The 144179-nt window shown below is 35.4% G+C and overlaps 8 protein-coding genes, 2 long non-coding RNA genes and 2 pseudogenes across 18 annotated transcripts in view; 6 read left to right on the top strand and 6 right to left on the bottom strand.

Annotated features, from left to right (window-relative positions):
- Window positions 1–10290, top strand: part of LOC148206219 (uncharacterized) — an 11240-nt gene extending 950 nt beyond the window's left edge. Inside the window, exon 2 of the long non-coding RNA XR_015785935.1 lies at window positions 9731–10290. This is a non-coding gene — a long non-coding RNA (uncharacterized LOC148206219). The remainder of the gene's footprint in view (window positions 1–9730) is intronic.
- Window positions 2348–4984, top strand: LOC148206220 (uncharacterized). The gene is made up of 3 exons (XR_015783531.1): window positions 2348–2491; window positions 2950–3048; window positions 4696–4984. It is a non-coding gene; the product is annotated as an uncharacterized LOC148206220 (long non-coding RNA).
- Window positions 10291–16854: 6564 nt separating the features above from the next.
- On the bottom strand, window positions 16855–17357 carry LOC148206218 (transcription factor PAR2-like). Its single transcript, XM_088113059.1, has one exon. It carries the CDS (start codon window positions 17201–17203, stop codon window positions 16991–16993), a length of 213 nt encoding a protein of 70 aa, XP_087969185.1. The 5' UTR covers window positions 17204–17357; the 3' UTR covers window positions 16855–16990.
- A 19775-nt stretch (window positions 17358–37132) lies between these two features.
- LOC148206217 (uncharacterized) lies at window positions 37133–41146 on the top strand. 2 transcript variants are annotated; one of them, XM_088104159.1, is made up of 7 exons: window positions 37133–37519; window positions 37615–37695; window positions 37805–37981; window positions 38459–38629; window positions 38813–39025; window positions 39109–39197; window positions 40069–41146. In XM_088104159.1, exons 1-7 carry the CDS (start codon window positions 37420–37422, stop codon window positions 40762–40764), a joined length of 1527 nt encoding a protein of 508 aa, XP_087960285.1. In that variant the 5' UTR covers window positions 37133–37419; the 3' UTR covers window positions 40765–41146. The 2 variants fall into 2 exon arrangements, with proteins under 2 accessions (XP_087960285.1, XP_087960284.1); XM_088104158.1 differs by having other exon boundaries at window positions 37134–37519; window positions 40063–41146.
- A 1427-nt stretch (window positions 41147–42573) lies between these two features.
- Window positions 42574–45468, bottom strand: LOC124832382 (uncharacterized). Its single transcript, XM_047306577.2, has 5 exons — window positions 45092–45468; window positions 44837–45001; window positions 43922–44122; window positions 43263–43360; window positions 42574–43178 (listed from the first exon to the last, which is right to left on the bottom strand). The coding sequence occupies exons 1-5, from the start codon at window positions 45363–45365 to the stop codon at window positions 42678–42680; spliced, it is 1239 nt and encodes a 412-aa protein (XP_047162533.2). The 5' UTR covers window positions 45366–45468; the 3' UTR covers window positions 42574–42677.
- A 19812-nt stretch (window positions 45469–65280) lies between these two features.
- On the top strand, window positions 65281–65859 carry LOC124845084 (uncharacterized; annotated as a pseudogene).
- Window positions 65860–71377: 5518 nt separating this feature from the next.
- On the bottom strand, window positions 71378–72355 carry LOC148206216 (uncharacterized). Its single transcript, XM_088107257.1, has 2 exons — window positions 72210–72355; window positions 71378–72110 (listed from the first exon to the last, which is right to left on the bottom strand). Exons 1-2 carry the CDS (start codon window positions 72353–72355, stop codon window positions 71378–71380), a joined length of 879 nt encoding a protein of 292 aa, XP_087963383.1.
- A 2897-nt stretch (window positions 72356–75252) lies between these two features.
- Window positions 75253–127947, top strand: LOC124845083 (AP-1 complex subunit gamma-2-like). 7 transcript variants are annotated; one of them, XR_015783529.1, is made up of 19 exons: window positions 75253–75601; window positions 76588–76890; window positions 77013–77154; window positions 92070–92243; window positions 93133–93312; window positions 95692–95846; window positions 99108–99198; window positions 99303–99466; window positions 99953–100007; window positions 100394–100516; window positions 100609–100704; window positions 111057–111184; window positions 112360–112464; window positions 112571–112806; window positions 118700–118963; window positions 119041–119216; window positions 120235–120283; window positions 127096–127200; window positions 127296–127947. XR_015783529.1 is itself a non-coding variant. In XM_088104154.1 (18 exons), exons 1-18 carry the CDS (start codon window positions 75570–75572, stop codon window positions 127386–127388), a joined length of 2622 nt encoding a protein of 873 aa, XP_087960280.1. In that variant the 5' UTR covers window positions 75253–75569; the 3' UTR covers window positions 127389–127947. The 7 variants fall into 7 exon arrangements, 4 of the variants coding, with proteins under 4 accessions (XP_087960280.1, XP_087960282.1, XP_087960281.1 ...); XR_015783528.1 differs by having other exon boundaries at window positions 127293–127947; XR_015783530.1 differs by lacking the exon at window positions 127296–127947 and adding an exon at window positions 119407–119998 and having other exon boundaries at window positions 127096–127185.
- LOC148206215 (uncharacterized) lies at window positions 85152–86238 on the bottom strand. Its single transcript, XM_088113055.1, has 2 exons — window positions 85744–86238; window positions 85152–85432 (listed from the first exon to the last, which is right to left on the bottom strand). The coding sequence occupies exons 1-2, from the start codon at window positions 86201–86203 to the stop codon at window positions 85395–85397; spliced, it is 498 nt and encodes a 165-aa protein (XP_087969181.1). The 5' UTR covers window positions 86204–86238; the 3' UTR covers window positions 85152–85394.
- LOC148206214 (uncharacterized) lies at window positions 87786–89080 on the top strand (annotated as a pseudogene).
- Window positions 123028–125889, bottom strand: LOC148206213 (uncharacterized). Its single transcript, XM_088104157.1, has one exon. It carries the CDS (start codon window positions 123895–123897, stop codon window positions 123028–123030), a length of 870 nt encoding a protein of 289 aa, XP_087960283.1. The 5' UTR covers window positions 123898–125889.
- Window positions 127948–133596: 5649 nt separating the features above from the next.
- On the bottom strand, window positions 133597–135994 carry LOC148206212 (RING-H2 finger protein ATL46-like). Of its 2 annotated transcripts, XM_088104151.1 has the most exons (2): window positions 134490–135994; window positions 133597–133856 (listed from the first exon to the last, which is right to left on the bottom strand). In XM_088104151.1, the coding sequence occupies exons 1-2, from the start codon at window positions 135625–135627 to the stop codon at window positions 133825–133827; spliced, it is 1170 nt and encodes a 389-aa protein (XP_087960277.1). In that variant the 5' UTR covers window positions 135628–135994; the 3' UTR covers window positions 133597–133824. The 2 variants fall into 2 exon arrangements, with proteins under 2 accessions (XP_087960277.1, XP_087960278.1); XM_088104152.1 differs by lacking the exon at window positions 133597–133856 and having other exon boundaries at window positions 134193–135991.
- Window positions 135995–144179: the final 8185 nt, after the last annotated feature.

Here is a 144179-nt window from a genome sequence, read left to right as displayed (position 1 = left end):
TAAATGTTATATAAAGATACAGTATTAGGGGTCATTTATATTGTAGTTGGATGATTGAAATTTATAATAATTCATGCGGTTTTGAAGGGAAACAAAACATGATTGAATTAGGAAATGTTGTCGGTTGAGTGATATCAAGTGCATGGTTTCTACAAAATATTGAGTTGCTTTGTTATGGTTCTTAACTTAATTTGAGACGTGTGTAACTCTTGTTTTGAGTGTAACACGGGTAGTTAAATAGTATTTTATGGTTTGGTTGACTTGTCATCATTTTGATGATTTCTTTATTATTGTTTCGAGAATGCCTATCATATATGGGTTTGTCGCTTGGTTGTGTGAGCATAATATGGTTTATTTCTTATGGAATTGAGTTTATGTTTGTGATACCTAGTGAAGCTATTAGAAGAGTGGTGGAAGTAGCACTGATACTTGTTAACACTCCGCAAGTGTACCGAATCGTATCAAGTAATAATAAAATGGTAAGACCAAGTATCGTTTTCCAAAGGACTCACGGCCTAGACAGTTATGTGATTTGTTGATAAAATTAGACTTGTAAACGAAATCATTGGTTTGAATTGAGGAAAATAAACATGAATGCAAGTGTTTGATCAATTATATTGAAAGAAGCAAAAGAGATTGATGTAAAATATGGAATGATGATGTTGTTGGGGTTTCCGATTTATCCTATCCACTCTCATGTATTCAAGAATTCATCTTTCTTCATTAATGTTAATGTCACTTTCTAATTTACCTTAAACTCGAGGTCTCGGTGAAGAAAGCCTACTCCTAATCACTAATTTACAATGTCTTGTCTCCCTAAAAATTATTCATGCATTACATTCGCATAGAAGCTTAAAGGCAACCAATCCTCCTATCCCTATGTCTAGGTAATATTGCTCTTGGGAGAATTTCCTCAGTTCTAGATTTATCTATATGTGTCCATATAGATAACATCAATGATCATGCAATTGAATGAGTTAAACAAAGCATGAATAGAGTATAGAAGAAAATTCCTAACAATTAATGAAGCAAAGCATATAAAATATAGAACAAATTCAATACATGAGAGTTTCAAAGGATTACATCGGTTCCCCAACAACAATGGAGGTTTAGTTCACCATAGACATGGTGAAACTAAATGAAATACAATGAAAGAATGAAAGATAGAACCCTAAAATTTGAAGAAAGGAGCTTCCGCATCCAAAATTTGCCTCAAAAGGATGAAGAAAGTGTGATTGCGCCTCTTTCTGTCCAAAGATACAAACCTTAGGTCGACTAAACCCTTATATAGTTTATTAAGAATTACAGAAAGTAGGCTTAAGCCCAATTAAATGGCGCTCAACGACACTTTTGGCGCTCAGCGGTAAATGCGGTTCTTCTAAATGGCGCTCAGCTACAGTTTTAGCCCTCAGCGGTGACTACGGTGCTTCAGAACGCCGCTCAGCGGTAAAAGTTGCGTTGAGGGGTGAATGGGACTCTTCTTTTGTGCACTTTTACTTCCTTTCCTGAGTCCAGCTCCTTACTACTTCAACTTCTTTCATCTAATTCATCTTAATTCCTGCCAAAACAAGGAAAACCAAGCATAAAACCAGTCCAACTCTCTTATTTTCAAAACTTAAGCAAAAGCATTATTTCAAGCTAGTTTCTAAGTCATAAAGGTTGTTTTTAATATCAAAATTAAGTATAAAAATAACGATTTTTCAACCGTTATCACAACCCCAAACTTAGAACTTTGTTTGTCCTCAAGCAAACAAAATGTAACTCAGTCTTCCACCAATCCATACAATGGTTCACCACATTCAAAAACTCTTTCTTTCAAGACATGTAATTACTCAAATCAGCTCATAAAAAATAATTCAGTCAAGATGCACACATGCTTTAATTCAATCAAACTCATTGTGGTGTTCACATAATCACAAAGTATCCAACAAATGCTATTCTCATGAATGATCAATTAACTAAGCATAGATGTAATCATGTGCTCATGGAATTATTCCTCACTAGATAAAGTGTCTCACTCAATCCCACAAGTGTATAGAGGTCACTCATTCACTCTACTATCACAATATCACATGAATCAACTTTGCCTTTCATTTAACCACAATTAAACACCCTCACAAGCAAGCATCATCACAAGGACTTTTCTATGGCTTACAATGTGGCTGGGTTAAGAAGAAAATTGGTTTTTCTAGATCACAAAATCCTTGAGTTAAGAGAATCACTACAAGAAAAATGTCATTTACATACGGATTATTATATACGGATCTAATTCGTAGATAAAAATTTTATTATATACAGATATTATATACGGATTATAAAATAATAATAAAAAATTAAAAAATTAATTAACCTAACACAAGAGGCAGCTACTTTCATTCGTGCATCTTCAACCATGCGTATTTTCACCTCTCTGTTCAACCACATTTCATTTTCATTCACTGCCTCGCGTCTTCTTTGTTTTCTCTCGAGAGCGCCTCTCAACCATCCACAGGTTTGTTCATCACAGAATCACTTCATCCTCATAATCTTCATTTCTTCCTTTTACTTTCACTTTCATATGCATAACCACCTCTGAATCCTAGGGTTTTGTCCTCCTCTTTACTTTTCCTTCATTTTTAACCGATTAAAAGCACTTTTCTACTGATTAAAACCCTTTCTACCGTTTGCTCTTCGATTTCCATCGATTAAACCTGCATTTGCGCCGTTTAAACACTTTTGTACCGATCAATCTTGCGTTTGAACTGATTAATCGGTTCATATTGAGTTTCTCCCCATTTTTAGGGTTCTTTCGGTCTAGATTAGGGTTCGTTCTCCCTTTTAGAGTTTTTCCCCAATTGTTCCAGCTTCTATTCGTTTGTTTAGGGTTTTTTAATATTTTCTTCTGTTCATTCTCCGTTTCGCTCTCGATCTCGAGTTCGTCTCATTATTTTGCTGCGTTTGCTCAACAAGGAAGCTTCGAAGGAGTTCAAGTCGAGCCCGCGTCGCTCTTTTGGTCATCTCCTTGGAGGCTCTTCCATGAAGCACGATGGAGCATGCTACCAGAGATAAGTATTGCTTTCCTTGTTTCTATTTGTTTGTCTTCAATTGATTCAAGTTGATTGTTCTCTGTTTTGATTTTTGTGCATCTGCTTGTTGAGTTTTCTTCAATTTTTCCGCGTTGTTAATGTTACTTTTCCTTTTATGTTTTGATCTGTTGTAACCTGCATTTTGTTTTCGTTCATTACTGTCTTGAGTTCTATTTTGTGATTTTGTTCATAAACTGTTTGTTTAAATGTCTAAGAGAGCTAATATGAGATTGTTCATTCTTGAATCTCAAGTTCTGTGTTTAGGTTTCAAAGTTGAATGTTCCTCTTTTCCTTTTTCTTATTCTCTCTTCTCATTTTTTCTTCCTCCCTAGAAGCCATCAAATCCTGGAATCCATTGTGCAATGGGACGTGAGAGGAAGCAATTATGTTCGAATGAAAACAGGGGAATAAGTTTGATGCAGTTGGAATTTGGGGTAGTAATGAATAATTGAGTTGGAAAGAGTAATATAGGGATAATATAGGTGTAGTGTAAATGGGAACTGTTTGAACTACGTGGAATCAAGACCTAAAAACAAAATTCAGAAAATGGGTTAAGGTAAAGAATTGTTGATATTTGAGTGGTGATGTGTGGTTTATTTTAATCTATTAAAATCATGAGAAAAGAAAACAAGTAATATTGGGACGCGAATTTAAAAGTGGTGAATGAATTGTCTTTATTCCTTGAATTGAGTTTGTATAAGTTAGGGAATGGAGATGCTATGCTTTCACGTACTGTTCGGTTAAAATTACAAAAACTCAATATATGGGTTTTTAGAATGATTAGTGAAGAGCCAAGTATGACTTGATTATAAATTAGTTTTGGAAGAAAAGAACTTGGAATTGCTAGAATATTATATTAGTCAATGTATGCTTTGATTAAATGAGAACAGTGAAATGAACTCTTGATATGTTAGACAATTGATGAACCATAATTTTTTTAGTGATTAAATAATTGGATATAGTATGAACTGGTAGGGCAGGGGGTAAGATCATCACTAATGAGTAAAGACACTAATATGATATGTTGGGAAGCTTCTTTAGAAAGAAAATTCTGTATAAAAAAAAACCTTATTGTTTGCTGTCACGAAGACTTCCTGTTAGCTGCTATAAATTTTGTTTATATATTGTTGTCTTTGCTGTATAGACTACATAAATGCTACACTAAAAAAAAATTGCTGTCTTTGCTGTAAAATCTGCATAAAACCTTTGTTGTCTTTGCTGTAAAATCTGCATAAAATCTTTACTGTCTTTGCTGTAAAATCTGCATAAAACCTTTGCTGTCTTTGCTGTAAAATCTGCATAAAACCTTTGCTGTCTTTGCTGTAAAATCTGCATAAAACTTTTGCTGTCTTTGCTGTAAAATCTACATAAAACCTTTGCTGTCTTTGCTGTAAAATCTGCATAAAACCTTTGCTGTCTTTGCTGTAAAATCTGCATAAAACTTTTGCTGTCTTTGCTGTAAAATCTACATAAAACCTTTGCTGTTATTGCACCTAATACCTTGCTGTTTGGGCTGTTCTGGATGCTATTATTGCAATTAAAACTTTGCTGTTTGCTGCCCAAAAAGTCTTGCTGTTTTGGTTAAAATGGTGCAGAATATCTTTGTTTTAAAGCTTTCTGTTTTTTACAGATGCAATGTGGTTATTGGCCAATAACCTTAAAGGGAAAATGCAATGTGGTGAAGTTGTTATCACGGTGATGGAGTGCAACGACAATATCAATCCAAGATGAACAAAATCCTTAGTGATTATTAGGAAATTATAGACTTGTCATTCTATGTTGTTTGACATGTTATTAATTGTAGAATTTATATTGTTTAACATCTTAGGAACAGTACAATCTATTTATGAATATTAGACATTTTGTAAACTTATTTGATAATGATTTTTAAGTAATATATATCTATTCTTAATGTGAAATGTTTGATATGGTGTTAAATAAAAGTTATTGTGATGGTTGGTTGTTATTACAAGTTTAATTGTAATCAATGTATGTGCAGGTGTTGAATAAAATAATTTTTTCTATAAACAATGTTACATACGGATTTTTCCGTATATAATTATATACGGATTTTTCTGTATGTAATTATATACGGATTTTATATACGGATTTTTTCGTATATAATTACATACGGATTTTTCCGTATGTAATTATATACGGAAAAATCCGTATATAATATTAGCTACGATCATTTTATATACGGATTTCTGTCCGTATATAATCCGTATGTAATACTATTTTATATACGGATTTTTGAAGTTTTATACGGATTTTGACGGTAGATAATAACGATTTTTCTTGTAGTGAATCAACAATTGAACACAACCATTCTTACTTCTTCTCAACTTTCCTTTGCATTGAGCTTTTCTTTTTCTTTCTTTTCTTTCCTTTTTATTTTGCTTTTCACGTGCTTAGCTCAATGCTTTTCATATTCCCTTTTTAGACCTCCCAACAACCCTAAAATTGAACATTTATCAATACCACAATATATTTTTCAGCTCAACTCAAGGTAAAGATTTTCAAAAAGGGTTTTCTATCATGTTCAAGGCTAAAGGTTCAAAGGATAGAACACATTGTGCTCTCTTTTATTGGGCTAAAATCATGCATTTGGCTAATAAAGGGTTACCAACAAATGGCCGTGATCATATGACACATACAAGCAAGTGATTCAATCATAGAAACCTGGACAAAGTCATTCATGCTTTCAATGTAATAGCATTCAATCACAAAAACTCTGGAGTTCAAAACCTCACACATAAGTTCATTCAACATTCCACATACACATTCTGCATAGCATCGTAATCACAATCACAACATCAAGCATTTGTTCACATAGCTTGTGAACAACCACCTGTATATCAACATATAGTGCATAATCTCAACATCAATCAATATCCAAGCATCATCAAGCAATACTCATCATGCATAAATAACAAGCAAACCATCATAGCAGATAAAGTTTTACACTGAGTACATCACAACCTATTCTAATAACATAAGCAAATAAGTTCAACAGTACAAAACAAAAGATAGAAAAAATCCTACTCTAGAGGTAATAGCATCCATCAGTAGATACTATCTCAGCTCCTCATAACCCATGTTGTCATCCGAATCTTCCTCTTCTCCTTCATCTTCTGCATCTTCAAATTCATCATCATCCTCTTCATCATCCATAGCTGGAGCTTCAGCTGTTCCAGCTCCACTAGCCTGAGCTTGCTCCTCTGGCCATGCCACCACATTGTTGAACTCATCCGTGGTCCACCGATGTCCTGGGGGTGTATCCTACATCCCAATGATCATTTCTGCTGTGGTCACCTGCCCTTTGTGGATGGACTACATCCTAGCATCTATAAGAGACATATACATATCTCTCATCTGAAACGCCTCTACATCATGAGGCTGTGCAGGTGCCTGTGGTGGTCCTCTTCCTCTGCGAGGATGACGTGGTGGTATTGGCTGAGCTGCCTCATCTCTGCCACAATACTGCCTATAGTAGGCCTCATCAATCGCCTTTTTAGGCCTTTCAAACGGCGGTGTAGAAATATTCACTCCAGCTAGCTCACAGAGGTATGTGATCAGAGAAGGATGCCCCAAAGGTGCCTTATTGTTCATAGTATTTGCACACACCTATATGTCATTGGCTATGACCTGGCCAATGTTAATTGATGGAATCCTACTTGACTTAGTCTTCCTTTTGAATTTTTATTTTTTAGCTCTTAAGGAGCATGGGTTACTATAAATACCCAGCTCCTCTATTGTATATGATGGAATCCTACTTGACTTAGTCTTCCTTTTGAATTTTTATTTTTTAGCTCTTAAGGAGCATGGGTTACTATAAATACCCAGCTCCTCTATTGTATTGGGACTTTTGAGCTGAATGAGAATTATATTTCTGAAATCAGAATAATTCTCTCTTGAAAGTCATAGGCTAGAGAGTCCAAAGACTCCCTCTAGCCACCTTCCAAGCACACTCTCATTCTTCCATTTCTTCAAACTTCACGGTGCTTCTCTTTCATTTCCACGCTGAGCCTCCACTGCCACATCTGGCACGCGTCAGCTGCCAGTACGTCTCCATTCTCTCCTTCGCATTTCATTCTCGCGTCTTATTCCACCACAAAACAGATCTTCATTTCTTCACATCTCAGAATCCACATCTTTCCCTCTCACGTTGCACATCACAGAGCATCTCACTATCTCTCGAGAGTTCTCATCATCGAGAACCATTGCTTCCATCACAGTAAGCCTCTATTCCATTTCTCTCTTCACAGATTCCACATCCTTTTCACCATTTCTTCATTTTCTTTGAGTTTTGACCGATTAAACACCTCTCCAACCTTCGTTCTTTCCTTTTTCACCGTTTCAAACACCATTTCCACCGATTAATCGGTCAGTTTAGTGATTCCTCACCGTTCTAGGGTTTCCTTCGTGTTTATAAGGATTTCCACCGATTAAACTTTAGATCTTAGGGTTTTCTTGAGTCTGTTATTAGTTTAACAGTTTTCCTTCGAGTCAGCTCTCGATTTAGAGCTTCGTTTCCATTCCGCTGCGTCTTCACTCGTCGGAGAGAGCTTCGAGGAGGTTCAGTTTGTGTTCGCGCATCTTCAATCAATCTCTCCTCGACGTTCGTCCATCATTAATGCTCATCCCTCTCAGCATACAGTACAGAAGAAGAGCCCTATTGACAATAATATCAGAGACATGCGAATAAGGCTGGATGTTGGCATGAGAGAACGTCATCCAGTACTTTGCTAAAGGAGTCAGATCAGCTCTCCCGATATTCACAACAGCACCATTCCTATTTCTTTGAAAGTGCCCTCTAAGCACGTAAAGCACGCTCTCCACATCAACAAAATATGCTCCTTCTTCCATACTCAAAGCAAACTGACACTGCTCACCAACCCATTCTGTATTTAAGAACCTGTTAATGGCATCAGGATCATACCGAATGGTGTGTCCTCTAACATAGCTCATATATAGTCCTCATTGGGATGATCACCCAACTGCCTTGCATTGGTTTAAAATTCTTTCACTACTGCTATGTTAGCTGGTGCAGGATAAGTGGCTAGTCTCCCCTAATTCCTGTTCTCCAATTACTCTCCAAATTTTCCAGCCTTCCTTTCCATCAATAACCTTCTATCTTGGACAATATTGAAATGACGCTCATGCTTGCGGGAAAGGAACTTGCTGGAATAGGAGCGTTCTGGTTCGTTATCCTTCCTCTGGGATCCTATAGTCTTGATTCTCTTACCCAATGAGGAGGTCATCCCCGCATCAAACACAATTCACAAAACCACAAGACATATTGTTAAGCATTAGTAGACCACAAACAACTCCTTAAAACCATTCCTATCAAATAGTTAAACCACGAGACTCCGGCAACGACGCCAAAAACTTGTTATCAAGTAATAATAAAATCGTAAGTCCAAGTAGCGTTTCCCAAAGGACTCACGCCCTAGACAGTTATGTGATTTGTTGATTAAATTATACTTGTAAACCAAATCATTGTGTTTGAATTGCGGAAAATAAACATGAATGCAAGTGTTTAATCAATTGGATTGAAAGAAGCAAAAGAGATTGATGTAAAATATGGAATGATGATGTTGTTGTGGTTTCCGATTTATCCTATCCACTCTCATGTACTCAAGAATTCATCTTTCTTCATTAATGTTAATGTCACTTTCTAATTTACCTTAAACCCGATGTCTTGGTGAAGAAAGCCTACTCCTAATCACTAGTTTACAATGTCTTGTCTCCCTAGCAATTATTCATGCATTACATTCGCACAGAAGCTTAAAGACAACCAATCCTCCTATCCCTGTGTCTAGGTAATATTGCTCTTGGGAGAATTTCCTCAGTTCTAGATTTATCTATATGTGTTCATATAGATAACATCAATCATCATGCAATTGAATGAGTTAAACAAAGCATGCATAGAATATAGAAGAAAAACCCTAACAATTAATGAAGCAAAGCATATAAAATATAGAACCAATTCAATACATGAGAGTTTCAAAGGATTACATCGGTTCCCCAACAACAATGGAGGTTTAGTTCACCATAGACATAGTGAAACTAAATGAAAAACAATGAAAGAAACATTGTAATAGCAGAGTGAAAGAAACACCAACACCTCACTATACACCTGTGAGTTGAGTGGTACACTTTTGAGTGCTTGAGTGATACACTTTTGAGTGCTTGAGTGAAACACTTTCTTTGGTGAGGAATAGTTCTTTGATTTTCTGATTGCATCTCTGCTTGGTTGATTGATCATTCTTAAGGATAGCATCTGTTGAAGTACATGAGCATCACACTGATTTTTAATTAATTAAGGCATCTGTACACTTTTTGACTGATATCTATATGATGAGTTGATAAAAGTGATTGCTTATTTGAAAGAAAAAGTTTTGAAAAAGGTTGAGTCATTATAGTGATTATTCTGAAAAGCTGAGTTACAATCTGTTTTGCTTGAGGACAAGCAAAGTTCTAAGTTTGGGGTTGTGTTAACGGTTAAAAATACCGTTATTTGTGATGTAATTTTGATACTAAATACACCCTTTTTTCACTTAGAAACTTGCTTGGACTCATGCTTTTTCATTAAGTTGTGTGAATAAGAGAGTTGAGGTTGAATTTGATGATTTTATGACTAATTTCCCTTGTTTTGATAGGTAATGAGAGAATGCGGAAAGCAGATATGAAGTGCTAAGGAGTTAGAGCTCATAAAGGCCTGGAAAAGCACCAAAAGGAGGAACCGCATGAAGCTTGGGCGCCCTATCTGGAGGCTTGAGCCTCGGAAGAACGACGTCCACTGCCCGGGCGTCCAATTGAAGGCTTCAGCTCTATATGAGCATCGTCGACCACCCAGGCGCCCTAAATGGGGCGCCCGAGCGTCGCAGATCCGGCCCAAGTTTTGCTCTATTTCGACTCTTTTGGACCGGACCCTATTTCTACTCTTTTCTGACTTTATTTAAAGGACCCAGGCGCTCTAGGTTTTGTATCTCTGGCTAGAGCAACACAACAACACAGTATTTTACTCTCTGAAGGCGGATCTGGAGGCGGGAGCTTCCTCTTCTACTTTTAGGGTTTCACTGTCTCATGCTTTTCCATTATTCATCTAGTTTCTCCATGTCTATGGGGAACTAAACTTTATTTGTTGTTGGAGGATGATGTAACCTTGTGAACTCTCATGTATTTGAATTGATTCTTAATTTATATGTTTTTTCATTAATTGTTAGGGAATTCATCTGTTTCAATGCTTGCTTTATTTAACTCATTTAGTAGCATGATTTATGAATTGCATGAGTGTCGAGAGGTTCCTTACAATTCAGGTTCTTGTTGAATTCTCCCAAGGGTAATATTTCTCAGGGATGAGGGTATGAGTACTTGGTCGTCTTAAGCTCTTGATCTTCAGACTTAATTTTCTAGGAACGCTAGGAATTGTACGAACTAGGAATTAAGGTAGGCTTATATCGCCGAGGGATCGGGTTCTAAGTAATTTAGTGAGTGACGTTAACATTAATGTAAAAAGAAGAATTCTTATATACATGAGAGTAAATTGGTGAAATCAAACCCTAACAACATAATCATCTCATTTTATAAACAACCTCCGGTCATCATTGTGTTCTTTGCTATTGATCAATTGCATTCATATTTAATTTTCTATCTTTACATTTTAAACCAATGATCTCTTTTGATTTAAGTCTTAATTAATCGAGTTATCACACAACTGTCTAGTGCCGAGAGTCTTCAGGGATACGATACTTGGTCTTACCATTTTATATTACTTGTGTGATTTGGTACACTTGTCAATCCATCAACACACATTCGATATTTCGTCCCATTAACATAAATCCCTACCCCAACGAAAGTGAGTTATGTATTTGCGAACTTCATAAGACGTCTAGTCACAACCTAGAATGATAGGGAGATTCATCTCATTCTCTTCATTTGAAATATCCACTTTAATCTCAATGATTGAATCCTCCTCAAAAAATTCAGGAGAGTCATTCTTATTTTCCTTAATATTTACACCAATTGTCGCACTCCTAGACAAGTCCAAACTTTGCTCGATTGATCCCTAGCTACCCTACGAGAAGACTCCTCAAACGAAGAAAGAGAAATGACAGACATTATTACCTTAAGCAAGAAAATGGTCAGTTTGGCAAGAAGCAGAAAAAGAAAAAGGTAAAATTGATAGGTCAAGCCCACCCCTATTTATAAAAGTGGGCATCTCAACCGTCTTCAAGCCCCAAGCGTTATACTTTTTCGCATCTAATGGTCCAGAAAAATCCAACGCTTCAAATTCTGACAAGCACCAAGTTTAAGGCATCATAATTGTTTTTCTAAATGGTCATAATTCAAAACGAATGACCAACAAGAAGAGTAACAAAACCTAGCGGCCAAAGAACAAACCACTTCATAACTTAGACAATGCTCGGGCTTGGAAGGCATGTGCACATCTCGTTCGATCAATATTATCCAAACGGTCAACCATTTTAGATGAAATCAGACCAGGAAGTTGAAGTATTATAGAGATGAAACGATCAAATCATGATTAATCTTGTTTGGGTCGTAATTAGGTTTATCCTAATCAAAAACCCATTACAAAGTCTATAAATAGATATTCAAGATTAGGAGCTAGGTTACACATTAATTACCCATTTATTGTCCTTACAATCTAAATCGAACTGACTTTGATATCGGAGAATCTTTGAGAGATGCCCCTCAATCGAAATTGACGAACGAGACTTGAACTTAAAGGCGATGAGTTGAAGACCATCCCGTTGAAAAGAAGACTCGACCTCACACACCTGAAACAATATCATTTAATTTTTTTTTTGTTTTATAGAATGTTATCATTATATTAAAATTCAAATTTTACAATACACAATATTTTCTTATAATAATTTACTAATAGAAATTTTCATATTTCATGAAAATTTTCTTACAAATTTATTATAAAATTTTGCAAAACATAAACTTTTTCTTTTTATTTTTCTTAAGAGTTTTAATTGGCCAATAATGTCTTCATGAATAATTATTTCTTGCAAAATTATAAAATTTACAACGATTTTCTACAAAATTTTATGTCAAAAATGTGTTTTACAAAATATTTTGCAGCAATTTCTTACAAATTATTATTTATAGCAAAATTTATATGCATTTTCTAAGAAAAAGTTTTCAAAAGAAAACTAGCGGTGTTTTTTTTTGAGTGAATGTAAAACTAATTCTAATTCACATTCACTTAAAATTAATATTTTTATTAAATAATTTTGAAATGTATTTATTTAGTATTTTATTGATAGCAAACTAATTAAATGAATTTTTAAAAATAGAAATGTAATTACGCAAAAGTTGAAAATAGTTTTAAATGGATATGCTTAAAAGTAAAATTTTCTTCATGTTAAAACTTGAAATTAAAATTATTATAAAATAAATAGTTCAATACTATTTATCTATCAAATCTAAAAGTATTTATTAAAATTAATTAAAATATATCTTTCATAAATTAGTTATTCCAAAAAATATTAAAATTAATATTTTAGTTTTAAACTATGAATTTTTATATTAATTAATTTTATTTTTTTCCTTTTTATATAAGACCGAAAAAAGAGGTAAAAATATGGAAAACTCATCTTGGAATTCAGTTTCAAAATAACGAAGTGTAACTGATTTTTCGATGTCATACTTTAAGATAGGCTTAGAGTTTAAGTTTTTGGCGACCAAATTTTGGTCTTAAGAAAAATCATTGTAAATGTATAAAGATGGACTAATTGTGTTATTTGGGAATTTTATTTTTCATATATTATTGGGGTACAAAAATCAGAGAATTTGAGACAACATTTATAATGTTTTTTTTTACAGAGTCACTATCTGGAGATTGTTAAATGGAAGTTTCAAGTATGAAAAGATAACTTTTATTTTGGTTTTTTTATAATAAGAAAAGTTAGAATATCATTATGAAAAAATATTATAGACAATTTTTTTATTAATAAAATAATATATTTCTATCACATTCAATAATTTTATATTATTTAATAACTGAGATCTAAAATAATTTAAATATTTTTTCTTTTCTTTAAAATCAAAATCGTGAAAAATTAAAAAACTGACAGTAACTTGTATGGTGATTTCTTTCTTTTACACATACAATATTCAACGAGAAATTGTTTTGTCTTGAATTATTTCGCCTAATGCAATGAACTTTATCATTTCAACCATCCTATGATTTGCAATCCTTCCTTAATTTATAGCGGTTTAGGTGAACGTTTCCTCATAAGTTGGAAACCAACCAGCGAGGGCAGAACTCCATTAACATGATATTACGACATATGAATGATATTAGGAAATTTTGTGGCTTTATTTTTTTTTTTCATTTTTCAATGTTTTTATCAATGTGCTTGTTACTATGCACTTGCACGCAACCCATCGGTATTGGTCTATCAGCTTCTCAGCCGGTCGGTCTCGGCAAACCTCTTGTCGTTCGGTCTTGACAACTGTTGAACAGATTTAATGCACAAATAAATGTGATAACGGTTACCGTTAAGGTTTGCATTAATGACCATTAAGAGGTAAATTAATTTAGATTCCTTTAAACTCTATAAATAAGGGTTAGGTTTGAGGTAAAGTCAGATTCAACTCATACTACAATACGTCCTATTAGGACTTCAATATCTAACTGTAACAAACAGTTTATAAAATCACTCCTAACTTGAGCGTCAGAGTGTCTTTTGCAGGTACCTTCCCTCTTTTACAACCGAGCGGCCAATATTGAAGGTGACCGATCAGTTTAAACTGGAAGAAGACAAGCGAAGCACACCAGTCGAAGGTTAGTGTCTCGGTCTCACAATTCACACCGAAACCATGCTAATTGTCCCATAGGTTAGCAAATTATGTGCAACAAACTCAATAAAATAATATGCAACTTTTATGCACATCAGTCCACATGACTATTTTTTGGCAGGTCAACTTAGAAACAATCGAACATTGTGACTATCCAGTTTTTCCATCACTTTGAATCTTAGATTTGGCCACGATAACTTTGTTGTTTCAAGTTACCAAATTCAATCTATAATTATTCAAATTTTATATTACTTTAAATCTATTTAGATAGATCTATTTTAAATTTAAATTTATAATTTTAAATTTTAAGTTCAATTCATTTAATTGAATTTGAATGGAAACAAATTGAATAATTTAAAAAAAAAACTCAATCAAAGTGTATTTAGCTCATTTTTTAAGTTATGAAATAATAGGTCAGACTAGTATTAAGGTAGCATCGAATCATACTCATCTAAGATTAACCTGGTTTAGTCCAAGTTCATGTTTAGTGAGTCAGACTTAATATGAATTGAGTTAATCTAAGTATAAGTTAAGCCAAATCAATATAAGCTTAAGTTGAATCGAATCGAAAAAAGCCCACATTCAATTAAGTCACATTCATTTTATTCATAACTAATTTATGTTCAATTGAGTTAGCTCTGATCAAGACTAAGTCGAATATATCTCCATCAAGACCAAGTCAGGCCTAACTCAATCAAGACCTAGACCTATCAAGATCAGCTCAAGCCTAACTGATCAAGACCAAGTTAAGCTAGCTCCATCAAGACCTAACCCCATCAAAACCAAGTCAAACTTAGTCCAATCAAGACCAAGTTAAGTCAGGACCAAGTCAAGCCTAGTCCAATCAAGACCAAGTTAGGCTAGCTCCATCAAGGCTTAACCCCATCAAGACCAAGTCAAGCCTAGTTCAATCAAGATCAAGTTGAGTTGAGACCAAGTCAAGTCTAGTCCAATCAAGACTAAGTTGAGTTGGAACCAAGTCAAGTTGAATTAGCTTAAGTATAGGTCGAGTCAATCCAATGTAGACCTAAATTAACTCAAGTTGTCCTAGTTAAGCAGAGTTAGTTTGGCCTCAGGATGAGCTAAGTTGTATTAAACCAAAGGTCGAGCAAAGTCGATTCGAGCACAAATTGAGCTAATTCAATCTAAGTTGAAGTTAAGTTGAGACAACACAAACCCAAGTTAAATTTTTCTGGATATATGTCATGCCAATTGAAGAGAATAAGGTTGGATGGTTAGATCGAGTTGAGTCTAATCGAATCCAAATTTACTAAAAGTATTGTGGAATTAAGATATCTTAATCAAGCTAGACCAAGTAAGTTGGATCTATGTTTGAATACATTGAATTAAGACATTATCTAACTAAAGTAGATTTAATCTTAGGTCAAATTTATTAAATTGATCATAGATTTAATCTAACTGAGAAAATGAATTTAGTCTATATTTAATATAATTTAAATTTGCCTAAAAAGAAATCTAAACCAAATTGATTTGATTAGGATGGATATGAATTATCCAGTATATTTTATTAAATCTCCTTTACATCTAAACTAAAAAAGTTCAATTCGTAATTAGCTCTAGTTAAAATATTTTCCCTTACAAGACAATAAAAGTACCACCAACATGGTTTTTATTGTTGTCAACTACTGAAACTTCTATTTTTAAGTCGACCCTAGTGATTCAATTTAACTACTAATCCGATCTCAAAATTACTATATTGAACTTTGTTTGCCATATAAATACTACGGAAAAGTATAAAAGTGATGGTTTGTCCGGTCACCTTAGGTTTGCTATTTTATTTAGTTTTGAGATTATATAACAATTGTAGGTCGCCCCAGCGTGGTTACGAATATTTAGTATCACAGTTGCATATAAGGCGCATTTACATTGATCTATGTTCTTATACATCAATTATCTTTGTACTACGTCCTACAACATAAAACCAGAGCGATGAATTGGTGTATCCGAAAGAGAGAGTATAAGAAGTAAAATTAGGGTTCGGTTAGCCACAAGTACATTGCTTTTAGACTAATGTACTTTAAAAGTTTCCTGTTGGGTAACATGAAAATGTAAGTGCGCAACTACCTCCTCAAAGAACGTAAAGTGGTAGGAAAAGGGGTACACAAACCCTATTATCAGGATTTTTTTTTTCAGAGGTTTGGTGGGGTAACCACTATCTTTAGACTCTAACCAACAATTCGGATAATATTGTTTAGATTGCTCACTGGTAATTAACCAAATTAAGACCAATCAATGATTGGTTGGCTACATTACTGTATACATGAATACTCGTTTGTGATTCGTATATGAAAACTGAAAGAGAAAAAAAAAAATTACAAACCTAAGTAATTTTTTAGGGCTGTTAGTATGAAGTTTTACCACTAATTAATAGTTTAAAAACGAAGTTAAGAAATAGCAAAGTACTACAGTAAACCGTGGTTATGGGTATGTCAAAACGCAAAAGAAAATGCAGCATTACATATATGCATGACAAAATCAGATCCTATATTAAGTTAAATTCAGTACGCAACAATGTATCTTCATTTATATTGCTTTCTAATGCATCAACATTGAATGACATGAAAAATTAAGAAGGTCAAAGATAGGATTTAAGGAAGACAACTAAGAGGTGTGGTGTCTGTCTGACTAATCAATTAAACTGAATAGTCAAGTTAACAAAGAGTGGGAAACTCTATTCAAACATCATTCTAGTAATTTTTTTTTTCATTCATGCTTCGGATTTTATCAAAATTTCCTTTCTTTTTCAGTATTTCTAAACACCAATTAGTAAAAGACTAAGTGACTACTAATCTAAATAATAAGAACGAATACAAAAACAAACACAAAATTTTGTTAAGCCCCAGATTTAATTAAATAAATGTGTGATAATCTGAACGCTGTTGTAGAAAAAAATGTGGAAGTGAAGAGAAAGGAAAGTAAGCGAGCCCAATTGACCTCAGAAAGGAATTAGCATAGGCATTAATTGATAAAAATAAATATAATAGATGAATACATATAAGAACAATGATGGTACAACTTGATATAGCAATGCTTCACTAGCTACTAAATAATAATGAATATCATCATCAAGCATTGAAAACCTTGGAAAGAGCTTGCAGCACATTGAGTTGGATCCTCAATTTTAAGATGTGTTCCGCCGTCTTAAGGAAGAGCCGGTCGGGGTTCATTCCGGCGCCACCGGGAACCAGGCGCTGCAGCTTCTTCATCCTCCTCTCCACACCCTCTTGCCTCCTCCTCCTCTTCCCCCACTTCACCTTTCTCATGTCCCTGCAACCCATTAATTTTTAGCACGATTTTGTGTCCCAAAGGAAGAAAATACTAATAAATATGATAGATTTTTTCAAATGAAAGAAGAGAAAGAAAGGAAAGAAGAAAACAATGATGGGAGTGGAAGAGAATGGCATGGAATGAGAAAAGGGGGAGGGCTATAAATGAATGGAGAAAAAGGCAAAGTTCAAGAAACGGGCCATGAGAGCCGAGCCCAGCCGATCCCATTTTCAAGTGGCTAGCGCGCCGAACAAAACATAAATAATAATAATATTTTTTTTTATTCACATGCACTGCTTATATATAATATGAAATAATTTCCGCTATTTATTGGTTGTAGGTTATTATGTGTATTTTGCGTGTGGATTTTGGAGGGAGACTCGGTTTTAGTTTGGCGTGTACGGGCCGGTGGGCCAGGCCCTTGTTTGTCGTGGAGCGGCCCACGCACGTGTCTGTCAGTGGCTGGCACCAGCCAGATTTATGAACGGCTTGCGTTGCATACACGTGTCCTAGTAATCCTCGAATCCCGACAGTTGTTCGCTCCTGTCACGGGATCGGATCGGTTGCGTCATGCCCCATCGTAAATCCGAGTGTGAGTCAGCAAATCGTGCGGCTAACGATGGTCCTGCGATGGACCCCACGCGCGAAATTCGGTTTCCCGTGCGGCCTCACATGGCCTTGTTCTTTCTCGTGTGGTGGTGAGGTCCAACCAAATTCCAGAACACTTCTCTTCACCAGAGACTCACTCACCCTTGCCTTGCCTGCACCCACCATCATTCATCTTCCCATTTCTTTTTTTTTCTACTTTCTTTTTTTTTCTTTTAAAGGTAATAAAACATTATTAATTGAGATAAATAGCTAAAGTACGTTAGTCTAAGTGATTGAAAATTTAGTCTTCTCGGGACAAATTTACTCTTTTAAATAAAGTTTTATGTTGAAGGAAAAATTAAAAGAAAAAGTTTTTATTTATATGTTTCTTGTAATAAATTAGTCTTAAAAGTTGAAAATAAATGTTTTTTTTTTCTTAACTAGTAACATTTTGTTACTTCGAAACATTTAGAACGACAGAAGAAGAATCAAATTTGAAAATCCATGGATGATGTAATCAAAATCTTGAGGTCATGGTCCACTCAAACTAGTTGGTAAAGGCTTTGATCTATGATATTTGGTTGCGTAATATTTATGCTCTCAAACTATAAATAGTTATATATATTTTCATTATTTAATTAAATGAGTCATATACCTTTTTAATACATTTTCTGTTTGGTTCTTTAATTAATTAAGTTGTGGTGTAGAGATGCCTTTTATATTAAATGTCTAACAATTGCTACATTCATTTAGTTTGCGTTATCAGAGAACATATGCTGGTTAAACTTAAAAAAAACATAATTAATTTTTAAATAACATCATGTGTTGGCTGGCTAAGTTTAAGAAAAATTTATAACGTTAGTGGTTAAAATATGTAGCAAATTATGAATACTATAGTATAGAGAGAGAGATTATGATTGAGTCTCTCTCTCCTCATCCTGATATTTATCATTGCTAGTGGGATACACGAGACCATGTGTGATGCAACTTAGATAGAATATTAGGAAATGAAATGGTTGTATATTAAAGTATGAAAGAAAAATATATATCGCTATATGTCTTGGTTTATAATATACAGATACATTTCTTTAATGTTATGGCACTCCGTTATTATTTTAACTTTTTTCTAATTCCAGAAAGACCACATTAGATTTAGTTGCCTCTACTTTACGTCTCTCGAATTGATTAATTACATGGGACCAAACTAGCCTGGCTTCATAATTATGAACGATTTTTGGCTACATTTTTTGTGAAAATCTAATTAATATTTAATACAATTAATTAGGCCTTGCAGAATCCATTTATTAGTCCCTTTTCCTTTTCGGATAACCAACAATTAGGTATACAAAAACTCTAGCACAACATGTTATTAGGACAGAATTCCGAAGACAATTTTAAAACCTCCGTTTGTTGAAAACAGTTAGGTAGAAAATGTCTTTTTTTAAAAAAAAAAAACTAAGCAGTTAAATATACATGAAGAAAACTCAAAGCATTTAGGATACCTACGAGAGACATGTAACAATAAAATCACCATGTTTAGGTTGTTGAGACCTTTACGGTAATTATTATATCAATTATAGCCTTCAAGAATGTTTTCAAATATATTGACTTTTTGAATGCTATAAAATTAACTTGTTTTAAGTAATTTACTCCTCCATAAGTACATCAAATCCCAATTGCCTTACTTTTTGTTGGATCAGTTTACGATATCTGAGCATCGAAATTTATGTTAGACATGTCTATGATTGTGTTAGAAATATGTGTCTAAGCTCGAGTGAATGAGTTAGTAACTTTTCATTAACCTGTTTAATTAGTTATCTCTTTTATTTACTTATCATTTTTATTTATTTAGTCTTCTTTTTACTTCATTCTTTTCCACATTTAATCTAACTTTTATCCTTCAATATACTATTTTTTATGAGATTCTTAATAAAAACTTTTAAATATATATATATATATATATATATATATATATATATATACACACACACACACACACAACAAAACATTACAGAAAGTATGTGAAATAAATTGTATAAACTAGTCTACTATATATTATGAACATCTTTAGATTGATAAATTAGTTGTTTCTTTTATTCGTAATAAATTGTAATACCTTGGTCAATTTTATATTATTTAGGGCCTATTGAAACTTAACATTCCACTAAAAAGTTCCTAAATTTGAATAAACAAAAAAAGTGACCACTTCGTTCGTTTCTTTTTTTGGTCAGCTACGAATTCGTTCGTATACGTTAATCAATAAAATTTTACACGAATTATTCGCACTGATGATGTATATCAAAAGTAAACACTCTTAACTTTGAAGTTTTGCATTCATATATTGTCCACAAAACGCACATAATATCTAAAAGGAAGTATATGTACTCTACACTTGTTGCATGTGCGTATAGGAGTCATGCCCTAGCTATATATGAACTACATTAAAGATTATATATGTCGATACATATACGAGGATAGGAGCTGTCTAATCTTATAAAATAATTTAAATTTATTTTATAAAAATAGATATTAATATATGTGAGTGTTGGAGCTGTAGAATAGGTTGCTAGCGCGAGCTGGGTAGCGAAAAAGCGGTCCCCTTATTAGAAGACTAAGAAAGTTTCCAGGGTCATTGAAACCCATGCCATGTGACGGTTGACGATGACATTTGTCGAGAGATGAAGTGAAAAATTTATTACACAGAAGACATCTAAAATCGAACACCTACATGCTTCTTCGTACGTACCCTAGTACACACAAACACGACAATACCATAAGATATAAAAATGGTTATTTGACTTGGTGAAATCACAGTGTGGTTGAGTTAATGCAGAATGCTGAGCCACTGGGGTAAGCACAGTAATAGTAACAGTATAACAGTAACAGTTTTTAGGTTACCAAGAAGTTGGAGAATTCACATGGGTTGTCGTAAGAAGTAGTAAATTGAGATGGAAGATGGTAGAGTGAGTGAGACCCATCTACTTACACAACCCTAGGATGTGCAAATCATTAATAACGTCACAGGCCTTTGCTTTTGTCTCTCTGTAATTACCCTACTTACACATAAATTATCTGCACCCGCATAAATGGTGCTGTTCGAACTTCGTGTAACTCACAATTAATTCACCAATTAATTCTTACCCTTTCTTCCAATTCTCTCCCACCTTATCACCTCATTTCACCCAGTTTCACAATATCCTGCCCAACAGATTAATTAATATCTAAACTTATTATTATTAATTCATTGCCCCCCACCCACTTTCAGTTTTAATGCTCTTAGTTCCCTTCACTTTTTTTATAAAATCCTATTTTTAATTATTCAATTCTTTATCACCAATTCCTTATACCCATTCATGGAACAACATTTTTTTTAATCTTTAAGCACCGATAAATCAGTTTTTTCTCATTGTTCTTGTAATGAGTTATGGTCTTACAATATGTGTGTGTTTTTAGAAGGGGAAATCTTCATTACAAGTTCATTCTCATTATTAAGATGTGATTATAAAGACTTCTACAGGGGAATTGATCTAGACTAATGTTGACAGAGGGAATTGTGTAATCAATTATTGACCTTGTGTATTTAATATTTGATTATACAAGATATTTTGTATGATACTGAGTGGGATTGTGAAGTCTTATGGCATAATGGGAGTTTGACCTTATGATATGGAAGGTTTACAAGATTACAACAAAAAGAAAAGCTCGATGTCGTATCCATGGCCGTTTCTCAGAATTCCAATTCCATCGTTGAAATTCATGTTTAAGTGTATGTTAACATATATAGTTAGAGACAAAACAGGCCTTTTGTGGTAATATTTGGGTTGTCTCGATACCATCTTAGTTTTTACAAACTTAAGTGATGCATGTTGGGTATTAGATATCAATCATCACAATTTTTTGGGCATATGGAGAACAGTGTGGTCAGTCCGTACACATTGAACAATAGTGTATATTATCTTAATGTTATAATCTCTTAGGCTTTTAGCCAATTTTTTCAGGGTTGTTTTGTGAGTGGATGAGGACCTAATTAAGGCTTGTACTCAAAGAGAAGTCAATTGATTTAATCTTTATATATCTTACATATTTGATTTTTTGGAATTTGATGTGTATGAATGACTTAAAGGTATGAACTTGATCTTTTGGAGCCTATGATTTGACGATTAATTAATATAGTTAAATGACACTAGGCTTGTGTTTGATAAAATTTTACCCTTGTTTTGAGGCTTGGGGCAGTTGAACAAGCCGAGGCTCATGCTTAATGCCCTAGGTTTTATGACATGTTAGACAACGTGAGAACTTAGAGAGTTTGTCTTGTGAATGCTTTTAGGAGTTTTGTCACTTAGTGTAAATAAATTGAATATCTTAGTCAATTGACTTTTTCTCACATTGATTGAAGGCTTGGTGTGGTTGAATGACTTATTTGTAGTGTCCCACTGTTTTTTTCTTCGGTTGATTAGGAGCTTTGCATTTAACCTTCTTGTGTGTGGGTCGAGTAACTTCTTAGAGTACACTTTCATACTTTGCAGTCCGTTTTTAAGTTACTCCATTGTCTTTGGCACCGACAGTTTTCTGATATCGATCCATGAAAGTCGTCAACACATGTTGGAGGGAAAACTCAGGATTGAAGCTCTTCACTCGCCGCACGATTTTTTGACCATGAAGGTCTTCAATGAGTCTTCCTTTCCTTGCTCGAGACTCATAAGGGAGAAAGCATTTAGATCTTGGGCCCAACTTCCTGCAAACTTAAGCCCGAACATGCACTTGATGCTCGCAAAATGCTCGATCGAATTTGGTGGCAAAGAATTGAACCACTCCAACGCTTCTCCTTCCAAAGACAAGGAGAAAGCACGACACTGGATGTCATCGTTCTCAGTGTAGAACGTCATTTGTTTAATGAACATCTTTAGGTGGTCCTCAAGGTATGTCGAACCATCATACATCTTGAAGTTAGGGGGAGCGAAGTGCTTCGAAATGTGGACCTCCTTTATAGCTGGGACGAATGGCAATATACTAGTTGTATACTCCGTCTTCACCATATGGTGCTCCCTACTAATAACAGTACTTTCCTCTAGGACAATATTTGTCCCACTTTCCCTACCCTTCGTGCTAGTAGCTTGACTGGTGCTGACCGACACAAAATTCTGCTTTGTTCATTCCGCATGAACAATCTTGTCCCCTTCTTCGACAATCTTCTCCTTGGCGGCCCTTGCCGCATTCTCAGCTCTAAGGGCGGCCAACTCCCCCTCATAACATTGTTGCTTCTTTGTCATATGTTTTTGAAGCATTATAATAATCTTCGTCGGGTCCTCTGAGCTCATGTTTCTCGTGGTCATCATTGGGTCTTCTGAATCACTCGGGTCCCACGGTGGGCGCTAAAATGTTTCGGGTGTGGAGTCAAGTAACTCCACAAATCACCCCTTCACACTTTTACTCCTTAGTCGCACGAGTAACTACATTCGTCTTTAGTCCAAGTCCTCCTTCGTTAATGCTCAAACTGGTCTGGGGGTCAGAGCAAAGTCTTAAATTCACAATAAATTGGATTACCTACCTCTTACATTTGACCTCTGTTTATAGTTTTTGAGATGAACCTAAGATTAGTTAAGTCCTAATTGTTGATAGGGGGACCAATATGAGTGCTAAACCCATTCCTTGACGTGTTTGGTTTTTTATGAGGATGACACATTGATTGTAACAACACATATATGTTTTCATGATACAACAAAAATGTGTATTTGTGATTGATACAAATGTTGATATGTAAATGTTTCGTTATAATTGATACATATGATGACATATTGATTGGTCTGCATACTACTATGATCTTAATTATGTTTTGATAACAGTTGAAAAACTGCTATTTTTATACTTAATGTTGACATAAAAAACAACCTTTATGACTTAGAAACTAGCTTGGAATAATGCTTTTGCTTATGTTTTGGAAATAAGAGAGTTGGATGGGTTTTATGCTTGGTTTTCTTTGTTTTTGCAGGAATTGAGATGAATTAGATGAAAGAAGTTGAAGTAGTAAGGAGCTGGACTCAAGAAACGAAGTGAAAGTGCTTAAAAGAAAAGTCGCAGTCACCACTGAGCGCAATTCTACTGCTGAGCGGCATTCTGAAGTCCCGCAACCACCCTTGAAGGGCAAAACTACAGCTGAGCATCAATTCTGACGACCCGCACTTACCGTTGAGCGGCAAAAATGCCGCTGTGCGCCATTTAGTTGGGCTTGGGCCTATTTTCTGTAATCTTTAGGAAACTATATAAGGTTTTAGCTGAATTAGGGTTAGTATCTTTGGACAGAAAGAGGCGAATCACACTTTCTTCACCCCTTGGAGGAGGATTTTGGATGCTCAAGCTTTATTCTTCAACTTCTAGGGTTCTATTTTTCATTCTTTCATTATTTTTCATCTAGTTTGGATATACTGGTAATGTTGTGTATTAAAGTGAACTAACTCAACTCATACGAATCTTGATTGAGTTAAAAATAAGTCAATTTAATTATATTTTCTTTCTTCATAAAAATTTTGCAATCTTATTTGAACCATCATATATTTGTAAGTTAAGTAGATTGTCTCATTTAAATATATTTTATTCTATTAAATTGTTTTATATATTCTTTTGTCATAAAATCAAAGTGGATTCACTCAATCATATGTTTATATCACCTATCTCACTATCCACAGTTAATAATGAATATAGTAAGTAAATATAAAAATATTAATTTATATAAGTTAAACCACTTCTCAGTCCCTATTTACATTGATTTTTCCCACGTAGGTCCCCGTATTATCAGTTTCTCGACTTTAGTCCNTCTTTTGAGATAAGAGTTTTATATACTCTATCTATATGAATTAGTTGAATAACAAAAACTTACTTCAAGCGTCATAATTGGTTTGAAATAATATATATATATATATATATAATATATATATATATATATAATATATATATATATGCAAGTTGGAGTGTAAAACAAGTTTATAGTAATGTTCAAAATTTAATACATATCACTTAGTGTTGAATGATGTTTGAGTGATGACAGTCTTAGTCTTGACCTAGATAGCACATGATAGAGAGTTGGGTATGCTTAGACACTTCAGTTAAGAATATACAAAATTAATTTCCTCTCCTCCCAAAAGATACATTACTTTGACATTGAGATAATGTTTAAATAACATGTCTTATGACTCAAGTGTCAATCTACAACTTAAGCAAAAGAAAGTAAATATTGATTATTTTTCTTGTGCAATTTTTATCACTCAAATAATGTGGGTTCCTTAAGTGAAAAGATGTATTATTTAAGTTGTGTTCACACCTTTAGTAATAGAAGGTCATTAAAAATCTTGTCATATTTTTATCATTAAACTTTTGTATTTTTTTTTAATTTTACTTTAAATTTTTAAAATAATTTAATTATAAGTTTTCAAAACATTGTTTACTCTAAAATGGTTTATTTAATTTATTTGCAGCCACTTATCATGCGTTTTTTTATGTCAAATTTTTGTTGGAGAAATCTCAATATTTTAATTATTTAAAATTATGTTTTATTTTTCTATATATTTTTCTTATTTTACCCTATTATACAGTTTTTAATATATTATTTATTTTACCCTCATTCAGACTTCAAACCAAATAAATATTAAAATTAAAAGAATTCTGAAAAGAATGTAACTAAGAAAAAAATCTAAGATCTTAAAGTTTTTGAACCAGTTTCCTAGAATAAAATATAAATAATTTAATATTTAAGATTATGAATGTTATATCATCATTTTCATTTAATAAATATGAAATACTTTTACTTAATTTATTTTTCATATTATCACACTTTCATTTGTCACCTCATTGATTGGTCATAATTGACATTTATTTGAGGAAAAAGCAAAAATGTATATAGCTTTGAAATTTATATATGAAAAATTCACAAATTTAAAAGTTTAATAATAAAATTGACGAATATCAAAAGTTTACTGGTAAAATTCACCAAATGAAAGTTTTATAGTAAAATTTACAAACATGTAAAAGTGAATATATTGTCTATTTCGTTCTAAATTCACGTTATCATATTATTGAAAGTTTAATATTCAATTAATAAAAAAATATTTATAGTCATAAATTTCCTGGCATTTTATATGGGTCACAAGATCATATAGTTAGAAGTTTGATAATCGATTTTAATAAAATATAAATTGTGCATAATTCTAAATTGTATGTCATTTTTATATGGGTCAGAGTATCATAAAAACTTCGACATTCAATTTGTGAAAATGTAAAATGTATATAATTTTTTAAGTTAGAAGATAAAATTCAATAATAAATTTTGCAAAGTATAAAAAAGTACTTGAAAAAAAAATGTTACTTTTCCATATAAAAAGAAAAAGGAACTCTTGTACCGACAAAGGTCAACAATTTGTTTTAACAAACACAATCTGTCATGTTACATATATCCGTGTATAGTTGTGCATTTCAGTTCCCAATGATGTTGGTTTGTTTTATTAAGATTCATCACGTTATTTTACAGTTTCATTATTATAGTAACTTAGTGTTTTTTTAACCACATGAAAGTTCGGTAACCATTTCCGATAGTTTCGGTTTTTGGCAGGCTTGAGTCCGGCCAGACACTAAACCTGAGACAGTTTGAAAGAGAATTAATTAAACCATTACAAAAGGTTTAGAGGTTGAAATAAGTTTATAATTATTAACAACTTCACCGACAAACCTTATAAATACAATTTACTAAGACAAAATATACTATTTCTAAATATCCAATAACATATTTGTTTGAGACTGGTAAAACGGAATACTAACTTAAATATTAAAATGTATTTTTGTTGGTTTTTTTTCATTTTTTATGCTCGAATTTACTAGAAGAGAAGAAAGAGGAAGATTAATTGTTATCAATGGTTTTATAAGACTATTCTGTATTGTAAGAACACTATAAACTAGTATTAATAAGTGAGTTGTAAATAAAAATGACAAAAACATTCTTATTCAAGTAAAATTTGTGTAGTAGTTATCATGCAACGGATTGCAACCAATATGCATGCTGGTATTGAAAGAGGTTGAAATCAAGTAATATGTGTTGGGAATCCAAGTATGAGTCCAAGTCTCACATTGGATAAAAATGAGAAAGTAAAGCACTATATAAAGGTAAAAGGTCCATTAACTCATTGCCTTAAGGTTTTAGGTAGAGAGTAGTGTCAATCCCTTATATGGTTGGACTCAAATCTCATTGGTCTTATGTCTCCCCGGTGAACCTTCTTCTCAATAGACTCAACAGTGGTATCAAAGCCGATGATTTGCCTTGGTGACCGGCTCAGAAGGGTATAATGGTCCTTATATCGAAAGTCTTCCTGGAAAAAGCTTACGGGTAAGCGAGTCCCGTTAAGATGAACGACGGTACAAAAGGCTACTTTTGGTTGGGGTTGGTTGGGAATGCTTCCACTGGAGAGGGAGTGTATCAATATGGAAGAGACTCACCCTTGAGGGGGAGATTGTTGGGAATCCAAGTGTGAGTCCAAGTCTCACATTGGATAGAAATGAGAAAGTAGAACACTATATAATTGGGTAGAGAGTGGTGTCAATCCCTTATATGGTTGGACTCAGATCTCATTGGTGTTTGTCTTCCTAGTGAACCTCCCATTCGATAGACCCAATAGTATGCTATAACCCACTATTACATGTATAAAATAATTTATTATTTACATATGGGCTCATCTTACCTTCAATTCACTTGTTGCATATTTTTAGTGACATGAAGTCCTTGGCATCAAATGCATTATCTTATGTTCAAACAATGTTGGCGAAACATTTTGTTGATATATATAACAATTTAGAGTAGTTGACATGTTACAATATATTAGTTTATAGAACCTTTATATCTTTATAAAAAAAATTAGAATATTAGTGAGTTAGAGTTATTTTATATTTTTATATCAATTGAATTGTTTGAAGTTGAAAAATGAATATATTTTTGAAATTATTTTTTGGGATTGTGGAATATGCATATTTAAGATATAATTTTTAAAAATAAAACTTTTAACAACGACTCGTACCTAAATCGTCTTTGCTTATCTAGCCCAATTTTTTCTCTTTGGTTTTGACATTTTTTTACGGTTATCCTGAGTTAACGTTGTAAAAAATCCTTTCCATACTAGTGAAAATTCCAACAATATAAATCTACATTAACAAACAAAATTAACAAGTTTTCTTACAAACAAAAATGTTAATTTGATTCATAATTCATGAGTAAGTTCCAATTCACTCTTAAGTAAGTTCTCATTTTATTGCCCACTAAATGACTTTAAAGCTAACTCAACTTTACATAATTTAATCCTAACGTAACCTTATAAAATCAGTTTTTAAGATGAAGTTTGCAATCACTTATATATATTATAATTATTCTTATCTCTAGTTGATATAGGACTTCCAACATACATTCCTCACGCCAAAACATATATAATTTGAGCATGAGACTAGATAATTAATGGGTGGTTGATAACAGTTGATTTCACTGTTATTTGTGATTTAATTTTGATACTAAATGAACCCTTTTTGACTTAGAAACTTGCTTAATCTCTTGTTTTTAGTTTACTTTTGTGAATAAGAGAGTTGAGGTTATACTTGATGATTTTATCACTAAATTCCCTTGATTTTGTAGGAAATTGGAATGATTTGGAAGGGGAGTTAAAGTACCAAGGAGTTGGAGTCCAGAAAGGACAGAAAAAGCACCAGAAAAGAAGGCTACAGAAGGTCGCAGAACGCTTGTTTGTCCTTTTCTGGGGCCCTCAGCGTAGGATCTCTCGCATAGGCACCTGACTGCCGTTTTCTGGGGCCCTCAGCGCAGGAAGTCTCGCATCAACGCTTGGGTGCCTTTCCTGGGGCGTTGAGCGCTAGCCTCCTTGTGTCGCACACCGCCTGGGCGCCCTCTGAGGGGCCCTGAGCGCCACTCCTCTCACAAGCTCGCCCGGTTACCCTAAGTATGGGCGTTGAGCGCTAGTGTGTTGGGCTTGGACTCTGTTTTATGATCTATTTAAGGACCTGAACACGTTAAAGACACAGAAACACACTTTTCCACTCTTTGGAGGCAGAATTGGATGCGGGAGCTCTCCTCTTCAGTTTCTAGGGTTTTTCTGTCACTTTCATTCCATTGTACACCTAGTTTCTCCATGATTATGGAGAACTGAATTCATTTGTTGTTGGGGAATATGTAACCTCTAAACTCTCATGTATTTGAATTTGTTCTGAATTATTATATGTTTCTTTCTTTAATTGTTAGGGATTTTCTCCTTTGCTCTATGCTTATTATGTTTTGATCATTCATGACATGATTTTATGGTCTTCTTTGTTATTGGGAAATACCTAGAAACCACGATCTGGAGAATTTCTCCCAAAAGCAATATTGCCCAAGGATGGGGATAGGAGGTTTGGTTGTCTTAAGCTTTTGTTCATAATGCAAAATTAATTATTAGGGATGCAAGGGATTGTGGTCTAATAATTAAGGATAGACTTTCTTCGCCGAGGGATCAGGTTTTAAGTAATTTAGATAGTGACGTTAACAATTGAATGAAGAAGATGAATTCTTATATGCATGAGAGTAAGGATGGTGAAATCTAAACCCCAACAACATATTCATCTCATATTATCAAAATCATCCATTCAAACCAATGAAATTTTTCTTAAGTCTTAATTGGTTAAGGTATTACATGACTGTCTAATGTCATGAGTCTTCTAGGATACGATACTTGGTCTTACCATTTTATATTACTTGATACGGTTTGGTACACTTGTCAATGTGTTAACAATAGTCTAATAGTATATGAAACAATAAACCCAACAATTAATAAAACTTCACTAACATAGACTTTGTATCATGTTAAGAAGTAGATTTCAAGCCTAAGTCAACCTTACAAATATGACTTGTAAGGTGAGGTTTGCACCCACTTATATATTATTATTTACCTTATTTCTAATGAATATGAGACTTTAGAGACGTCCCTCACATCGAGACATGTGCATATCGTGTGTGGAACTATACATTAATAGGTGGTCTGATAACGATATGATAATAGGTACAACAATAAATCCAACAAACAACAAACTTCATTATGATAAACTTTAATTCATGACTATAATATCATATTAAGAAGTAAACTTTAAACTTAATTTAACTCCACAAAGTATCCTCTTAAAGTTAAAGTCAGGGTCAGAGGAAGTTTAATCCCATTACAAGACTTCAACTAATTTCTAAATACAAGACTTTTAGTTGAGATCAAAGGTTGCGTCGAGTCTACTTATATCGAAATTCAAATCAAATTAATTTAGCTCAAAATTTGAGATGACTTAATTCAAATTAAAATTTAAGACAAAAGAATTATGATGGAAAGTTAACCATATAAGCATGTATAAAGTATAATTAGAAAATTACACATGCTTTAATTTGATTTAAGCTCAATGAAACCATAACACTGAAAATTAGGAGGAGTAGAAAAGTTTGTTATAAAAAATTTAATAACAATAGTGTTTTTTATTAGTTATTATGTTAAGTATATGTTTATTGGTTATTTTAAACTGTTATATAGGACAGACTTTTGAATTTAATAAAAAATTGAACATAACATTTTACGATCTTAAAAATAATTAAACAATAATTGTTTATAAAACAGATTCTTTTACAAACAATTCTATGTCACCTATAATTGGTCAAGTAATGCAGCTTCAAGCAACTTTAATAAGTATTCACGTAATGGAGTTTTCCTAACAAGTTGATTTCAAACGTAATTAATCAGAAGTCGTGGTTTCTAATTATTTGTAGCTTGAGTAGTTCTTCCTACATCTCCCATATCTCGTCCTACATCTCCCAACATAATACCCCTTATTTAATGAACTACAACGAATTCTGCACTGGTGATGATTGATTAATGATGTTAACTTAATTCCAACAACCAATAATAACTAGATGCTTCTATATACGTTGCAGCCTCTTCATTGACTCTCACTTCTTCTTCTTCCTTCTTGTTTGAGTTACTAAGCTCCTTCTGCTTGTGGTTCTTGCATTGTTTGAGTTGTGGTCATGTGGTGGTCCTAGTGTTTTCGTAGTGATCTCGGTGTGTTGGTGGTAATCGTTGTCTTGTTCTGGTTCGTCAGAGGAGAAGGTTTAAGCCGACATTCGAAGCAAGTAAAAAGTGTGTTGTGGAACACCCTTAATCGACATTCGATTGATGGTTAAGGGTTCGTCGACATTCGAACTACAGTGAGCCCTCAATTGGCGTTCGAACACCAACAAAGCCTTAACCGTACTTCGAAGTACAATTAAGGCTTTTGGGCCTCGTCCCTACAAATCCAATTGCATTCATCATAGATAATCCAGCCCAATCCATCATAGATACAAATTGGGTGTTGCTCCCTCCACCACCACACTTTTCTCCCTCCACCTCTCCTTTACTATTTTGCCCTTCAGTAAAATGTTATTTTTAGGGTTATTATTTTTTAGTTTTACCCCTTCATAACCTATTTCACTAATAATCTATTGTAGTACCGTCTATGAGTAAAATACTTTTCTTTTATTTTAACATTATACTTATTCCTCTCTTTCTTTGGTCTGATGTGAGATACTACAAGTTGCAAAGGTTGATGGTAGTGCAAAGAATTATCAAGCAGTCTCCCTCTCGTAATGGTGTAGTGTCGCTCTCGTGGTGTAGTGCGTGGAGTGGTGCAGTGCGTGTGTGGTGCTTCCTCCAGGTGCGCGTACTCGAATAAACCATGACATAAAACCCTAAAATAAAAAACGAAACCTTTAAACGGAGGTGACATCCTTCAACGGATGTCAACATCCGTTTAAGGTAAAACGAATGTCGACATCCGTTTTACCTTAAACAGAAGTCGATATCCGTTTTACCTTAAATGAACGTCGATATCAGTTTTACCTTAAACGGATGTTGACATCCGTTGAAGGATGTCACCTCCATTTAAAGGTTTCGTTTTTTTAGGATTTGTTTTATTAGTTTATTAGATATTTTAATAATTTAATTTAAATGTTTTGATTTATTATTTTTGAATATATTTTTAATGTATTTTAATAATGTATATTTACATTAGTTTATATTTAAATTTTTAATTTTGGATGTGATATATAATTAATTTTTAAACGTAATAATTTTGTAAAACTGAAGAAAAAGGAATGGAAGCGCGGAAGGTGGTGGAGGGAGCAACACCCATACAAATTTATCATACAATACATGATCTACTACAACAATGAGTTTCATACAAATTGATTTTATCATCCATGCATCACAGAATCAACCATGGAGCAACGACAAGAATGAACTAACCTGGAGCAGCGAGAGAAGACAAAACCGAGAGGAGGAAGAAGCAATAACACCATGCACAGCAAGGAAGGCTGAAGAGGCTTAACACCACTGGATCCAAGGACGAGAATTTAGAGATGGAGGCGCCACGGAGAATGAGGATGAGGGTGTAGGGAGAAGGCGCGAATGAAATAGCAAAGAGAGGGAGAACGAAAATGAAATACGCGGAGGGAGAATGAACTTCAAAGAAGCAAAGAGAGAGGAGAGGTGTAGATGAGAGAACAAAATCTTATGCAGTCAAAGACTAGAAGGGGAGAAAATGGTAAAAATTGGAGGTGTAGGGAGAACAACTCTTGTAGCTTTTGTTGTTCAAGTGTATTCTTCTTTTAAACTTCGTAAGTAACTTTTTCTTGTGTGCACAAGCTATTTTCTCATCAAACTAGGATTAATTTTATTAAATAATTTTCAAAAATAAAAACTAATGTTAATTATAATCCACTGCAATAATAATAATAAATTATAATATACTTAATTTGCTCTTTGAGGTTTTTCTTAAATATATGAGGTTGTATAAAAGATAAAAACCTCATTTATTTTTATTATGTCCTTTTAGATATTAGTTATTGATTTCTCCTCATCTTCTTTTTAGGCTTTTCCATTTATAAGAACTCAAAATTTCACATTGTATTCTAATGAAAACTCTTTTTGTATTCTAAAATGACTTTCATTACTCAATAATGACTTTTGCATTTCGGAAAGCAACTTTTGGATTCCACAACTAGAAAAAAAATTATGAAGGTTTTAAATTGTGTAATCTAGAAATCACTCTTAGATTACACACGTGACTAATAAAGTAGAAAGAGAAAATGATAATAAAAGAATAAAATAATAATTTAGTAAAATAAATTTATAACTTTTAAAGAGGGAGATAAGGATAGAAAAGTGAAAAGTGTTAAAAATCATTCTGCACCAATTTGATTTCGAAATAGAGTAAATTTAATTTCTATCATTTTCTTTGAAGCAATCTATTTTCCTTTTTTTATGTAACTTTTTTCGGTTGCACATGGCTTTTCTGCAGTCTAGGTAGATCTTTATCTATTAGTGATCATAAAATCTTACAATCTATTGGTGATCATTGATGAGACTCTTCTTTGTATAAATAGAACTATTTTATGTTTTGAAGTTGTATACGTAAAGAAAAATATTAGGAATCTATCTTAAAGTAAGGGAAGCTAATTATATATTTAATTTGATTCAAAATATAAATGTTTGAGAGGAAAATTAATCTGACTAATATGAAAGAATTTTTATGAGTATCTGTCAAAATTGAGATTCATAAGAAGGTGTGTTAATGTGATCACATTGTTGTGAATATTGTACATGTAATTGAATGTTTGTGAAATTGGTAGAAAATGTTTGATTATGTTGATATAAATTGAATTGATATATTGGCCTGAAATATGAAATGATAATCTGTGATTGAAAATGTTGGAATGGAAAAGATGTTTTGTAGAGTTAATATTGGTGAACTTATGAAGTTTGTAAGTAAATGGTTAGGTGAATTGGTTTATACAATTGAACAATGAGAGTGATTTTGAATATTATAGGATATAATTGTTACTTTGTATTTGACTAATTGAATGTTGCTAATATAGTATTGTGATGGTACTTATAACCATCTTTTTACTTGAATGTTAGCTCAAAAAGATTAGAGACAAAAAATTTGAAGTTGAACTTGGATAATATTTTAAAAATATTAAATTGGTGAAAGTTGTTGATTTATAGCTTGTGTAAAAATGTTAGCATGAGATTAGAGGACATCCAAAGTTAGAAGAAATATTTTAAAATGCACATTTTGATTTTCTACTACAATTACCACCAAGTGTAGGACAAGCATCCCTGGTCGTTACTACTAAAAATGTTAACAGATATTTCCAAGAATTCTTCCGTCAAGCGATACTTAAATATTGTTGGGCTCTAATGGCCTTTGTGTGTTTTCCACTGAGTGGTAATTAGGTATCGTTTGGCACAAATATTACAATAAGTCATTGACTTAGTGGCTTTGAACGATGGCTACATTTCGTCTAGCGATAGTTCTGTACAAAGTTTTTCGTGATTGATTTGATTTAAATTAACCATATAGGTCTTTTGTAACATTTCACTTTTTGTATTGATGGTTTGATTGTAATATGCTTATTAATGTATAAATGTATGTGAAACATTAATGATATTAGTAGTCAATATAGTTATTTCTAAAAGAAAATGCTAATCTAGGGTGTGCCAAGGTGTATTGAAGGGGATTTTTTATGTAAGATTATCTTAACTTTACTAGTATGCAACTCACATAAAAAAGATAACTAGGTGGTGAAAGTTGAAGGAAGTTTCACAAGACAAACATTATGATGTGAAAGAAGATCATACCGAGGGAGCTAGTGAATTTAACTCTATCATGAATTAAGAAAGAACACTAGTTTTCGATATAGTTTTAACAAGATGAAATTGGTAATAAGTATAACAAGTGTAGAGTCTCACGAATCTATTCAACATATTAGTCTATATATGTATGTTATAGTTTGAGCTATTTGGGTTGAGATTTGAATGAGATGTTTGGATATAGTCATGTGGATTGATGTTGGATAATTGATTTTAATGAATGGGAAATATGTGAGTTTTTATGTTGGTCTTTTACAAAATGTTCTCTAAGTGAGTAATTTAGTGAAATATGGAGAAATGAGACATGTTAATCTAAGAACAAATGAGACATGTTAATCTAAGAACATATTTTTTTCATGTTACCATATCTTATATATTAGTTTTCTTCGTGTAAAATGCATTAGTTTACCATTGTTTTCATTTCTTTGTGTTTGTTTGGTTTTATCTATAATTGTATATTAATACATTAACAACAATGGAAACAAATGATGGTAGTATCACATGAGTTGGAGAAGGTCACTAAAGGCCTAGAATAGTATTGAACCTTAAGTGGTTATGTATCATAGTTTTTGGATAAATGTATCCATTATGTTTGAATGGACCGCAATGATACTTAAATCTTGTTATAAATAATTTATGAATTTTGTTTACCATTAAGTAATGCTTTAAGAGTTTAATATTTTCATATATTTTGAAATATTACAACACAATTCAAAATAATTTTTGGTGATACAATTCAAAATAAAAAAAAATGACATATATTGTAAAATTCAAAATAAAAAGTGACTTTTTAAATTGTACACCCGGTTTATTTATGTAAAGAATGACTTCTAATTCAAAAGTTTACTTTTTAGACTGTACAAATTGAAAATTTTTTAAGACAAAATTAACTTCAAATTGTATAATCAAAAGTTAAAAGCATTTTCCAAATTACACAATCTAAAATTTTTAAATTTTTAAGTAAAAAATGACTTCTGGATTGCATAATCCAAAAGACACTTAATTTTCAAATCCCACAATCTAGGAAATTTCCAAATTTTAAAAAAAAAACTAAGAACAAAGTAATACTTTTTTATATTCATGGGCATGAAAAGAAAAGTATAAAGTAAAAAAATAAATTCCCAAATTTGGCTTATCTCTTAGTGGGTAAAAATACCCTATGAGGGTTGAGTTAAAGCCTAAAAGTCAAGTTCTAATCTCTAAAATTTTGTATAGTATATTTCTTTTTTCTTACTAGACGAAGTTGGAAAACAATAGAAGCTGATAATTGACATGAATGTTCTCTACTCTTTTATCACCCAACTCTTTTACTACTATTGTCATTGTCTTCTTTTTTTATTCTTATTACTTTTATTGATAGTGATTTTTTCTTAACCATCTTATGTGCATGTCTTCTATCATTATGGTCATTATTACTCTTAGTAATATTATATTTTTTTTCTCATCATCTTATGTACATTATTTTATTATTGTCGCCATCATTATTATAACAACTATAGCATCTTAATGTCATAGTAATTATTATGTCAATTATAATTAGTTTTGATAATATTATTAACATTTTTTCCATTGCTATAATTTTTTTAGAATTTTTTACTATTGACTTTTTTAAAGAAAGATTACAGAGGAAATCACATTCAATCCAAAACATTAACATAAGGAGTTTATAAATCTATGTTCAACTTAATTATTTTTAATTAACTTAAATTTATAATCAAACTTAAATTTTTAATAATTATTAATGTTACAACAACAGTGTAATAATATCACTTTTTATTATTAATTTATTTTTATTATTATTGTCATTATAATCATAATTTCCTTAATGTTGTTGTTGTCATTGATAATTGTACTATTGCAATAATTTTCACCACTCTCTAATACTATCACTATCATTATTAGTAATGGGCCACCAGCATTCAAATTTATTAATGTTTACTATATGTATAAAACACCAATGATTTATGTTTTTTTTACTATATTACAGTGTTATTCTAGTTTTCATTTTATTATATCATAATAATCAAATAATCTTTGAAGGATAATAAAAAAAATGTTCATAATTGTACACACTTGTTCCTTTTAATTGCTTACTTAAAAATCGTTGCTTTCATCTTTATACATACCATTTTATTCTTTCTAAGTCTCTACAAATAATTTTTTAATTTTGTTCATTTCTAGCATCCTTTTATGTATTAATAGGACCATTGTTAAAAATAGACTAAAAACGTAAAGTTTGCTCTGTAAATATTAAATGACTAATTTAACCATACAAAGAATTAGAGATACTAGATAATAAATAACTCAAATCAATTTGAATCTAAATCAAAATCCAAAACTAAAAATAATAAGACGAAAGGTTGTCCAATCCAAAATAATTTAAAATTTTCTGTTAAATGGGTAGAGATTGATATATAAAAATGTATCCAATCTGTACTACCTATATCAAAATATTTGTTTTTAATGAAGTTAAATAGACACATTGTCTGTCATAAAAATATAAAGTAGTAAGCTTTTCAACAAACAGTTTAAATTTAAGACATGCTTTAAAAAAACCTGTTGGGAAGAAACAGTGCATTTTTAACACATCAAAATCAATGATCCTCTCTCTCCAACAGTGTCCCACTAATGCCTCCCCTTTGCTCTTATTTTATGCTCTGTACCTTTCATCTTCTCTCTCTTCTACCTTTTCTCCTTCACTCTTTTCCCTCACTCAAAAACACACTCCCTTTCCTTTCCTCTCCTTTCTGCTAACACCAACATTACCCTCAAAACAAAAATAACATTACCATTTGCATTTCTCTCTTCCCACCTCTCAATTAGGGTTCTTCCTCCCACTTTCTTCACCACCATTGTCCGAACCTCTTGCATTCTCCGAACCCCTCAGCTTCGGATCAACTCAAATGGGTAAGTACCTTCTGTTACTGGCTCTCACTTTCCTCAACCTCGTACTATTCTCCACCCTTCATGTCTCGGCTGCACCCTCAACTACTTCTCCTGCAAGTAAGTATCATTCACCTGTGCTCATTCTTTTGCTTCCATTTCATCCAAGTTTTCTTATTTAGCTCATCATTAACTTTGTGTTTTCTTGGTTTCAGAAATTGTTAGTGGGTTTCTCTCCAATGCCGTGCCTGCCGTCACTAAATGGGCGTGGTCTCTCAAGGCCACCACCAAAACGGGTATGGATCTGGCTCTGGTTTGGTTTTTAGTTCTGGGTTTGTGTTTTCTGCAGGTTTGGTCTTCTGGGTTGTGGTGGGTTGTGAGGTATGAATGTGGGTTTTTCTGCAGCGGTTTCGAGCAGGTCGATGATGAAGTTCGAGGGTGGATTCAGTGTGGAGACTGTGTTCGATGGGAGCAAGCTTGGGATCGAGCCTTATGCTGTGGAGGTGTTGCCCAATGGGGAGCTTCTGATTCTTGATTCGGCTAATAGTAACATTTATAGGATTTCCTCCTCACTTTCTTTGTGTAAGTGTCACAAAGTGGGTTTAATGATGGTCTCTTTTTCTAAGTGATTTCTGAAATTCACTTTATTATTCATTTGTGATATGATGGGAAATGAAAAGTGATAGGTCTGTTTCTGTTATGGAGGAGGGGAATTTTTACTTTAAACTGTCTTTTGCTGGATTTGGAATGATTAGCTAGTTTAGGCATATCTAGCTTCTTTTCATTTTGAATTCAATACCTTCTTTGTTTTACTTAATGTGATTCTTACTGTCTAATGGTTAGATTATATTATAAGACGTGTTCTCATGTCACTTCAGTTTATGATTATGAGCTGAATGAAGATGTATTACATGATTGTAATGCATTTTCAACACTGTTTATATGGGGCTTGTTTTTTTAATGTAGTCGCACTGTTGTAATTGAAGACTTTTCATGTATGTATAAGTATAATTGTATTTTTGTTCACTTGATGGAGTTGATGTCCATTGCTATATGCAGACAGCAGACCCAAGCTGGTGGCAGGGTCGGCTGAAGGGTATTCTGGACATGTTGATGGGAAGCTCAGGGAGGCTAGGATGAACCATCCTAAGGGGATAACTGTTGACGACCGAGGAAATATCTATGTTGCAGATACTACAAATATGGCAATTAGGAAAATTAGTGATTCAGGTAAAGTAATTGTAGGTGATCATTTTTGTTTGTTTGTCAGTGTATGCTTGTGCATAGATAGTATTTAGAGAACTTAGAAGTCCTGTGTGAGGACTGTTATCGTTGGTCCAGAATCTTTGGATTTAAAAATGTGCAACATTAGAGTCAAACAAGGGAACCTCTCAGTGAATATTTCTGTTTCAGGGGTCACGACAATTGCAGGAGGAAAATGGAGCCGAGGAGGGGGCCATGTTGATGGACCAAGTGAAGAAGCTAAATTTTCGGATGACTTTGATGTGGTTTATGTTGGAAGTAGTTGTTCACTACTCGTCATAGACAGAGGAAACCGAGCCATCAGGGAGATCCAACTCCACTTTGATGATTGTGCTTATCAATATGGCAGTGGATTCCCACTTGGTAAGCTAACCCATACATGATTTCTGTTGAAATTCTGTCAAGTGCTATTCAAATTTAGACTGATTGTCTTCAATGTTCTTCAGGGATTGCAATGCTTGTTGGGGCTGGCTTCTTTGGTTACATGCTGGCATTACTGCAGCGAAGGCTTGGTACAATTGTAGCATCCCAGGACGTTAGTGCTTAGTCTTGTCTTATTCCTTCTCATGCTTTATCCTGAATGATACTGATGTAGACTTGTTAGTCATAACTAAAATGATCAGTCACTTATGTCATATTTGGTAAAGAGAAAAAAAAATGAGAGGAAGTGGAAGAGAAAATAAAGGAAAATAAATCGGTCAGAAATAGAGTTATAGTAGAGATTGTTTGGTTAAAGAGAAATGAAAAGGAAATAGAGCGGAAAATAATATTTTTAGGCTATTTGGTTTAAAATAAAAATAAATAAATGCATATTATTTTATTATTCTTAATTAATATTAGCATTATTTATTTCATTAATAATATTTTTTATTTTTATGACTGATTTTTTTATTTTTTTATCATCATTAATATACTTGATTTATTTATTATAACAAGAGTAAAGGTTTGGAAAAAAGAAAAGTAAAACTCAAGCCTCCATTAATTCATTATGGGAGTATTTTGTAGACTTGGTTACACTCACAACATAATTTATTGTTTTATATTTTAAAATGTCATTTTTGTGCTTTTCTTCAATATTTTTCAGGGAATAAATTTGTGGGTCTCAAACTATTTTTTTTTTAATTCTTCAAATGTCTTTCGTATTAAAATATCCATTTTCCCTCTCTTCTTTCCTCTTCCACATCATTCTCTCTTACCAAACTCGAAGTTATAGAACTTCATGAATGAATCTTAAACTTTGCAGTAAAAAGCATCATGTTGCTTCTACGGAGTTGCATAGTAGAAGACCTATCTATAGTTTGAAGTTATTAATTTTCATTTCAACCTTGCATTAATTGCATAATGATATAGCATCATGATACTACAGATGCATGCTCTGATCCATCTCATGTTTCTTGTAGGCTCAGGTTCCGGTAATGGTAACATCTTCAGTTCCTTCAAATCCATATGAAAAGCCATTGAAATCTGTCAGGCCTCCTTTGATTCCATCATCAGAATATGAACCTGACAAGCAGGAAGAGGGCTTCTTTGGATCCCTAGGGAAGCTTCTTGCGAATGCTGGTGCATCAATGGTGGAGATAATGGGAGGATTATTTCCTTCTTTCAGAAGAAAATCGCTAAGCCACCAATTCCAAAGACAACCACTTCTCCCGCAACCTCAGAAGCAAGCAAATGCTTGGCCTGTGCAGGAAAGTTTCGTGATCCCTGATGAAGATGAACCTCCTTCCATCGACACAAGAGCTCCTACCCCTAGAAAAACCTATCCTTTCATGTCCAAGGATGCAGAGAAAATGCAACAACTTAGGCAAAGTCGTGCATTCTATAGTGGATGGGATGGAGATATCAATCAGCAGCAACAACAGTCACAACAGCAGCAACAGAAACACCATCATCGCCATCAGTACCGATCGGCAACCCCTCACACTTACTACGAACAGAGCCATGAGACAACCAATGAGATAGTGTTTGGGGCAGTGCAGGAACAGGATAGGAGGCAGGAGTCCGTGGTTATCAAGCCTGTGAATTATGGGGAGCCACTGTATGACACTCACAATGTTAGGTCCAGAATGAGTTTCCTGGGCTATGGCGGCCACAGGTATTGAGTACATACAATCATTAGGAAGTTTAGATTTTAGACGTGAGCTAAATGGAGAGGGAAGAATTTAATCAGGTATAGGTAGTCTTATAATGATTTTTCTTTCTGTGGGGTCTTAGTAAGAAGTTGGTGATCATAATGTGAATTGTTTATTCAGTTTTGCCAAATGTTGGTTGCTATGGTGTTCTAGTGTAACCAGCAACTCTGGCAATCATGAGGAGGGGATGGGATCAAGAAATTTTGCATGCTATTTCTTCTAATGATCCTCCTCATGTTTAAATGTGCAATAGTTCTCTGAAATTGTTTTCCATTGAACATGTGCTTAACATTTCCTATCACGACGAGTTGACAATATTAACCAGAAAAATGTAATTTGTATTTATTTGAAATTCAGTGAGACAAGATCATAATATTCCTTGAATAGAGTTACTAAATTGCTTTTAAGGAAAGCTTTCGGAAGTATTATTAACCTATTTTAGCAAGTTAAAACTTATTATTAACCTATTTTAATAATATATTTTATGGTATTTCAACCCTGTTTTTTAGTTAAGTTTTTCATATTTTTGTTTTTGGGCTTGAGGTTTGTAGTTATTTATAGTCTATGCGATTATAGTCTAGTTAAAATATAAATATAATTAATTTAAATTTAATATAATTTTACAAAATCAGTTGTAAAATAAGATTTACATTATTTATATATTTTAAATTGGTTTTATTTTTAATAGGACTATCAACAAATCAAACATAATTAATTAATTTATTTCTACACTTTCACTCATTCATTTTTGGGAAATTTATTTAAGTAAAATTATAATATTATTTTATATTAGCAGTGAATTCGTTTTGTGGAACTTATATTTGAATGCGAAGTCTGAAAGCGTTGACCCGAATTTTCAAAATCATTCCACGGACTACTATATGTCTATGTGACACACGTATAGAATAGTGAAAACGAAATCGTCACAAGTCATTCAATTTTTAAAAAAGAGTTAAATAGAGATATTTTGGCGGAGATAAAAGGCGTCTGATATTTATTTCAATTATAGCTTTTTCTAAGACCATTTTGATATTTATTTCAAAAGTTACATCTACAATATTTTTATTAACTAATAATAAAGTTCATGGTTATAATTTATAAAAAATAAATGAAAAAAAGTATTTAGTTCCTATTTAGAGTTGTTATTAAACTTTCACAAAAAACAATTTTCTCTAGTCCTGTGTAAACAAACATCCATGACACAAATACATGTAATTGCAAATATTTAAACAAAATTTATGACAAAAATTATATTTACATGCATTTATTATTTATAAATAATAAATATTTTAATATCCATTTATAAACAAATTATATTATCTTTACTTACAAATATTCACTTTCAACAAAAAATAAATAATTTAATTTATATTTAATTAAATTAAATTAAATTAAAATTAAAATTAATTTATATTATATTTTATATGCTATTTTGTAATTTTATTCAAATTTTATTTATAAAATATATGTTTTTTATTCACAAATATTCTCGAATATCCACACATTTTAAAATATCTATAAATATATTTTAAACAGATATATGCATAGATAACATCCGGATAGCCATATTCAACTTGAGTGGTTGCCATCCATAATACTGAGAATAATTTCAGCTTTATATAATTTATTTGCTTAATTCTTGAACACAGCTTATCATCCTATAATTGACAAACTCAATAACTAATTGTTTTAACTCTGCATTTGAGATATTATTCCAAAGTTCAATGATATTTGAAGGGTAAAGAAATCCATAGTTTTCATGGTTACTACTTGCCATCATCACAAAGCACAAAAGTTAAAAAAAGATGGGTGCTGCCATGTTGGTGAGAATGTATATATATACATGCTAGTTTCAAGACAGAGAGCTGTCATACAAAATAACTTCATCTACGCTTCACAATACCCGTATTACAAACAGATGAGTCTGGATGGAGAATGTTATCTTTAAGTGGCTCTAAAATGCCCATGTTAGCCTTCACCAACAGATCACCTTCATGGCACATATTCCTCCTTCCTATGCTATCATTTCCTTTGATGGAGGATGCCTTGGTTGAATCTTCATCAAAACATATCAAATCCTTCAATTGGTCATCATAGTACTTACCTGGTTTTGTTACCTCACCACTATTGCAGGCATCTAAATCTAACAAAGACACGGACTCCAGATGTGGCCTTGGAGCTACTATGTTTATTCTAATTCTAGACAAGCAAACAAAATATGAGAGGTTCAATCTCCAAAACCTCACCAAGATCGTGTAAACAGAGGAGCAACTACAACTAGCAATTGCGCTTTTGGCGCCGTAGAAGAGCATCGGAACTAGCTTCCCCAGACTGGTTAGGCAATGCTTCCATGTCTCTTTGCAATGGCAAGAATTGGGGCCTTTCTGTCTACACAGTTCAGTCGGAGAATGTGTAAGTAATTTTACTCTTTCACCACGTAACATCTTAACAAGTTGAGAGGAACTTACATTAGAGATGATGTAAGGGCGCACTGCAAACCCAATTACTATGCCAAGTAAACATGAAAGTCCTAATCCTAGAGTCCAAGTCATAACTGCACCTAGCCCTAAACAAAACAAGAAAAATCCTTCAGTAAAACAGTTATGAATGACGGTAGTTGAATTTTAATAGAAAATAGGTATGGGCATGATAAATAATTAAACTACCCATTTTTATAATGCTTTGAGAGTTGAAGCAGCAAATACAGTAAAATTACCCCTAACAAAATCAAATATGTAGAAGAGAGAAGTTTCAGTGAAGGTTGTTTTTGGAGTTGGGGGAGTTAAGAGATGCCCACTTGTTTGCCTAAATGCATGGAGGAAAATCCCATCTTTCACCTAATTTACTATTCCCATATTAAGGCTAAGAATGTCAAGCAGGAACTTCATTTGTATAACTAAAGTTCTGAAATAATTGATGATGCTGTGACTTACATTCTCTCTAGGAGTCAACTATAGAGTGGAGGTGTCTACAATTCTTTATTCTTTATTTAGTTTTTCATTCTCTCTTTCTCTTCCTTCCACTTCTTATACCTCAAAAGTGGAATGTACACTAATCATTTTATAAAAACCAAAACCATAAAAATGTGACAAAAACAAACACACATGCCCTAAATTTAAAATCTCACCAGATCTAGAACCAAAGGTGCAATCCTCCTCCTTCAAACTAATCTGGCGGACTAATCGATGCATGTGATCTGACACCAGCAAAGCACACATCCCCGGAATGAAGGTCAGGTCAAAATCATTTGAAAATGATGCATTAAGTGCAGGGACATCCTTTGAGGTCGACTTTTCTGAGAACTCTCCTCCAGCAATTGTGGTCACACCTAGTCAAGACGAAATTAGACAGAAAGAATGTTCAACATTTCCTGATAACACAACTCACCTAATTCACCATCCAATCCATGCATGTTAAAAAAATCATTAAGCCATTTTTTAGCAAGAGTGAAAACTGGAGGACCACCAGCCACCGCTCTCAACAATTCACAGACTTAGTTTCATGCAACTATGAATTTTACTCAATCTCTCTCGTCCCGTACAATAGTAGATTTGACTCTTTTAAAGTAAGCAACTCAGTTAAGAAACTAAAGCAAATAATGTCAGTCGTAGTTGAAAAACCAATTGTTGATATTTCAACAAATTCATGATTTGTTATGCCTTTTCATGAAATATTGAAAAACTAAAATGACTGACTTTAAATGAGTGAAATCCTACATCTATATATCGAAGCAGAATAGATACATTTCAAATTAACATCATGAAGTCCAAGATACTTTCACGGTGCTAAAGACAAACGTTGAGGAGTCTTTACAACACACCAACCAACACATTCCTCATATCACATCTTCTTTGCTAATGGTTAAAATTGATTACAAACTGCAAAAAATCATACTCGTTAAATATAATAAGTCATCAAATTTTATGATTTTCAATAAATTTATAGTTAGTAATAAAGAATATATTAAAAAAAGTGTGTTGCTGACATTTCTATGCAAACTCTAGATGCAACAAAAAAAGTCATGGAAATATACAAAGCATACCCTTGGCACTAATTTTCCTTATTGCACGGTTGTTCTTGTCAGCCACATACACATTCCCTCTAAGATCAAAAGCAAAGCTTCTGGGTTTATCAAACCGAGCAGAACCAACGTCGCCATCCAAATACCCCACAGAACCATCTCCTGAAAGCCTCGTGAAAACGATTTCTGCCACAGAATAACGAATAATAACCACAAAAATAAAGAAAAAATCGAAACTTTGGCACCCCCAGAAGACAAAAACAGGAGGGAAAGAACCTTGGGAAATGGGGAATTGCGCGGTGTAGAAAGTGCTGTTGACAGAATCGAGAAGGATGAGATCGGAAGAAAAGGGTCGTTGAAGGACGATGTAAGGGAATATGTTAGGCTTGTGGCCGTCGAATAAGGTGGTGATGGTGTAACCGTCTTCCGCGACGACGACATCTTTGGCCTTAACTGAAAAATGGAATTGGAAGGGAAAGGAAGAGCAAGAGAAAATGTTAACGTGTGAAAGGAGGAAGACGGTGAGTGTGAGTAAGATGGAGTGAGCCATGACTATCAATTTGCTGCAACGCCAAGCAGAAGTTTAAGTGGTTAATTATATATGTGGTATAATAATAGTACTGGAAAGGGTTCCTTGTGGGCGAAGTAGTTTACAGAAAAACAAAAAGTATAGCATTTTTGTGAGTTGCAACACTGATGAGTGCAACTGCAACTCACTCCAATCAAGTTAAGTTTTTTACTAATATAATTGAATTCTTTTTGTTAAATTTTAGTATTTATATTTATTTGATTTTTTACAAATTACAAAATGGTATACATTTGTAAGTATCCACGTCAAATATATTCATGTGGCAAGTACACTCCCATATTAATGACAATAATACTTTGTACTCGTTCTGTACTAAATTTAAAATTAAAATTTGGTGGTCGATACTTTCCAACTCAATAGTCTAAACAACGTAGATGAATATATTTCTCTTTTTAGTTTTACTCCGATGATTAAAAGTATAAAAATACACATGACAAGTAAGTGAGGCATAGATGCAATTCTTTTTATTTCTATTTATTATTCTAAAATTGTTATTCATTTGAATGTTAGAAAGATTTTTATTGGTGGATTTTCATTTGAATTTAATAACCAAAATTCAATTTTGAAGAGCCTATTAGTTTGGAAAGGAAAACTTAGTTCATCACAACTTAGATAATTACATTCCACCTTCTACTAAGACTATTTAATATCCATTATGAAATTCAAACAAGTTTTTTTCAAACTATTCTTGTTTATGGCTCTCACTATAAGTCAAAATATTATATCTTTTTGCTTAAATAATGAGATGGATTTGAAAACACACATGAAAATTCTATTTCAAAAAGAATGAAGTGGTGCGTAACAAGATTTCAACTATACAACAAACTAGAAAGAACATTCGAGTGTAGGTTGCCAAATACTTGAAATTTATTCGACATGAATATCTAATTGAACTATAAGTGCTATGTGACCAACTAGACATATTGGTTTGTGCTTAAGAGCTAGTTTGGTCTCAAACTAAATGGAAATTTTGATTAGTTATTGGGAGTTGTTGATGAGTACCCATTTAAAAGCTCACAATTTGGATCTTTGTTGATATGAGTTTATAGAGTAATATAATGCAGAAAATAATAGGAAGCACTAGTTGACGGTTTTTTTTATCGAAATAGGCAAAACTCATTTGGTATTTATGAATCTAGGCAAAATTTATTTTCTTTTTTAATGAAAATAGGCAAGTAATGGGTGGCTTAGACGACTTCCTAAAAAGAAGTCGTGAAAGAGGGGCATGACTTCCCTCTGACACACCAGGAAATGTGAAGTTGTGCACCCCAAACATTTTGTTGAGATTGTTGATAGGAGAAGCACAAGTTTTGCTTAACCAAATCTCAAAATATTTGTGCTTTTTTATGATGACAAAACATAATTAATCACACATGTATATTCTATGTTACATGTTCTGTGTTTACATGTTATATGTTAGTCTTTGATGTGTTAAATCTGTATGAGCATATATGAGAACATGATTGTGTTGTTCATTGCATATCACCGTGTTAAATATGTGATTTTATATGTGTATGCATGACATATGTTTTTGAAAAAGGAAAACCACATGCACTTTAGTTGAACTTTAAATATGTGGCAAAATAGTAGTTTTAAGTCGATTACATTACGAGGTGAATCGATTAAAACTCGTGTGTTTGCACAGAATCTTTTCAAGTGTGCTGTGAGATTTTTCAAGAAGAAAAATTTTCAAAATTGTGCTAAGTATTGTTGCTTAATTGATTGCATGTAATTTGTATTCGACTAAGTTGGTTGATGTTTTGAAAATCTGTTAAATGTTTGTCACAACTAACATAACGATCATATTTTTAATTGTGTTGACCAAGTATTAAATGATAGTCAATTACATTAATGGTATATTCAATTAATTGTTGTGATTGCTGCTAAACTATTATAACTGAATAATGTATTCGATTACATTAGTAGCAAAGTCAATTAAAATGCGTCTGATATGTGTTTAACTATAAATTGACTATAAGAACTTTTGTGATTATAACACTTTCATATTTTTACAGAAAGTTGTGTGATCTTACAGAGAAGGGAAAAGCTCCAAGAATCAAGATTGACCGTGGTGATCAAGGATTCTGAGATTTGTTGAGGAGCAAGACTTGATGTGTTTTAAACGTCTGATCAATATGCACATTTGGGTGTTTACTACGTGATCAGGATTTGCAATCTTTTGAAGATTGGCTTGGTTTCCCTGTTGTGATTACAGAAAGAAGAACGGTGGTGTTTTTGACTTTGAGGGTGCCTCAAAGGGTTAGACAACAGAAGAGGGTGTTCCTGCTATTGGTCTTGTTGTTTACTGCCTATATTAGATTAGAGGGTTAGAGAGTTGTTTTATATTTTTGACGTAAGGTCTCTATAAAAACCTTGTTGTAAAAACCTTGATCTTTATAGTGCATTTGCTTCCTGTGGTTGGAAGGACACTGGATGTAGGCTTGGCCGAACCAATATAAAAACACAACGTTTGAATTTTCTGATCCCTACTCTCTGTACCACATGTTGTTGGATGCATTTCAGGAGATTCATGCATAAGCCACGCGACTCCAGTATAAGGTAAATCGATTATCCTCTAAGAGAAAGGATTATGAGTATAGAAATGAAAATCTGGTTGAGGAAAACGATAAATTGAAAAATGAGTTAGAAATTGCCTTGAAATCTAAAAAGACAGTTAAAACTGAGATACAATTTGTTGATAAAATTTGTTATAATTGTTCCATGCATATTGAGAAAATTGATTACTTAACCAGCATGTTAGCTAAATTTACACAAGGTAAAGAAAATTTAGATGTTGTGTTAAGGTCATCTGGAAGGACAATCAATAGGCAAGGAATTGGCTATAAGGCTAAAAGTAATAGGATAAATTCAAAGAAGTCCATTGATCTCAGTAAGCCTATTACTAATACATGCTTTTACTGTAACAACATTGGCCATAATGTTAGAAACTGCAATTATAGAAAAGTTGGAGTTCCTAAGGGAAAATACAAATGGATCCCTAAGGAACAGTCTCCTGCAACTGACAAGAAAGGACCTAAGTTCATGTGGGTACCAGCGTCAAAACCATTCAATTGTTTTGCAAGAAAGTAGCTGCAGCTGAAGCAATACAGAACTCAAGGATGAATTACAATGAAAATTATAAGTTCTTGAGATTCAATTTGTGGTAAAAATAGAAAATTATTTTCACGATTCATGCATCATAAACATTTGGATAAATGATTCTTATACGCATGTTTGTTGTGTGCCTGTTTGATTGAATGAATTTTGTGAAAATCAAGCTACTCGATTTTTAATCAATTGTATTATGCATTAAGTCGAACGTGTTCTGTGTATGTGATTCTCTGTTTGTTGTAACATTGCGTTAAACACCAAGTCAACTATAGTCTTACTGAAATCGATTAATAGTCTCTGTTATGGGCCTTATGTGTTTTAAAAATTTAAATGGATTTGATTATGGATCTTAATTCGCGCCCTTATATATGATTGATTAGAAATTGTTTGTGCATCATTGAGTCTCTTTGTTCCCCTTAGTAAAACCCTAAAAAGTTGTGTAAGATTTTTCTGTAAATCCTATGAAAAATAACATCATCATCCTCATCCAAACGCATAAGAAGGGTCCCTCCATCTGAAACAAATGCAAGTCCTTCAGGATGGATCAATGACAATATTGCTAGAGAAAGGTTCATGAGTTGGAAAAATGTCAAAGAGGTTGCTCCACACAAATCACTCGAATTGTCTTTGTTCAGAAATGAACGCTTCATATTTCCAAAAAAACTTGCTCATCAAGGTCTTACCACCTTTGTTTAGATGAAGGATGACTGTTATCCAGATTTAGTTTGTGTGTTTTACAACAATCTCAAAGTTGTTAACGGTTTCACGCGTAAAAGGTGTAGACATTGTGATCAATAATGATACATGGTTGCAGGTTGTTGGACTCAAGGATGAAGGATGCATGTCACACTTACCCGACTCTCTACACAACAAGTGGACCAAAAAGAGGCAAATGTATAAGGACTGCATGAGGTATCCTGCAAGATACAAGAAAGAAAAAGGGTTTCTGCATAGAGGGTTGGATAAAGAAGAGAAGGTGATTGCATACATCATTGATTCGTTATTATTATCTGGAAGGTTTCATTACGATAAATTGACATCTAAAGATTTGTATTTGTTAAATGCAATTCATTTCAGAATAACAACTAACTGGATAGTTGTCTTCAAGAAGCATATCATTGATACAAGGATAAATGAGTGGTGTAACCTGCCCTATGGTGTGTTCGTCAGTAAAGTTCTAACACTTAGCCAAGTTGTACTCAATGGAGAAAATAAGGTCATATGCAACAAAACCAATGAGATTTGAAAAGCAATATTGACATGCATTGGTTTAAAGAAAACGACCATGGGATGGGTGTTCAGTGATGAAGAAACTCATGTCAGGAATAATGATGAAATGTTTGACTCTGATAATAAACAAGTTTCATTCACTCCTCAATATGAGTTTGAAAAATATGTAGTAAACAAATTTGAGAAAACTTCAAAGAAAGCTATCAAGATGAAGAAATTTGTTATGCGCATGAAGAAGAAAATGGAAGAAATTATTAAGAATTTCGTGGAAAGCTCTACATCAACAGAGGAATCAACTGATGAGGATGATGAATCCAGTGAAGAGGATTTTATGGAAAAGTCTAAATTAGCATAGGGTTGCAGGATTATATGTTTTAAGTCTGATAGGTTGTAGTTTCTATTGTGATTGTCATGCTATTTGGATGTCTTATTTTGTAATGGTTGGCATTATATGCCACTTTGTTGTTGTTACCATCTGATTGTACTTTATGGATTGATAATCAATGAAATCAGATTTTATGTTAATTCAATCTATGGATGGATGTTTATATCTATGATTAAGTGAAACTGATTGATGAGATTGATTACATTATGAGTGTATGCAATGTGTTACAATTTACTGTTACATTCATATCTTTGCATACTCATACATTACATATGATAATTCCTGTAATACATTGATTCTAAAATGCTTGATTTGGATAGACCATGAAAGGTTTTGCAGGAACATTGCTTGCTGATTGTGTCAATCTGAGAAATCAACAAAGTGTTACAGTAAGAAGTCGATTATAACTATGATCAAATCGATTGAGTTTCGACATTGGTTTAAAGTTTCCAAACTCGGAATATCTGTTATCTTTAAACCTTGTTTTATATTCTGATTGAATGTTTATTATGCTTATATCTCTATGCTTATTCGTTGTATCTATGTTTTGAGATGATAAAAGATTAAACTGTGTTTGATGATTGAAATTGTATCAATTATGCTCTGTTTATACTGTTATACATGTACTCTGATACAATGCTGGAATATGTTATTACATGCTCTGATATATACTCTGATTGTACTGCATTGTGCATATGTGATTTGAGATTAATACATGCATGATGACAAGGGGATCATTGCATGTTATTGATATATCTCACATGTTTTCATTTAAGGGAAGGAAATCTTAAAATCATGTGAATATTAATGACAGGGGAGCATCATAATCTGTTTTGATTATTATATCTGATGCATCTTAAGATTGTTGATTATCTGTGTATCAATAACAATGTGTTTACCTTTTTTGCTAATTCCCAAAGGGGGAGAATTATGATAATTTTGTAATTGAAGATAATCTGTATGATTTGTGCAACATGGTTGTTTATTAATCATGGTTGTGCATCATCAAAAAAGGGAGAGATTGTTGACATTGTTGATAAGGGAAACACAGATTTTGCTTAACCCAATCTCAGAAATATCTGTTTTTTATTATGACAACACATAATTAATAACACATGTATATTTTGTGTTATATGTTCTATGTTTACATGTTATATGATGATCTTTACTGTGTTAAATTTGTATGAGCATATATGTGAACATGATTGTGTTGCTCATTGCATATCATTGTGTTAAATATGTGATTTTATATGTGTATGCATGACATATGTTTTTAGAAAAGGAAAACCACATGCACTTTAGTTGAACTTTAAATATATGTGACAAAACAACAGTTTTAAGTCGATTACATTATGGGGTGAATCGATTAAAACTCGTGTGTTTGCACATAATCTTTTCAAGTGTGCTGTGAGATTTTTCAAGAAGAAAAATTTTCAAAATTGTGCTAAGTAATGTTGCTTAATCGATTGCATGTGATTTGTATTCGACTAAGTTGGTTGATGTTTTGAAAATCTGTTAAATGCTTGTCACAACTAACATAACGGTCATATTTTTAATTGTGTTGACCAAACATTAAATGATAGTCGATTGCATTAATTGTACATTCAATTAATTGCTGTGATTGGTGCTAAACTGTTATAACTGAATAATGTATTCGATTACATTAGTAGCAAAGTCAATTAAAATGCGTCTGATATGTGTTTAACTATAAATTGATGCTGATTTGAATTCTGTAAGAACTTTTGTGATTCTAACACTTTCATATTTTTACATAAAGTTGTGTGATCTTACAGAGAAGGGAAACGCTCCAAGAATCAAGATTGACCGTGGTGATCAAGGATTCTAAGATTTGTTGAGGAGCAAGACTTGTAGTGTTTCAAACGTTTGATCAATCTGCACATTTAGGTGTTTACTGCGTGATCAGGATTTGCAATCTTTTGAAGATTGGCTTGGTTTCCCTCTTGTGATTACAAGAAGAAGAAAAATTATGTTCTTGACTTTGAGGGTGCCTCAAAGGGTTAGACAGCAGAAGAGGGTGTTCTTGCTGCTGGTCTTGTTGTTTACTGCCTATATTACATTAGAGGGTTAGAGATGTGTTTTATATTTTTGACGTGAGGTCTTTATAAAAACCTTGTTGTAAAAACCTTGATCTTTATAGTGCATTTGCTTTGTGTGGTTGGAAGGACACTGAATGTAGGCTTGGCCGAACCAGTATAAAAACACAGCGTTTGAATTTTCTTATCCCTACTCTCGTTTATTCATTCAATTTAGTTCTTTGCATATTCGATTAAGTTTCTGCTGCATTGCTAATCATTTACCTTGCGATTCAAGAAAAGTGTAAAGGCATCACGTTTTGTGAAAAAGATTTTAAAAACCTTATTTTTTACACTTCACCAATTCACCCCCTACCCCTCTTGGTGTGAGAAATTGAGCCATTCTATTTTAACACATTTTTAGGCTTTGATTACACAATGCCAAAGTTGTGCAAAGGGGCACAAGTTCATCTGTAATCGATTACACCCCTAATGTAATCGATTACATGAATTGTGAATGGGGAAAAACTCTTTGGTAATCAATTACGCCCTATTGTAATCGGTTACAAGAAGTGTAAATAGAGATAAACTTTTTGTAATCGCTTACCAAAGTTTTGTAATAGCAAAAAACCCTCTAGTAGTCGATTATAGGCTTCTGGTAATCGATTACCAAAGACTTCTAGTGTTAAAACAAAGAGTTTTTGTGCTTCTTCATTTGTGATAAATCCTATTTGTTTACCCTTTATATCACATTAAGATATATTGACATAATTATTGACCCTTTTTTGTGTTATTGTTTATTGCAATCCTTCATTTTCTTAATTTTTTAGGATAATTTTATGAAATTGTTGAAAGTAGATACACATTTTTTAGTGGATAGATTTTGTAATTGGTATGTAATTGTAAGAGGTATAATTTTTTTAGAGTAAAAAGAAATTAAAAGCATAAAAGAAAGTGATAAACAAAATAGAAACTATTTTATTAAATCATAAATTGATTACAAGAACATAAAAATAAAACTAAAAATGAATACAGTAAAATAAAAATCTAAGAAGATCCTGCTAGTGGACCAAAATGACGATGAAGATAATCGATGTCTTATTTTAGATGTCCAACTCGAGCATCAATGGTAACGAATCTGTCCAACTCAAGCATCCATACTACTGAAGTTGTCCCCAACGAATGCTCGCAGATCGCGTATCTCGTTCATTATCTTAGCAAGTAAGGAAGTATCTTGTTGAGGGGGAGGTGTTTTGCATTGAGGAAATTTCTGTTGAGGAGGACCATCTATGTGAACCCACTGGCCATCATTGTTTTTCTTAAATCCAAAGGAAAAGATGACGTCAGTCGCAATTCTGAAGGTCCTGTTCTCTAGGGCAACTAGCTCATCATCCAATGGAAATTCAAAATGTTGAATGAATAGGGTGATCAAATGTGGAGGAGCCCCCTCCCTCAAAGCCTTCTTCATCTTATGTCGGATGAGATGGTCCTAGTTGATCTCCTTTGATATGATCCACATTAAAAGGAGATTATTCTCGGTAGCATACGCAACATTAGATACACGAGGAAGCAAAATACGGCAGATAGCATAATGTAGTATTTGAGGTGTAATTTAAACAGTTAAGCCATTGGGCAATCAAAAGGAGATGAACCAAACTGGGATTCCAAAGCGCACATCAAATTTGTCCATGGTTGAATTGCAGATAGGCGTTGAAGCATTTGAAACCAAGGCACAACATCTATTTCGAAATACCTTGCAACAATCTCTACTCTTTCAGAGTCAAACGTATGGTAATAGTTAAAGAACTTTCCTGCCTTAAAATCAAGCAACAAAGAATTTAATGAGAGAATACAATTTTGTATGTATATATAGAATAAGCGCCAAAAGAAAATTGAAAGGACTTGGAAGGTTGTACCAAATATAGGAAGATCAAGTCAAGCATTTCTAGATGGTTTTAAGTTTGCACTGTAAAGATAGACTACACCACAAGCAGACAATGACAAAATAGAATTATTGTCCTATGATTGAATGGAAAGGAGACTAGCCATCACCTTAAGTCAAAAACAGTGACCACACCACTTTAAAGAAAGTGGATACTAAATTCCATGCATGAATCTTCCACTCCAAGATATTATTAATTTCCATGTATAACCCCCTTAATACAATAAGTAAACAATGCCTAAAGAATAAGGTTTATAATATCCAAAGTAAACTAACAAAATGGTTTTCACATACTATACTACGATGCTAGATAATAAATTTTTGATAAAAGGTCCTTTAACACACATCAAGTAGGAACCACTCCTACAGAGAAGTACATATGCACTGTATGAGGTAGGGCTTACCAATTATAAGCAACAAGTAATACTCAGGCAGCACCACTATCACAATAAACGTATACAACCTATGCAGTTTTGCTTGACCAGAACAGTTTGGCAGAGTTAAATATTTGAAACAGAAAAGACACAGAGAAGCATGTTCAAGATAGATTTAATGCAGGCAACTGCCACTATAGTCCGTGAAAATGATTATTGACAGCATCATCTCATATAACAATATTTAAAGAATGAAAGAATCCTTATTTCAACAATAAGAAAAAGGGTTAATTGATTTCTTTGTCTCTAGTTTTGTTGCAATATGTCAAGTTGGTCTTAATTTGCCTCAATCAAGTCACTTTCGTTAAATATAAACAAACAGAGTTAAGTGCTTGATGATTTGACAAAAAAAGTCAGCAACTTTTTTTTCTCTCTCCTCTCTATCTATTAGGCTTTCATTCACCATAAACTAAAAAAAGAAAATAATTATTTCATCTCTAAGAAGAATTGCAACAAAAAATATGGTAAAACTTTAAGGATTCTGTTAGATTTCCATATCCCTTACAGGTCCAATCTTCTTATCTTCCCATCCATTAATTCCAACCCAATACATAGAAAAAAATTTGACAAGCCATTTTGTCCTTCATTCCACTCCACACTATTATACCATTAACTCCTTCACCTCAAAAATGCCAAGGTCGAGTGCTAAAAGCAAAGCAGTGGAGACAGAGGATAGTTGTTTTCTCTAGGAAAATGTTTTGAAAGGTTTACCATTGCCAATATTTTTTTTAATACCCTGATGTTTTGTGCAACGTCACGACATTAAACAATGATGTACATGAATGCAATGAGAAAATCGTATGAAAATGTTAGAGAGGTAAAAAAGAATCAACCTGAATCAGAATGCTCAGTAGAGGCAGCCTTGGCCATGTCCTCGGCAACAAAGGAAGTGGCATCACACTATATTATACTTGGTACAAACCACTCTTAGAGACAAAACTAGATCAAAAGGCCGCTGAACGAGCTATGGACTTTTTGTTTGGATGGTAAGTACTTCCATCAATATGCTCATGCACAACTACTTCATTTTTACTTAATTAATTAGAGTAGTATGTTATAACATTCTTATACTATTATCTATAAGAAATAAATCACTATGTAAAAATCATGTAATATTTTATTTATTTCATTTATTTATTCCATTGGAGGTTTATGGATCCACTTACAAGAGTATATTATCCAAAAAGCATGCTTGATTACCAAAGTTTACAAAGGAGCAATCCAAATTGCTTATTAATTCATTTGATTTTATTGGCATAAACTACTACATTACCAATTTTGTCTCTAATGCTCCATAATTAAGAAATGTTAGAGATAGTTATATGACAGATCCCCTCGTATATTATTCATGTAAGAAGGCTTCTTTATTAACCTTATATATATTACATGTTTTTTGTTTTAGTTATTGCAATTTTGCGGGACGAAAAACTCATTGGTGAAAATGTAATCTTCTTGTAACCAAATTGCAAATGCTTGAAATTTTAGAATGTTTTTATTAATAATGATGATGATATTTATGCTTCTTAATTGTGCAGGTTGGTTCAGATTGGTTGTTATGAAGAGGAATGTTAAAAAGATTAGAAATGGTGTTAAAGATGAATACAGAAACGCCCACATAAGCCAATTCGATAGTGCCTGCGAAAGCAATGATAGATAAGACAGAAGGAGATGGAAACAAAAAAAGTAGTGAAATAGAAATTGGGAGAGAAATGTTCCAACCAAGTCGACCAATGTAGGCGGTTTCCATCAACTACGACAATGGGTCAATCGTCTGACCGGCAAGGGAAGGCAGAGACAACAATAGAAGCTCTCGCTTGACATCCAAATCCTAAAGTTTTTCATTTTGATCGGGCGTCAACTTAGTGTGAAGGAATTGAAGATGTAATTGTAATGATTGTTGTTGAAGGAGGCGCAGACGTTCATAGGAAAAGAAGAGTGAAAGGTATGGCTAACATGTTGGGAGAAGGAGAAAGGGGGCACACGGGCAGACAACAATTTCAATCTATTTCGTTTTCAAACCCTAATTACAAGTCCCATCACCGTTGTACTCTAGAATCATTTCTTGGGATTCTTAGGGTAACGCTGAAATAAAAAATTGGCACTGATCAAATAAACTTTTATTCAAAACTTATTCAGAAGAAAATAAAAGATAAAATTATTTAAACTTTCATTAACTGAACGGTTAAACCCACTTAGTTGTCCCTATTTATGTGAGTTTTTCCCAGTTCGATCCCCAATTTATTAGAATCCTCAATTGAGTCCTAAAAAGTGCTAATTTGAATCAATTGAGCCCCTGCCGTTAAATTGGTTGAACGAGGTTAAGTTTTTGATGAGGTGTGAGGTTGACGTGTCAATTTTTTTAAATGTGGCATGTTGTGTTATTAAACGTGGCATGCTGAGACCTTTATATGTGGAATTTGGTAAAATGTTATAATTTAATATTAGGGAATTTTGAAATGGGATTTAGGGTTCAATGAAATTGAATTTGGGATTCAATTTGGGATTAAAAATCTGAGAGGAGAGTGTATTGCAACCTTGCGCAAAGTCCTTAGTGGAGACGATACATACTTAATTAAGGTTTTGGAGCTTTGTGATTAGAGTTTCGATGTGAATCGCGAAGTCATTCAACGTGTGCGTGATGTGGTTCGAGTGAAATTTGGTGGAAGGTTAGTATCTCTATTATAGATAGATATGAATTTAATATTCGGTGGTTTTAGTTGTTATCTGGCCATGCTTTTTGAATGTGGGGTTGGGGTTGTCTGAAAATGTGATGTTTGCATATTGCACTTGTGGTCCCCCATAGTTACTGATAGACAGGGCCCAAGCCCAATTAGTTCAGTGTAGTATTTCTTTTACTTTTATTAAAGCATGTGTAAAAGGTGTTAGGCATGTGCTAGAAAGGAGGGACTTTTAGTCCTATATATAGACATGTCACCACCTCTTATAAGACACTTTTGAGAATAATGAATTAAACTTTCTGTAGAGAGAACTCCATAATTTAATTCCCTTGAAAGTCAAGGCTAGAGAATCCCAAAGGATCCCCTCTAGCCACCTTCCATTCACATCATCCATTATCTCATTTTCCATCCTGAGTTTCTTGCTCCTCCGTGTAATCACTTTTCCTTCATCCAGCTGATACCCTTGGCACGCGTCAGCTTTCATCGTAGACATACATCTTCTCGTCGCGTCGTCAACCTTATCAGCCACATTTCCTTCTCGCCTTTCCTCACATGCGAACCACAAACCTCACATCTCGTTCTCACAAATTCCTCATGAGCAAAGCCTCCGAGTCATTTTTCTCATGAGATTCTTCACTTCAGAATCTCAAACTCCTCATGTCTGCCAGATCCACCGAACCACATCTTCGTCTCTACTTACCGATCATTCTCCACCGATTAGATCCTTTCTCCCATTAAATCATTGGTCCTTCGCTCAAACCCGCTTCCGCATCAAACCTAGGGTTCTCGAGTAAATCTGTTTCTTCCGTTGCTTTCCGGTTCTTCATATCGATCAAGTCCAGATTTCACGTTGTCTCCCGATTCAGCTTAAGCCTTCGCCTATCATGTGGTATTCAGAGCCTAGGTTAGGCGCGTTCGCTTGAGCTAAGTATCTCGTTTCTCTCTGATCTGAGTTTTACTCTTCGTCGATTCTCAAATTTTCGGTCTCGATCTGCTCTCTATTCTTGAGATTCAATCTGTGTGTTTGGTTGTTTTCAAATTTTTCCGTGTTGTTGATTATCATTCGTGCAATGTCTTGAGTATTTTACTTTGTCTTTTTCATTGTTTGGTTTCTATACATCAATTGTTGCTTACAGTAGGTTCTGGTTGAGTCAATTTGTGTGTGCCAGCTTTACTTTGAGTCTTTTCCTCATTTTAATCGGTCCATTTGTTAATTTGAGTCATTTTCATTGATGAATCATATTTTGTCATGTTTACAGTTATGTTTAATTGCTTAAAATGTCATAAATTCTGTGTTCAAAGCTGTATTTGATTTTGTTTTCTGAGATTCTGGATTATATGATAGTGGTTGTACACCATATGAGCTATGATACAGTCATTGTGACCTCGGGTGCATGCAAAAGTGACCTTAATCTCATATTTAATGTGTTGTTGATGTGTATTCTGATTTGCGTTTATTGTCATGGCCAATACATATTATTTCGATGATAAAAGGCTTGAATGAGTTCGTATCAGGTGCACACCACTTAAGCCATGAATTTCTGAAGCAAATAGCTTGGTGGCATCTTGTGAAAACTCCAACAGTATCAAAGTTGCAGTTGACCGATCTGCATTGTCTTGTTTGAGTCTAATTTTTGTTTTAAAATTAGTTCTGGCATATAGATCTTGCTGGAAATCTTGCATTAACTTCCTCGTGTCGTGTTTAAGCTTCAAATTGCTGTTTTAAAGTCATTTTCATCAATAATTTGTCAATTGACTCAATCAAAACTTAAAAGTGGTGGTGTGGTTGAGCTGTTTGATTGCATAATTGGCTATTGCAAGTTCAATTTTCGAATTACTATGTTCTGTATCTAATTTTAATGCAAAACAAGCTTGTTTTGATGTTTTAAACATGTTGAGATAGTTTAATTCTAGTTATATCAGCCTTTATGCGTTTTTCACCTTTTGAAACCACCGTTTAAAGTCAATTTTTTTTATGAAGCAAGTATAGTGCAGTACTGACATTCTGATTTGTGCATTTATGATTCAGTTAGATTGTAGTAAGAGCTAGGGTCTGTTGAATGAAATCAAAACAAGTGAAAAAGAATATCTATACAAGTTTAAAAAGCATTCAGACCTTGTGCAATCCAACTAAGACAAGCTCCAAATCAGAAACTGAAAACATTATCAGTTATGAACTAATTTTTGTTGGGGCATTTTATCAAACGCTTTTGTACAATTCAGTACTGGAGTCACTTAACTGTTTCTGCTCTAACTTGCTTGTTTTTCTTGCTTTCTTAATTCCCTCTAGAGCAATTCTTAGGTTCATTTTTGAGTGCTTCCCTTCTTGATAGCTTTGTTTCTTGCTTGTCTTTGTTGGTTATCTAGTTTTGTCTGCAATGCATGTGAAATCTATTCTGCCAATCTTTAATTGAAGCTTTTAATTGCTTATTTCATCTAGTCTAGAGTTTCCTTGGTTAGAGTCTGCTCTGTTGTTTGAGTGGTTGTCCTGTTTGTCCATCACTTTGTCTTAGCCTAACCATTTTCCTGAATTGAGAAATCTGATTTCATTCTGGTTTTTGGGATTTGAAAGAAGGTAAGTGTGAATGGTAGCATATTAGGTGGTGGTGATCCATAGGATTCTCTGGCCTAAACTGAAAATTTCTCTTTTTAACCTTTCATTTGAGTGCTTTAAATTTTTTAAAGAGAAACCTTAGTGTTGTGAGCTTAGTAAGGCTAATTTAGCCTAAATTCCTTGGCATTTGCAAGAGAGTTCAGTTTCAATTAACCATTTGTTGACTGTGTTCATTGTGCAGGAAAAGAAATTGGAGTAATTAGATTGGAGTAGCTGTGATTTGTTTCAACTGCAACTGCAACTGTAATCACTGTTGTTTTAATTGATTATTGATTTCCTGGTAATGCTATTTGTGCTTGTGAATCTTTAAACTGTCATTGCATTCATTTTAGTTAAAACATTGCTTGCTGAATTCATTGATATAATCACTGTTTTGAAAGTGAATTGTTGATTTCATGGTTTAATTGGGCATGTTGAATGCTGATGCTGTTTTGATAAGACCTATGGGAACTTGGTAGATGCATAGGAATTGCAAATAATGTGCTGATTGTTTTATGAGCATTTCTGGAAGGGCAACAACACTGTTTTAAAACTGCCAATTTCTGATTTTCCTCACATTACTCTTTGTCCATTTATTTGATTAGCATGGTCCACTGATTTCTGAATTAGTTTAGGACATTGTTCTTGACTAGTTTGGTTCATTGTTTCTGCCCAGTGTAATTCACTGATTTTTCGGAAAAGGCTGTTCTTGTCATAATCAATTGTGCATCAATTTGTTTTTAATTGCCAATTCATTCTCCAGTTTTAGGAAGTGATTAAAGCACCTAATTTCTAGTTTTAACTTGGCGGTTGAATTAATTAGGTGGTTAGTTTCTGCATTGAATTACATCCAATCTGAATTTAATTCACTGTCCATTTGCACTTGCTGGATTGTGTTGAGATTTATGTGTGCAGAGCTGATGTTTGAGAGTTTAGTTTTAGCAGATGTTTATTGAGAAAATAGCAACCTAAGCACTTTATGTGGAAGCTTTGAACTGAAGGGAGTTTCTTTTGCCTTAAATGGCTTCTGCTTTGATTAAACTGTTCTTGTCATGGTTTGTAATTACTTGTAATGTGTGAATTGTTGATGGTGGTCTGAATATCTGTGCAGGTTTTCTGTGTGCAACACATTGTAATGGAAAGTCAATAGAAACCTTTCTCTACATCAAGTGTACCATCCCAAGAAAGAGTTGAACCCAAGAACTAGAAGACCCCAAAGTTGTCCAGAAGCAATAAGTCTAAGTGCGTATAAAGGCTTTGAAGAAAAGACATCCAGTAATAAACTGTTTGGACCAGACCGTGGAAGATGTTTGAATGTTTTGTAATTGTTTTCTTCATTTTTATGTGTAATAGGTTTTTATGTTAGATTTCTTTTAATTTCATTGTAAAAGGCCATTCAAAGTCCAAGTGTCTTGGAAGAGTCCTTGGTGCTCTTTCAACTCTTGGCAAAACTTTTCTTGTTTGTGTTTAAATTTTTGTGTCTTACGTTTAGGGGTGATTTAGGCTAAAAGGGATTAAACTCTAAGCCTTGTCACATTAGAGTCCGAAGAGTCGTCTTTTATGTTTAATTGTTGTGATTGTTTGAGTTGTGTCCTTTGATTTTAAAAGTGATTTTAGTTTAAAGGGTAACTAGTAGTAACCTAAGACATTTCTAGCAAGGCAAGACATGGTACTTAAGCAGTCTTCATGACTCACCTCTCTTACCTGGGACTTGTCTAAGTGTGAATCTTGTATATCTTTTACACTAGAAAAACTTTTAGAAAACAAAGATGTCTTGTTATTCATATAGGTCTTCTAGGAATTTTAATTTTGATAAGCAACTTAGTTACAAAGACATCAAAAGAGAACATGATAAAGCTAGAAGGAAGTCTTGTTCATTTTATGAATTTGATAGGATTGAAGATGATTTGTATAAACAAGCTAGTGAAAATATACCATTCTTTGGTGATGATAAAGGTGCATTAACATACCTAGCTTGGGAAAAAGAAATTGACGACATGCATTCATTCATGGTTAGAAAAAGTAAATCTGAATCCTTCTATTCTAGAGATAATGAATCTTATATTCGTAGTCTCTACACTTCTAGTTTTGAAAAGCATGCAAGAGAGTGGTGGGATGATAGGCAATATCATGTTAAGATAGGTAGAAAATATTCCATTCATGATTGGAATGAATTGAAAGCTTGTATGAGAAGAAAGTTTGTGCCTCGAGAAATTGAAAGAAACTTAGAACTTATGAAAGAGCTTATTAGAGAAGGTGAGTCATTAATTCAAAATTTAAGTGGGTTCTCTCGTAGGGAAAGTGAGTTTCTAGAAAACCTTAAGAGGCTATGGGAAGAGACAAGCAAATATAGAATTGAGAGATTAAAAAGAGAAAAACAAAAGCAAGAAGTAAGAGAGAAAAGAGAAAAAGAGAGAAGAGAAAAAGAGAGAAGAGAAAAAGAAAAAGAGAGAAGAGAAAAAGAAAAAGAGAGAAGAGAAAAAGAAAAAGAGAGAAGAGAAAAAGAAAAAAGAGAAGAGGAAGAACGAAATAGAAGAGAAGAGGAAGAAAGAGAAGAGAAAAGAAGAGAGAGAGAGAGAAAAGAAGCACAAAGAAGAGAAAAGGAAGAAGTTGAAAGAATAGAAATGGAAGAAAAGAAAAAGCAATTAAGGGCAACATCTCCTCCTACCCTAGAAGCTAGATTCTTAAAGGGAAGGTTTTCTATCATCTCACTTTTCTCCATTTATATTTGAATCTCCAAAATTTCACTTTTCTTTCAAAGAATTTGCCACTCAATCTTTAAAAATGTTATCACTTTCAACACATGCAAAGTCACAACTTGGGTTATGGTTACCTTTGTGGTTACCAATAACTCAAGATACAAATAAAATTTCTAATGAAGAAAGGTTGCTTTGTTATATTAAAATTAAAAATTTCAAAATTAGGAAACCTTCTTCTACACATATTCTTTTATATATCTTATTTGGTCAAAGAAAACTAATTAGAGATATGTTTGATGCTTATTGCAGATGGATATTTGACCCAGGAGGAACCTTTGTAAAGCCAACAAAAATAAGTCTTCAGAAGCACCATCAGATTTGAGGACAAATCCTTTTCAAGGGAGAGGGGATAATAGACGGGCCCAAGCCCAATTATTTTAGTGTAGTATTTCTTTTACTTTTATTAAAGCATGTGTAAAAGGTGTTAGGCATGTGCTAGAAAGGAGGGACTTTTAGTCCTATATATAGACATGTCACAAGCTCTTGTAAGACACTTTTGAGAATAATGAATTAAACTTTCTGTAGGGAGAACTCCATAATTTAATTCCCTTGAAAATCAAGGCTAGAGAATCCCAAAGGATCCCCTCTAGCCACCTTCCATTCACATCATCCATTATCTCATTTTCCATCTTGAGTTTCTTGCTCCTCCGTGTAATCACTTTTCCTTCATCTAGCTGATACACTTGGCACGCATCAGCTTCCGTCGCAGACATACGTCTTCTCGTCGCGTCGTCAACCTTATCAGCCACATTTCCTTCTCGCCTTTCCTCACATGCGAACCACAAACCTCACATCTCGTTCTCACAAATTCCTCATGAGCAAAGCCTCCGAGTCATTTTTCTCATGAGATTCTTCACTTCAGAATCTCAAACTCCTCATGTCTGCCAGATCCACCGAACCACATCTTCGTCTCTGCTTCCACATCTACATCAAACCTAGGGTTCTCGAGTAAATCCGTTTCTTCCGCTGCTTCCCGGTTCTTCAGATCGATCAAGTCCAGATTTCACGTTGTCTCCCGATTCAGCTTAAGCCTTCGCCTATCAGTTACAGTTCATTTGTTTTGTCATTATCACTTTAATAAGCAGTTTTTTTTATCGTTTTAGGGTTATTTCTAGGTGTAGAATATTCTTGATTGTGTTGTTTGTGATGGACGATGATATAGAGGTTATTATTCACCGTGGGGGAAATTTCGTCAATGACGACTGCCTGAAGTATGAAGGGGAGAGTGATACAATGTATTTTGATCCTGACTTGTAGAGTTATTTTATTGTAGTCAGTGTAGTCAAAAGTCTTGGGTACGATGGATTTAAGGACTTGTGGTTTTCAGTTGGATGTGGTGTTGTATTAGATGATAGGCTAGAAGCCTTGTGTGATGACGTAGGTGCCATGCATATGGTCACTTTAGCTCAATTAAATGGACAAGTTCATTTATATGTTGTGCACACTATGTCTCAACCTGATGTCATTCACATGATTGAATACAATGTTGATGAAGAAGGGGACGAAGTTGCACCTGAGGTGAATGAGGGTGGTGAGGGTGCACAATTTGGTGAGGCTATAGATGATGATGTCAGACAACAATTGTATGAGGGGGTAGGTGGTGATGGTGAGAGGATAAAAGTTGTTGTTGGTCAGGCTGAGATAATAAAACCAGATGGTGTTTAGGGTGACAGAAAAAAATTTGATGATGGTGATGTTGAGAGGACAAAAGCAGATAAAGTTAAGGTGGAGCGAATAAAAGTTGACGAAGGTAGTGGTGATAAGACAGAAGCATATGAAGTTGAGGGTTTAAGGATAGAAGTTGAGGAAGGTCATGGTGAGGCTAAGAGGACAAAAACAAATGAAGTTGAGGGTTTAAGGATAGAAGTTGATGAAGGTCATGTTGAGGATGAAAGGATAAAAGTTGAGATAGGTGATGGTGAGGCTGAGAGAACAGAAGCACAGGATGGTGAGGGTGATATGTTAGAAGTACAAGATGGTGAGGCTTACACAATAGAAGTAGAAGACTTGGAGGATATATAGAAGTACAAGTCCGTGATTGGAGTACATCACATGATGGTGATGATGGTGAGGTGAATAGTAAGGATGGGTTAGTAAACATAAATGTGCAGTGTGACTTTAGTGAAAGTTCTGGTAATATGGAGGTTGAGGTTGAATCTGTTTTACTTGGGTCTGAGTCAAATATGGAAGAAGATGAGATTAGTGATTCTAGTTTGTTCAATTATGAATGACAATCTGAGGACTTAACTTCTCTTAACATAAGTAATGAAGAAAGTGAAGATGAAGAGGGTTATGGGAATTTTTCTACATTTAGTATGCCAAAAAAGATGCTTGATTTCAATTGGGAAGTGAGAACATATTTTGTGCATAAAGAAGACATATTGGATGCCATCAAAAGTTATGCAGTAAAGAATGAGAAAAATATGAAACTTGTTAAAAATGATAAAAAAAGAATAAGGGTTAAATGTTTGGGATCAAAAGGAGAATGTTCATGGGTGACATATTTTGGTTTCATGGATGCAGTAAAATCATGGCAACTAAGGATTGTGGTTGACAAGCATACATGTAGTAGGGAACACAAGTTGCACCTGTTCAATGCAAAATGACTAAGTAAAATATTGGAAACAACAATCAGAGAGAATCCTAATGTAAAGGGAGTTGATATTAAAGATAAAATTAGTAGGAAATGGAACATAGCAATATATAAGAATATGGCTTACAAGGCCAAAGCCTATGGATCAGACGAAATGGAAGGATCCTTCAATAAGCAATATAATAGAATTTATGATTATGCTCATGAGCTATTAGTAAGAAACCCAGGGTCCACAATCAAGGTGAAAGTTGAGCAAAATGATGGAGAACCAATATTCAAGAGGTTTTACGCATGCCTAAAGGCATGCAAAGATAACTTTCTCTCATGCAGGCCCATCATTGGCCTTGATGGAGCCCTTTTGAAAGGCAGACATCGTGGTGAGCTGTTAACTGCTGTTGCTCGAGATGCAAACGACCAAATGTTGCCACTCGCATATGCCATCTTAGAGGTCGAGAACAAGGAGACTTGGACATGGTTTATGGAGCTACTGATTGAAGACCTAGGTGGACCTGAGGTGTGTTCTTCACTTACATTGATATCATATCAACAGAAGGTAAATTGCATTATATTCATTGTCTTTTATCTTATGCAAATGACTTTAAATCAATATCAGCTAACTTTTTGATCACTCATTCACAGGGTCTGTTACCAGTTGTACAAGATGTTGTTCCTAGAGTTGCACACAAATTTTGTGTAAGGCATTTATATTCCAACTTTAGGAAGAAATTCCCTAAAAATAATCTTAAGAAGCTTATGTGGAGGGCATCCACAACAACCCACCCACAAAAATGGGAGAAGGAGATGGGAAGTATCAAAGAGGTGAACCAAGATGCTTTTCGACACTTGATAGTTATTTCTCCAAGGTTTGCTACTTTTAGTTTACATATCTTTTACTTTCTGATTATTTTACATAGTCATTATATGACATACATCTTCATTGAAGGTTTTGGTCCAGATCAAGGTTCACAAGCACAACACAACGTGATACCTTGGTAAATAACATGTTAGAAGCCTTTAATAGTGTTTTGGTTCAAACGAGGACAAAACCAATTATTACAATGTTGGAGGAAATTAAACTTTACATGATGAAGAGATGGGCCACTAATAGGTCAAGGGTAAGGTCATTTAAGTCATCAATTTGTCCAAAAATAGTCAGTAAACTACAAAAAGAGGCACTACTAACAAAGAATTGGATTCTCAAGTATCCAAGAATTATGAGATATGTATTTCTTTGATTATGTTATCCCAAGTATCATATAACTAATGTTGGCTTATGTTCACAGTTGGTCTGCACAAAGGCTATTTGAAGTCAAACATGTGTCCCAAAGTGGGGACAAGTTTGTGGTGGATATAGATCAATATTCATGCTCTTGCAGGAAATGGAGCATCAATGGAATACCTTGTGTTCATGCATTGGCAGCAATGATGTTTCTCAACATAGATGTAGAGGACTACATACCTGTATGCTTTCAAAAGTCAACGTATGAAGAAATTTATTCATCCATTATCTATCCCATTAATGGAAGCAACCTTTGGGAGGTAACCTAATATCCAGATGTCATGACTCCATAAAAAAGAAATATGCTTGGTCATCCTAAGAAGAAAAGGAGGTTAGAGCAATGGGAGTTGAAGAAAAGTAGCACCAGAATGTCAAAAGGAAGATTACTAAGGAGATGTAGCATGTGTAGGGAAGTGGGTCACAACAGAAAACGCTGCCCAAAGACAAACAAAGTGCATGAAGAGGGAGAAGAACCCAGTTCATTGCCTGAGGGTCAACAAAATGGAGAAGAACCACTTCAGAGTTGAAGAATGTTTTATGTTTTATGGTTGCAAATGTAATAGATCAAAGTTTCATGTAATACATTACAGACATGTTTTATAAACAATGTTTTATGTTTCAGTATCCTATATATTGGTATTTTTATGAACAATGGATGACTACTTTTTGGTATTAATATACAACATCTTAGGACATGTTGGTATTAGTATTCAACTCTTCAGTTTGACATTTGCAGTTTCTTGATTGAAACTAGATTGAAAATTTATTATTTATCTTCATTATGCCCTTAGTCCATGTTCCTCTTTCAGTGGTTTATCTAGGTCCCAAGATAGCATTATTATTTTACTCATGTATTGTGTATGTTTGTAGTTGTGTTGTCAAGTGTTGAACACAAATTTATTGAGCACTGTTTTACAGGTTCTATGCATATTTTATGCTATATATAGGGCAACTGCTGACATAAATTTGATACCATAACAAAGACAACAATTGTACTCATTGTATGCAAATTTTCATTTCATTAAACATCTGAAAGTGATACATCTTCATTACAGAAAACATAAATACATTGCAACTAATACATTAAATAGAACTACATGAACATTATCAAGCCTACAATACCAAAAGACACCTACATTACACCTACACATACAATATCAAGCCCTTCCCATCAACATTGCAAATATAATGATGTTCATTACACATAGAACACTAACAAACCCAACCAAAAATTTCATCCACCTTTCAAGATCCATCACAGCTTTCTGCACACCAACTATCTTCTTATCACTTTCATTTTCAAAACTCTTTAGCAACCTCTCATCATTTGCTTCCAACACCTCACAGCTAACACTTTCGTCAATTACGCAATCACTACACCATCTGAAGTAGTTGCATCCATTATTTTCACTTCCAACCTTATACCTAGGGCAACCCCAGAATTGTTTGCGTCGATTCTTACTGGTTTTCGCAGTCCTCAACACAGACTTCTCTCCACAATGGCAAATCAGCGACGCGTCATTCCTGTTCCACCCTCCATCTCTACCAGAGCTCACAGACCGAAATTGCTTTCTTCGACACTCATTGCAAGTGGAAGGTGAACACGAATGACCCATAAACATTGTTGTGTCGTTTGCTTTCGCACTTTCCTATTTCAAAACTTCAACTGCTTTCCAATCTTCAACAACAACGGACCCTAATTAACCAAATAGGGTCTCCACTAAGGACTTCACGCAAGGTTCACAAGCACACTCCTCTTAGATTTTTAATGAGGAATGAAATCCCATATTTAATTTCATTGAACCCTAAATCCCATTTCACAAATCCATATTATTAAAATCTAACAAGTTGCCAAATTCCACGTATTCAACTCTCAACATGCCATGTTTAAAAAAATTGACACGTCAACCTCGCACCTCATAAAAAACTTAACCCCGTTAAGCTAATTTAACAACAGGGGCTCAATTGATTCAAATTAGCACTTTTTAGGACTCAATTGAGGATTCTAATAAATCGGGGATCGTACTAGGAAAAACCCACATAAATAGGGACAACTAAAGGGATTTAACCTTAACTGAACATAGAAGAGATGAGTGTAGAGAAGAGAGAGAAACATATGGGTACAAAAGAAAGAGAAAAAAAGTTGTTGACTTTGTTTATATTGAACAAAAGAGACTTGATTGAGGAAAATTTTACTAAGTATGGAAGAAATTGAAACTTTTTTAAAAGGTAGGACCAACTTGACACACCACAGCGAAACTAAGGAAAAAGAAAGTAATTAAACCCAAGAAAAAACATCTTAAGCACAAAACACAGAATGACCATAAGTATTAGTGGCCTTAACATTCAATCTTACCATCCAATGTCAATCCAATAAAAACAATGCATGCACCTCCACAAAATACCCAAAGATGGCTAAACAAAATATATAGAAAGGAAATGTGACACCACACCACACGTGGCTGACCAGAAAGGATTTCTTAAAATCAATTATAATAAATTGAAGTTTTTATTTAATATGTTTCCCATGATAATACCATATTTAAGTTTTTAAACGCTTTTGTAAAACATATGACATTCCAAAATTAGGATATTACATTTTTGTCATAGTTATTTAACACCAGATACTCAATAAAGAGTATCATATTGTTTTAACTCATTTCAAGACTATGGTTACATAATTGAGGTCCTCGACCACATAGTACAATAAGAATTGAATTTGTGCTTACATTTCATTTTTTGCATTATGTTTTTTTGTTGGACCAAATCACAGTTTTACTTTCATCTCTTAAAACTCTATTTTTATGGACTAGAAACAAAGATAATCAATTTTATAAAAACGTATTGTTTCAGTAAGAATTGTGCAGAGCCAAGAAACACACCTTTCTGTCGTCGCCTTCCTTCTTCTAACCCCTGAATCTCCTGCTGCAAGTTCTTCAAGTCCGAGCCAAGGGGGAGGGTACCTGCAAAAGGCACTCTGATGCTCAAGTTAGACGTGTTGTTGAAGAGCTTTAGCTCTTAATGAAATATTCAGTGAATGGTTAGCACTGTTTGAGTATTTGAGAGTAGTGGAATATGAGTCAAGCATCCTTGGCTTTTAACCTTGGCCTTGTATTTATAGATTATCACAGGCTTAATAAAATATAAACAGACTTAACTTAAATTCCGATCAGTTGCTCATAAACAACTTTATGAATATTTAATCAGACATTTTATCCAATAATGTAAATGTTGGTCCAACTATGGTCCAACAACTTTTAACCTGGTTGGACCTGGTTTGACGAGCGTTGTGGCCCAACATCATTTTAACCGGGTTTGTTAACGAGCGCTGCTACAATAGAGTTGACGAGCGCTGCTATAGTAGATAGACCGATCGATCTTGGATGCTAACCGTTCGGCCTAGATATCGTACTATACATAATGCCCCCCAAGTCTGAGTTAACCGTTCGACTTTAGCCATGATTAACTGTTGGACTTATGAGTTTGAGGGAGGTTGTATTTGCTGTATTGGGGAGCGTGCTTCTAGGCGAACGGTGGGATTTATGAGTTTTCTTTTTGAACTTTGCCATAGGCCGAGCGATAAATGATGGGAGTTCTTTTTAGAACTGTTTCCCCCTTTTATAAGGTCGAATAGCCAAGCAGGGGAGACCTCTAGGTTGAAGATGCTCAGATTAGGGTGATTGTTCCTTTGCTCTTGGTTTTCGATCTAGGAGTTCTTGGAGAACCTCTCAGTAGACGTGAATGACCATCTGTGGCCTAAGAATTCCTGGAGAACCTTTCAGTAGACGTGAATGACCGTTCGTGGCCCAGGAGTTCCTAGAGAACCTCCCAGTAGACGTGAATGACCGTTAGTGGCCCAGGAGTTCCTAGAGAACCTCCTAGTAGACGTGAATGACCGTCAGTGGCCCAGGAGTTCCTGGAGAACCTCCTAGTAGAAGTGAATGACCGTCCATGGGCCAGAAGTTCCTAGAGAACCTCCCAATAGACGTGAATGACCGCCTGTGGCCCAGGAGTTCCTAGAGAACCTCCCAGTAGACGTGAATGATCGTCCGTGGCCCAGGAGTTCCTGGAGAACTTCCTAGTAGACGAAATTGGTTGTCCGTGGCCCAGGAGTTCCTGGAGAATTTCCTAGTACACGAATCCTGTGAGGTCGAATGGTCGAATGTTGGAACTCTTGAGGCCATGGAAGGTTGAACGGTTGAGGCCAAGTGGCTGAACACCTGTGAGGGCCAAGTGGTTGAACACCTGTGAGGCCGAGTGGCCGAGTACCTGTGAGGCCGAATGGCGGTATGGTTGTGAGACCGAAGGGTCGAGCACCTGTGTGGCCGAATGGCCGAGTACCTGTGATGGCAAATGGTCGTATGAACGGTCAAGCACCTGTGTAACCGAATGATCGAGTACTTGTGAGGCCAAATGGTCGTGCGGTTGTGGGACCGAACGGTCAAGCATCTGCGTGGCCGAATGGCCGAGTACCTGTGAGGCCAAATGGCCGAGTACCTATGAGGCCAAATGGCCGAGCAATTGAGGCCGAATGACGGTATGGTTGTGAGACTAAACAGTCGAGCACCTGTGTGGCCGAATGACCGAGTACCTGTGAGGCCAAATGGTCGTACAAACGATCAAGCACCTGTGTAGCCGAATGATCGAGTACCTGTGAGGCCAAATGGCCGTACGATTGTGAGACCGAACGGTCAAGCACCTATGTGTGGCCGAATGGCCGAGGACCTGTGAGGCCAAATGGTCGTACGGTTATGAGACCGAACAGTCAAGCACCTGTGTGGCCGAATGGCCGTACGGAAACTGTCTGGTTTCATTCATATTAACGATGTAAACATAAGTCTTATCAAAGGAATTTAACGTGACATCAAATTTCAACTAAAGCAAACTTGAGATGAGTCGCATTCCAAATGTTATGGAAGACTTTTTATCATGTTTTCTAGTCGATACGACCCCGAATTGAGCGGTAAGGGCTATGACTGCGGCTACGACTTCGCCTATGTCTTCGTTCCTCTTTTATGCCTGACCGTTCAAGACTTCTCGGTGGAGACGTCCTTTCTCCTACGTATTTTTGCAGATGGCCTCCTCGGATCAGCCTTTCTATTTCATCTTTCAGTGCTATACACTCTTCCGTAGTATGGCCGCAGTTTTGGTGGAAATGGCAGTTTTTCCTCCCGTATGTGTTCGTTGGAGTTGCCTTCCTTCGGAGTGTGAGAAGTTCAACATTGAGAGCTTCCTCAAGAACCTTAGCCCTCGGTGCATTGAGGGTGGTATAATGATTAAATTTGGGGAGACAGATAGGATCCTTCTGAGGGGAATCCCCGTTACCGTTGAACGATCGTTTTCCATCTTTCTTGTTTCCTCCCGAAGTTTCCTGTTGCTGTTTTTTTCTGGATTGCCTTATATCCTCAATACGAATAAACTTCGTTACTCTTTCTTGAAGTTCGTCCATATTTTTGGGCAGTCGGGCATACAAGCTTTTTGAGAAGTATCCCACCTCCAAGCAAGAAGGTAAATTGCTGATGATAAAAGTATGGTTAACATCTTTGACTCGTCGTGCGGTTTCATTGTACCGTTTCATAAAGGCTTTCAGAGGTTCATCCTTGTTCTGCCTGGTGTTCACCAACTCTACTACTATCAGCTCTTGAACACGGCTAGATGCATACTGCCTCCTAAGGAGGGTTTTTACAGTGGCAAATCAATCTACTATATTCGGTGGAAGAGTGTTGTACCATGACAATGTCTCTCCCTTGAGTGACAATGAAAAGGACCTGCATAGGACTGGGTCACTGTTGGAGTAAAACGCCATTGCATTGACGAATGCTCTTATGTGATCATCTGGATCGGTTGAGCCATCAAATTTGTCAAACATGGGAGGAGCTTTCTCCAGCATGGGTGCTTGCATGATTGTCGTCATGAAGGGCAATAGACCAATCGGTCTTATGGTCTGCAGAGGTGGTGGCTCTCTTCTTCCTTGGTCGGCGTTCGGATTCCCATTCGGATTACCGTTCAGATTGGTATTACCACCGGTATTACTGTTCGGGTCGGTGTGGTGAGACTACTCCTGGTTATGGCGGGTTCCATGGTTATTTTCACCATTATGAGCTTGTTGGGCTGACGACGCCGAGTGCTGCTCAGATTGTACCCGATTAGCCCATTCGGTTCTTAGCATTGCGACCTCTTCTTCATGCTTTCGCTGCATCTCCTGCTGAGCTCGCGTTTGAGCTTGCAATTGTTCTTGCATGGCTCGTGCTTGAGCCTGCATTTGTTCTTGCATTTGTGCTATCAGATCTCAAGTGTTCTGTTGCTCGTCCATGCTCCTTGTGGTCACCATCTGGGCTTCGTCTGCTTGCTCTCGGCCCCACGGTGGGCGCCAATATGTTTTGGTAGGAACTATGCAGGGCCGAGAAACACACCTTTCTGTCGTTGCCTTCCTTCTTCTGACCCCTGAATCTCCTGCTCCAAGTTCTTAAAGTCCGAGCCGAGGGAAAGGGTACCTGCAAAAGGCACTCCGACGCTCAAGTTAGAGGTGCTGTTGAAGTGCTTTAGCTCTTAATGAAATATTCAGTGAATGGTTAGCACTGTTTGAGTATTTGAGAGTAGTGAAATATAGTCAAGCGTCCCTGGCTTTTAACCTTGGCTCTGTATTTATAGATTAACACAAGCTTAATAAAATATAAACAGACTTACCTTAAAATCTGGTCAGTTGCTCATTAACAACTTTATGAATATCCTTAATCAGATATTTTATCCAATAATATAAATGCTGGCCCAATTGTGGTCCAATAGCTTTTAACCTGGTTGGACCTGGTTTGACGAGCGCTGTGGCTCAACATCATTTTAGTCGAGTTTGTTGACGAGCGTTGTTACAATAAAGTTGACGAGCGCTGCTACAGTAGATAGACCGATTGGTTTTGGATACTAACCGTTCGACCTAGATATCATACACTAGTAAAAAAATAGCCTTTTAACGCGTTTAATACGCCTCAGTTTTCATAGAACCGAAGTATATTAAAATACGGTGGCATTTTTGTAATTAAGAGAAACTTATAGGCCTCGGTTCAATAAAAACCGAAGCCTATCCTCTCTACTGACTCCGTTATTTTCGAAATCGAAGCATTAAAGCGCTCTCCACTAAAGCCTATTACTTCGGTCTTTATCCACCTGATTTCATTAGACATTTATGACTCGGTTTGCCTCTAACCGAGGCATACTAAAGCCACTAAAATTCTGAATCTTAAACAGCATTTTCTTATACTACTCCTCCAAACCCTTGGTGCTCCTAACATCAGATCCCACCTTTCTGGTCACCTACCGAACCTCAAACCCCTCAAACCAACTGCCGAACATCCGAGTGGGCCTCTCGTCGCCAACTTCATCCGTCGACGACCCACGAAGCCTGTAGTCGAGTGCGGGGAGGCTGGAGGTTGCGGTACTTGTGCGTGTGCGCGTGCGAGAAGGGTGCGTTGTCGAAGGGAGGGGAAGCTAGAAGGAGGCGACGGAGGGAGGTGGCGGAGGCCAGATCTGGGCAAATGGAGGGGCAGAGGGCAGATCTGCGCGTGGCCGAAGAGGAGGCCGTGGATGGCGGAGGGGGAAGTGGAGAAGCGCTGGATGAGGGAGGTAAGTGTGCCGCCGGAAGCGCTGGATGACGGCGGGTGGGCTTTAAAGGCGGTGGCGGTGGCGGTGGATGGAGGTTTATGGGCAGTGGCAGGGCTCTTGTTGTTGTTGTTGGGGTCGAGGAGGGTGAGGCGTTCATAGGCGTGGGTTGATTTCAAGAAGGAGGTAGAAAGCAAGCTACTTTCGAGAAGGGGTCGAGGAGGGTGAGGCGTTCATCCCGCAGCATGTCCGCCATTATCGTGTTCATGTAAGGGGCAGGTCTCCAGCCTTTAATGCTCTGGCAGCTACTTTCAAGAATCCTACTGCTAGGAACCTTTCAACCCCACCTCCAGTAGTTAGAAAGCTATATCCAAAATTCGTGACACCAGACTCTATAATTCTGGCACCAAAATCTGCAACCATTAGTTCTTCTTTTGAGATAATTGAACGTCCCTCTCCCTCTCCTGCTTTGAGTAATGCTTTTAGTGTTATAATTTACTTAAAAATATGATTTCTGTTTATTTGGTTGTTGCAATGTGAAGTGAGTCCAGTAATGCCTAAATTGAAACAAAACAAACTCAAAATGGTTGTTCAGTTATTCTGATTCTTGAAAGTCCGAAAGCAGCAAGACCCAACCACAAACGCTTCTGATTCTTAACGTGTTGGTGTAAAATTAAAAAAAAAAATAAAACCCTTCTATTGCCTCGGTTAAACTCCAAACCGAGGCATAAGACCCAACCACAAACGCTTCGGTTCTGAACCGAGGCATAAAGTGGTAGACTTTTTATCTCGTCTGTATATGCCTCGGGTGCGGAACCGGTGCCTATAAGCAAAAATGACCGGTTTCGTTTCTCTTGATTGTACTAGTGATACTATACACGTACACGTATTATTGTATTGTTAAATATAATCAATTAATTTACTAGATGATACATCATTTACTCATATTTTGTTTTTTGAAAAAAATGATTATTAAAAGTGAATAACTAACTTTGTGAATAGAAATGTTAGTTTAGCCAAGGAAAATATAATTTATTAATTTAATTATGACAATAAATTAATTTGTTCCCGTCTCAAAAGCTTTTCACAAAAGCGTCTTTCGATTATACTACACCATATAAAACATACACTTTTTCATTATTTAACACTTATTTTATAAAGGATGATCAAATTAAAAAATTTGAAATCATATATTTTCTAGATTGAATCATTCGTTTTCACAAAGAAGCATGCAAATCCAATTTGCTATATTGCACCTTCTAAAAAAACGGTTGGACTTCTAAAGGCTAAATGTTCAACCAACCTAGTCCCCCCTTCATTTATTTTCTTCTTTTTCGTTTCCTTTTCACAAAATTCATATACAGCAATGTTGGCATAGCGCATTGCATTACGATCGCTGCGAGTGAGTGGAAGAAGGAAAAAGAAAGAGAAATAAAATTCAGAGGCTCACACCAAAAACGATACTCTCAGATCCAAATATTTTTTCACTCTCAGATCGAAATCCAATTAAACTGGTTCCGCTTGACCTTCTGATCATGAATGCATTCTCTTCTCCCACGCGTCTGAGGTATGTAATGCAAATCAAGGTCTTTCATTTTTCTTTCTTGAAGAAGAAGAAGAAGCATTGCTCACTCAGAAGAACCTCAAAATTTGCGAAATTGTTTGGCATTGATGCAACCAGCAAATGAATAAGTTGATTAGCATATTTAGTGTCTCGATTTCTTCTTTTGCTTCCTTTCATTAAGTTCTATTGAGGAATTGCCAATTGCCATTTGCCTGATTCTATGCCGGTATTGCTTAATAATTGTTGTGCATGTGCCATTAAGTTTTTTGGCTGGCAAAAAAATTGAAGGCCTTCATTCAATATGCTATCTTTGTTTAAAATGTGAGGTCTCTGGATAAATTACTAAGTATTTATGAGAAAAGAAAATACGAAGATAGAATGAATTAATTTTCTTTCACGAGTTAAAATCAGTTCATGCACCCTTTCTTTTGGAGAAGTAAGATGATAGAGGTTTTGTAAAATTTAAAATGCTTGAGTTGATTTTAACTTGCGGTAATTCATTTTACTTTTTATTTTTATTTTTTTCCTCTACAAATGTTTGTGAAGAATTTTTTATTTGCACGAGGTTTATCTATTAAATTTCCTTGTCTGCTCATAATTTGTTTCAAAGGCTTATCCTTGATGGATTGGGCAGCTCTCTTGATTTTTGCTATTTTGTTTGTATTGAGATTCTCTTCTCCACCCTTTCTATGATAACTTTTTGCTGTTTCGATACAACATTATATAAGAAAGTTGGAATTGCAGTGCAGCTATGTGGTCACCGACTCAAATACTCCCTTTCTATAAGTCCTTGTGATTATGTGCTTCTCTGTCATTCTGTATTCGTGAATGAATTTTTTAGAAGTGAATAAAGTTTTTTATATGGTAAATCAAATACAGTTAACATGTAGTTAGTTCGTTTTCAAAGATATACATGTTTATTATATATTTTAAAATATTAAAATATCATCAATATCTATTTACAATCTAATTCATATCCCTGCATTTAGGGACATGATTCGGGCCATACGTGCTTGCAAGACTGCAGCAGAAGAACGTGCTGTTGTTAGAAAAGAATGTGCTGCCATTCGTACTTCTATAAATGGCAATGAGCAACACTATACGCATCGGAATCTGGCCAAGCTAATGTTCATCCACATGCTTGGCTACCCCACTTATTTTGGTCAAATGGAGTGCCTCAAGTTGATAGCATCTCCTGGATTTCCGGAGAAGAGAATGGGTTACCTTGGTCTTATGTTGCTTCTTGATGAAAAACAAGAAGTTCTAATGTTGGTCACCAATTCTTTGAAACAGTATCCAATTTCATGTTAATATTTCATTTGTTTTTTTGTTCCTCAAATTTTACTTTCCTTTCTAAGATGCTGGGAGCTAGCAATATTGATGATGGGATATAGCACCCTTAGCTAAGTCACAGAGATCTTAATCACACAAATCAATATATTGTGGGACTTGCTCTTTGTGCTCTAGGAAATATTTGTTCAGCCGAAATGGCTCGTGATCTTGCCGAAGAGGTTGAGAGATTAATGGATTTCCGAGATCCTAATATACGGAAGAAGGTGAACCTTTCATAATATTTCATACCCTTTCAACAAAATTTTATATCTTCACGAATTTTGAAACTTGATACTTATATTGGATATTCAGAGTCAAGCATTGATCTACCTTAGGAAAGGAAGACAGACCATAAATGCTTATGGCTTAATAGTGTCTCCTGTACATAATGACAATAACTTGTTCTTACTTAAAGCAATTAGTTTTGGAACTTCTTAACAGAGTTCACTACATGGAGAGAAGGGAGAGAGAGAGAGGTTGAAGAAGTTTTATATTTATTAAGGGCTCAATTCTTAGTCCTTTGTGTTTTGGTGTTTTACATTTAGGTATATTGGATATTCAGAGTCATGCATTGATCTATCCTTAGGAGAGGAAGACAGACCATAAATGCTTTTATGGCTTAATAGTGTTTCCTGTACATAATGGCAATAACTTGTTCTTACTTAAAGCAATTAGTTTTGGAACTTCTTAATAGAGTTCACTACATAGAGAGAAGGGAGAGAGAGAGGATGAAGAAGTTTTATATTTATTAAGGGCTAAATTCTTAGTCCTTTTTGTTTTGGTGTTTTACATTTAGGTATATTAAGTTTTGAAAGTTTAAATCTAATATTTATGGTTTTAAAATGTTCATTTTGGTTATTTTTATAAAAAACATTGAATATGTAATAGCTGATGTGTCCACTAAGAGGGTCTTAAAAGTCTCAATATGATACTCTATGCTTTTAAACATGTTTATTTTAGTTCTTTTTAAGTATAACATTAAATAGGTTAACGGACAAGTAACCAACTATGCTAACCTATTTAACATTTTGGTTGAAAAAGATCAAAATGAACTCTTTTAAAACAAAAAGTATTGAGACTTTCAAAACATAAATGTACCAACAACACCGAAACATAAAGGACTAATAACATTTAGCTTTTATGATACAAGAAAGATGTAGCTATTTACAGTGCAGAAAACTTTCACAGAAAGCTACTGGGTCTAACTAATTGTTGACTCAACAGGTAGCAAATCAACTGAAACTCTTAGGGTGCTAATGGTAGAAGGGACATTTTTAGTACATCAACTTCTATATATAGAGAACTCAAACCCTAAAGTAATAATTACATGACATCTCTAGAACCTTCTAACAACTTCTAACATCTCATGACAACTTCTAGTAATACATTTAATATCCCACCACCAACTTTTAGTATTGCATTTAATATTCAACTAATAACACTCCCCCTCAAGCTGCTGAATAGATATCTATCATTCCCATCTTGCATGTGAGATCATGAAATTGCTCAATGGGAAGACCTTTTGTAAATAGATCTACTAACTGAAATCCAGATGGGATGTAAGTAGTGATAAGTACATTATCCAATTTCTCTTTAATAAAGTGTCGATCTATTTCTGTGTTTGGTCCTATCATGTTGAATTGGATTGTGAGGAATGCTAATAACTGACTTAATATCACAACAAAGGATCATTGGTTCTTCACATGCCACTTTAAGATAATTTAGAATAATTCTCATCCATAACAATTAACACACCCCTTGTGCCATAGCTCGGAATTCAGCCTCTGCACAAGACCTTGCAACAACATTTTATTTCTTACTTCTCCAACCAAATTTCCACCCAAGAACATGCAATATCTTCAGGTGGACTTCCTATCTATGAAAAAACCTGCATAATCTGCATCAGTATAAACTTTCATTTTTAATTTTTCATCTCTCTTAAACAATAATCCCCTTCCTGGACTTGTCTTCAAATATTGAAGGATTTTGTTTACACCTTGTAAATGTCTCTTCCTTGGATCATGCATGAACTGACTAACGACACTCACATTGTAGGCTATGTCTGGTCTAGTGTGAGCTAAGTAAATGAGCTTCCTAACAAGTCTTTGTTAATGGGCTTTATTCATAGTAGAATTTCCTTAATCACTCCCAATTGTATGGTTTTTTTCTATAGGAATTGCAGTGGTCTTGCAATCAATCATACATGTTTCTTTGAGAAGATCAATAACATACTTAGGAGATAAAGATGCATTTCTTCGAGTAAGCTACTTCTATCCCAAGGAAGTACTTCAATTTTTCTAGATCCTTCATTTCAAATTGGATTGCAAGCTTTTCTTTCAAGACTTGTTTCTCGTGTTCATCATCTCCTAGAACAACTATATCATCAACATACACCAAGAGTAGTGTAAGTTTACCTTTAAGGGAATGCTTGATGAATGGGGTATGGTCACCTTGACTTTGTCGATGCCCAATGGAGATCATAACCTAATTCGGTCCACCAAACCAAGCACGAGGTGACTATTTGAACCCATAAAAAGCTTTCTTCAACCTACATGCTTTATTCCCTTCTTCAATAGGCCTAAAACCTGGGGGAATTTCCATATGGACTTCTTCCTCTAATTGTCCATGCAAGAAAGCATTTTTCACATCAAATTGTTGCAATTTCCAACCAAAATAAGTTGCGAATGAGAGAATGATTCTAATTGTATTCATCTTTACCATTGAAGCAAATGTCTCCTCATAATCAACACCATAAGTATGAGTAAATCATCTAACAACTAACCTTGCTTTATAATGTTCTAATGTGCCCTCAAATTTATACTTTACATTATAAATCCATTTGCATCTTACTACCTTTTTATTTAGTGGCCTGTTAACAATTTCCCACGTTTGGTTCTTTTCTGGGGTACTCATCTCTTCATTCATGGCTTGAACGATTCTCATCCTTCCATGCTTCTTAAGCTGAAGTAGAGACTCTAGTTGCATCAATGCCAGAGAGGAAACTCTGGTACTGCATAGATAGGTTTTTAGTGGTCATAAATTGAGAAATAGGATACTTGGTACAAGACCGGGTTCCTTTCCTCAAAACAATGGCCAAGTCATCAAGGTCAGGTTCACAATTAAAATTCAAGGAATTTTCCAAAGGTTCAATAGTGTTAGAAGATGGAACACTTACCCCCGAGTCAGATGATTGATGCTGTTCTTAGAACAGGTTAGGTTGCTTTTGTCTCCTATGATATTTTATACGGAAGAAATTCTCTGGATGACTACTTTTTAGAGTTGACCTTGAATTGGGAACAAGGTTGCCATTGTTAGGAGCACTTTTAGAGATATCCATACAAGATGTGCTAGGAGTACCAAGAGGAGTACAAGATAGTTCTTGTATGAAAGGGATAAAAGGTTATTCAAAAGAACTCTCCCCCTGAAGCTGAGGACATTCATAAAAAGATTTAGTTTCATTAAAAGTGACATCCATGGAGGTAAAAATCTTTCGACTCGGAGAATGATAGTAGGAAAGAAGGTTAGAACACTTTAGGTCATGGGTAAGATTTTTAATGAATATAAGATTATTGGAAAAGTTTGGAACATAAAGAACATCTTTAAGGTTGAGGGATGACAAAAGGGAAACATAACCACGTCCAATTATTAGGATAAGAGTCCCATTGCCAACCGTATTGTGGTTACCCAAAAAAGAAACATATGATGTTAAAAGAGATGAATGAGGGGTCATATGATTTGTGGCACCAGAGTCAAGTACCCAAGAATCCTTACATAAAGTTTTAGAAACATTAAAAGATGTATTGAAGTTCTTACTAGTCATAGCAAGTACTAGAAGGTGACTTATTGGTAGACTCCATGAGAGATTTCAAACATTCAATTTTGTTAGGATATTTATCCTATCAATCATCATTAATTGTGTCAAGGGTTATCCTATTTATCATGATTATATTGTGTCTAGGGTTACCCTATTTATCATGATTATATTGTGTCTAGGGTTACCGTAATTATCATGTACTCTTGTATTAATTTATTCTTATAAATAGAAGATTATGAAAGGGATCAATCAAGCCCTCTAGAATTATTTTACAGTTTCAATCTCAAGTTGGTATCAGAGTAGGATGTCTAAGTCTCTTCCTACTTTGTCTTTGTTGCCGTTGGTGGCTGGTGGCCGCCGCCACCGACGGTTTTAAAAAAAAAATGTCTTTTCTGCAATCAACAATCCTGTTCTTTTAGTCTCCTTTCATAATGTGTGTTTAGCTTTGCATATTGTAGCAGTTGTGGTGTTCCTGATGGCTCATGTCATTTATTTACAAGTCTCCAATTAAAGTCAGTGCTATCAGTTGGTTAACACCAAGAAATTTCAGCACCAAAGTCATGGGTTGAAGGTTGCTCACGGCATGAGGGGGAGTCTATTTCTGACAAGATTCAGAATCTTAGTCAAACAATTTCACCAACCCCTTGTCAAATCTGTTTTTTGTTGCTTTGATGAATAAAGGAGACCATTATGACCTTCCACCTTCAGAGTTTGTCATCAACGCACCGTCATTTTCGTCGTTCGTCGTGAGGGGGATTATGTTTCAGCCACTGCAGGCCCCATCCTTTCTTGATGGCAGTTTAGTTCTTGTAGTTTGGTCGCTTTCAGCCACTACAGGCCCCATCTTTACTTGATGGAAATCCAGTTCATGTAGTTTGTCACTTTTAGCCACTGCAGGCCCCATCCTTACTTAATGGCAATTAAGTCTCTGCAGTTTGTTGCTGTCTACCACAGCTGGCCGTCATCTACTTTTGATGGAAATCTCCTTTATCAAAGTCATCTTAGTTGAAGGTTTATGATGCTAGTTGGAGTTTTGTGGTTGTCCATTGTTGTCCAATATTATACAACATAAGCTGATGTGAGTTGTCACTTCCCGAATTGTTTTGCACTTTTGCTATCCACTGACCACTGTTTGCTGCACACTCTTAAAGACAAGTCCTATGTTTCAAGAGGAGTCTCTTTGGCTATGCTGGATTGTGAGTCCAATTTGGTTTATAAACATTCTCTCTGGATGGTCTGAAGCATATGTGTATCGTGTTCTAAGTCGATGTTTCTAAGTTCCTAAAGAGATCTCAGATTGAGTTTATCTATTCTAAGCTTGGTACATATAATTTGTATGCTCCAACTTGAGGGAGAGTGTTCAGATATTTACCCTATTTTGATGGTTCTGAATGTGGTAGTGGTGGCGATAGACAATTTTGATGATGGCAATTGTGGAAGCTCTAACAAAAAAATCCCGACAAGAACTCTGACAATAGTTCCAGCGAAATTCTGGTGAAGGGTACGATGAAGGTTAGACGAAGGTCTGATGAAGGTTCGAAAAAGGTCCGATGAAGGTCTAATGAAGGTCTGATGAAGGTTTGATGAAGGTTCGATGAAGGTTCGACAACAGCTCCAGGGGACAACAAACCACAGGACCATAAGTTGGCTACACTTTGGGCAACCCTAAAAGGAATTGTAACTAAGACCGTAAAGAAGAAATGCAGAAGCAGGGCTCCCAAGATTGGGAGCTCTGATACCAACTTGAAAGAATTAATAGAAAAGAAAGAAGATTTTATTCAGTTGATTTATTTGAAACAATACATCCACTTCTATTTATAGAAAACTCAAACCCTAAAGTAATTATTACATGATCTCTAGAACCTCCTAACAACTTCTAACAACTCTTGACAACTTCTAGTAATACATTTAATATCCTACCAAGAACTTTCAGTATTGCATTTAATATCAAGTAACAACAATAGTAATTTTGTTATTGTTAGAAGTGAACTTTAAGCCTAACTCAACCCCACAAAACCGACTTGTAAGGTGAGGTTTGTACCCACTTATAAACTATGAATTGGTCTTATCTCTAGTCGATGTGGGACTTCCAATACACCCCCCTCACGCCGAGGTATATACATCTCGAGCGTGAGATTAGACATTCTTAATGGGTGGTCCGATAGCGGCCCGATAGTGGGTGGAACAATATGCCCAACTAACAACAAATATCGCTAGGATAGGCTCTAACCATGGCTCTGATACCATGTTAGAAGTGGACTTTAAGCCTAACTCAACCCCACAAAACCGGCTTGTAGGGTGAGGTTTGCACCCACTTATAAACTATGAATTGGCATTATCTCTAGTCGATGTGGGACTTCCAATAGTTATACAATTACTTTTCTTTTATGCTAGAGGGAGTTTGGTAGAAAGAACTTTTTTCATACCTAGCAATCATGAATTCAAGGAATGACTAAATTTTGTTTGGTTGGAGAAAAGCCTTCTTGGGAATATTTATCAAAATCATCATTAATTTATACCAAATTAAGAGATTTAATAAAAATAATATGGTTTATCTTTCATTAAAATTTCTAATTTTACTTGTGAAAGGTAATTTCCCACCTCTCCATAGAAATATTTTTGTGGAAAACCAGTGAGGTGTAAGTGGGTTTAAACAGTGAATATGTGACTAATGACTATTGAATGTTATAAGGCAAGGTTAGTTCCCAAAGGATTCAGTCAAACCTATGGAGTGGATAACTTGGAGACATTTGCCCTAGTTGCTAAGATGATCACAATCAAAGTAATATGTTCATTAGCAACAAATCATGACTAGGATTTGCATCAATTTGATGAGAAGAATGCATTGCTACATGGAGAACTTGATAAAGAAATATACATGGAGCTACCCTCAGGCTATGAAGGATAGGTAGCTAATGAACTATTTGCTAGTTAAACAAAGGCTTTCTATGGGCTGAATCAATTCCTTGGAGCATGGTTTGGTAGATTCACCAAGGTTATGATAAATTTGAGTTATAAACAAAGTCAAGGGAATCATAGTCTATTCATCAAACATTCAGTTTAGGGGGAGTAACAAATATTGTTAGTGTATGTTGATGATATTACAATAATTAAGGGTGACAAAAGGGAGCAACAAATGTCTTGCCACAAAATTTGAGATTAAGAAATTCGGAAGACTTAAATATTTTTTGGCATTTGAAGTGATTCATTCCAAAAAAGGAAACTTCATATGTCATCAAAAGTATGTTGTTGATTTGCTTAAAGAAACAAGGAAGACAACCTACAAACTAACTAGTACTTCAATTGATCCAAAAATGAAGTTGAGTAGTGCATAGGAGGATATTGCAGTGGACAGTGAAATGTATGAAAGACCTGTTGGCAAACTTATTTACTTATCTTACTCTAGGCTAGACATTGGTTTTGATGTGAGTCTAGTAAGCCAATTTATGCACCAACCAGAGGAGGCTCATTTACAAGCTGCTCTTAAAATTGTTTAGTATTTATGAGAAATAGAGAAGATTGGGAGAAAATATCCCTTGTGTGTTTAGCATACACATAGGGTAGTTTATTTATATTGTAAGATATGGGCCAATGCCCTTAATACATAATAGACTAAGCCCAAATAACAGAAACACACATCTTAACATCTAACACTCCCCCTCAAGCTGGAGCATATAAATCATATGTTCCAAGCTTGTTACAAAGATAATCAATTCTAGGTCCTCGTAAGGACTTAGTGAATATGTCTGCCAACTGGTTGCTTGAGTTAACAAACTCAGTCTTGATATCTCCGGATATGATTTTTTCTCGAATGAAATGACAATCAACTTCAATGTGTTTGGTTCTCTCATGGAAGACAGGGTTAGAGCTAATATGGAGAGCAGCTTGATTATCACATAACATGTAGACCCAAAAAACTCGAAGAGGTAATGGATGCAGAGGGTCTTGAGCAAATAAGATAGAATGAGGGATTTTGTTATCTAGGACGGAAGATGGCATGCGGTTGATAAGATAACATGCTGTGAGAACTCCATCCCCCAAAAACGTGAGGGTACTTGACCATGAATCAGAAGTGTACGAGTTGTTTCAATAAGGTGTCTATTCTTGCGCTCAGCCACCCCATTTTGTTGAGGGGTATAAGCACATGAGGTTTGGTGAAGAATTCCATGAGAAGCCATAAACTGTTTAAACGATTGAGAAAGGTATTCACGGCCATTATCACCACGTAAATTTCGAATAGAAACCCCAAACTGTGTTTTTATTTCATTGAAAAAAGATTGGAAAATAGAAAACAACTCAGAACGATTCTTCATTAAAAACAACCAAGTGCATCTGGAATAGTCATCAATAAAGGTAACAAAATACTGAAAACCTAAAATGGACTTAACACGACTTGGTCCCCAAATGTCAGAATGAACCAATGAAAAGGGGGACGACGCCCGTTGTGAGACACTACGAGGAAAGGAACTACGAGTATGCTTCCCTAACTGACAAGACTCACACGACAAACTTGATAATGTGGACAACCTCGGGACAAGTTGTTGTAGTTTGGCAAGACTAGGATGACCGAACTGAGCATGAAGAAGGGATGGTGACTCCATGACTACGCCAACATGTGGAGAAGGGCGGAGATGATAAAGGCCATGAGACTCACATCCTGTGCCAATCATGTGTTTCGAACTCCGGTCCTGCAACCAAACAGAATCTTTAGTAAATGAGATAACACAATTAAGAGTACGAGTTAAACGACTAATGGACAATAAGTTGAAGGGAGACCCAGGGACATAGAGTACATGATCAATGGATATGGATGGAAAAATATTAACAGTACCAATACCATGAGATGAGACTTTAGACCCATCAGCCATTGTTACCGAGGGTAAATTAGCCGGACATGACAAGGACGAAAACAAGGACTTGTTACCAGTGATATGATCGGTGGCGCCTGAGTTAAGGACCCAAGGTCCGAGGGATTGAGTTAGACCAACAAAAGGTGTACCTGTACGTGCAACAGATGCAGATGTAGTGGAACCAGAGTGCTGATGATCCTCATACCATCTGAGAAATTCGTTAAAGATTGCAGGTTTGTCTACGGTATTAGATGAAGTAGGATGGTCTGCAGACGGTGATCGGGGAGGTGGATCAGAATTTGCCATTGCTACAGGTCGAGGAGGACGTCCATGGAGAGCATAACATCTATCAATCTTGTGGCCTAACTTGCCACAATGGTCACATTTTGGACGTCCTTTACTTGGCTTGCGAGACCGACTTCGATCATCACGTTGAGCAGCCATAACAGAGGAATCATCAGTATGAGGGGATGTCTCAGTGACGGGTTTGCTCGGTATACGCAAAAGAGCAGAACAAGTAGAAGTAAAGTTGGGTATGACAGGAGAACCCAAAATCTGATCACAGACATGAGAAACATCATCAGAGAGTCCGTATAATGCCAACAACATGAAGAACTTTGATCGTTGTTCCAATTCTTCAGCAGGAGTGGAAGCAGGAGGTAATATATCATTAAAGTCATGAAGAAGAGCATGAATTTTACCCAAATATTCTGCCGTGGGACCAGGATTGCGCGGACCAATAACAGTTAATAGGTCCTGACAAACACCATAAAGACGCTGAGTGTCATTTGTGTATAACAACTTTGCTTGTGCCCATACTTCTGAACATGTTTCATAGGATCGAAACATTTGTTTCAGTGAGGAGTGAATGGTGGACTTTATAACAATGCATAACTGAGCATCAATTTTCATCCAGCGGGAAGTGTCATCTATGGGAGCAGTAGTCACATTTTGAGTAAGATGATCTAAGTACCCCTGACTCTTCAACCAAAGTTTGATGTCGGACGCCCATGTTGCATAATTTGTGCCATCTAACTTGTCAATGGACAAGTGTACATTCACATAATTGGTATATATTGAGGGATCAGAAGATGAGCCACCAATAGAGGTGTTTGTAGACGAGGAAGACGCCATAGAGAGGGAGAAACCTTAAAAATTCAAAGTGCTCCGATTGACGCAACGACCACAGATCCAGAAAGAGGGCGAGGAGGCGATCACGGCGGTGCTGATCGGCGGCGGAAAGCTCCGGCAACGCGACGATAGCGGCGACTCTTGCGGCGGCGCGTGGAGGCGAGTGGGTGGTCCGTTCGCCGCGATCTCCGTACCACGGTGGTCGCCCGGCCGAGATGATTCCGATGGTGTGGTCGCCGGTCAATTCTGTAACTCCGGCGGCGGTGGCGGTGGCGGCGGCGGCGACGGTGGTGGCGACTACGACGACAACGGCAGTGATGGGTGCCGAAGACTGTGGAGTTGACTGGAACTATTCCTGTGCTCTAGATACCATATGAGAAATAGAGAAGATTGGGAGAAAATATCCCTTGTGTGTTTAGCATACACATAGGGTAGTTTATTTATATTGTAAGATATGGGCCAATGCCCTTAATACAGAATAGACTAAGCCCAAATAACAGAAACACACATCTTAACATCTAACAGTATTTAAAAGGAACTCTTCGAAGAGGGATTTTATTTAAACAAAACAAGAGTAATGGATGCAAATTATGCGAGGTCAGTTGTGGATAGGAGATCAATTACTAAATATTGTACCTTCCTTGGTGGAAACCTAGTGACTTGGAGGAGCAAAATTGATAGGATCTAAGGTAAAAGGATAGAAGGAAGCGGAAATTTGAGAGAAGTTAGGAAAGGCGGGATGGAGGTGAGAGTAGTTAGAAAAGGCGGGATGGGGGTCTTGTATAAATAGAGTTCTATTTCAGGTTAGAGGGGATTTTTTTGAATATTATTTTGTAAATCTGGACATTGGCCAAAAGAGGGGGATTAGGCCTCCGTTAGGGTTAAGAGGGGGATTAGGCCCCCATTAGCGCTATCAGTGTACTTTGTTGTCAATATCAATACAGAAATCCATTCTTTCTTTGTTCTTTTTATTACTGTAAACGTTGATAGTTAGGTTTCCAACCCAGGAACCTAAACAATTGGTCCAACCTGCCGGATACTTTTGAGAGAGAACGGTGAGATGGAGGGGAGAAATGAGGGACGCCTGAACGTGGTGGAGAGCCGGCTAGACGCGGTGGAGGTTGCAATAGACGGATTGAAGGTTGAAACCGCGACATTGAGACAAGATTCAGCGGCCATCCGCGAAGATCTTCAAGAAGTGATGTGATTATTGGGGGGACGACATCGCACTCAAGGGGAACAGTCCGACGGCAGTCAGGCGCCTGTGACCGCCAATAGGAGTACGAGACGCAAGGACGAAATTGGGGGCGGAGAAGGTGAGTGGTTCAATTGGAGGAAGAGGGTGGAGTTGCCCGTGTTTGAAGGATTAGATCCATTGAACTGGATCAATTGGGCGGAGCGATTCTTCGAATTACAAGGAGTAGCGGAAGAGAAGGTACGATTGGCGTATGTGAGCATGGAGGGGAGCGCTGGTTACTGGTTCAGAGCTTGGAAGGCAAGAATCGTTCATGGGATGGTTTGAAGGAAGCCCTGGTGATAAGGTTTTGAACCATTGTTGAGCGGTTGACGGCATTGAGACAGACGGGGACGGTGGACGAGTATGTACAATACTTCAAGATATTGGCGGGTCGAACAAAGAGAGTGCCGGACGAGCAGCTGTTAGGATATTTTCTTGCGGGATTGAAAGAGGATATCCGGAATCAAGTCTGACAGCATGACCTGCAGGAATGCATGGTGGCGATGCGGATCGCAAGGGATGCTGAGGAGTTCTAGAGAGTCGTCGAACGATCCGAGGACAAGTGCTATAGCCCATGCCGATCAGGAGTGGCCGAGCAGTCCGAGGCCATAAAAGACTAGTTTTTTGAAGGACGAACACGGTCTGAGGCCAATCGCTATAAACCAGGCAGATCGAGAGTTGCCGAAAGGTCCGAGGGCAAGTGCTATAGCCCATGCCGATGGGGAGTGGCCGAGCAGTCCAAAGCCATAGAAGACCAGTGGTCTGGGAGACGAACGAGCGGTGAGGTGACACGATTCGAGGATAGTCACTATAACCCAGGCCGATCGATTTTTGCCGAGCAGTCCGTGTCCATGCGCAACAACCAAGGCCGATCGGGAGTTGCCAAGTGGTCCGAGGCCAATCACCTAGGCCGATCTGGAGCCGCCAAGAGTGTGGGGTCAGTCCGGAAGATGCACGGTCTGATAGGGGACCGAACAGTATTGGCAATTAAAGGACGAACGGTAGCAGAACGAAGAGGAGATGTAAATCTAGACTGGGAAGATCTTGCAGCAACTCTGTTCAGGGTTGTTAACGCGAGCCGAACAGTTGAATGCAGGGGGAGGAGCCGAACGACATAAAGATAGGGAGAAGAGAGCCGAACGACATAACGAAAGGGAGAAGAGAGCCAAACGGTATAAAGATAGCGAGAAGAGAGCCGAATGGTAGAAGAAGTTATTTTACAGGGAAAGATAAGAAGCTCCTCGTCTTCAAGGAAGTATTGCAGAGACGAAAATGGACCCATAATTTTTATCTCTCAATACTACCACCACCAAGCCTCCAGACCGGAAGTTGTATGTAGTAGCCAGCGGGTTCCCTTCCTGTGATAAGACCATATCACAATGGGCTCAAACTTCATTGTTCCAACCTTGAGGACAAGGTTGTTTTGCAGCAGGGTGTAATGATAGGATCTAAGGTAAGAGGAGAGAAGGAAGGGGAAATGAGAGAGAAGTTAGGAAAGGCAGGATGGAGGTGAGAGCAGTTAGAAAAGGCGGGATGGGGGTTTTGTATAAATAGAGTTCTATTTCAGGTTAGAGGGGAGTTTTTTGAATATTATTTTGTAAATCTGGACATTGGCCAGAAGAGGGGGATTAGGCCTTCGTTAGGGTTAAGAGGGGGATTAGGCCTCCATTAGCGCTATCAGTGTACTTTGTTCTCAATATCAATACCAAAATCCATTCTTTCTTTGTTCTTTTGATTACTGTGAGCGTTGATAGTTAGTTTTCCAACCCAGGAACCTAACAAAAATACATAATTTAGTAACCAAATCAAGTACTGAAGTGGAATTTTGAGCAATGGCCCAAGGAATATGGTTGAAGGTTATATTGGAAAACTTGAAGATGAAGTGGGATGAACTTAGGTTATATTGTGATATTAGTATGACTTATAAATGAGTGCAACATGATAGAACTAAATGTATTGAGGTGGATAGACATTTTATCAAGGAAAGCTAAACAATGGCTTGATTGGCACCCTATGTGTCCACTCAAAATCAACTTGTAGACATATTCACCAAAGGACTAAACTGAATGAACTTTGAAAATATTATATCCAAGCTGGGAATGAAGAACACTTACTCACCAACTTGCGGGGATTGTCAAAACTATGCTACTCATTATGTATTTTAGAATGTTTTTTATTTTTTCCTCGCTAGACTTTTAATCTGTATTACAAGTGTATCTTGCTGAGGATTATGAATTTAAAAACAATCCCATAACTACATGGATTTAGAATTAGCTCTCTATATTTCTTAAAATAAACAACTGGCTCATGTTTTTATAGGTCCCGTGACCTCATTATTGTAATATAAAAGAAATATATTGTTCTTTTTAACTTTTGGGATTAGATATACATACTAGTGGTTCTTGTACCGTACTGAAATTACTTGGCTCCATGTTTGTGTGATTTTTAATTTTATGTGTCACACATAAATTTCCTGGATGGGCTTTAGAGAGGATGAAGGGACCGCTTGAGTGTACCCAATCATTCCCAAAAGGAAAAGAACTAGAAGACATACATTGACACATATTTAAGGGATATGTCAAAAAAAAAAATACAATTGCCATAACAAATAAAAATTTCTTTTTAGTTTGTATAGATGGTACATATATGAACGTCTGATACAACTTCATTCCTGCCTCGTAATTACTCCCTCAATCTCTACCATGGGTAATCCCTCCCATAGGCCTTAAAAAGGATCTTAACATTGTAGAGTATATAATGATAAGTTATCAAAAATTAAAAAAGTTTAGCAACAAATTAAAGTTTATTTTCAATGCTATAAAACATAAATGAACATATTAAATTATTATTTCAATGTCATAACATAAATAAATATATTAAATTATATTCAAGAAAAGGACTAAAGAATTGTTTATATATATGTATGTGTGTATATAACATTAGAACTATTTTGTCATTTCTGTTGAATATAGTGAAAACTATGTATGAGATTAATCTCCCTTATGTTGAATATGCACATAGGGTCCTTTATTTATAATAGAAGAAATATGGGTTAAGTCCAAAATACAAATACAAATAAGAAATGATAACAAACTAACTAAAGATAAAAGATAAAGATAATATATTTAACAATTTCATTAGTCATTTTATGACGACTCACAGATTGGAGTATAATCCTTTTTCCCTTCCTTGAATCTACTTTGAATGGTTTTTTGTTCTTGTCTCCTTCCTTGCACAAAATAATTATAAATTTGGGGCTTCAAAGGGTAAATCTGCTTGAGGATCCCTAAATAATGGAAAAATTGCAATGCACCCAAGGAATATTTTGTTTGATAAGTACAAATTTCAAATATATTTTATTTTTAGGGACTAGTTTTTAATGTACATCAACTATGATGTTTTATGTTGGAATGACTAACTAAGGACTATGGAGTATAATATATTCTTTCAAAGTGTTGTATTAAATGATAACACTTACCATATATATATATATGGTGCCCTGTCCTACACCTTTCTGACATTACAAAGATAATTTTCAATGTATCACAACCCATCTACTGAGGACAGGAGAACATAAAATAACCTAAGTTTGGTGATACCTGGGGAAGAAAGTCAACAAAGGCTCTAATGAGAGAAGTGGGAGATAGTCCAATTTAAAGCGGCAGTGGAAGTCATTGAGAAACTTTAAGAGAAACCATTGCTAAATTCCTGTTCAGTGATTTCACAAAATTTTAGTTTTCTTGTAGAGCACAATAGCATCAATTAATTCATGTAGCTGACCACAACTTTTGAGAGCTTGGTTGTTGGTATATATTTATGTCTTATCTTATAAAACCAAAGGTAGTTTCAGAGTTATGAGATCATGGCATCTTAGTTGGTTTTGGACATCAATGTTTTCCCCATTCAAGTGCAAACTTTGTTCAATGTGTTTTTGGATGTTTCTACTACTACTACTATTGTTATTCTAAGTAGAAATCTGCCTCCCATTTACTTAATAATGCTACCTATGTTGTAATTTAATGTGGAGTTCTTGAGTTATAGGCAACACCTTTTCCATTTAACTTTTTATTGTTCAGTTTGATAAGCTGTATACTCATTGTTATATAGGCAGCATTGTGCTCTGCAAGAATCATAAAGAAAGTTCCAGACTTGGCCGAAAATTTTGTTGGTCCTGCTACTGGCTTACTAAGGGAGAAACATCATGGAGTTTTGATCACTGGGGTTCAGCTTTGTACAGATTTGTGCAAAATTAGTTCAGAAGCTCTTGAACATGTTAGAAAGGTGCTTTTCAATCTTTCTTATAATTATTTCTCTTTAGCTAGTGTGTTTTCATCCACCTACTAATGTAGTAATTTTATCCACTATAACTTATCACAACAAAATCATTCTGTACTGCAGTATCTATATGGATACACTAATTTGCAATCTTGTTGGTCCCAGATAGTTAAACACAATATATTTTTTATTTTACTTATTGGTAGTTGTTACAAAAATTTTAAGGTCTGTTTAGTTTGAGAAAATGTTTTGTTTTCACTTTTAATCGTTGTAGTTAGTCTGTAATAAAGTGAATACCCAAATTTATCCTGGAAAGATTAGTGCAGTGACTGCTAAATCCCTACTTAAAATTTGTCTATAAATGGATCCTTCAAAGATTCATTTGTTTGCATGTAAATGGGCCCTTAAAAATTAATCTACTCCATGTAAGTCTTAAAAATTCCTTAAAAATTGCCATCAGTCTAATCTTTCTTAAGTGCAACCTAATCCAATTGCTTACCAGAGGGGGCTACATACAGTGGGGCTGACCAAAAGGAAAAGCTGAGTGAATTGTTATATAATGGTGCCAGTAGGATGTCAGTTATATTTAGGTAGTTGTGATTCCATATCGACTATAAATATGTGCCTAGTCCAATAAAAAAGTAGATGTGGGCTAAGTTTGTGCTTGTAAGGCTTAGACAATCGTGATCTTACAAGTTAGTTTTTTGCGGTTGAGTTAGGCCCTAAGCTCAAATTCTATGAATTATTTATTTATGTAAAGCCATGCAAACTAGACTCATATGGACAACTTTACATTATGTTTCATCTTAGGGTGTTTTATTTGTACACTTCTCTGCAAATTTATTTGGCCGAGGTCAAATTTTGTATTCAAATACAATTTGAAAATTTGTTGTAGAAATGCACGGATGGTTTGGTCAGAGTTCTAAAGGATTTAGCAAATAATCCTTATTCACCAGAGTATGATGTTGCTGGTTTCACGGACCCTTTTCTGCATATCAGATTGCTTAGACTGTTGCGAGTATTGGGTGAAGGTGATCCGGATGCTAGTGATTCTATGAATGACATACTTGCCCAGGTCAGTGTTCAATGTCGATTTTATGGTTTTATATTGTCTTTCTACTGCAGAATGATTGAAAAGGTCATTTCTATGTTGTTCTGTTAATAACCTTGTTGAAAATTGTATATGCCGTTTGAATATTTTTTCGACTTTTATTCAATTGAATAAAAGCAAATTATTTTACCTTACGTGGCAAGACAAACTAATGCAGGTGTGTTAATAAAGGATTGCAGGAAACTTTGTTTTTCTTGTTTTTCTTTTACCTTTTAAATTGAAACATAAATTTTACTGGAGAAAAAAGAGGGAAAGTATAATTTGGATAATAACCAGATATTTGTGAAGTTTGAAAAAACTAGATTGAACAAGGAACAAGAGAAATTCAGAATGCCTAGTGTTTCTACGGATCAAAGTCTTATTTTAGCATTGTTTGGTTTTATACTTAATTCTCATATCTAGTAGCATCTAACAACTTGTAGTAGAACATTTAATATCCTACTAACAACATATGACCTAACCTTAACCATATGTGTCAATTGCATTTTATATCAAAACCATCTCATATTTTCTCATAATTTCATTTGGTTTTGTAAAACTGATTATACTTTTTAAGATCAGTTTATGTGATTGGTCATAAGCCAAAAGCGGTTTTTAAGTAAATGAACTTCCAATTTTGTCCTTTAAAATGGTTTTATGCTTTAATAGTTGGTTTTGGCTTTTCAAAAAGCGTTGATTTTTTAATCATATTTTAAGATGTAATTATTTAAGAGTTCAATAATCTTAACATTAAATGTGGCTAGGGAAAATCTTGATTAATAGAAAGCTACAGAAACTGATGTGCTATTTATAATAATTCCATGATTTCTCCCTCAACAATATAAAAGCACATTTTAGGGAAGCTATAAAACAGTAGGCCATATAGTTAGTTTAGATCCATGTAATAAGTTCTAAAAGCATATTTTAAGGAATCAAGTAATTGAAAATAGACTTAAATATGCTATTAATCCCTTAAACTATGACATTTTTTAGTCCTCCGATTTTTCTTTTGCACTCTAGTCCTCCAAATTTTTGAAATCTGGTTGGAGGGGGGTTGGTTGTAGTTGTTTGTCTTGTCTACACAATTACACTTATTAATAATTGTCGGAGGTCACACGTAGACTAGAGATAAAGCCAATTCACAATATAAAATTGAGCACAAATCTCACATTATAAGCTGGTTTTGTTAGGTTGAGTTAGACTTAAAGTTCACTTTTTAACATGGTATCATAGTCATGGGTTAGAACCTATCTTAGTGAAATTTGTTATTTGTTGGGTCTATTGTTCCACAAGCTATCAGACCACACATTAATGTCTAGTCCCATTAACGAGATGTATATGCCTCGTCATGAGCAGGGTATGATGAAAGTCTCACATCAACTAGAGATAAGGCTAATTCACAATATATAAGTGACTTCAAAACAAATCTTACAAGATGATTTTGTGAGGTTGAGTTAGACTTAAAGTCCACTTTTTAGCAATAATGAAAAAGGGACAAAAATAAACTCAATAACTATTAATGGGAATTACTTTCATAAATATTTCCGTATTTAGTATAATCAAACCATATAATATCTTCCTATCTAATATAAACAAATCATATCATATTTCCCAATTTAATGCAACCAAATCATATAACTAACATGGTAGTTTTTGTCCCTATTTATTAACTCCATTACAAAGGTTGATGATGTGGCACCCTATGTGTTTTTTTGTATTACAAAGGTTTATGATGTGGCAACCTATGTGTTTTTTTGTTGTGGTTTTTGTGAAACAAAATGATTTAGAGTGCAATTTTTCTAAAAATACTGTTTTTTGTTGGTTTAAACATGCTAGAATAATACAAACAATAAACATGAAATCTATGCTATAATAATACAAACAATAAACATATAAATCCCTTATAATTGATCCAGAATGTTAGATATTGTTAGTTACAATATTATATATTTGGGCTTAGCCCATATTTTTTTTATTATTGTTCATTATAAATATATTAACCTATGTGTATTTTCTACATAAGAGGAATTAATCCTTTACCTAGTGTTCACTACTTTAACATATAACTTGAAATCCCGAAACCTGAATTCAATCCCTATTCCCATTTCTGCCATGGCTTCTAAGCACGAGTTAGGCATGTTTGCTTGGAATGCATAAGATTGAAGTGAAAGAGGGAACTAACAGCAAAAAATGGGATTTTGGTTGTGCTTTGACATTGGAGCAAATCTCCCCTTTCCTGTCACTCAAGCCAAATACGTTGTTTATGACACTTCGCCTCATCACATTCACCATTGCTTATTACAACCAACCAAGTCTTTTTTCTTTTAATTTATGGTCATTTGTTTAACTTGATATTTCTTTTAGGTGGCTACTAAGATCGAGTCAAATAAAACCATTGGCAATGCCATCTTATATGAGTGCGTTCAAACAATAATGAGCATTCAAGATAGTGGTGGCTTACGGGTTCTTGCCATCAATATTCTAGGAAAGTTCTTGTCGCACCGAGACAACAATATCAGGTTTGTTTCTATGTAAGCTTTTTCTGTAAAAGTTGTAAATAAATTAATCATAATTGTACAACATCATGTTTTTATTTTAATTAAGGCTATTAATTGTAACTAATATATGTGCCCGCCTCTTGTATCTTCTTTGTATTTGATACACTTATATATATACATGATCCTCTGATAGACATATAGAGAGAGATTATTTTTGTCTCTTCATCATATATCTCAACACATTATCTAGTAGAGCCTAAATTAGACGTGTGCCTTCCTAGTGGACCCACTGTTCATTGCGGTAAAATTTTTCCACAAATTGTGTTTCATTCCGATTCTGGCCTCTTTTATTAGTGCTTATGCCATTGTCGCTGCCCCGATGATACCATCGATGGGATCTCCTCTGAAATTTGATCACCAATCCAATAAAGCATTGATGCTCCCTCATTCATGTTAGTGTGTCCTTCTAGATAGTTCACTAGCCACTACCCATGGTGTCATGTCTGACATCCTTTGGGGCCACAATCAGTGGTGCTGGCCTTAGTCTATTGTCTTCTTTCGCAATTTGGTCTTGTTTCTATGATTGGAAGTTGTTGGAAGTCCCACGTTGACTAGATATAAGGTTAATTTAGAGTATATATGTGAATGCAGACCTCACATTACAAACTGGTTTTTGTGGGGTTGAGTTAGACATAAAGTCTACTTCTTAACACACTATCAGAGTCATGTGTTAAAGCCTATCCTAGTGAGATTTGTGTTTGTTAGGCATATCATTATCATTCCACCCGCTATTAGGCTACTATCGGACACCCATTAATGTCTAGTCTCACATTTAGAGTATATATGTGGGTGCAGACCTCACCTTACGAGCCGATTTTGTGTGGTTGAGTTAGGTTTAAAGTCCCTTTCTTAACAGAAGCCAATTGAGGTTTCTCACCAATTGAAGTAGACTTAAAGTCTACTTCTTAAAATAGTATCAAAACCATGGGTTAAAGCCTCTCCTAGTGAGATTTGTGTTTGTTAGGCATATCATTCCACCCGTTGTCGGGCTGTTATCTGACATCCATTAATGTCTAGTCTCACATTTAGAGTATATATGTGGGTGCATACCTCCCCTTACAAGCCGATTTTGTGGGGTCGAGTTAGGCTTAAAGTCTCATTCTTAACCGAAGACAATTGAGGTTTCTCACCAACTACGAAGTTATTTTTCTCTCACCAATGCGTAATGGCTTCTTCTAGTGGTTCTTGGTTTAATTCTTCCATTTTTTTACTAATTACATCAACGTTCCCCCATCCATTGACAAGTTAGACTTGTGACACTCGCTAGTTCCTTTGATTGTGCCATCTCTTTTGATAAAGATTCTATTTTTTAATGGATCAAAGTTTGGGATGAATGATTGATTGACACGAGATGTGACTTTCATGGCCTTTACCATCTTTGAATCTCTTCTCATGCTACCTCGGTTGTAGATTCCACTTCTCTCACCCATGCTTAGTTGGGTCGCCCTACTCTCGTCAAGCTGCAACAACTTGTTCTGGTAGAATATTGAGAGTACTGTTAGAAGTTCTTAGAAGATTCTAGAGTTCTTTCAGAAATCAATACTTTAGGGTTAAATTTCTTTATATATAGAGGCTGATGTATTGTGTTAAATTAATCAATTGAATAAAACCTTCTCTCATTTAGATTAACCCTTTTCAAGTCTAAATGGAAACTCTCTAAAGAAGGTTATGATTTTCTTCTCGTTGCAATTTCCTATTGTAGGTGCTCTTTATTGTGCTACTGTAACTTGTCCTACAATCAGTTATGTGTGAACAAAGTGTCTCAGTTTATGACTCAACCTCTTGAACCTCACTAGATTTCTTTAAAATGTATTCTTTAATATCTTAATGGGACTAATTTACATGTTCTTCATCTTACTCCTATGACCTCTACCTCTCGTTTTCCCCTACAAGCTTTTTGGATGCAGTTTGGGCTACTGATCCTGATGATCACATGTCCATATCTGTGCTTTCATTTTTCTTGGATCAAATCTCATTTCTTGGTGGTTTAAGAAACAAGCTGTTGGGCAAGGTCTAGTACAGAAGTGGAGTATCATAGGCTTGTTAAAGCAATAACTGAAATTCTATGGATTCAAACTCTCCTTAAAGAACTTGGCATATCACATGGTCCTCCTGCCCTCTACTGTGATAATCAAAGTGGCTTGAGCTTGAGCTCTTAATGTTGTAATTTGAGATACTATCTTTAGAATCTTCCTAATTAGAGGAAATAGATATATAATCTTTTATTTTATTTTACTTTCCTAGTTTCCCTATTTCCCTTTATTTTACTTTCCTAGTTTCCCTATTTCCCTTTTTAGGAGAATTAGATTATTACAAATAGAGAGTATTTGAATGTATTTTTTATGATTGAGAATAATAAATCAGTCTTATTTTCAACTCTTAAATTTGTTCTTCATGCCAGATCCAATCATATGGAAATTGATCTTATCTTTGTTTTTGAAAATGTTCTTTCCAAGTGTCCGTGTTCAATATATTTCAGCCCACTGAGGTTCTTTCCAAACCTCTCTCCTATGCCTTTTCTGTTTATACGGGCAAACTCAATGTGGTGGCCCTTCCTGTTAATCTTCACCCACCTTGGGTTTGTGGGGGGAATTATTGGTGTTGTAGTAAGTTTGATATATTTTTTGTTATAGGAGTTTTATCAACTATTTTTTAAAACTTTGTTTCTTTTCTTTCTCTATATAAAGAGAACCCTTGTTTTTTCATTAGATAGAAATAATCAATACAAATTTGTCTTTTCTTCTCTCTCTCTCTCTCCTCCCCAAACTCTAATATCAATAAATAATGTCATGAACTGATCTGAGGAGGACACCAACTTTGGTGGTGTGTGCATGTTGAAGAAAGGAGGGCTGAAAGGGTTGAATAAAGGCTCACAGTGGTCGTGTGAATAGTGTTGCGAAGGGAAAAGGAAACCTAGCTCTATGATACCATAAAGGATTTCTCTGCTGTTGTGAATTGTGTGTTTAATTACAAAAGTAAATCCATTAATTATAATCATTTAAAGTATAGTATAAGGAAACCTAATAATGACTAATCATGGGGAATATATCTAATTATTACCTATACATATTTTCCAACTTAATGGTATTAATGGTATTCATTGATTCTCTAGGCTTTATATTTATTCCCTCCATTATTCTTTGAAGAACTTTGTAATTTTTTGCTTTTTCTTGTTGTATTCATTATTGAAGTGAATTAGAATCTTCAAACTTATCCCTTCAGATACGTGGGATTAAACATGTTGATGAAGGTTGTCACTGCGGATGTTCAGGCAGTGCAGAGGCATCGAGCAACAATTCTGGAATGTATAAAGGTATTTATTAATTGAGCATATTTTTCACCCTATTTCTTATTTAATGGTGAAATTTAGCTTTCTTTTGCAATATGATATGGTAGTGAATTGACTTTCTGGTTTAGGATTCTGATGTTTCAATTCGGAGAAGAGCCCTTGAACTTGTTTGTATTCTGGTGAATGAAACTAATGTGAAGGCCTTAACAAAGGAGCTAGTAGACTATCTGGAAGTCAGTGATCCAGATTTCAGGGTAGACCTTACTGAAAAAATTTGTTCAATAGTTTCAAAGTGAGTCATATAGGTTCACAATGGTATTCCTTCTTGAGTGAACTTGTATTATTTTTATCATTTGTATTCTTTGTGTGCTTTTTTGTGGGTTAGCAAGCTAGAGTTGCCTGTGTATTATAATTAGGTGTTTTAATATTTATTTGTTGTCATGAAATTATTTTTTGCCACATTCATGACATATCATTATTTTAAGATGGTTTGTTTTGTGGAGCAGGTTTTATCATTGTTAATTATTGATTATTATTAGAAACATCATAAACTTTTTTTCTGGGTAACACTAACTGTATTAAGCATCTCATCAGACCTTGCAGTTTTTGTGCAGTTTTATCCTTTTCCTTTCTTTTTTCTAAAAAAGAGCAATGTGCCAGATTTCACATAGGCATCATATATATTGGCCTTCCTCAGTTTAGAAGTTTTAACTAGAGTCATTTGCCCCACATCTGTAAAAGTATTTGGTTTATTAGTATGTACTTATTTGTTCTTCAGGTATTCCTCAGAGAAGATCTGGTACATTGATCAGATGCTCAAGGTTCTGTCTGAGGTATGAATATAAGAAACAAACTTTTGCGGTGAATTAACATCTCCTTGTGGAAAAAATTCATCTATTCTAGTTTATTATGGTATTAATTAGTATTTTTTTTTTCTTTAGGATGGTTCAGTTTTTTTCTTATCGCTAATTAGCATGCTGCAATCAATGGGAAAATGATTGCTGTGACAGCTTGTTATGTATTTTGTCACATGGTTTTTTTAACATTTAATGTTTGCACAAGGACAATTATGGACTACTGATTTCATGTATTTGAACAACTACATAAATTTGATGTATTGTGTTGTGATTTCTATTTTGATACTTGTAGTGTTCCTATTAAGTCATTTTATTCAGTTACACATCGAATGCAAATTGTGATCTTTATGCTATACTAGTAGGCTGGGAACTATGTGAAAGATGAAGTATGGCATGCCTTAATTGTTGTGATAAGTAATGCTTCTGAACTTCATGGATATACAGTAAGAGCATTATACAAGGCATTTCAGAGGTCAGCTGAACAGGTGCTCTTTTCTGCTTTCACAAACTCTGTTTATGCTTTTGATTTTCTTTTACTGCAATTGATTTAATTTCATTGTTTAATATCTTTCATCAGGAAACTCTTGTTCGCGTTGCAGTGTGGTGCATTGGAGAGTATGGTGAATTCTTAATCAACAATGATGGAATGCTTGATGTAGAAGATCCCATGAGGGTGAGTAAATGGTTTCTTCTTGAAATGTTGTACATAATATTTAACTTGAATGGTGAGAGGGAATAAAGGAATATTTTATTAATTACAATCATGCTAATTACATTCGAAACTCCTCTATTTGTAACAAGCATGTTCTCTAAAAAAGCAAATAAAATCTGCTTGAATGAATGTGTAGATGCTTACTGAGGATATCTCAAGTTCCTCCTTATAGGCTTTCATACAAGAAATTGAAAAAAAAATCATGAAACAGAGACTTAACAAAGAGAACCTGTTTGACAAAAGAACAAAAGAGTTGAATCTACAGCCAAGTGAGACATCACACCACTTAGAATGTGCTCAGGAGGTTTCGATGACCCTATTTATCTTTGGAGGCTAGTGGGCTTCTGTTAGGTTACTTTGTTCAAGTAACCTGATCTACATTCTCTTCTCACCTCAACACTCAAACAACAGTAATGAAAGTAAAATGTATATGTATTATTGATTCTGTAAAGTATAGAAAAATACAAGTATGCACCCCAAGGAAGCCAACCTTCCTCCAATGGAAAAGATGTCCAGTCTATAACCCAAAGGAATATCACATGATCCCCTCCTCAACCTATTCTGTTTTTATTTATACTCTCTCTTTACTAACTAACTAACCTCTTTTCCCGCCTTTAATTCCCTCCTCTTTTATTCCTCCTCTCGTATACCTATAACTTCTTAACAGCTTCACCAGAGCAAGGCGCATGGTGTACATTTGTCAATATTTGATAGGATACTAGGTGATAGGATAGAAGGCAGGGGAGATGAACGATAAGAGGCAGGGGAGCTGAACGGTAGGAGGCAAATGGAAGCAAGCCGAACGGTGGAAGGCGGTGCAGAGCTGAAGCCGAACGGTAGAAGGCAGGAGGAAGCAAGCCGAACGGTGGAAGGTGGTGAAGAGTTGGAGCTGAACGGTAGGATACAAGGGGAAGCAAGCCAAGCGGAAGGCAGTAAAGAGCTAGAGTCGATCGGTTGAAGAGTGACTATCCTAACTAGGACAACAGTTAGGATGGGCGGGAAATAATTATAGTAAATAAGGCCATATCTTAGGGAAATATTCAGTATAAGTTAATTATAGTAAATAGAAATATATCCTAAGAAAATATTCAGTATAAGTTAATTATAGTAAATAGAATTATATCCAAGGGAAATATTCAGTATAAGTTAATTATAGTAAATAGAATTATATTCTAGGAAAATATTTAATATAAATAAAGCTAGATGCTATTGTTTATGGCGTGCTTTTGATTATTGAGTTTTGTTGACAGCTGTGAGGGAGGTTATCCTCCCAGACTAGGGAGGTTATGCTCTCAGTTATCTTTGTTTACTTTTTGTTTATTCAGATATTACCATCAATAAAAGAGATTCATTCGTTCATTGTCTTTTCTACCTATTGTGATCGTGATTAATTATGTCTTCGACTCAGATACGTAACAATTGGTCCGACCTGCTGGATGTGGTTGAGAGGAGTGAACGACGTCATGGAGGGAAGAATGCATGCAGTCGAACGGAGAATGAATGCAGTCGAAGGGCAACTACAGAGCATGGGGCTGAAGCTGGAGGACGTGGAGCTATCCATGGGGACGTTGGAGGCGACAATGCAAAAAAATTTACAAGAACTGATGAGGATGATGGGGGCCGAGACCGATCACTAGATGGTAACTTGTATGGAAGCCAGGGGTCTGTCAACGGGAAAAGAAGGGACCAACGGGATGAAGATGAAGGCGAGAAAGAGAGTGGTGCGCAAGAGCAACCAAATTGGAGGAAAGGGGTAGAGTTACCCACGTTTGAGGGGAGTGATCTGTTAAATTGGATCAATAGGGCTGATAAATTTTTTGAATTGCAAGAAGTGTCCGAGGAAGAAAAGGTGCACCTAGCCTACATCAGCATGGAGGGAAGTGTCGGATACTGGTTAAGATTTTGGAGGGAGCAGACCAATGACCGCTCATGGGCGGGTCTGAAGGAGGCGATAGTGATACGGTTTGGAGGAAGAAACTAGGGGTCAATCTTCGAAAGGCTGGCAGCTAGCAAGCAATCGGGATCCGTGGAAGAGTACATCCAAGATTTTGAAGTCTTGGTGGGACAGACGAAGGGAGTGCCCAAGGAATAGTTTATGGGGTACTTCATGGCAGGGTTACAGGAGGGGATTCGTAACTGTGTACGATTGCTTGATCCACAGAAGCTGATGACCGCCATGAGAATGGCAAGGGACGTGGAGGAGATTCATGGTGGCGCAAAGACTGGAGCCGGAGGTATGAGCAAGAATCAGTCCTGGGGGAAACCGAGCGGTACAGTAGCGAGGATAGAGACCGGTCGGCATAACCAAAGCAGAGCGGAAGCTGCAAGGGAGAACCGATCGGGAGTCACCGAGCAGTCCAAAGCCAATCACTATAACCCAGGCCGATCGGGAGTCGCCGAGAGTGTGGGGTCAGTACTGAAGGAGGGTAGTGATAATAATGGGAGAAACACTAGGAATATGCCTTATTCAGAAGCCCTAAAACGGAGAGAGGAAGGAAGGTGTATCAGGTGTGTGGAACCGTTCGGTCCTAGTCACCACTGCTCGGGCAGGAGTTTGAAAGTCGTGATATTGGCGGAGGACGAGGAGGAATTACCACCACTCAAACCTCCAGACCTGAATTGAACAAGAGCCATGAGATCAAGCTCCTCAGTTCCAACCCTGGGGACAAGGTTGTTCTGCAGCGGGGTGTAATGATAGGATACTGGGTGATAGAATAGAAGGCAGGGGAGCCGAACGGTAGGAGGCAGGGGAGCCGAATGGTAGGAGGCAGGGAGCCAAACGATGGAAAGCGGTGCAGAGCTAGAGTCGAACGGTAGAAGGCAGGGGGAAGCAAGCCGAACGGTGGAAGGTGGTGAAGAGTTGGAGCCGAACAGTAGGATACTGGGGGAAGCAAGCCGAACGGAAGGCGGCAAAGAGCTAGAGCCAATCGGTTGAAGAGTGACTATCCTAACTGGGACAACAATTAGGATGGGTGGGAAATAATTATAGTAAATAAGGCCATATCCTAGGGAAATATTCAGTATAAGTTAATTATAGTAAATAAGGCCATATCGTAGGGAAATATTCAATATAAGTTAATTATAGTAAATAGAATTATATTCTAAGGAAATATTCAGTATAAGTTAATTATAGTAAATAGAATTATATCCTAGGGAAATATTCAGTATAAGTTAATTATAGTAAATAGAATTATATTCTAGGAAAATATTTAATATAAATAAAGCTAGATGTTATTGTCTAGGACATGCTTTTGATTATTGAGTTTTGTTGACAGGCGGCTACAGTCTTGTGAGGGAGGTTATGCTCCCAGACTAGGGAGGTTATGCTCCCAGTTATCTTTGTTTACTTTTGTTTATTCAGATATTACCATCAATAAAAAAAATTCATTCGTTCATTGTTCTGTTTCGTGTTGTGAGTGTGTGAAAGGTTGTTCTGGTTAGGTTTCGTACTCACGTACGTAACAATATTGGTGGTAGTGTGTAACGATGTGTGACAACTCTGATCACGATGCAATTGTCGGCATTGTGATCACTGGCGTGGGGCATAACTTTTTGGCCCATCACTAATTTCAACAGTTATGGTGAGCAACACTGGTAGTGACTGTGAATGTGTCAGCAGAAACAAGGCTCCTAAGATTGGAGCTCTGGTACCAACTGGAGTTATGTAAACAAATAAAGAATTAGTTTATTAATAACATTCATACTAATTACATTTTATCTCTAATTGTAATAATCATATTCTTTAAAGTAAGGAAATAAACATTTGTTGAAATGAATAGGAAGATCCTGAAATAACTTTTTCAAATCACTATGGAGATATTGAAGATATTTTTGTCCTAATAATAAGCTGCTATTCACAATAGAAATGCTACTATAACTCGTCTTAAAATGAGTTTTTCCGAACAAGGTATGCCACTTTGTGTCCCAATAACCTATACAACACTAGGTTGTTGTAAAAGGGAATCTAAGACATATTAAAGAAGCTCTTAACTACGGTCTTCATTTTCAACTTGCTCCATGCATGTTGTGTTGTAGATTGGGCATCAGATCCGGATGATAGGAGATATGCTTCAATATTTTGGACCTGATTTCTTATCTTGGTGGTCCGAAAAGTAAATGGTTGTTGCTAGATCTAGTATTTCACTAGAATGTAGAAGCTTGGCTCATATTACTGCTAGTTGCTTGGAAACATTATTATCAGAACTTCAAGTTTCTCACACCACTCTTGTGCTTTGTGATAATATAGCATTGTTGCTCTTGCACATAATTCTATTCCTCATACCAGAACGAAGCATATGAGCTAGGTCTTTTCTTTGCCTGGAAAATGGTTGTTCAACTTCTTCATGTAGGGATCAATGTTCCAACATTCTCACCTAAGCTCTTTCTCCAACTAGATTTCGTGCTTTGTGTTTCAAGCTCAGAGTGATGGAATCAGGGCTTGCTCCTCACTCCCTATGAGCTTTCTCATTTTGCTAACACTTTCGTGGGGGTGGGTATTGGTGTACAGTTTTACTCCTTATATCCTTTCTTACTTGTACAACCGTAGAACAATTAGAATATTCTTTTCTGTGCAAACTAACTGTTAGTCAATTAGATATTAGTTGCTTAGTTTGTTATATGTTTGTTACTTAGACCTAACTAACTTTTAGTTACTTTAGCTTTTCAGATATAAATACATGTTCCTATCTATCAGTTTATAAGTGGGTTGGATTATTTTACCCAATGAGCCAGTTACGGAGTTCCCGTTGTCTTTTCCTTTCTTCATGAAAGAAATGTAGCTTAGTTTAATAATGATTGGAATATTGGCTATTGATGTGTTTAAGACGTTGATAGGTTTTCAGAACTATAATGAGATGTTTTAGAAACTGCAGATCTTTATTCCAACAACATACCAAGTTTCCTCCAATGTGGAGAAACCCAACACATACAATTTCTGGTTATTCGAGAGAACCAGACTCTCCACTTTTCCTATTCTTTTCAAAATGTACAAAAAACAATGAAAAACTGCTAAAAACAACTGCCTAAACATACTTTATAAAATTCTGAGACAATAAAACGTACCCACAGACAGTTATAACTGTTTGTCCCTTTTATTTCTCCTAATATAAATATTTCCCTTGAACCTATCAATACCCCTCCATGAAGTTTCACCTTCTCCTCAAGGTGAAAAGCAGAAAACTCCTTATTGATGGTAGTAGCATTTTCCTAGCTGTTTTCAATGGGTGAGAGATGTTTTCAACTAGACGAACTACCTTCTTTTTTCCTTATTTTGTAAACTGTATCAAACCTATCAGTACTCCCTCCATGAAGGTGCACCTTATCCTCAGGGTGAAATTCTGGAAATTCTTTATGAATGCAGGTAGCAAATTCCCCTAATTCCTGCATTCCCTCTTGTGAAATAAGCAGCATATGGAGCAGTTTATTTTTGCAAGTTTGATTAGGCCCAGGCTTTTCATCACACCTGAAGCATAAGCCCTTTTTAATCTTATCTTGCAATTCTTCTTGGGACAATTTTCTAAATGGTCTCCCTTCTTGATGAGTCCCAGTAGGATAACTATTGATGGTGCTCACACAACCACTTCTCTCTCCACTTCCTTTGTTGGAGTTGGTAAAACCCACTAGATTTCTCCCTTCCTGTGAGTAATTGCAAGTAGGTGGCAATTGTCTATAGGTGTCACTTTGAAGTTGCACAATGAGAGAGTCCCCCTTGGTGGTGACTCTAACCTTTTCCTCCACCATTTGAGCCTTAATCATTAACTCAACAAGATTATGGGGTTCATAAAGTTTAACCTCTGCCTTTATGTCTTCCTTCAGCCCATTCAAGAATATGCCCTTGGTGGTGACTCTAACCTTTTCCTCCACCATTTGAGCCTTAATCATTAACTCAACAAGATTATGGGGTTCATAAAGTTTAACCTCTGCCTTTATGTCTTCCTTCAGCCCATTCAAGAATATGCCCACCAAGTAATCTTGTTGCATTCCTTTCATGAACCCTGCATATTGTTCAAACTGCTCAATATATTCTCCTATAGGTCCAGTTTGACGCAAGCCAAGCAAAACTTCAAATGGGTTTTGCAACATTGTTGGCTGAAATCTTCTAACCACCGCATCTTTGAAGGTTTCCCATGTTGGATGCGGATGGCAGGTTTCCCACCATTGAAACCAAGTCAAAGCTTTCCCCTCCAATGCCACCATAACAACCTTCATTCACTCCTCCTCACTAACCCCTTTCAAACGGAAATACCGTTCTAATCTATTGGTCCACCCATAAGCCTCGTCCCCTGCAAACACAGGAATGTCCAACTTCCTCCATGTGGCAGAAATCCCAGTAGAACTTCCTCCTTCATTACCCCCACTATCCTCACGGCCATCCATGGCAATAGAATCTTGGGCCTCTTGATTCTTAGTAGAGAGGATGCCAGGCTTTCAACCACCCCTGTTAGACCTTGAAACATCTCTTCTAACCGCGGGAAGCGTCGATTATTCTCGTTTTCTTATTCGTGGACGATCTTCTCCAACCCATCCCATCTTGACTCCGTTCTTGTGTTGACCATAACCTGCAATATGCCCCCTGATAGGACTCCTAATAAGGATCATAAGGTGGGTAGTGTACATGGGCCTGTTACTCAACAAGGAAAATTTATAGAAGGAACAGATAGGCCCAAAATATAGAATGTTTGTGTATGAAGAAAGAAAGTGGGGTTAGGAAAATAAATAGTGAGAAGTTATTTAGGATGGGAAATGACGTGTCAAGAATCCAGGGATGGGGAAATTCTGTTATAGGAGAGAGAAGTGAGAGTGTGGAAGGGGCACTGGAGTCGGAGGTTGTCAGTTGGTTAGGAGGAGAGTAATTCTCTGGAGGAGTCTAGTACTCTTGGGTTTCCTTGTGGCTGTAGAGCTTTCAGCTCAATCATCATTTTTACTGCATAATACTCTAAATGATACAACTTTTGATATTCAGTTATTGTTTGGTGTCTATCATTGGTCCGACCTGCCGGATCCCAAGAAGAGCTAGCATTGTTGTCCATGCCATCCAAAATGTCCGACCGAGTTGAAGCGTGAGAGGAGAGATTGTTAGCGATGGAAGTGTCAGTACGAGAGATGTTGGGGGAATTTCGCCAATTACTGTTGGAAGAGTTTACTAAGTTACGCAACGAGCAAGTGGGAGATCGTCGAGAATCTCCATTTTTAGATATGGATTCAGGGGAAGAGTATAGGACGACAACAAAGAGGGTGGAATTGCCATCATTTGATGGTACTGACCGGTGGGATGGATTACGAGGGTAGAGACATATTTTAAAGTGCAAGGATCAACGAAGGAGGTGAAGGTCCGATTAGCCAAATTAAGTATGGAAGGTGCAACCATTCATTGGTTCAATCTTCTACAAGAAGTAGAAGTGGGGTTGTCGTGGACCAAGTTAAAAAGGGAGTTGATCAGTTGTTATGGTGGTCGTACTAGCGATAATCCTTTCGAGGAGTTGAAAGATTTGTCACAGATGGATAGCGTAGATGAGTACCTGGCAGTGTTTGAGTACATCTCATCTCAAGTATCTCGTTTACTGAGGAGCAATATCTGGGCTATTTTATTGGAGGATTGAAATCGGAGATTCGACGGAGGGTTCGCACCTTCAACCCTATGAATCGTCTTCAAGCCATGCGCCTGGCTCGAGCTGTGGAAGCAGAATTGTGAGGAGAGGGATTTCAATGTGGAGGAGGAGTACGGGGTTGGAAAAGCAATCGAGATTGGGGTACAGGTCAGGGAGTGAAGTTTGGATCAGGGTCGGGTCAAGGCCCAAATATAGGAAGATTAGGAATTGGATTAGGCCCAACACAGGGCACCCAAACTAAACCCTTATCAGTAGGAAGTTCGAGCCCTCAAGAGTCACGTTCGGTGACACAAAACAATTGCGTTTCTGGTGATCGTTCTTCGACTGCCGATCGGAATCGCGGCACGAAGCATTTTCCTTACTCTGAATTGATGAACAGGAAAGCTCAGGGGCTTAGTTTTAGATGCGGTGAAAAATACCACCCCTTGCATCGTTGTACGGAGCGGCAACTAAGAATGGTGGCATTAGCTGATGACAAAACAGTAAACAAAGCGGGGGAGGTTATCGAGAGTGGGATGCGAGAAGAGGAAGATGATCCTACCTTGGAGTGTGGTTCTATGGAGCTGTTCGCAGAGGTTGAAGTGTCGTGGGATGGTCGAAACGCCCTTCACTCTGCGCATAAAGGGTCGTCTCAATGCAGTAACCCTGGGAGTGCTGATTGATAATGGGACTAGTAACAATTTCATCTCTCCTCATGTAGTGGCTGCTTTGGAGTTGAAAGTGAACAAAAGAAAACTGATTGGGGTACGTCTAGGATATGGGCACAAGGTGTCTACTACGGGGAAATGTGAGAAGTTGGATGTTCAACTAGGAGAATTCTCTACTACGGTGGAGCCATATGTGTTGGAGTTGGAAGACATAGACATGATTTTGGGAGTTTTTTGGTTGCGGAGATTTGGGAAGGTTACTTTTGATTGGGAAGAGATGACTCTAAGTTTCCTTTGGCAAGACAAATATCTAGAACTACCAGGTTAGAAATTTAAAAAATATGAAGCCATGTCTTCAACAACATTACTTCAGCCCTTGCCTATTCCAGATAGAATTTTGGAAGACATTTCTTTAGACTTCATTACAACTTTACCAAAACTGAAAGGGTTTCAAGCAATATTTGTAGTGATGGATTGGTTGTCTAAATATGGCCAATTTATTTTGCTAAAACATCCTAAAACTGCAAGGAAAATTGCTGAATTGCTTGCTAAGGAAATTGAATTATTTCGGTTAAAGGAAGCAACTCTGAAAATGAGTTCTTCTTATCATCCTGAGACCGATGTTTAGAAGCTTATTTACAATGTTTTGTATTAGTGCGCTTTACACAAGGAGAAAAGCGTGTGGAAGTTGTAGCCGCTAACTTGGTTGATAAAGAGGAAGCCATTCGACAATTGAAATATTACTTGTTGTGAGTTCAACCGTAAATGAAGACATTTATAGACAAAAAACATTGATTCATGTAGTTGGAGGTGGGAGAGTGGGTGTTTATCAAATTGCGACCACATAGACACCTAATCATGGCTCGACTTATTAATCAGAAGTGGGCAGCTTGGTATTATGGTTTTTTTTAGTAGTTGTAGAAATTGGAGAAGTGTCTTATAGGGTGCAGTTGTCGGAATCAGCCAAAGTACATTTAGTTTTTTCCCAACTAATAAAGGCTATTAAAAACCATGCAGTAGAACTAACTTTACCAAAAAAGTTGACTCTTGAGGAGGAAGATAACAACATCAAACAATGGTTAGTGGAGTGGAAGGGAATATCAGAGAAGGAGACAACTTGGGAAGATGAGGTGCTACTACTGAGTCAATTTCCTTCTTTCAGCCTTGAGGACAAGGCTGCTGTTGCAGAAGGGAGTAATGATAGGACTCCTAATAAGGTTCATAAGGTGGGAAGTGCACATGGCCTGTAACTCAACAAGGAAAATTTATAGAAGGAACAGATAGGCCCAAAATATAGAATGTTTATGTATGAAGAAAGAAAGTGGGGTTAGGAAAAGAAATAGTGAGAAGTTAGTTAGGATGGGGAATGACGTGTCAAGAATCCAGGGATGGGGAAATTCTGTTATAGGAGAGAGAAGTGAGAGTGTGGAGGGGGCACTGGAGTAGGAGGTTGTGAGTTGGTTAGGAGGAGAGTAATCCTCTGGAGGAGTCTAGTACTCTAGGGTTTCCTTGTGGCTGTAGAGCTTTCAGCTCAATCATCTTTTTTACTGCATAATACTCTAAATAATACTTTTGATATTCAGTTATTGTTTGGTGTCTATCACCCCCACTTCACCAGGAATGAGGCTCTGAATACCAATGATAGGTTTTCATACCTATAATGAGATGTTTTAGAAACTGCAGATCTTTATTCCAACAACGTACCAAGTTTCCTCCAATGTGGAGAAACCCAACACATACAATTTCTGGTTATTCGAGAAAACCAAACTCTCCACTCTTCCTATTCTTTTCAGAATGTACAAAAAAAACAATGAAAAACTGCTAAAAACAACTGCCTACACATACTTTATAAAATTGTGAGACAATAAAAGCTATCCACAGATAGTTATAACTGTTTGTCCCTTTTATTTCTCCTAATATAAATATTTCCCTTGAACCTATCAAACGCTCTGCCTGTAATGTATATTGTAGCACCTTGAAAATTCTAGAGAATTTATCTTTCATTACATTCTAATATTACTGTTTTTTTTTTCATCCTTCATTTGTTTCATGCAAGCAGGTGACTGAGTCAGATGTTGTGCATGTTGTAGAGATTGCTTTAAAACGGCACTCATTGGATATTACCACAAAAGCAATGACTTTGGTTGCCCTATTGAAGCTATCTTCACGGTTTCCTTCCTTTTCAGAGTATGATTTTCCTCTGTTGATTTGGTTATACATATCTATTACATTATACCTTAAAATGGAAATTTTCTGAGTAAATTGCACTTTTTTCTCCTAAGTAAGACATGCGAGTATTATATTGTCGTTCCCTATGTTAAATACACACTTCCCTACCCTAACATATTTGGTTATATGATATTATTTTAAACTTGTTAATGTTTCATTAATTTCCATTAAAAGAGTTTATTACTAAAATATCCTTTTTAACCCGACCATCTCCTAAGAGATGCAAGTTATTACACCTAATATATTACACTTCACTCTATTTTGAAACTTTTCCTTAGAAACAATTTTATGACCTAAATATCTTTTACAATCTCCTACCTTAAGATTTTTTATGGTACATTTTTCGTTTTTCTTATTTTAAGATATATAATTTTCTTCTTTAATAGACGAAACGTACATCACGGTTTTCAACAGTTTTCTTCTGTAAAATATATAATAGTTTCTATCAAAGAATATTCTTTTTATCAGAAAATCATTGTCTATCACGTTTCGCACTTTTTTTACAAAAATGTATGCTACTAAATTATTTTTGTTTTTATAATATATTTCTGGTCCTCAATTCTTTCTCCAATGTACTAACAGCTAATTTAGTTAGACATTTTTGTCATTCCAAAGTGTTTACTTTGCTTGCAGCGCCTTAGGAAAGAGAAACAATGTTGATGTGTAGATAGGAAACAATGTTAGGACATCGTGTGAACAAACGATAACTTTTAAATTAATTTTTTATTATAATGTAGTTAAAAAATATTTTAAAATCTTGTAAGTAATTTATTTTTTGGTTATAAGGTAAATGAACTAAACTGCGTATTTCAATTATAAGAGATGTGAACAATGGCATAGATACTTGTTCTCTCAAGGGAGGGGAGTGTAATTTATTTTACTTTTTTCCTGCCTTTACTTTTGATGAATGCTATATTATATTTTAGTATAACCCAGCAGATCTAGCTCAAAATAGTAACACTTATGGCCTGATCAGATCCCATATGCCTGTGTTTTCATCTCTAACAAAACATGGTTCTTTTTCATCCATGTATCTTCACCCCTACACATCAAATACATATGTTCCTATAATAAGCTCAAATCTTGCTTGTATTTGTACATTTGACGCGAAAGCGTTCCCATTCAATATGTAGGAGAATCAGGGAAATAGTCGTTCAGTACAAAGGGAACTTTGTGTTAGAATTGCAGCAAAGATCCATAGAATTCAATTTGATTATGGCAAAGCATCAAAATATTAGGTGAGGTTAAGCAATTTGTACGTATAATATATTATTTCAAAAGCTTAAATTGCTACTATACCCTTAAGTGGAAATCCATATAGGGAAAATATTTATCATCGTGCAGGCCTACACTTGTAGAGAGGATGCCAGTTCTGGATGAGGCTACTTTCATTGCTAGGAGGGCTGGATCTTTGCCAGATGCAGCTTCAACACCTACAAATGGAGTAGCCAAAGCTGTGGCTCCTATTGTAGATCTCCTTGATATAAATTCAGATGATGCTCCTATACCAAGCTCTTCAGGTGGTGATCTTCTTCATGACCTTCTTGGTGTCAATATTTCATTGGCAGCTCAGCAGTCTGGTTAGTGTTTGTAGTGTATCTTATAAATTATCATAATGCTTCTATAAATGAAGTGTTTGTACCTAATAATTGCCGTCATTGTTTATTATTCCATAAATAAAAGGTAAGTAGCTCTATTTTTTTATCAATACGGGTTTGACAATTTTCTTAGATTGAAAAAATCTTTTGGAGGAGCAGAAGAATGCAGAAAGATGACAAGACACCTAAAACCTAAGATATTAGTCACATAACAGGACATGTCAATCATTTTGTAAGTAAAATCCCTATAGCGACCATGAGCATCTGATTAAAGGATAGATAAAATACCTGTCCCAATCGTCATCTATAGGTGAAAAGGCTCCCTTGAAAACTCTGGCATTCCTTTCCTGTTAAAGAAGTCAAAGAACTGGAAAGACACACTGCCAAAAATCTTGGCTCTACGAAAGCCAAAAGAACTAATGTTATGTTAGATTTCATCTTAAAACCAATTGAACTTAAGCAAAGTTGTCCAAATATATAAATTGTACCCAATGTTAGAGATATTTCTCTTTTCTGTTTACTGTGAATTATAAACTTACTTTACTGTTTTTTCCCTCGTAACCGTTGTAATTCTTCAATCTATATATAGGTTTTTGTAACAGAGTTACAACTCTTTTTAGCATGCACATTTTCTTTTTAGTATCAAATTTCTCGTTAAATATCATATCAAGAGCACAGTGATCGATGCCTTTAGAAAATGTTATACCTCCTTTCTCTTTGCCGTTTGTAGCTACTCAGGTGATACTTTGCAAACCCATAATGCTGATCCTGATGGTGGTTTTGTAGTTTCGTTCCACCACCAACTCCTGTTACAAAACGAGGTAGGCAGAGAACTATTTTGTGGAATAATTTTCCTTGATTATTTGAGGAATAATGCATAGGTATTTAAGAAGGAATAAATATCCTAATTAAGGAAATAAATTTCCTGAAATAAAGATCCGAAATCTGGAGCAAATATGCTAAATAATTCCTAATCCCGATCACTTAATTTTAGGGATTTCAAAAAATACTATATTGTACAATAAATATATAATATTTCCACATATTCTGACCCCCCCTCCCTCAAGCTCAATCTGAGGAATAGCTATTTGTCATTCCCAGCTTTCTTATGAAGAAGATTGAGCTATTTAGATCTTTCTTTAGCACATCAGCTACCTGCTCCCGGGAAGGAATGACTTGAGATTAAAACTGATAAAATATATTCTTGAGGGCTTAACAGATCCCTCTCATTATCTTCTATATATATTGAAAACACAAGAGTACATGGAACATCAAGAGTCTGCACTAGACCTCTAGGTACCGAACTAGGTACGACTCATTAATGGTCTAGCAGACAAGCCTTAATGATGATATATAACAGTAATTATTCTAACAGAATGTATGACATGCGTATTAGACCTTTTGTATTAGACCTTCTAATTTTTCTTTGATAAAGTGTCTATTTATTTCAACGTGTTTTGTCCTGTCATGCTGGATGGGATTATGTGCAATGTCTATTGTAGACTTAATGTCACAGTCTAGCTTCATGGGACTCTCAAAATTAATCTTCAAGTCATTTAAGATAATTTTTATCCATAATAACTCACCTATTTCTTAATGCAGCTGATGATCTACCCACCACGTTCTGTTTTTTAGTCCTCCATGTCACTAGGTTTCCACCTAGGAAAGTACAATATTCAGTTGTTGGTCTTGTATCAACAAGGGAACCAACATAGTCTCTGTCAGTGTAGGCTTCAAGATTAAGTCTTTCATTCTTTTTTAATAGAACTCCCTTTAAGTAATGCGGAATCTTGTAAGCAGCTTTAAGATGAGATTCCTTCGGTTCATGAACTGGAATAAGCAATGTCTGGCATGGTGTGTGCTAGATATATTAGTTTTCCAACCAGTCTCTGGTACATCTTTTTGTCAACCGTTGGTTCCTCTTCAGTCTTACGTAGCTTGTGATTAGCATCCATTGAAGTTGATGTGGGTCTGCACCTAATATTTCTTGTCTCTCTGCCAACATATCAGTTATATATTTTTGTGTTTTCGCTGCGAACATATTTAAAGTGTTTTCACTGTACAATAAAGATATAAATGTGTGCACACTGTACAATAAAGATATAAATGTGTGCACAAAACATGTCTCATCAGTATGATGATAATATCATTATCAAATATACTTTCTTGGTATAGAAGTTCAACTCAATCCAATGGGTCTTGTCTTATTTCTCAAACTAAATATGTTCAGCACCGTCTTGCCAAGACTAACATACTTGAGGCTAAGTCTATTTCTCCTCCAATGTTTTCAGGCTGTAAACTCTCTAAACAAGCTTTTGGTTATTGTTGAATATAGTGAAAAACTATATTTGGATTAATCTCCCTTGTGTTAAATACACACATAGGGTTCTCTATTTATAATAGAAGAAATATGGGCTAAGCCCAAAATACAAATGAGAAATAATAACAAACTAACTAAAAGATAAAAGATATAATATATCTAACACTCCCCCTCAAGCTGGAGCATACAAATTGTATGAACTAAGCTTGAAATAGATGAACTCAGTGTTGAACTAGATGATTTGTCTTCAAGAGTGTGAGGCAAACATAGATGGACTAACAGCAGCTTGTGAAACTTCAACTTCAAAAGTGGATGAAGGAGAGCCGTGTGGACAATGATAAACTGCAAGGACTGATTCCCAATCAATGATGGATGAGTGACGGGATCAACAGTAGTAGCTGAAAGCTAAGAGCTACAAAACTGCAGGGACTACACTAAATCCTCATCAATGATGGATGGGTGACGGGATCAACAGTAGTAGCTGAAATCTACAAAACTGCAGGGACTACACCCATATTTATGTGACTTGCAGTGTCTTGGAAACGTACTCCCCCTTAGTGTGAAGGTGGAAATGTGAAAGATCACAGTTGCTGAACCACTAAAACAAAACAAAATATTAAGCTACAATGTTGAAACAAAGACATCAAGATATGTTGGAGGTCCAAGATTCTTTGCTGGACAACTCCCAAGTGGTGATACTCAGCCGTGTATCACAAGAAGATCGGGCTAAACTCTAGCATCGAACAACGGCAAACAATGCTAACTCTAGCACCAAACAGCAGCAAATAGTGCTAACTCTAGCACTGAACAGCGGCAAACAGGGCCAAACATCGGGCTAACTCTAGCACCGAAAAGTGGCATACAGTGCCGAACAGCGGCAAACTAAACGGCGCCGGACAGCGGAAACGGCACCTGGACAGCGATCAATAGTGGCTGGACAGTGGTCAAACGGCGCGGACAGCGGGAAACGGCGCCTGTACAGCGGGAAACGGCGCGTGGACAGCAGCAAACGGCGCGGGGACAGCGGCGATGGTCTGGTTGGCGAGACCGACTCCGATCATCAAGTTGGGCAGCCATGGAGAGGGAGAAACCCTAAAAATTCAAAGTACTCCGATTGATGCAACGACCACAGATCCAGAAAGAGGGCGAAGAGGCGATCACGGCAGTGCTGATCGGCGGCGGAAAGCTCCGGCGACGCGCCGGCACGCGCGCCGGCAGCGGCGGCAGCGGTGACTCTTGCGGCGGCGTGTGAAGGCGCGTGAGAGGTCCGTTCGCCGCGATCTTCATACCACGGTGGTCGCCCGGTCGAGACGATTCCGATGGTGTGGTCGCCGGTCGATTCTGGAACTCCGGCGGCGGCGGCGGCGGTGGCCGGAGGCGGCGACGGACTGGCCGGAAAGAAGCGGCGGCGACGGTGGAGAGATCTGACTGCACGGTGCTGACTGTGGCACAGATTTAAGAGAAAAAGAAAGAGAGAAGGGTTGCCCACTGAAATTTTAGGGGCTGCCGGCGGCCATGGCGGCCAGCCGCCGGCAGACAGCAGAGACACCAGAAGAAGATCAGAGAACCTGCTCTGATACCATGTTGAATATAGTGAAAAACTATATTTGGATTAATCTCCCTTGTGTTAAATACACACATAGGGTTCTCTATTTATAATAGAAGAAATATGGGCTAAGCCCAAAATACAAATGAGAAATAATAACAAACTAACTAAAAGATAAAAGATATAATACCGTTGGTTCCTCTTCAGTCTTACGTAGCTTGTGATTAGCATCCATTGAAGTTGATGTGGGTCTGCACCTAATATTTCTTGTCTCTCTGCCAACATATCAGTTATATATTTTTGTGTTTTCGCTGCGAACATATTTAAAGTGTTTTCACTGTACAATAAAGATATAAATGTGTGCACACTGTACAATAAAGATATAAATGTGTGCACAAAACATGTCTCATCAGTATGATGATAATATCATTATCAAATATACTTTCTTGGTATAGAAGTTCAACTCAATCCAATGGGTCTTGTCTTATTTCTCAAACTAAATATGTTCAGCACCGTCTTGCCAAGACTAACATACTTGAGGCTAAGTCTATTTCTCCTCCAATGTTTTCAGGCTGTAAACTCTCTAAACAAGCTTTTGGTTATTATCTAATCCATCTTTTTGTAGATCTGTGGTGCTTATATTCAATATCTCAGTATCAGTTGACCGAAAATATGGTTATCTGTTGACAAAGTTTGTGTGTTTATGTCAACCCCTCTCAAACTTCATTGAACTAATGTAAAATGAATATTAAGATATTTAAAGGAAACACTTTTATTATGGTATCCAAATTATTCCTGCTCTTCCTAATCAACCTATAATGGTTAAAACATTTTGTGATGCAGACTGGCATGTTGATGTAGATGATCGTCAATCCACTTCTAGAGCATTATATCTTGGTCCTTCTTTAGTTTCATATTTTTTTAAGTAGATTTTAACCCTAACTCAATCCTACAAAATCAACTTGTAAGATGAGGTTTACACTCACTTATGTATTGTAATTTGACCTCATCTCTAGACATGTGCGATCTCCAACAATTGTGATCTTACAAACAAATAGTTTTTGCTTGATCTAGTACAAAAGCAAAATGTTGAAGTCTTACCTTTGCCATCACTTAATTTCTTTGGATTCAAATGTTACTTAGTGAACTTGCTATCGCTGATTGTGCTCCAAATGTTTATTGTGACGATCTTAGTATTGTTAAACTTTCTCATAATCCCATTCTGCATGGCAAGACAAAGCACGTGGAACTTGATATTTTCTTTGTTTGAGAAAGAGTGATTGCCAAGCAACTCATTTTTCAAAGTATTTTACTTTTCTTAGATCCAAGCTCGTGGTGGATCTCACCCACCTTGAGTTTGTGGAGGGGGTTAGAGATATGTTTATGGTCAATTATAAAACTGACTTTTTTGTTTTTTCCTTCATAACAATTGTAATTTTTTAATCTGTAAATGGATTTCTGTTACAGAAAATTACAACTCTTTTTAGCGTGTACACAATCCTTTTAGTATTTATTTATTTTTATTCAATACCCAAGAATTGAGTTAGGTAATATGAGACTTCCCAAAGCTCCCTCCATGGATGCCCGCCAGAACAAGTGAACCTATCACAATAGGCAATTACCAAAGTGAGTTATAGACTGTAATCATAGTAGATTTCATCTTAAAGCTAATTGTCGTTAAGCAAAGTTGTCTAACAAATAAATAAGTTTCTCCCTAATAAATGAGGTAGATGATGAGAGATTTCCCAACAAGTTAGTCGTTGTTTAGTTTTAAAAATATCACAGAAACTTACTATTTTATGGGTTTAGTTTCATTAGCCATAAGTAATTTGTAAAGTACAAATTGAAATGTGAAGCTTGCTTTTCCCGAGGAAAACCCAAGACATGCGTTTTTTTGTTTATGTTGGATTTTTATGTGGAATAGTGTAAAATCATTTTGTCTCCTTTATGGTGAATTGTTCAATTTAACATATTCATATTATCTCTGACATTTACTTTTGCATTTTTAGATGCTGCTCAGCGCTCAGAAAATGGCACAGATGTTCTTTTGGATCTGTTGTCAATCGGATCGCCTTCTGCACCAAATGAATTACCTGCACAAGGCAACTCATCTACAATAGACATATTGTCCCCCAAACCAAGTAAGAAGGCACCACTTTCACCATTAGATGATCTGGCATCGCTTTCACCTTCTTTTAGAACAACTTTAAATGCTGGAGCTGCTCCTTTAGTGGAATCATTAGATGGTTTTGTCCCCAGCCCACCAACAGAAGGTAAACATTGTTTAGCAAGTAGGTGATTTATACCTTGTCCAAGTACTAATTCCTCGTTCTGCTCTTGTCTTGAATAGAAAACAATGAACTGGTTTATCCATCTATAACTGCATTTGAGAGTACCTCCTTGAGGTTGGTGTTCAATTTCTCAAAACAGCCAGGGAACTTACAAACTACAAACATTCGGGCTACCTTTACAAATTTGACCTCAAATGTATATACAGATTTTGTTTTTCAGGCTGCAGTTCCAAAGGTATGCTACTTAGTATGCTGTTCAGTGAGAGTTTCTACATGTACTGTTAAGATCATCATACTGAGGGTGTTTATATTTGTCCACTTCCTTTAATAGTTTAATGACCTTTATTATTATTGTATTAGCTTATGGCTCCATGCTTTTCTAGTTTCTATGGAAAACTGTTTTCTCATTCATTTATTTGACACAGCTGTAATAAGATTCCTCCATGTTTTCGGGTAAAGGGCCATAAAAATGGGAGCTGTCGCAGTTTGTCTGCTGTCCGCAGTATACTCTGTTGTCTGCAGTTTGCTCCGCTGTCTGCGTTGTCGCCACTGTCCGCGTCGTGCCGCTGTCCGCCGTCGCCGTAGTGTGTTTTGGTTCTTGTTTCTCTGTTTCGTTGGCTTGGGCTCATACCTAGGGTTTCCTCCCTCACGTTATTTGAAACCCTAAGTCCCATTTCTTCTCCTGGAATTAATTCCTCTTTATATGCTACTCTTATCATTACAACGGCAAAACTCAATTGGAAAAATTATTTATCATGGTTCTCTGCTGTGGAATTGTGGTTTCTTGGTCAAGAACACCATAATCACCTTGAACAAGATATTTCTATGGTCCCGAATGAAGAAAAATCTCATTGGCAAAAATTAGACTTTCAATTATGTGCTGTTTTGTGGCAATCGGTTGAGCAAGAGGTTCTAGATATCTTGAGACCCTATAAGACATGCTCCTCCTTTTGGAAAAGGGTCCAAGATATTTTTGCTAATGATGTCTTGACTCAGGTGCCTCAGATCATATCTCTGGTAACATCCCTTCATTTTCTTCCATCTCCTCTCCGAAAATTCCTCATTTCATTACTGTTGCCAATGGATCCAAGGTTGCATCGTAGGGAATTGGCAAAGTTTCCTTATCTCCTTCACTAAAATTGAATTCTGTTTTGTATATTCCTCATTGTCCTTACAATTTAATCTCTTTAGGTCAATTGACTCGTTCCTTAAATTGTTCTGTAACCTTTTCTGCTAATTCCTTTGTTATACAGGAACATGGTACGGGGCGTCTGATTGGAGAAGGACACGAGTCACTGATAGGTATTCCAGACTTATATGAATCAACTTGGCTAAGCTATAAAATATTATATAGCATTCATTGAACTTCCTCTAAAGAAAGGATCCAAAACAACATACAAGTTTCTGGTTATTAGACAGAACCAGCCTCTCCCTCCCTAACTTTCACAAGTTACAAAATAAAGATAGTAACTGCTAAAACTGTCCATTCTGACTTTATAGAAGTCAGATGTAACTTATTACAGACAAATAACTACCTTACAGACAGTTAAAACTGTCTGTCATACAAAAAACTAACTCATACAGGTTTTCTTCTGCTTTAAACCTTCCCTTTGTACCTATCAATACCCCCTTTATGAAGTTTCACCTTGTCCTCAAGGTGAAAAGCAGGAAACTCTGTATTGATGGCTGTTGCAGATTCCCAACTGTTTTCAATGGATGGTAGGTGTTTCCATTTAATTAAAACTTCCAAATCTCCCATTGCATATCTTTTTTCATACCCTTCCAATAAAGGACCCCCGCTATCCTTTTAAAATTTCAAAAATAACCACTATGGCCGCCTGTAGGAGATTCATGCAGCTCTTTAATTATAGTAAACAAACTGGAAGAATTTTTTGGTAACACCAATTTACCTTTGTAGAACAATCTACCCTTCCGTAACTCAACCCGCATGAGATGAAGGGTCCAACAGTAAATCCTGAATGAAGGCTACCAAATCAGCATCCTGTTGTGATTCTTCCTCCCAAGTGCTCCATTGCTCTGGCTGGAGGATAGAAATGGCCTTAAAACAGTCCCTGCGAGACAAATCATCAGCCACTTGATTATCTTTTCCAGGTCTAAACCTTATCTCAAAGTCTAACCTGAGAAGCTTGGAAGCCCACTTAAACTGCTCCTCGGTCAACAACCTTTGGTCTGTGAGTATGATGAAATGGCTGCCCATTAGTTAATGTTTCCACTTTTTAACAGCTTGGACTATGGCCATTAATTCTCGTTCAAAGATAGACTTTTGTTGGCCCCTTTCTGATAAAGCTTGACTCCAAAAAGCTAATGGCCTCCCTTCTTGTAACAGAACAGCTCCCAGACCTTTGCTGGAAGCATCTGTTTCCAAAGTAAATGATTTAGAAAAATCAGGGATTGCCAAAACTGGTAACTGGGAAACAGCCTTCTTCAATTCCTCAAAGGCCTGTTGTGCCTCTGCTATCCAATGGAATCCCTCTTTAGATAATAGTTGAGTTAGAGGTTTGGCAATCTTACCATATCCTTCCACGGGTCTGCTGCCACCCCTTGTTGGGAAATAATATGGCCCAGATATTCCAATTGTAGTTGGCCAAAGACACACTTCTTCTTATTGAGCTTCAATTTGTGCTAATGCAGCACCTTAAAAACCTCTGTTAAGTGGGTCAAATGAGTAGCTAAGTTTGGACTGTAGATCAGAATATCATCAAAGAAGACAAGGACAAATTTCCTCAGAAAAGGTTGGAGTATCCGATTCATCAAAGCCTGAAAAGTTGCTGGTGCATTGGTCAGTCCAAAAGGCATGACTAGGAATTCATAATGGCCTTCATGGGTGCGGAAAGCAGGTTTTTCAATATCCTCTTTATGCATCAAAATTTGGTGGTAACCAGATTTTAAATCTAGCTTAGAAAACATGGTTGCACCTGCCAATTCATCCAACAACTCCTCTATCACTGGAATGGGAAACTTGTTGGGAATGGTGACCTTGTTTAGAGCCCTATAATCAACGCAAAATAATGGGGCTAGAATAAGGACTTGTGCTAGGCCTAATAACTCCTGCTTGTAACATCTCCTGGACCAACCTCTCAATCTCATGTTTTTGTTGATGAGAGTACTTGTAGGGCCGCAAAGAAGGAATAGCAGCACCCTCTTGTAAGTGGATGGAATGATCATGTTCTCAGCTAGGGGGTAAGCCCTCTACTCCTGGAAAATGCCCTCATTGGCTACCAAAATTGAGAGAACTTGTGGTGGTACTGGAACAGTCCCAGAGTTCTTAATTTCTTCCCACTGGATAACAAAACATGTCCCTTGCTGCTTAAAATCCTGCCACAAAGATTTTAAAGAGGATTCTAATCTAGATAATGTGGGATCTCCCCTTAAAACATGTTCCTGCAGCCCTTTCCCAATAGACAAACGTAAGTTGCCAAAATCAGCCCGAACTTCCCCAAGGGATGCCAACCATTCCAACCTCAGCACAATATCAACACCTCCCAATGAGAAAACAAAGAAATCTTGCTGAATCTGCAATCCCTGAACCTCCAGAATCAACCCCTGGCACTTCCCTTGGCAACGCACCTTGTGCCCATCCCCTACTTCCACCATATATGGCAAGGTGGGTTGCTGTTGCAGCCCACATTTGGTAAGCAATTCATGTGAAATGAAGTTGTGAGATGCGCCACAATCAATCAAGATCACCACTTTTTCATTGCCAATCGTTCCCCACAATTTCCATGATTTTTTTGTAGTGAGGCCAGCCATTGCACATTGGGATAATTGCAAAATTTGTGTAGTGTCCTCCCCTTCTTCCGTTGGCAAGGGTATAAGGTCCTTTCCACCTTCCAAATCTTTGATATCCTCATCAGAAATCAGCAGCATATGAAGCTGTTTGTTCCTACAGGTATGATTTGGACCAAATTTCTCATCACACCTGAAACACAAGCCTTTTTTTATCCTATCTTGCAGCTCTTCGGGAGATAACTTCTTGAAGGGTGCTCTCTTTTGTTGCAGTCCAGATGCAGAACTGCTAACAGTACTCACAAAGCCACTGTCACAAAGCCACTGTCTTCACCTCCTCCCCTGGAAGAATTGGAAAACGTTGTTGCACTTCCTCCCTCCAAAGAATGACTCCTAGTTTGTGGTAGGGGTCTGAAAGTAGTATTAGATCGCGACACCATCAAAGATCCTCCCTTGGAAGTGATCTGAATTTTGTCCTCCACCATTAGAGCCTTCATCATTAATTCAGCAAGGCTATTGGGCTCATATAACTTAACCTCTGCCCTTATGTCATCCTTCAATCCATTCAGAAAAATGCCAATCAAATAATCCTGCCTCATACCTTTCAAGAATCCCGCATATTGCTCAAATTGTTCAATATACTCTCCCACCCGCCCAATCTGCCTAAGTCCAATCAAGACTTCAAAAGGATTTTGAAGCATTGTTGGTTGGAATCGTTGAACAACCGCCTCTTGGAAAGCCTCCCATGTGGGATTCGGATAACAAGTCTCCCACCACTGAAACCAATTCAGGGCTTTTCCTTCCAAAGCCACTATAACAGCCCTCATCTTCTCCTCCTCATTGACGTCTTTCATCCGAAAATATCTCTCCAAGCGGTTAGTCCAGCCATAAGCATCTTCTCCTGCAAAAACAGGAATATCGAGCCTCTGCCATTTCTCCCCAATCACTCCTGAACATCCACTTTCATTCCCCGCTTCATAACTATCGTCCTTCGCAACAGAAGCACTATCCGCTGTTTGTTTATTAGAGGATGTGAAACGTTCCACCAACCCTGACAGTCCTGTAATCATTTCCTCCAACCGGTGGAACCTTCTCTGTTTTTCATGTTCCTGTTCTTGCACTAGGCACTCCAAACCATCCAATCGTGCCTCCATTCTCGTATTGACCATGCCTCACAACCACCACAGCACCAGGAAAGTGGCTCTGAATACCAATGATAGGTATTCGAGACTTATATGAATCAACTTGGCTAAATTGTAAAATATTATATAGCATTCACTGAACTTCCTCTAAAGAAAGGATCCAAAACAACATACAAGTTTCTGGTTATTAGAGAGAACCAGACTCTCCCTCCCTAACTTTCACAAGTTACAAAATAAAGATAGTAACTGCTAAAATTGTCCATTCTGACTTTATAGAAGTCAGATGTAACTTATTACAGACAAATAAATACCTTACAAACAGTTAAAATTGTCTGTCATACAAAAAACTAACTCATACAGTTTTTCTTCTGCTGTAAACCTTTCCTTTGTACCTATCAGTCACGAGGACTTTATTTCCTAAAACCTAACTCCTCAGTTTCCTGTTTCGCAACTTCATCACCAAAACTTTTGCATGATCGGTTGGGCCACCCAAGCTTATCCAAGTTGAAGACGATGGTTCCAAGTCTCAAACACATTCAAGTCTTAGATTGTGAGTCTTTCCAGTTAGGTAAACATGTTAGATCTTCCTATTTGGGAACCAAGTCGTGTTACTTCTTTTGGTTTTAATTATTTTGTAACCTTCATTGATGAATTCTCTCGATGTACTTGGGTTTATTTAATGAAAGAGATATGAACTTTTGGCAATACTTGTGTCCTTTTTTAATGAAATTAAGAACAAATTTGGGAAGACAATTAAAATCCTCAGAAGTGATAATGCTAAGGAATATTTTTCTGCATCATTTTCTTCATTCTTATCTTTCCAAGGAATTTTACACCAGTCATCATGTCCCCACACTCCACAACAAAATGGCATTGCAGAGAGAAAGAATAGACATCTCATTGAAACTGCACACTCTCTGATGTTGAATACCTATGTTCCTGTTCATCATTGGGGTGATGCAGTCCTCACTGCCTGTTTTGTGATCAATAGGATGCCTTCTTCCTCTCTTGAGAATAAAGTCCCTCATTCTGTCACTTTTCCAAATGACCCTCTATACCATGTCTTTCCTCGTATATTTGGATGTATTTCTTTTGTTCATAATGTTTCTCCAGGTCTTGATAAACTCTCTGCAAAATCTATTAAGTGTGTCTTTTTGGGATACTCTCGCCTTCAGAAAAGGGTATAAATGTTATTCTCCCTCAACCAAGAGGTATTATATGTTTGCTAATGTCACATTCTTTGAGGATACACCTTTTTTCTTGTCCTCCATGGAGGACCGTTCATCTGTTCAACAAATGTTTCCTCTACCATCATGCGATCCCTTGGTTACTCCTGCTTCTTTTCCTCAAACTCAAAATGCAAATGACATTGTTCCTCCACCTCTTCTCACATATCAACGTCGAACACAATCTCAAACTCAGAACACTGAAGATCCTTGAGACTCAGATCCTCCTCCATCAGATTCCCAAACCATGGATCCTTCATCCTCCTCACCCTCTCTTGACTTAGATAATAATTGGCCTATTGCCCTTCGGAAAGGTATTCGTTCTACTCGTAATCCTTATCTTGTTTATAATTTTTTGAGTTATCATCGTTTGTCTCCTCCATATTTCTCTTTTGTTTCCTCCTTATCTTCCATTAAGGTTCCTAATAATGTTCATGAGGCACTTGGTCATGTTGGATGGTGACAAGCCATGATTGATGAAATGCAAGCACTTGGGACCTTGTCCCTCTTCCTTCTGGTAAGAAGCCTGTTGGTTGTAGATGGATGTATGCTATTAAGGTTGGTCCTACTGGTGCAATCGATCGTCTCAAAGCTCGTATGGTAGCTAATGGGTATACTCAAGTCTATAGCCTCAACTTTTGTGATACCTGTTCTCCTGTGGCCAAAACCAGTATTGTTCCTATTTTGCTTGCTATGGCTGTCATTCATCAATGGTCCCTTTACCAGTTGGACATTAAAAATGCTTTTCTTCGTGGTGATCTAAAAGAAGAGATATACATGGAGCAACCTCCTGGGTTTGTTGCTCAGGGGGAGTCTGGGTAAGTTTGTAATAGAGCTGAATGTAGTAGTACTTTTATAGACTCATAGACTATAGAGCTTTTATAATAGAGCTGTGGTATTTTTAGAGACTATAGAGCTTTTATAGTAGGTTCTCTGTATGCTTATTTGGGAATTCAATATATTTTATATGTAGAGGTTATGGGTGCAATTTTGGCTTTGGAAATAGCTATTCTAAAGGTTAGGATAAATTTATGGATTGGGTTTGATTCATAGTTGGTTATTTAAGTTGTTGGAGATTTCATATTGACTAAGATATGATTAAATAATAATAATAAGTGAGTACAAATCTCACTTTAGAAGTTAATTTTATGAAGTTGAGTTAGGTTTGAATATCACCCAAATATATAGTCTCATGTTTGAGATATTCCATTCCTAACATGGAGAGATGTATTGGAAATCCTACATTGACTAAAGATATAATCAAATTATAGTATATATGAGAGTGTAAACTTTATTTTATAAATCGGTCTTATGAGGTTAAACTTTGCTTGAAGTCCACTTTCTAATAAAAGCTTTTTGGAAAAGTAAACTAACTCTTCGGCAACTTAGATACAGTTGGTTGAATTATATTGGGCAGAGTTTACATTTTAGCCTTTTTCTCATATCTTTAGGGGAGCTAGACACAAGTTTACCTATTATGGGTCTATATTTCAGGGTTATTTCTAGTGGAATAATATTCTCAGTTTTACTCGTCTAGAGTTTTTTAGGAATAGATTAGAATTTTTCCTTGTTATTGGTTTTTTGTTAAATAGTGAGTTTTAGTTTGGTCGTCACATCACATGTATTTTTTTCTTTTCTGTTCTATTGTGATTTTGAGGTGTTTCAAATAGTTGGTGTTGTTTGTGGTGCAGATCTAGTTGGGATGACAAACAACACAATGATGTTTGAGCACACTACCATTCTGGTTTAAAAAAACCTGTAATAAGAACTTCACAACATAAAGAAACCAGAGCTTGGGGCTGTTTAATTGTTTCGGCTTTTGATTGACCGTGACTATGACTATGACTGTAACAAGAACTTCTAGCAATAAAATGCCACTATGAATGATATCCTATTTATGTGTTTAGTTATTCCAAATTTTGAGTGTTAAATATTTACATTTTGAAAATCATGGTTATCGTATTTCCCATCTCCTTACTTTTTTTTTTTGTATTTTCAGTTTCTTCAGTTGCACTTAAATCCGGCTAGCGGCAATATCCTCACTGCTAGTGGAAAGGAGTCCATCACGCAAAATATGAGACTTACTAATTCTCAACATGGAAAGGTAGACTTACTAATACACAACATGTGCCTTATGATTTTATATACAAATGCTTCTTGGAGAAAATGTGACGACTAGCAATTATTTTATTTCAGAAGTCTCTTGTCATGCGCATAAAGGTATCGTACAAGATAAATGGCAAAGAGACACTGGAAGAAGGACAAATCAATAACTTTCCTCGTGAGTTATGAGGACATATGGTCAGAGGTCATTCTTGCTGTGCACAAAGCCTTCTATATTTTCCGCACTTTAGTCTTTTGAGGAATTTTCATGATCTATTCTTTCATGCAATTAATCGGGATCACTTTTTGGGATCAAGTTGTGGTCTGTTTGGTGGCTTCACATCTTTCATTAGTACAGATTATTCCTGTATGAAAAAGTCAAAATCTTTTTTTTTCGTTTCGAGGCAAATATCTGCATCATATTGAATTCTTTAGGTGCTAACTATTTTCTTTGAAGGTGGTTCGATCAATGCGTCTCAGGCTATAAGTGTTGCATGTAGTTTAATATCTAATACGGATTTAAGATACTAGTCATATTTTTTTATCTATCTATTGTAATGTATGTAAAAGATCAGACAAGGGTTGTAATGTTGATATCTAGCATAGAAGTCAGTGTGAATTATGCTGTTGACATCTCAATTATTAATTTAGATTATTTTAATGCTCCATTTATATATGTAAGCCAGTTTTTCTACTCAAAGGATCATATTATTTCTAGTTAAAAGGGTGAAGGTATGATTTATTCTCATCTATTCCTACTTAATTTTTGTTCCTCTTCATTTTTTCTATCATATCAATTAAATTACACAACTTTTGTAACGTCCCAAATATAGTATAAATACTATAATAGAGTCATAAAAAATCAATAAAACAAGAATGACAGACAAAAATATAAAGTTAATACATCATAATATAAACTTTATATACAAAACAACGTTAAAACCAAAAATTATATAATCCACACAAACTAAAAAATTAAGTAGTTAGTGGTCCTTCCTCTAGGGTCTACTTCACTGATATTTCAACATCCTTTGTTCACATCCACCAAATGATCATAGTCAATAACAAGACAATTTATATATATTATATTAACAAATTCAAACATTAAATTTAAAAATATTTCATAATAAACCAATCATTCTAAGCATGTCATAACATAGACAAGATTCATCAGGATTTGGTATGAATATCGAATTATTGGTGGTCTGTGCACTTGTAATGGTAATACTGCTGGCTGAAACCAAGCTACCATACAAGGTTAATCTATTTCAGTTGTCTAGGGCTATGATCAAAACTTATAAACAAGAACTTTTCGCTACTCTCACCACATGATTCACCCCTCTCTAATTGAGAATGGATGATCATTAGAGGATCAAAATAGACCATCAATCTGAAGCTTCATACATTCATACAACAACAACACAAACACAACCATGTAACCTCTCCAGGAGTCATGGAATTACGTCCATCAACTATTCACTTCATTCACAAACTTTTCTTTACAATATTCATATGCATAATTTCCATTCACATGTAAATTATATACAAATTCATTCATTTTACATTAAGATCACTAATTATAATTCAAAGAACCATAATCAACCAAACAAGTCATCAAAAGTTACATAATAACACAATTTTCTTTAAGGCATCTTAATACCCACAATTAGGTAAAGAAAACAGCTTGGAAACACTCACCAACAGTTTCAGAATGGTCCAAAACCCCCAAAATAACTTAAAGAACGTCCAAAACGGATATACAGAACCCTAATCCCCCCCCTTTAAAAAACAGATGAAGTGACGCCTAGTAACACTCGAACGCCTAAGGGTTGGCGCTCAATGCTGGCGCAAGTGGAAACTCCAACCCTTTGTAGACAACTTTGTACACTTCTTCCACTACTTTGAAAGGTTCCTAAGATCTTCTAACCACTATGAAACTTTATAAAACACATCTCTAACTCAAAATGACCATTCAAAACCCAATATCACTTGCCTAAGCTACCTAAACTCAATTTCACCTTTTCTAACTTCCATAAGCCAACATCATGTACAAGTCATAATACACCAAATAACTCACTCCAACATTCTAGTTTACTCCTAAACTTGCTGTTTTAAAATCTCACCATACAAAACCTGGCTCTCGACCAAAAACACCTAACCACTCTCTTCAATATGCCCATAAATAGTTCTACACCAATTTTCTTCTTTTTGGCAGCCTAAACAAGTCATAATTCACAATATTAATTGATAAGACACTCGTTTATTTTCAATACAAGTGGATGTATTAATTAATATATTGACAATATTAGTGTACTTTGTTTAGTTATTATAAAAATTTAAACCCATGCAGCTGCATGTTGAACTGGTGTGCTTAAATTACACACTTTTTTCATATTTCTATCAAGTAATTTTTAAAATATAAATCCATAAATAAAATCATTACTTCAAAAATATTCAGTATTATATTAAATATATACTGTATGCTTTAGTTTAAAATATAATGTTGATGTGTTATGATCGTACGAGAAATGTTGATAGTATATCTTCAACACACTCTTTAATATTTGTTATATTATTAAAAATAACATACTTTATTTACTATTTATCAAATTTGTTAAAAATCATATCTTAAAATATTATAATCAACCAAACCCTTGCTTATCCTTCACCCACCTCAAACTTCCCAAATATTATTCTCTTTCACACTGTAACTTTCTTTAACAAACAAACATATATATATATATATATATATATATATATATGGGGTTTGCTAACGCGCGTACGCCTGTTTTTCAGTTGGTACATTTTAGCAATGTGTACCGGATTTTAGTAGACAAAAATACCCTTATATATCATGGATTCTAAGTTTTAAGGTTAAGGGTATTTTAATAATTTTCATTCTCAAAACTTAAAAAAAAAAAAAAAAAGAAACCCCCAAACCCTTACTCACCTCTCTCATTCCTCTCAATCCTTTCTCTTTCATCTCTCTCACTCCAACCTTTTCTCTATCATCCCTACTGTAGCCCCAATTGAAAAAATCAGAAACACTTGTCTTTAAACAATTTGCCTTTGTAAAGAGTTGAGTCATTGACATATTCACCTTCAGGCAAAGGTTCATTCAAGATCTCTTCAATTTCACCATCTTCACTAATTTTTCTAATTTCATCATCTGCATATGTTGAATCATCATCTCTAAAAAAACCCTCCAGGCCAATTACCAATTCTTTCGGATGTCATTATGCTTGTGAAAATTAGATAAAATTAGATAAGACAAAAATTATAAAATAAAAACTCATTATAAAATCATTTTTTGTAAAAAATTGTTTAACAACAAGTCTTTCTGATTTTTTCCAGGTCAATTACCAATTCCTTTATGCTTGTGAAAATTGGATAAAATTAGATGAGACAAAAATTATAAGATCAAAACTCATTATAAAATCATTTTTTTGTAAGATTGTTTAACGACAAGTGTTTCTGATTTTTCAAATTGGGGCTACAGTAGGCTGTTTCTGATTTTTTCAATTGGGACTACAGTTTGACAGAGAAAAGATTGGAGTGAGAAAGATGAAAGAGAAAGGGTTGAGAGGAATGAGAGAGGTGAGTAAGAGTTTGGGTTTTTTTTTTTTTTTTTTTAGTTTTGAGAATGAAAATTATTAAAATACCCTTAACCTTAAAACTTATAATCCATGGTATATAAGGATATTTTTGTCTACTACAACCCGGTACACATTGCTAAAATGTACCAACTGAAAAACAGCGTGTTAGCAACCCCATATATATATATATATATATATATATATATATATATATATATATTTATTTATTTATTTGGGGTCTCTGTCTTTCAAAGTTGTTATCTTCTCTTTATGAGTTTTAGATTTAGCAAATCCAACAACCGATCTTTAAATTAAGTCGTTTTCTTTCGTTTTATTAGTCATAATTTCTAATTCTATTTTGTCGAATCATGATTTTAGGTTGTTCAGTTGGTGATGAGCTAACAAATGTGGCACATTATATGTCAAAAATTTTGGGGTGTTGCTCCCTCCACCATCACACCTTTCTCCCTCCACCTCCCCAATTTTTTTTAATTCCAATTATATCCTCAAATTAAAATTTTTTATTTTTATTATTTTAATTTATTCCAAACCTAGTTCTCCTACTTTACTCCCTGCACTCAATCTTTCCATCTCTCAATTTCGTTTAACAATTTGTCTTCTGTTTTACTTTACAACTCCATTTGTCTTCTCCGTTTCACTTCTCCTCATACGATTCTTTCTTCTTTATTTTCCTTACATTATTAAAATACATTAAAAATATATTAAAAAATAATAAATCAAAACATTTAAATTAAATTATTAAAATATTTCCAAAATAAAGAATAAACTAATAAAATAAATCCTAAAATTAAAAATGTAACTCGGAGTCCGTTTAAGGAAAGAACTGATGTCAACATCCGTTTATGGAAAGAACGGATGTCAACATCCGTTTAAGGAAAGAACGGATGTCAACATCCGTTTAAGGAAAGAACGGATGTCAACATCCGATTAAGGAAAAAAACGGATGTCAACATCCGTTTAAGGAAAAAACGGATGTCGACATCCGTTTTTTCCTTAAACGGATGTTGACATTCGTTTTTTTCCTTAAACGGATGTTGACATCCGTTCTTTCCTTAAACGGATGTTGACATCCGTTGAAGGATGTCACCGTTTAAAAGTTACGTTTTTTATTTTAGGGTTTTATTTGAAGGTTTATTCGAAAACACACCTTAAGGAAGTAACACACGCACTGCACCACTCCACACACTGCACCACGAGAGCGACACTGCATCACGAGAGCGACACTGCACCACGAGAGGGAGACTACTTGATAATTCTTTCCAGTACCACCAACCTTTACAACTTGTAGTATCTCACCGCGACAAAAGAAAGAGATGAACAAAAATAATGTTAAAATAAAAGAAAAATATTTTACTCATGTAGGAGGAACTAAAATAGGTTATTAGTGGAATAGGTTGTGAATGGGTAAAATTAAAAAAATTAACTCTAAAAATAAAATTTTATTTAAGGGCAAAATAGTAAAGGGGAGGTGGAGGAAGAAAGGTGTGGTGGTGGAGGGAGCAACACCCAAAATTTTGTGGTTGAAAACCTTCTAATTGTCTTGCATGGGCCCAACACCAAGGCCCATTAATTTGTTTCCTTTAGTTGGTCCAACATGTTGACAAAATTGCAAGATCTGTTTATATTTTCTCCAAACATTAAGCATTTCTACATCAATTCCTAATCTGTTTCTTACAAGTCTTAAACGTGTTATTTTCTGAGACAGATAATTATTTTTACCAATCTGTATTCGTTCACAACTAAGATGGTTCTGTGTGGAAAAACTTGTTGGTTTTATATTTTTAATTTATTTAAGGGAACATTTTATGTTTCAAACAAGACTTTGTTTTCTCACCACATCTTATGCCCCAGAATACCATATTATTTTAATTTTTTTTAATAATAAAATCTTATAAAATCTATATTTTTTGTAATTTTTTAACTTAAAAGTTAATTTAATTATGTAATTAATTTTGTTTTCTCTTTTAATACTCAAGATTTTCTACCAGATTCAAATCTTAAATACAAGGTCCTAATTAAGTGATTGAGCATTATCATATAACCTAATTAGAATTTTAATTTCTCTGTTTCACATAATAGATATTTAATTTTGTATGATTAGATTTTATAGCAAATATATATTTTTAATGTATAAATATATTACGATTAAAATTTGATAAAATAACATATTTTAAAAATTTATAATTATATTTTTTAATTACATGAATAATTAAATTATTTTGTAATTTTAATTTAGAGAAAGGTGAAAAGATATCATGTTTAAAAGAGATATATGGCTAAGAAAAAGTGAAACATATTAATAAAATTAAAAGAATAATAAATGAGATGATTGTGAGAAATTAATTTGACTAGTCCGTAAATAGCGTGAAACACACATTAAAAATAAATAATACGTATGAAATGTATATCAACGAGAAAAAAGAGAAAATCTTAAAAATATGAAACCAGTGATGTAAATCTCAGTGTATAATATAAAACTAAACTTATGAAATGAACTAGTTTAATACATATAGATGTAGCAAGCTCTTGATATAAAACTTAAACATCTTTTCATCATGTGCTCACGACACTTTTTCATACAGTTATGATTTATAACGTAGTTTTGAAACCTGCACTTGATACCAGATAGTATAATATCACACAGTCAAATCAAATCAAATTCATGGGCCATTTGATAGCATTATTCTTTATGTTTTCTTGGTACAAATATTTTACGACAGTTTTTCACTACTTTCAAGTTTCTCTTCAAGAACGTAGTTAAAAGGAAAATTACACTATAAGAACAAATAATTAGTATAAATTTCAACGACTAACAGAAAAATTAATAACAGTAAAACTAGTAACTTTGATTATGAAATACGCATTGATATGAAATCATTAGCAAAATTGCAAAAGACAAATGTGGAATAATTGTATTTGGAGCACTAACAGGAAAAAATTGTAATCATGTCTGAACTGATGAGAAAATGTCTCCACCTCACTTTTCACCGATCTTGTCATCTTGGCAATCAAATGCTAAACCCACCAAAAAGGACAGCTTCTACAGAGACAGAGAGAGTGTGTTCTTGTTTCTTTTGCTTCTTTTTAATCCATATGTTTGATTAAAGTAAACCTCCACAGAAAACCAAAGCATCCAAAAAGCAAAACCCAATTTTGACTTCACTTTTTAATCTTCCTACTCGTGCCAAGAAATTGTTGCTAATAAAGACCACTTTTGTCATAATAGTATAATCATGGCCCACACTCAAATATTATGTTTGAAAGCATGTGCTGTCATTGTGGTTTTTGTGAACTAGTAATCACTTTCTCACTTAACACCTACTTATTATTTTCCTCATAACTTCTTCCATGTATAACTTATCAAGAGCTTTACAGGTAAAAATAAACATTGGTGTTTCTGATAATCATTATGGAAAATTACAAGAGAAGGTAAAAACATATTACAGGAATGCAACTTTGTATAAAAGGAATGCTTTTCCTTACACACTCAAGAATGATTCTTATTTAAAGGGTAATGCTTGATTGAATGTTTATGGCATAATTTACAAGTATTTTACCAATAAAAATGAAAAATCAGAAGTATGAAAATTAAAAAAAAAATGGAAAAGGAGATCAAAAGAGGACTCATTTGAAAATGTGTAAGAATCCCAAAATACTGAGTAGCTTCATGTACCTTGAGCTCTATTCATCCATGGCAAAGCTGCACTGACATAAGAACCACCCAAATGGTTTTGTGGTGAACTTGATACCTTGTCCTTCCTAGACCATTGCCAGATCTTGGAAACAGAAAAGCTTTCACCTTTCCTTGCAATATTGATTTTTTTGCCCTCAACATCCCCTTCAGTGGAAGAATTCCCACAATGGTCCAATCTACCTTTGAATTGTCTCACACTGCCACCACTGACACCTCCACCATCACCTCTATTGGGGCACAAAGCCACTTGCAAATCTGAATCAGCAACAACATATTGGAAGGACCCCATTGAATAGCATCTTCTAACATCCAAGTTACTTGTACTGCTCTCCCCTCCTCCTCCTCTTTCTACCCCCTCTCCATTATTTGAGCTTCTAAACTTCCCAAGCCTCACAGAAAACACCCTTTTCCCACTCATTATGTGATTTTCTGCATGTTTGTTGAAGGAACCAGCCTCTGCAGCAACACTGCCTGAAACCCCATCTTCCTCCCTCAGACCCTCAAACTCATAAACTGGGTTTTCAAAGGCAAAGCCTGGCTCATAAAGACTCCCTCGGCAGAGAGGGCAAGTTGAATTTGAGAGCAGCCATGTGTCTATGCAATCAATGTGAAAAGCATGGTTGCAAAGGGGCAACAACCTCAGCATGTCCTGTTCTGAGAACTGGCAAAGGCACACTGCACAATCAAAAGGCTCCTTCAAACCTATTATGTCTTTGTACAGGAAAACTGGTAGAGCATCTATGAAGGCCTGATCTAGGCCTGAATCATGGAGATGGAAGAGCTGCTGTAACTGCCTCTGGTAAGGATCAGATTCCGACATGTCAGGGTACCTATTGGACTGGGAAATTGACGAAGAGGACATGTGCCTTATAAGGAATCTAACAAGCAAGTGAAGGAGACCAGAGATGAAAAACACAATAGCTAGAATGACAAAGATGAAAACAATTGCAGGGCTTATTCTAGTGCCAGATGAAGAAGATAGAGGAGGGGGTAGTTGTTTCTTGTACTCAGAACTGTAAGACAATGGTGCAGTAGAAGAACAAGAAGATGAGGAAATACTAGTGGGGTTGTTGATAGCATCACTACTATGGCAGATTTGAGAATGAATCCAACTCATTTTCTAAGGTATTTGTCTCTGACCCTCTAGAAACTCAATCCAGCCCACACATGGAGGAAAACAATCAACACACACATCATCCTTGCACTCCAAAAAGACAAAAAGAAAATAGTAAAAGAAATTGGAACCTCAGGGAAATGAAAGAGGAAAAGGACCAAATAAGAACATGCTTACTGAAATTTATGTTGCTCTTTGGAGACCGGAAGTGGTCAATTACAAGAGTGGAGAAACATGGTAAAGAAAATTTTAAGATTGCTGTTGACGCACCTCAAGTGTTGGAGCCATTCTTAGCTGTTATTTTCAGTCCCATGAATGGAGAACTTGTTTTTTTTCCAAAACCCATTGGGTGAAGGTTGACGGATCTAGGATGCATGGAATAAAGATCTCTTTGAAATATTGGGTAACTTTCTTTAAGGCCCAATCAAATTTGGTGCATGAAGTCGATGTTGCAAAAACTCTTTTAAGATAAGGGGCTTTCTTTATGCACCTCCAATATTTTTCCTGCACTCCCAAAAGTTTTCGAAATCCTAAATGACCTTGAACTTTTTGATCCGGCAATTTTTTTTTTCTCTTTTCTTATATTTATCTCACCCAACCACTTTTTCTCACATTTTATTTTCCTAACCCTAGCACCGCATTCATAAGTCTCCCTGACTTCACTTTCCTTCATCCCTCTTGAATAACAAGTATACACATTCATTTCCTTTTTCCAAAAAAATAAAATAAAGATTTAGTTACGATTAGAAAGAAACTTTGTATATTTCTCTCCATAGATCCTTTAGTAATACTAAAAAAATTCGGATTCTAGATCCAATTCAAAAAACTTATGTTTCATAATTTTAGAACTCAATTTGTCAAATTTGATTTGATTCTTCTTGTATCCAAATTACAATAATGTATATTATACCGCAAATCATTCATCGAGGAGTACAAAGAGGTTTCTTTAATTATAAAAAATAAAGTTTTTGATGGGGATATGAATCAAACATAATGTCATCAAGAAAAACAAAGTAGACATACATTTACTATATATTGTGGATAATAAGATAATGGAAATTTGTATACGTTAAAAAGTGAACTTTAAGTCGAACTCGACCCTATAAAAATGACTTATAAATGTGAGGTTTACACTCATATATATACTCTGAATTGACGTTATCTTTAGGCGATATTAGGCTTCTAACACACCCCCTTCACACTGAGATATAGTGTGAGACTAAATATTAATGGGTGGTCTGATAACAGGTAGAACAATAAACCTAGCAAACAATAAATTTTACTAGGATAGACTCAAACTCAGCTCTGGTGCCATGTTAAGAAGTGGATTGTAAGCCTAACTCAACAAGAGTGGTGGACCCATAGGTCCTTAGATCGGAACAAACTTTAATACTATATTGAATATAGTAAAACTATGTATAGGATTAATCTTCCTTGTGTCTAAAACATACATGTGGTAATATATTTATAATGAAGAATGATACAAGTATATATGGCAATCAAACATAAATATGGTAAATAACAATAGCAAAATTTTATGTTTCCCTAATTAACATAAAACACAATATATCTAACAATATGTGATTTGTTGAATTGGATTTTGAAAGTGCAGGGAGGAAACAAATTTGGAGATTTACAGTTACGAAATTAAGGATTTAGGGTTAAATATTAAATGTTAGGGTTAAATATTAAATTTTGAAATTATGTTAAAAGAGTAACAAATGTAGGTTGAATACAAGATTTAAAAATTCAATTAATCAGTGCATGAAATTTAGAAATCCAGTTAAAGAGTTCACCGAATTTCAAAATCTTTTCAAGAAGTTCACCAAATTTCAAAATTCGATGAAACTCTTACCTAAATTTCAAAATTTGATATTATATCAAAATCTGGTAATCCTTAAATTTGATTTTGAAATTCGATATACATAGAATTAAAAAAAATATTTTTATTAATTTTCTTATAATTTATTTTTAATGAATTTTATTTATTGTATGTTGTTATTTAGGTTTATGTTTTTTTTAATATTTTAGAATTTTTTTAATTGTTATTTTAATTGTTTTATATTTTTCTTTTAATTTATTTTTAATAGGTTATGATTTTGTTTTTTTTTTAATTTTATTTATTTTGTGAGTTCTTGTTTAGAGTCTAGAGTTTAAGGTATTTTGTTTTAGTTTATTTTTAATGGTTTATGGTTTTGTTATTTTTTTTATTGATTTTGGGTGTTGTTTGTTAGGATTTATGGTTTAGGATTTAGTTATTCTTTATCGTTTAATGTTTATATGTTGTTATTCTTTAGTTATTTGTTATGTGCATTGATTTTAATTTTAGTTTGAATTTGTTTTTAATAGAAATGACAAGAACACAAATGCCTCTACATATTGGAGTGAGAATTCTGCCTAAGGTGAAGCTAGAAGGAGACCTACGACATTTACTCGTAGAAGTAGTTGTGATGGTGAACCTGAAGAAGCTGCAACATTTGTTTCTCATAATGTTGTTGATAAGTAAAAAGAGGTTATCATGCAACATGACAATGTTGTTCATGAAGAAGGTGAAGTGGTTGGATATCTTTTGAGTTCCACACTACACTTCTTTTGTTGACAAGCTATATTGATCATGTTGCATATGCTTTGTGGGAAGGCCGAGTTAGTAATATATTTTTTTTTGTTTTGATGGTTGATGACTTGTTTAAATTTATATGTAATTTTTATTTGTAGGATCGAGGGAAGATAAAGTTGGTCTTCTATGAAAATAATTTAAGTAAATGTGGAACATGTCATCTTACTATCCAAAATTATGTGTTGAATTTTGGTTAATGTCTCTATGCAATATTTCATATGATTACTCCGAAAAGGGGTTGATATTGGTGTTTTTTAAGAGGTGACATAGAGAGACAAACACTTTCCATGTCCTTATTGGTGAGATGACCGTCACACGAAATGACGTGTTCGTGTTGTTACATCTGCCTACAGTGATATAGTTATGTCTGAATAAACCCCTAGACTTTAAAGAGGCTTTGGAAACTCTCATGGACTTATTGAGCGTTGACCGTGCGAGGGATACATCTAAGCTTATGTAATGTTGTGGTCCCCTACGTAAAACTGAGTTGGTTAAGAGACCTATATAACAACTGTTGTGAGAACAAAAAATGAGAGTATGTCGTACGAACCTAATTTAGAATAATAATATTGCTATTATACTGATTATATGTTATTTTAAATAATAATATTGTTTTGTTATGTTACATGACTCCTTGGTTGAGCAAAGCTCCCAGAGGCAATTCACTCCAGAAGGTCATCATGATAGTTTTGCTACTGCAATTGGATGACCTGAGCACCTTGGACGAGTGTGTGTTGTTGGGTCCGAGTTAACATTCAACATTATTTTGGTGGCTCCTCTTGTTACTCTTCATATGCACACAATATTGAGTATGAAGAAAGGCTGACGTAGAAGATCAGGGCACAACTCTATGATGAAGTCACTTCAGAAGTGACGGAAAGAGTTATGTGCCAGTTCCAAAAACTATTTGATAGTTGTGCTTCCCATAACTAAAATTAAAAATCATTTTATGCTAACTTAAGAATTCAATAATTTTCTTTATGTAAACTGACATTGCCTTTAACAGGTATAAGTGGTAAAGGTAGTTGCTCAGCTCCATCTAAGGAAGCCAGTTATATGTTTATGATGGTACCGGGATGATCTAATGGCTTGTGGAACAATATTTGAGAAAACAACTGTTCTTCATGGTATGAAGCTATGAGATAATGAGGTCAAGGTCATGGAAGATGAAATTATGATATTAGATGTTTTAGTTCCTATGCCAACAGATGAGATATTTACTATAGCATGAGCATTTCAATCTTTTCTCGCCTAGCCTAGACAGTTGGTTCTATTTCTAATCCCTCGGTATAGACTCCCATTATACACTTCTCAATTTTGAATTTTACATGTTATTGATGTTCAAACTTAAATACTTTTCTCGCCTAGCCATGAGCATTTCAATCTTTTCTCGCCTAGCCTAGACAATGGGTTGGTTCTATTTCTGATCCCTCGGTATAGACTCCCATTATACACTTCTCAATTTTGAACTTTACATGTTATTGATGTTCAAACTTAAATACTTTTCCATGTAACAATAGACACATGGAGAGGGAAGTCCTACTCCCAAGAAGATTCATTTATCTATGGACGATCATGTTGGTGCATTACACCAACTTGCTAACATCATTATAGATTTTCCGATGACGGTTCCATGGGATTCTACTGTATTTGGGAGAAATGCTAACATCCCATTGTACTTGTATAGGTAAGATGTCATAAAGCTTGTGCGAAAGAAGAGCTAAATATTACTCTCATTTAGTTATGGATGATGTAAGCATATGAACCATTCTTTATATAAAATTCATATATCTAGTTACTTACATCAAATAATTTTTGTTTTGTTTTCAGGTATGTGTTTGGTGTAAGTAACAATATGGTGGTCAATGATGTCTATAGGTTCATTGATCCCCGACTCACTCATGAAGGCAGTAAATTTGATGACATCCAAGCATACATCTTCAACTGCTTGCATGAGAGAAAAAAATATATTTTGTCCCTTATATTCTGCATGAGTGTAATTTGTTAATTTCAAAGTTTCATCTTTGATTTAAGGTATAATGATTAAGTTATTATCAATTTAGACAACATTAACAGCTACTTGTGGTTTCCCTACCGAATAACATTGTTGTGTGGTTTTTTCTCATTGCACAAGTCTTCTCCCAAACATCTCAAACATATATTAGATTGGTAAGAATCTCAATGTTATGAACTTTCTTTATTATATAAGCGTAACTTAAAACAATTTTTTTTATAGTTCAATTGCAGCACATATGATGTTGTTTGGAAAATTAACTGCTAAGGCTAAAAAGTTAGGATCATTGACCCTTAAGGTTTGATATTTTGGTCCATACTTTCTTATAATTGTTTTATTCCAACGATCTTCTTTAATTATTTAATTATGATGATATATTGTAGTGTAATAGACAAACCGACTCATATGAGTGCGGTTACTATGTAATGCATTAGATGACGACTATTATTCGTTCCTATATTGCAAGTGACTGTGAAACAACAATATTTGCATTTAATCAATTTTCTCTCTCCATTTATTAGAAATCATATACACTAATTGAAATTATTATGTTTTGTATAGAGATTTAAGACTCCACTTCCAATTCCAGACAAAATATAATGTAACTCGAAAGGTAATAAAATATATTTTGTAGCCTGAAATGTAGCTCGAAAGGTAAAATGTATATATATTTTTAGTACAATAATATGTAATTGTTAGGATATCATAATTTGTACATTACTGTATCATTATTTTTGAGTTGTAATTCTGTTTTGGATTGAAAAATATATTCTAGCTTGTTTCTATGTTGTTCATATTGGTTTTTATATGCAAGTCTGTTTATATGATGTATGATATTACAAAGACAAAATGATCTTTTAAAAACACGCAAACTTTAGATAACGGTTAAGACAAAAATCGAGACAGAAACGAGTCTACGATATCGATTTTGGCTCAAACCGAGGTCAAAGATCCTTAAATTAAATAAATAATTTAATTAAAATTGGACCTATGGCAACAATTGTCAAACCAATCGAAGCAAAAAACTTTTGGCAGTTGTTCTAGACCCAATCGAGATAATAAACCTACTAGAACCACTACCAAGTCCTTCAAATTAATTAATTATTTAAAATTTGATGGGGTCTATGACCTTAGTTTGGCCTACAACTGTTGCCAAAATTCAAATTTTTTTTGTTTTTTTTTTCCGGTTTAGTGCTTCATTTGAAGCAAAAACTGGACCTTTTTTCTTCGATTCATAACTGAGGCCAAAATCCCCTCCCTCTCCTTTTTACCTCGTCTTAATATGCTTTGGTACAAAACCGTTGTCAATTTTTGAAAATAATCATTGTCGTATCCCTTAGTTGCACTAGTGCTTTCGACCTCAATTTCTTAATAACAAAAGCCAAAAGGATATATGTTTGCAATTCTAGTGCAACCATGACTTATAAGTTCGTGAAATTTTAAAAATTATTGATGTGTCTTTTATACGTTTCATTTGTTTTTTCAAAATCCAAGTATATAAGGTGAATTAAAAAGACAAATATGCACTATTTTTATATATATATATATATATATATATATATATATATATATATATATATATAAATAATGTAGCCCAAAAGGTAAATATATTTTGTAGGATTAGTAATTTTTTATTAAGTTAAATATTTTTTTAATCCTTAAACTTGGATGTAAAATTGAAATTTGTTATTGTAAAAAACTTTGATATAATATTAAACTTGGAAAATGAATAGATATTGTCATTCTAATCCAACTGTATAAAACTTTTTTTTAAGTGATTGATGTTTTAAATTCAAATGTCAATTTTGAATACTTTGATACTTGAAAAAAAAAAGTTAATATAAAAAGAATATACACCTATTTTAAAAGTTTAGAGACCAAAATATTGAAAGTTTGAGACATGAAAAAATATGTTTAAAATTTTATTTGTATATACGGTCATAATCTTGTGTCAGCAAACATTTGTACATATTAAACAACAGAGATGAAGTGATCCCATTTTTGGAAGCACACAAAGTCGTTGTAAAGGACAAGTATCCAAGATAATTAGAGAAATGACAGTTGATGGAGCATAACAGAACATTCTTGTCCTAGTTCAAATCTGAAGTTTTGAAAGAATCACGGTCCTCTGAGACTTTGTTGTGGTTAACAAATGGTTTGAAGTTTGGTGTTGTGTGTTGTACATGCTATGGAATTAATAATTGCACATTCTATACAAAGACTTTGGATGATAAAAGCACAATACAAAATAGTGGCGTCAGTCTAAAAGCTGAGTCACTACAATTTTCCACATCCAAAGATCAAAATCCTGTGATTGGATCCATGAGATATTATGGTAGAATTGAAGAGATATGGGAGGTTGATTACACTAAGTTTTTTCGTTGCACTCTTCAAATGTAAGTGGGTCGACAATAAGAGTGGTGTCAAAATAGATGAATCTGATATGACACTTGTTGATTTTTGAAAGGTTGGTTATGGAGACGAACCGTTTATCATGGCATATCAAGCAAGTCAAGTTTTTTATGTCAAAGATCCTACGTCTGACCATTGGTATGTTGCTCTTCAAGGAAAAAGACAAATTGAAGATAAATAAGAGAATCTAAGTAATCTTCATATTGCTGACAACCATCCATTTAAAACGACAATAAATTTGGATGATGACCCTCTAATTGATGATATACAAGCAATTCGAGAAGATCACAATGAGGGAATATACATATGACTAATCCATATGATTATGTATGAATTTCATGTTTGTGTAAATATTTATGGCTTTTGTTAAATAATATATGTTATTTTATAAGTGTTTTATTAATCTTTCATCTTATTTATTGCGACAAATATATGGCTGAGTCACCTCATTCGTTAGGAGATGAAGTCCCCACCACTTCTAGACGGACGAGAGGAACGACGAGGTTACGACAACTTATACTTAGAAGAAATGCAGGTGAGAGGACACCTGTCACTATTGACGTGGTCACTAGAGTTGCATCTGGCCCAAATGCAGATTATTTAGGTCTTATCTTGGAGTACTAACACGTGATCGTATCTCTATACTTACTCAATCCTTTGACCATGTATCTGAGGCTGATCGGAATCTCATTTGGCAAGATCTATTGGTAAGTTAAACAATATTGCTCATTATATTGATAAATTCTAGATTAATTATATTGATAAATTTGTATTGATATAAGGTTATTACTTTCTTTGTTGTAGATGACATTTGATATGCCAAATGTAGAGAGCTAAAGGAATAAGTGTTTATCTGCAATTGCAGAAAGATTTCGAGGGTTTAAGACAAAATTGACGTCCAGATATATTTGGACCAAAAAGCAATGAAACTCCATGTTCCAAATATTCAGCAATTGACGAAGAAACATGACATCAGTTTGTAGAGCTTTGTTCATCCGAGACGTGGCAAGTAAGTGTAGGTAAAATCATTCAATTCATCATTCATAATTCTTTTTTATGACAATTGTTTCATTTTTTTCACAGGAAAAAAATGCAAAAGCACAGAGAATAAGTGATCAGAATAAAAATCCACACCTACTGTCTCATGGTGGATATAGGAAGCTTGAGGAAAAAATAATGAAGCAGAAGTCAGATAGTAGACTTCCACTTTCTGAGGGTGGTGACCCTCCTCCTCCTTCACCACCATCTTGGCACGAGAAGTGGAAGTTATCCCGTATAAGACCATCAGGCTCCAACACTTCCGACTCTACGAGAGAGATATATGAAAGAATTGTAAGATGTCATTTCTCATATTTTTACAACATTTTTGTTATATATATTACATATATCTTTCAAATGATTTTGAAGTTTTGTTATGTGACAAGACTCCTTGGTTGAGCAGAGCTCCTAAGGTCAATTCACACAAGAAGGTCGTCAGGATATTCTTGCTACAACTATTGGACGACTTGAGCA

This window comes from Vigna umbellata, chromosome 1 (assembly GCF_029865625.1).
Source record: "Vigna umbellata cultivar VRB3 chromosome 1, Vumbellata_1.0, whole genome shotgun sequence".
NCBI lineage: Eukaryota > Viridiplantae > Streptophyta > Magnoliopsida > Fabales > Fabaceae > Vigna > Vigna umbellata.
This window is presented reverse-complemented; position numbering and strand designations above follow the sequence as displayed.

What these genes read in the sequence shown, in the direction of transcription:
- LOC148206218 (XM_088113059.1), bottom strand. Translation starts at nt 17,203, where the DNA reads ATGGGTTGCAGGGACATGAGAAAGGTGAAGTGGGGGAAGAGGAGGAGG.
- LOC148206217 (XM_088104158.1), top strand. Translation starts at nt 37,420, where the DNA reads ATGGGTAAGTACCTTCTGTTACTGGCTCTCACTTTCCTCAACCTCGTA. An exon ending in CTCAACTACTTCTCCTGCAA is followed by an intron (nt 37,520 to 37,614) that starts GTAAGTATCATT and finishes TCTTGGTTTCAG; the next exon opens with AAATTGTTAGTGGGTTTCTC. An exon ending in CAATTGTAGCATCCCAGGAC is followed by an intron (nt 39,198 to 40,062) that starts GTTAGTGCTTAG and finishes TGTTTCTTGTAG; the next exon opens with GCTCAGGTTCCGGTAATGGT.
- LOC124832382 (XM_047306577.2), bottom strand. Translation starts at nt 45,365, where the DNA reads ATGGCTCACTCCATCTTACTCACACTCACCGTCTTCCTCCTTTCACAC. An exon ending in GCAATTCCCCATTTCCCAAG is followed by an intron (nt 45,002 to 45,091) that starts GTTCTTTCCCTC and finishes ATTCTGTGGCAG; the next exon opens with AAATCGTTTTCACGAGGCTT. An exon ending in GCCCTTACATCATCTCTAAT is followed by an intron (nt 43,179 to 43,262) that starts GTAAGTTCCTCT and finishes CTGTGTAGACAG; the next exon opens with AAAGGCCCCAATTCTTGCCA.
- LOC148206216 (XM_088107257.1), bottom strand. Translation starts at nt 72,355, where the DNA reads ATGACGACAATCATGCAAGCACCCATGCTGGAGAAAGCTCCTCCCATG. An exon ending in AGTGACCCAGTCCTATGCAG is followed by an intron (nt 72,111 to 72,209) that starts GTCCTTTTCATT and finishes AACCCTCCTTAG; the next exon opens with GAGGCAGTATGCATCTAGCC.
- LOC124845083 (XM_088104153.1), top strand. Translation starts at nt 75,570, where the DNA reads ATGAATGCATTCTCTTCTCCCACGCGTCTGAG. An exon ending in CAATTCTGGAATGTATAAAG is followed by an intron (nt 99,199 to 99,302) that starts GTATTTATTAAT and finishes TTTCTGGTTTAG; the next exon opens with GATTCTGATGTTTCAATTCG. An exon ending in ATTTGTTCAATAGTTTCAAA is followed by an intron (nt 99,467 to 99,952) that starts GTGAGTCATATA and finishes TTTGTTCTTCAG; the next exon opens with GTATTCCTCAGAGAAGATCT.
- LOC148206215 (XM_088113055.1), bottom strand. Translation starts at nt 86,203, where the DNA reads ATGTTGTTGGCATTATACGGACTCTCTGATGATGTTTCTCATGTCTGT. An exon ending in TGCATCTGTTGCACGTACAG is followed by an intron (nt 85,433 to 85,743) that starts GTACACCTTTTG and finishes GTTTGGTTGCAG; the next exon opens with GACCGGAGTTCGAAACACAT.
- LOC148206213 (XM_088104157.1), bottom strand. Translation starts at nt 123,897, where the DNA reads ATGGTCAATACGAGAATGGAGGCACGATTGGATGGTTTGGAGTGCCTA.
- LOC148206212 (XM_088104151.1), bottom strand. Translation starts at nt 135,627, where the DNA reads ATGAGTTGGATTCATTCTCAAATCTGCCATAGTAGTGATGCTATCAAC. An exon ending in ATGGATGAATAGAGCTCAAG is followed by an intron (nt 133,857 to 134,489) that starts GTACATGAAGCT and finishes CTGTCTCTGTAG; the next exon opens with AAGCTGTCCTTTTTGGTGGG.